General features: G+C 46.6%; 2 protein-coding genes and 16 non-coding genes across 20 annotated transcripts; 16 read left to right on the forward strand and 2 right to left on the reverse strand.

Moving 5' to 3' along the window:
• The first annotated feature begins 16,286 nt into the window (after positions 1-16,286).
• On the forward strand, positions 16,287-41,393 carry LOC129382452 (solute carrier family 22 member 7-like). Of its 3 annotated transcripts, XM_055066412.1 has the most exons (8): positions 16,287-17,081; positions 18,122-18,326; positions 20,121-20,332; positions 27,062-27,162; positions 28,491-28,645; positions 29,308-29,476; positions 30,783-30,930; positions 41,189-41,393. In XM_055066412.1, exons 1-8 carry the CDS (start codon positions 16,530-16,532, stop codon positions 41,315-41,317), a joined length of 1,671 nt encoding a protein of 556 aa, XP_054922387.1. In that variant the 5' UTR covers positions 16,287-16,529; the 3' UTR covers positions 41,318-41,393. The 3 variants fall into 3 exon arrangements, with proteins under 3 accessions (XP_054922387.1, XP_054922388.1, XP_054922389.1); XM_055066413.1 differs by lacking the exon at positions 30,783-30,930; XM_055066414.1 differs by lacking the exons at positions 29,308-29,476; positions 30,783-30,930.
• Positions 41,394-48,253: 6,860 nt separating this feature from the next.
• On the forward strand, positions 48,254-91,291 carry LOC129382524 (solute carrier family 22 member 2-like). The gene is made up of 4 exons (XM_055066642.1): positions 48,254-48,524; positions 85,128-85,309; positions 85,458-85,594; positions 90,890-91,291. Exons 1-4 carry the CDS (start codon positions 48,254-48,256, stop codon positions 90,945-90,947), a joined length of 648 nt encoding a protein of 215 aa, XP_054922617.1. The 3' UTR covers positions 90,948-91,291.
• TRNAL-CAG (transfer RNA leucine (anticodon CAG)) lies at positions 58,131-58,215 on the forward strand. The gene has a single exon. It is a non-coding gene; the product is annotated as a tRNA-Leu (tRNA).
• Positions 58,357-58,440, forward strand: TRNAL-CAG (transfer RNA leucine (anticodon CAG)). The gene has a single exon. It is a non-coding gene; the product is annotated as a tRNA-Leu (tRNA).
• On the forward strand, positions 72,528-72,611 carry TRNAL-CAG (transfer RNA leucine (anticodon CAG)). Its single transcript has one exon. It is a non-coding gene; the product is annotated as a tRNA-Leu (tRNA).
• On the forward strand, positions 72,754-72,837 carry TRNAL-CAG (transfer RNA leucine (anticodon CAG)). The gene has a single exon. It is a non-coding gene; the product is annotated as a tRNA-Leu (tRNA).
• On the forward strand, positions 73,960-74,043 carry TRNAL-CAG (transfer RNA leucine (anticodon CAG)). Its single transcript has one exon. It is a non-coding gene; the product is annotated as a tRNA-Leu (tRNA).
• TRNAL-CAG (transfer RNA leucine (anticodon CAG)) lies at positions 79,061-79,144 on the forward strand. Its single transcript has one exon. It is a non-coding gene; the product is annotated as a tRNA-Leu (tRNA).
• On the forward strand, positions 79,285-79,368 carry TRNAL-CAG (transfer RNA leucine (anticodon CAG)). The gene has a single exon. It is a non-coding gene; the product is annotated as a tRNA-Leu (tRNA).
• A 5,025-nt stretch (positions 91,292-96,316) lies between the features above and the next one.
• On the forward strand, positions 96,317-96,388 carry TRNAM-CAU (transfer RNA methionine (anticodon CAU)). Its single transcript has one exon. It is a non-coding gene; the product is annotated as a tRNA-Met (tRNA).
• A 3,171-nt stretch (positions 96,389-99,559) lies between these two features.
• On the forward strand, positions 99,560-99,631 carry TRNAM-CAU (transfer RNA methionine (anticodon CAU)). Its single transcript has one exon. It is a non-coding gene; the product is annotated as a tRNA-Met (tRNA).
• A 930-nt stretch (positions 99,632-100,561) lies between these two features.
• On the reverse strand, positions 100,562-100,643 carry TRNAS-AGA (transfer RNA serine (anticodon AGA)). Its single transcript has one exon. It is a non-coding gene; the product is annotated as a tRNA-Ser (tRNA).
• Positions 100,644-114,312: 13,669 nt separating this feature from the next.
• Positions 114,313-114,384, forward strand: TRNAM-CAU (transfer RNA methionine (anticodon CAU)). Its single transcript has one exon. It is a non-coding gene; the product is annotated as a tRNA-Met (tRNA).
• Positions 114,385-122,090: 7,706 nt separating this feature from the next.
• On the forward strand, positions 122,091-122,162 carry TRNAM-CAU (transfer RNA methionine (anticodon CAU)). Its single transcript has one exon. It is a non-coding gene; the product is annotated as a tRNA-Met (tRNA).
• A 951-nt stretch (positions 122,163-123,113) lies between these two features.
• TRNAS-AGA (transfer RNA serine (anticodon AGA)) lies at positions 123,114-123,195 on the reverse strand. Its single transcript has one exon. It is a non-coding gene; the product is annotated as a tRNA-Ser (tRNA).
• A 6,310-nt stretch (positions 123,196-129,505) lies between these two features.
• TRNAM-CAU (transfer RNA methionine (anticodon CAU)) lies at positions 129,506-129,577 on the forward strand. Its single transcript has one exon. It is a non-coding gene; the product is annotated as a tRNA-Met (tRNA).
• A 1,342-nt stretch (positions 129,578-130,919) lies between these two features.
• Positions 130,920-131,001, forward strand: TRNAS-AGA (transfer RNA serine (anticodon AGA)). Its single transcript has one exon. It is a non-coding gene; the product is annotated as a tRNA-Ser (tRNA).
• Positions 131,002-141,416: 10,415 nt separating this feature from the next.
• TRNAM-CAU (transfer RNA methionine (anticodon CAU)) lies at positions 141,417-141,488 on the forward strand. Its single transcript has one exon. It is a non-coding gene; the product is annotated as a tRNA-Met (tRNA).
• The last annotated feature ends 2,691 nt before the right edge of the window (positions 141,489-144,179 follow it).

The raw sequence follows: 144,179 nt of genomic DNA on the forward strand, positions 1-144,179 counted from the left end.
TTTACAAGAAGCTGAAAATTCCAGGCCTTCTAACATTGTTTTAAAAGCGCCGTCCTTCCTTCCACCACCGTCCACGGTAACCACACCGTAAGATGGGAAAGCGTGAGACCTTATCAAATGGCATTGGTATCACAGGAGTTGCGGAGCCAACAAGGCGGTCCTGCTACAGTACCTTAGAAGCAAGACTAAATCGGGCGTTATAATTCATCAGGAAACCCACGGACTAGCGAAGCAGCCGGAATATAAAGCTATCGGGCGCCCAAACGGGAAAAATAGAACATTAAGTACGTTAGTGAGGAAGGGGCTGGTGCTGATTCACCACGACACCCAAATCTCGGATATTAAGCACGTGCTTAAAGAGCTCCTCCCCAGGTGGAGGAAATTCTCAAGTATATTTATTCTAAACTTATGTACTAATCCAACCCTCAAAAGCTCACGCGTCATAACTCCTTGGAAAGGCTGTGGTGATGGCAGGTATTAGTCTTCTAATCATAGAGAAAGACTTCAGTGCCCCGCACGGTGCCTGGGGGTATGGTTATTCGAGAGTGAAGGGTAAAGTGCTATGGGCAAGACATTCAAGATACAGAGTTAACGCTCGTAAAGGAGCCCGAGTCCCCTACACCTATAGGGACCGGGCTCAACAGAGATACCGCACTTGATCTTACAATCGTAAACAAGGTCGCAAAGGTCAAATGGAGAAAGACCTTCGAACACCTTGACAGCGATCATAGAATTATAGACATAAATATCTAAGACGCCGCGGATACTGAAAATGATACATCCGTTAAATGGATCAAATAGGACAAGTTTTGCAAAATAAGAGACGATAAGAAGTGAGAGCCGATCGAAAACATAGAACAATGGGCTAGAGACCTCATCAAAGACGTCAGCGTAGCCACTCACGTTATCACGTCCGACCAGCCGGTAGAGAATATCGATAGTCGTCTCGCACATATGTGCGAGGCGAAACAATCATTAAAACATAGAATCATGGTGTCAGCAGTAGTATAATAGGAGTCAGCGTAAGCGAATAGCTGAGTTAAACAAAAGTATTGAAGAGCAGAGCAAGCAATTAGGCGAGCAACAATAGGATGAGCTTTGCAATGCTATGGATGGACAGATTTTTGATGACCAGGCGTGGTGTATACTCAAATGACTGCTAGATCCAGATAAACCCAGGATGGCTCAAAAACATATTTTGCAAAAGCTTCTGCACGGGCACAAAGGGAAAAAAGGTGAACTCATCGATGAGGCAAGCGCTGCATACGTTCCCCCCAACCCTATCGTCAAGCATGGGCGGTATGAGGGAAAGCCTAACGAGACCTTGGATGAGGACTTAACTACACAAGAGATTAAAGCAGTGCTGCAAAAACTCAATACGAAATCTGCCCCAGGGCCAGACGGGATTAATAAAAAGATGCTAAGAAACCTGGATGATCAGGCAATAGAGGATATCACGAAATACATAAACGGATGCTGCGCCGAGGGCTCTATACCACAACAGTGGAAAGAAGCCCAGGTTATACTTATTCCCAAACCTAGCAAACCAATTATTATATCAAATCTACAGCCCATATCTCTCACCCCCTGCGCAGGAAAGCTCCATATTTTGTTTGGTACTTGTGTATTCTTCATCAAAATAAACAAGTTCCTGGAAGAAAACGAAATATACTTAAATACTATGTTGGGCTTTCGGGCTGGACTCTCTACTCGGGGCGCTATGTTGCAAAATGAGCAGCAAGTACTAGACAGTAAAGTGAGGTCACCAGAGCTATATTACAGTTGGATCACAAGAAAGCATTTGACAAAGCAGCACATTCGGCCATATTCAGTCGAGTCAGAAACCTAATCCTAGGAGAAAGGGCGTACACTTACATCCGAGACTTCCTAACGAATACGAAGGCTACCTTCACCATGGGGAACTCAAGCCTTAGGTGAGGGATATGGGCAGTCTGGGTACGCCTCAGGGCTCCGGGACATCGCCTATGCTCTTTCACCTCATTATGATAGGATTGTCGGAAAAGCTCGAGGACATCGAAGGAATCAATGACTCCATATACGCGGTTGATGTCACCATATGGATCTCGCAAGGCAGTGATGGGTAGATAGAACAGAAATTACAGGAAGCGGTAGATAAAGCAGGGGAGCACCTTAAGGCACGGGGCTTGAATGTTTCCCAGAGAAATCAGAGCTTCTCCTTCACCAACCCACCCTCAAGGGCAGGCCGCCCATGGGATACATCAAGGAGAGAAAATGCGACGATACAGATTCGTACGAAAAATGGAAAGACCATCCCCATCGTTAAACAAATTAAGGTCCTGGTACTAAACATTGAGTCGCAGGTAACTAACGGCGAAACTCTTAGAAAGCTCGTCACGAAGGTCACTAACGACATTATGCTGATCAGGAGAATCACGAACAAGTATCAAGGAAGGAAGGAGCCTAGCATTGTTAGGCTCATTCACTCTTTTGCTATAAGCCACGGCATTTATGTAGCTGCGTACCTTAACTGGTACAAGGCAGAAAAGAGCAAAGTCAATACTCTCATAAGGAAAGCTTTTAAGCAGGCCGTCGGCTTGCTCGAAATCACCAGTCATGGGAGATTATTACAGCTGGGCACGCATAACACCTTAGAAGAATTGATTGAAGCTCAGCAGAAGGCTCATTTGGAAAAACTGGACAGCACCCGGACTGACAGGAGTATACTCAATAAATTACGAATAAATTACCATACCCAGCAATGACCCAAGGTTGCGTAGCTCAGAGAGTTCGCAAGCCAGATTTAAGTCTCAAATTTACCCAAAAATAAGCACCCGAAATTCAGGGCCATAGAACGAGCAGAGCTAAATCTCTGCTCAAATACTATGGCAATGGCGAGGAAACGCTATTCGTGGACGCCGCGGAATATTCAAATCCCCAAGTATTTACAGCAGTAGTAATTAATACAGAGCAAGAAAGCGCACACACGTGCTTAATCAAAACCTGGGTATCTGAGTTTGCGGAGGAGGTTGTCATCGCTCTGGCTATCGCTTCTCCCAAATGTAGATACATTATTAGCGACTCTCAGTCGGCTATGCGAAATTACGCCAGAGGACGGATATCAGTGGAAGCTGCAAGAATTCTAAACAGTAAAGCCAAACTCATATCATCTGAGGAATTTTACGACCAGGAAATCGTCTGGTTCCCAGCCCATACAGAGTGCGAATCCACCGCCACCCCAATCTTAACGAGTCTGCCCATCGTGTTGCACGAGAACTCATTAACCACGCCCGATTAGGGGGAACTCAGGCCGATGAGATGGAACGGAAGGATAGGGGTGTACTTTTCTTATTCAATGACATTACTCAATTCTATAGAAAGTCCAAGTGTATATATCCAGCTCCTAGCCCGAAATTGGGCAGGTCTCAGACAGTTGACTGGGGGCGCCTTCGAACCAGAACTTACTTGAACCCGGTACATCTTAACCGCATGTTTACGCAATTATACCCGGATGCCAAATGTAAATTATGTTATGATAGAGGAGCCACCCCAGAGCCTATACTTTGTATGGTGAAATACTTCAGATGAGAATTGCAGCCCCCCGAATGAACTAGGAGCGCGGTGGAGAGCCACACTGACCAGTTCAGATCCCTAGGATCTGCTTTGGGCCATCCAGCAAGCCTCGGAAGCTACCTCTCTGATGGCCCCGGCGCGGTCTAGACCCTGGTCTAGACCCGGGCTTGAGCCTGGCGACGTGAACAACATCGCTGGTGACGTTGGGAGGCACTGAAGGCTGACCGACTGGGGCGATCTCGTATGTCACGTCGGACAGTTGGCGTAAGACCTGGTATGGACCAGAATAACGCGAAAGTAGTTTTTCCGACAAGCCGATGCGACGTGAAGGCGTCCAGAGGAGGACAAAGGAACCAGGTGAAAAATGGTAGTCTCGGTGCCGAAGGTCGTAGCGTCGCTTTTGAGAAGCTTGTGAGACTGTGAGGCGATGACGGGCGACATCTCGGGCCTGGGCGACTAAGTCAATAGCATCGCGAGCGTAACCAGTGCTGGGTGATTGTACTGCGGAAGGTAGCAACGTGTCAAAGGGCAAGGTGGGGTCGCGGCCACACAAAAGGTAAAATTGTAAAAATCCGGCAGTGTCATGACGGGACGAGTTGTATGCGAAAGTGATGTATGGTAAAGCGACGTCCCAGTCACGGTGATCGTCGGAAACATACATAGCCAGCATTTCAGTTAGCGTGCGGTTGAGTCGCTCGGTGAGGCCGTTCGTTTGAGGGTGGTACGCGGTAGCAATCTGGTGCTCTGTCGAACAGGAGCGGAGCAGATCATCGACGACCTTCGATAGAAAGTAGCGGCCGCGATCCGTCAGTAAGTGGCGAGGGGTGCCGTAGTGCAGGGTGACGTCGTATAGTAAGAAGTCGGCGACATCTGTAGCGCAGCTGGTTGGTAGCGCTCGTGCGATGGCATATCTCGTGGCATCAATTTTCAGGGCATTCAATAAATTTGTTACACACACACACACACACACACACACACACACACACACACACACACACACACACACACACACACACACACACACGCACGCACGCACACACACACACACACACACACACACACACACACACACACACACACACACACACACACACACACACACACACACACACACACACACACACACACACACACACACACACACACACACACACACACACACACACGCACGCACGCACGCACGCACGCACGCACGCACGCACGCACGCACGCACAAGTTACGTGAGGCACCCTAGCCGCCCATATGGCATTGAAAAGAGGCAGGAGTGTTTTCAGTGTTTAAGGATGTGGGTAACTTAATGATTTCATACATGGTACAATCGCCACCTGGCGCCAAGTTGTTGCAGCAAGTGAGATAAATTTCAAATTCGGCTAAGCTAAATGAGCGATTGTAATCTTCATTTCGTGCGCATTTCCGATCAAGAGGCTGTCGCTCTGCACGTTCTTTGAACCTCAGGAATACTTGTGTGTAATGGGGTGCACTGGAGATACATTCAAAGTGGTTGGCCAGGCAATCTGCCCGATCTTCCAGGTTATCACCTGGAGTTGGAGGAGGAAAGAAAGAGAGAAGGCAGAGATGTTATCCAGAAACGCGTCTGGTTCGCTACCCTACCCTGAGGGAAGGGAAAGAGAGAAGGCTATCACTTTGAGTACTTGGTAAGGATAAGGGGTGTACCTCCCGTATGTTTAATTTATTTACCCTATTTCACTCTTTCTTCTCATTCATATAGGAATTTACACCGCAGGTGTACATCTCCCAACTCTCTCTTTCTCTCTTAGCACGTAGACATGTTCTTCTACCCTGTGGCGTTTTTCTTTTTGCATAAAGTTAATCAAGCTTTCGGAGTTCGGAGAGTCGCGAAGTCGTCCCCGAGCTTTGTTTTAATTTGTTCGTGCTTTCTGACATTTATCATTACACAGCAGGATCCGACATTTATTTGCCAGTCCGTTTGTTTTCTGGACGTCGTCTATATTAAAAGAAGCAATCTCATCCTGGCTTAAATATGTCACTTCTCGGAAACGTTCCCGGTTAGATGAGTCAACCTTCTATCGGGGAATGCGTGTGTGGTGGGGCGGGGGGCGGAGAGGGGCATTCTTCCTGTTTCTTTTTTTCACTCTAGACTATCACTATCGGGAAATAGTACATTCCGTAGGCTTCCTTAATGACTCCCCACTCTAGGTACGGCATGAGTGTACTCGACACTATGCTTAGGTCTAGAGAAGAGTATGTTTTGTTTGGAACGCTTTAGACTGATGCTCGCCTAAACCCTTTAGCATATCATAGCTATTTCCCTGAGATCTATCACAACATCACCTGCAAGGTATGTAGTTTAGAATCTGCTACACTAAAACACATGCGCCGGGAATGTGAAGCAAAGACTAAAGACATTAATCCCGATGTTCTCTCGGCGAGGTGTGCCGATGTCTTGCACAGATCCACGTTCGCTGACCAAATCTGGGCCGTCCAGCAGGCCCGCGAAGCGGCGACTAGGCAAGGCCTGGACGTCCCAACGTGGGAGACTTGAGCGCGGGTCATCAATCTGCAGGACACTCAATAAAATTTCGTAGGTATACTTCGTGGCGCAAAATACATTTCTTGAAAAGGGACAGAAGAAAGGAAGACAGTGAATGAGCAGCTTCTGTCCCTTTCCAAGAAATGTATTTTGCGCCACAAAGTATACCTAGGAAATCTAAGCACCAACTTGCCCAAGAAGAAGTCCTTTTCGAACTCAATAAAAATTTTTACCAATCAACCAATGCTATAGAATGTAGGCTCCCTCGTATTAAGCAGGCGGAATACAAGAGAAAATTTTCTGTTAGGGACTCCTCCTATCGCAGCGAGTCTCCTCACAGAGTGTTGTGCGCATTGGACCTTATATAGTTGTAGGAGTACACCTACGACTATATAAGGTTAAGGAAGTTAGTCTATAAAGTTATGAAATTCTGTTCAGGAATGCTGATAGCCAGGAGGGGTTATAAAAACTCATTTTAACTAGTTTATCAAACAGTACCGCTCTAAAAGCAACTGCCTCAGAGGTTGTTCTGAGTTGTAGCTGTTGTCAAGCAACACCTTTATCAACTGTTACAGTCACACCGCCCGACGAGGTGGTAGCATCGTCGCGGTCTTAGCGAAAAATGACACATTGCCTCAGAAAGTTTGTGTATGCTAATTTGAGACGCGTTTCCTGAAACCACAGCCCCCTCGGACTTTATTTACGAAGGAGCTCTTTGACGTCATCAAGGTTGTGTGGAGAGGACCCCTAACGTTCCCTTGCAATATTTGGGTGTCCATATTCAAAAGAAGTTTGTGTTGTGTGTTCAATTAATGCAACTCTGCTTACAGAGCCCTTGTCGGGCCCTGTGAAGCGGCACTTTTCTTTTTTTGGAACTATCGTGAGAATTTAGTTGCTTCTTAGGCGCTGGCGGAGCCGTTTGGCTGGTTTTAACGTCAGTTGCTTCTTGCGAGGCGCTGCACACGCGCTCTTGCTAGCACCGTATTTGACGTGAATGCCTCGTCTCGAGAGACAAGATCCTTGAAGCCACCACACCAGAGGTTGATGGCCCCTTCTTCTGAGACGGCGGAGCAGCGCTAGCTGTAGCCGCCGAGGAGACAGATGGCATCACCGCCGTTTCACTGTATGTGGGCCGGACAGTCACCGGGGGTCGTTGTAGTGCTGCCCCATGACGTGGGACCTCGGCAAAGCTGTGCTTTGGCAGGTATGATACGCGCCTGCGTGCCTCCTTGAATGATATTTTCTCTTTTACCTTCAGTGTTACGATTTCATTTTTTTAAATGATGGGCAGGACCGCGAGTAGGCGGCGAGCTCCTCATCACAGTTCACACAGTGGTTTCACATAATTCAGAGATGTTCGCTAGCAATGCATTTCGCACAAGTCGGAGGGCCTCACCAGTTCTGTGAACTGTAGACGACCAATCGCTGACACTTAAAACGTTGCAGGTTTCTGATATATGGTCTGACCGGGACCTTCACATACCCTGCTTCTATAGTGTCGGGCAGGTTGCTTGAGCCAAGTGTTAGTGTTAAGTGCTTGGTACTGATCTCTTCCTTCACGCCTCATTTCAATTCTTTTGGCACTTATCGCATTCAGATCATTACAACCCTCTAGAAATTCAGCTTCAAGTAATTCTATCAAATCATCATCCGAAATGAGACCTGGGATTGTGCTCTTTGTACGGTGTGGAGTAACTGTCACCGGCCCGTCACCGGAATGACACTAGCTTAGCCAAATTTTCGTGTTGCTTCTTATCACGGAGGTCCACATGTCCAAGAATTGTGAACATTCTCCTTCGGAACTTCATGAAAACGCGCAAGTGTAACTCGATGGGAAAATTTTTCAAAATATATTTCAGAATATTGGCCGAACATCAAAAATTTTCAACTGACTACAACGGGAGGGTAGTCCCTTCTGACAAAATATACATTTATGACACTTATAGTCGGAACATTGGTGGTGTGTTCGAGCAGTGTTTTGGTCAGAGATAGGCGGTGAAGTCACACGACAGGAGCAAATCGTCTTGCACCCTCCCGGCAGAGGGCACATAGACTTGAAGAAGGGCCAAATTTAAACCGTAACGCGATTTATTATAGCTGGCGTTGGAACAGCAATAATAGAAGGAGTGTTATGCAGTCTGCTTACACGCGCATTTTGCACGTGCCGAAGCTGTAGCGCTTAGCTTACCTCGTTGGAAGGCTGGCGACGACGCATCGGTGATATCGCACGGCGACGCGGTGATGTTGAATTACGGCTGCTGAAGTTCTGACAACCTGTCCTATAGTTCGGCGACGGATTCGAATCGGAATCCTGGTGGGCTGCAGGAACGTGTGGATGAACGACGACGTCCGGACTTGGCAGGCGGCGGCGGCGACAAAAGCGCGCCACATGTCCCGCGAGACTGCTGAAGAAGCATATCGGCCGATTGTCCCGCGTTCGCCAAGGATCTTGCGGCCGGAAGTACTGAGACGCGGTGGTGGCGTCGGGTAGGAAAGCGTCGTTGGTCTAGGACGCGACATGACTTCAGCGTAAGTCAGAGGTGCGGCAATCGGAGCTTGCTGGTGGGCTGGCTGAAAAGCCTCTGCAACCTACTTCCCTACTGCTGCACGGCCGAGGACAAAAGTTCGCCACGCTTCTGGGTGAGAGCTGGTGGGCCACCTCTTCACGAATGAAGAGTTTTATTTGAGGCAGCAGAGACCCGTCATCAGTCTGCCCGGGAGCAGTCACCAAACTGGAAAGGGAGGCCACGTGAGAAACAGTTTGACGGGCGAGCGCTCGTTGCCGGCGTAGTTCGTCGAAGCTTTGGCAGTAGGTGACTACGGCTGCAACGGTAGCAAGATTCTTAGCCAGGGGTATTTGAAGAGCATCGTCTTCAATGCCTTTGAGGATTCGTTTAATCTTCTCTTCCTCATTCATCGTTCGGCTCAGTCGATTGCAGAGATCGATGACGTCTTCACTATAACTAGTGAAATTCTCTCCCGGCTGGCTGTTGGTAAAGGCGTTGTTCGGCGCGAAGTTTTTGCACGGCTGGACGGCCAAATACCTCCACGAAAGAAGTCTTAAAGTCATTCCATCGGAATAGTGGCCTCATGGTCCGGAAGCAGACGTTGGCGACATGCACAAGATAGAAAATAACGTTGGTGAGCTTTGTCTGATCGTCCCATTTGTTGTGTTTGCTGATCCGTTCGTACCACAAAAACCAATCGTCGATGTCAGCATCAGCAGTGCCACTGAACACAGCTGGGTCTCGTTGAAAAACGGCACTGCAGGTGACTGGTCCAGTTGACGAAGTGGGTCGCTCACCGCCGTCGTCTGGCATGGTCATGGTGGCAGCGGTGGCCAGAGTACGGCTCTGGAGTTCCAGGGCGAGGCGTTAGGGTACCCTGCACCTCCACCAAATGCTGCGAGGTTTGTTGACGGTTAGCAGCAATCCCAGTCACGTCGGGTCCAGCGCAGAGAGCAGCCGAGCAGTTCCAGCCTAGCACCATGCAGCGCGAACAAAAGCAGCGACACCGACCCATTGATCTTTGTCTTCCTTACTTCAGGAACCATGCGGCCGCAGAAACGCTTGTGCTATCTTTGTCATTACAATAATAATAATAATAATAATAATAATAATAATAATAATAATAATAATAATAATAATAATAATAATAATAATAATAATAATAATAATAATAATCAAGACGCGTTGTTTCAAGTCGATGGGTATGCTTGAATTGTTTTTGAACAGCACATTGACTAACGAGCAGAAGGCATTTCCATGTATACAGAGGAGAAAATGTATGTACAACCACACACCCTTGACTCGCAAGAAGAGAGTGACAGCGACTGTGGGGATGTCTTTGCCTTACAAACAAAAGACGGAATTATAATATCCACTGTCTATGTACATCCAGGCACACCCAAGTCTGATATCGAGAAGTTCATGACCACGCACTTAGCATGGGTTAGCCGCGACGACACTATCCCTGTGATCACCATTGGAGCCGTCAATGTGGGCAACACCAGACAAGAAATGGTTCACTGAGTTTGTGCAAGAAAAATTTGGTTTGAAATGCCACACCAATCCAAGTCACTCAACTAAGCAACAACGGTCGTGTACAGATTCAACTTTGGCCAAGATTGTCTCTGAGGTTGTAATCGAACCAATCCGTACATATCAGAGTAATCACAAAGCTATCGTCACTACCATTTCCAAATAATGAAAATAAATCCATGTCCCCTTGTTATCCTGTGTGATATGTGCAACAGCACAGCTGTTCATTCATCTTCACCGAGTGATGGCTCCTAATTCTTTTTTTTTTTTTTTGCGTCAGTTTCGCTGTTAGAAAGCTAAATTCTATAAAGGCAATGTCATTCGTTCTTGTCTCTGTGGATATAAATATGAGTTCAAATAAACTCTATATCCGCGCCGTAGTTGCTTTGTGGTTATAATTTGGGCTGCGAAGCACATGGTCGTGGGATCCAATCCCGGCCACGGTGACCGCATTTCGATGGAGGCGTAGTGCAAAAACACCCGCGTACTTAGATTTAGGTGCATGTTAAAAGAAATTATTCCGGAGTCCCCCACTACGGGGTGCTTCATAATCAGATTGTGGTTTTGACACGTAAAATCTCCATAATTTTAAAGTCTATATCTCATTTGGCTCCGAGAGTAGGTTCAAGCAAGGAAATGCTCGCCCACTCACACACGCGTGTACACACAAACAGATATATACACCATTCTCTCTCTTTCTCCCACGCATACAGACGCACAGATAACACACACGTTCGCCCCCATACACATTTACGTGCGCCCACGCATGTACACACGCAGGAGAATGTACACACGCGCAAGCACGTAAATTCACGCACACACAAACGCGCGTATGTTCGCCGACGCATAAACGCGCTCGTGCGCATGCAGACACAAGCACACAGACACACACAAACTCGAGCACACACGCACGCACACTCAAGACGTGCACTCGCATATGCACTCCCTCTCCCTCCCTGAGTCAATCACATTCGTTTTGTAGTTACCGTTCAAACGCCGGCTATAATAAATCCCCCACGGTTTAAGTTTGGGGCTACTTGAAGTCAATAGGGCTATTGTTTTTAGCTAAGCTGGCTACACGAGTGTAGTTAGTGCAGGAAATCGCAATTTTTTTACTTGGTGTAGAAAAGCGTAGCTCCGCCAACAAATACGAAGCCATTTTTTACAGCTGTAGTGTAGAATAAAAACTACACTCTCTGCACTGCGGTTTCGATGAGTGTAATCAGTTGACGTCAAACAAGCAAGCTGCCGTTGCAAATGCGTGGCGCATTTTGCCTAATACTGTCGGCGCTGATACAGCGACGATAGTGAATATTCGCTTCAATGACGATAGCGAAGTGCTTGCATGAATACGTGCTGCAGGAGGAGATCTTCCAAGAAGGTAAAATTATCTTACCCACGGACCATGCAGACTGTTTCAGACTCCGCGCTGTCTCCGTGAACTTGCGCATTCACGATGTATTTAGCTGCACTTTGCCTACATTTGTGGATAAAAAGAAAATCGTACTCTGGCATTTAGTTTCAGGGTAGCGTGAGGTGGGTAGTGCTACGCTCGTCCGCGGCGTCGTCAGTCCGCAATACCCGCGTACGTGACGGAGATCACTTCTCCTGCAAGGGGTGAGGGCGAGCGGCTACGCGTAGGGCTCGATGTGAAGCTGCCTTGGGCGTTGTCGCCGCTAACACTGAAATACGCAGCCGATAAGTACGAAGCCAGGTTATTTTCGTCTGTTGACACAGAAGACGACGCGAAGTCTGCTGTGATTTGCTACAGGCCTGCGAGCCAAGTACAGCATACGACGTCATAGCCTGCACTACACTCGTCTACCCTAGTCTGCACGAAGTGAAGGTATAAAAAGAAGTGGCCCTAATTTTCCTTCTGCCGCGAAGGTGCACAACAATTTGCTCCTGAAGTGAAGTGTGACTTCGCCACCCATCCATGACCAAAACACTGCTTTAATGCACCTTCAATGTTCCGACTAAGAGCCATAAACGCATATGTTTTTAGAAGGGGCTACCGTCTCGGCGTAGTCAGTTGAAACTTGTTGGTCCTCGGTCAATAATTTGAAATATAACTTTTCTTTAATTTTTACCATTCAATTACGCTTGTGCATTGCTGCGAAGGACCATAGAATGTGTTCAGAATTCCTAGGTATGAGAAGCAGTGTACAAAACATGCGTTTTACCAGTTTTGTAGTACGTTTGCTCTGTGTGGAATCCGTTTTGTGGTGTGCATATTAATGCATTAGATAAATCCAACCTGTCACGGCAAGGTGTGTCCTTGGGAGATACGGCCGCTTTGTAAGTGTAGCAGCAATTAATAGATAACTTAGTGTTACCCCTTTGTTTGAATTACGAAGCAAGTTACTGTTGAAGCTGCGTTATTCAACCTTCCATAATCACACGGAAGTATGCTCATCAGAAGGCCCGCATTATGTTTACTCGCGTAAAGTCCATCCACTTCAAGTGAAACCCTACATTTCCAGGTCTGATCACTTTGAATGTTCTTTTTTCTGAGAATTATCGTTGCTTGGTATTCACTTCCAGCGGATGGGGTGTACCGCAAGAGTGTTGATGTTTCCCGCACGCAATAATGGCCTAATGGCGGTGTGGTTCATGTATGAATAAAGAACAAATTTCAAGAAATCCGTGACACGTGCATAATTTTACATTGGTTAGCGTTTATTTCCATGAGCCATCCGTTACACCGATTAGTTGCGGCGTCAAAGTCAGAGAGGACACTAACAATATATTGACCATTCTTTTATTTCTCTACAGACAACTGAATCGTCAGTGAACAGCTGAACGCTGAATAATTATTACCTAACCACACTGTGGCGTCGCGCTTACAAAATTCGAGCCTAATTTGCTTGAGTCACCGTCAAACAAATGAAAATATAAAAATTAGTAAGAATTCAGAAGACTTCAAAATTTAAACCTGTGGTTTGCACCTACCATATATTTCGCCTTTCCTGTTTTTATAGCCATGTTCCTTTGTATTTAAAGAAGTTGTTAACAGACACTTTAAATATTGATTAATTATATGTTTATCTCACGCACTGATTTGATAGTGGTACAATTGGCGGATGCTGATGACACCAGGATAGCGAAAGCAATTACCAGTTGCTTCACCGCAGCACCAACTGAGCATTCTATCACATAATTATGAACTCTGCAGATAATTAGTGAACACTGCTTTTTTCCCCATTTTGATACGTAATACGACAGCCATAGTAGGCATCCCCATTATCCTTAGTCAGCTGAGCTAGGCAGCTACTTCAATTTTTTTTTAAAAAATGGCGCAGGTTACGTCAGATGTGCGTGAAAAGTTAAATTCGTTTTGATTATTTATGGCTATACGTAAGCGTTGTACTCATATTTTAAGGCATCTTTGGAGAACGAGACGTGACACTGGCTTTCACTGTGGGGGAAATGGGGGCCAATCATGAATCACGTGGGCGCCAAGTTTTATGTTGTGTGTTAACATTGCAGGCAATAAAATTCCTACTGGAACTGTTCGACAGTCACATTCGCTCGAAATTTTGCTGGATTCTTAAGGTCGCACAAAGGCTGTGCGCTTTTGAGATCCTCGAGTTATATCTTAATAATATTTCAGCTTTATATCAAGTGTAATAAGAGAAAAACAGGATCTCTGTAAGAGACCTTGTAGCGTTGCGCTTTGAAAGTTTCCGGTGCACACGGCAGTGGCAGTTACTAAATTATTTAATCTAAAATTATTGTATTCCCGAAGCAAGCGTTTAGTGATTTTAAGCCAACCAGGCGCCTTTCCGATTAGCATCACCGCCTTCTCCCTTTCTTTGCTCTTCTTCCTTCCCAATCTGCTTTACAAACATACCCTACCAACAAATATACTGTTACACTGCTCTGCACAATGCTGAGGAAGATGAGCACGAGCTTTTGGCTGAAGAAGACGCTTTATGACTAGCCTGCTGTAGACTTGTCTTTGTCAATTACTGTAGGTTACTGTACATACTGTGGTCGTTGCATCGCACACCAGTTGACGCGTATTCAAAATACGGCTGCTACGTCGTCGTGCGAGGGCCTTCACTCTGGGCACCGGCCGTCAACGACCGAGAACCTCGTCCGTGCTGTTCGCCGGAAGATTGCAGCCGCGGCACCGGTTGGCTTTCATACATGTTCGAACGATTCTCGACCGACGATTTCCCTTGTGCAGTCTGTCGTGCGCGACGACTTGGCGAACCTTGGAATTCAGTCTGTCTATTCCGTCAACCGATCGGACACCTACATTTTCTTACGATACTTTCTTCGCGACGCCAGTACCCCCCTCGGCCTTTTCGAAACTTAGTGGAATGGTGAACATCTATCATCGGCTAATTTATTTTCAACTGCCGACGCGTTGGCCACATTTCCCGTCACTGCCGCGATACCTGGACGTCATCCCAATAACAGTCTGCGTTCCAACCTCACCGCCGCTCGCCAGGAACGCATCCACTACTGGAACATTCCAAAGAGCCATACAACCCTACCCAGGTGTCCTCATCTACACGGCAGAGTCGTTCACCCTCACCATGACGACCCCTAATAGTAGTAGTAGTGCAGTAGCGTAATAATAATAAACTACTACACTACTAATACCACATTAATATTACACTAACATAAGTAGTGTAGGAGCGCGCTAGTAGTGTACGGTTGTATAGTGCTAATATTGTAGTGTCCTCAGGCCCCGCAACGCTTCTCTTCCACCACACGGGCTTCGCAGTATGCGAGTTTTCGTAGTCAGTGTACCTCCAGATTAGGACGATGAATAAGTGTCACAACAATCCCAAGCCCAAGGCTGCGTTATCGTAATGACGTTTTGTAGCAGCGTTCTGCGGTGACGCCGAGTACGTGACTGAGAAGCTTGATAGGAAACTGCACCTAACACACCTATGGCCGCCGTTGAGCGACGTTGTCTACAATGGTGATTTCCATTGAGACCTGCGCCGATTTTCTTCGCACGTTCCAAGTTAAACCGATTAATAGATTTTCACGTCCCGTAACTACGAATACGCGATGAGACATCGTTCCGGACTCATTTTACAGCGACAACAGTTATAGGCTCACTCCCTTTGTCGTTTTGATTCCCTCTGGAATGTAGAATGCACAGGCATAATTTTATAAAGAAATGATTCGAACTCCTGAACGATAGATTGCGAGTCAAATATTCTACCCCTCAGCCACTCCGCCGATGCCGCAGCAAAGAATACTTCACCTGTGCAATACTGTGCCTGTCATCTTCACATAGAGAGAAATGCTTTATTGCGAGGAAGGTGGAGTGGTTGGCCTGACTGAAGTCCGCTACTCAACGCTGGAGAAGAGGTTTGGTGGAAAGACAAAGATGGGGCGTGAAGAGGAAGCGTGGTTGCACGTTAAACTGGACAATGAGAGCTGCACAGTATATTCTGTTTCTGGGCCACACACTGCACGTGCTTATTCATAAACCAGCGCCGAGTTGAAAGGATGCAAAAGATGCCAGTGGCAACAAGCGAAATGCTGGATAGGAAAGAGCAGGAAGAAATGGTCGTGCCTCTGCTTCTCTACCTCTTCCTTTTGAGTGCCAGCATTCCCGTTTGTCATAACGGAGTCGGTAACGTATGTTTACACTGCCAAGAAGGCGTCCTTGGCTTATCTTCGTCGAGTGCATGCACTGTCCACTGCGATCACGCGCTCCAGCGAACCCTGATTATTTGTTTTCTCCTGCTAATTAAAGTGCCCATTGCCAAGCACGAACTACTTGTTAAGAAGAATTGCAGCGCAGTGACAAAAAAAGAAGAACGTGCGAAATGACACTTATTCGCGCCCATCTTACACGTCTCACACACATCTTACATGTCGGAGCTCTTCTTTCTTTCTTTCTTTCTTTCTTTCTTTCTATCTAAATTGAGTAGCTAATCTTTATTAACCCCAATTCTTTCAGGAAATTTTACCATTTATTTATGTTGCCGATAGCTTTTCATCACAAATTGCACCAGCTAATAAGCTCCGCCCACAAAACACGAGAACTCACGTTTCTACTTGTTGGCGTTGCAGGGTGCGCGGCAGCTATGTTAGGGGCCACGTGAGAGGAAAGCTGACTCTTCCCTCTCACGTGACCCCTCACATCACTACTCTACTCCTCCCCCGTCGGGAACCCATCTCCTCACGCCGCTTCTCAGAACGCGGAACCTTGAATTTTGAAGGCAGAGAGGGATTGAACAAATTCTAATAATGGACTAAAAGAATAGATGCGGTTAACTTCACCAGTAGCTGGGCAACAACAATTAATTGTAATAATATAACAGAATGAAAATAAAAGAGGAAGATACCGTATCATGAGTTGGATAGTCTAAACAATTTTGCCGGTGGCAGTCACTGGAAATTACAGAACGTGGAGGAGTATACGGCTGTTGTCCCAAAGTTCTCCCAAATGAGGAAGATGATGTACCTTAGGCTCACGCGCAGGGCCGCCTTTATCGGCGAAGAAGAAGCGAAAGAAGAAGCTCTCAAAATGTCTCTCGGACACGAAGACGACCTCTCGCAACAACCTGAAGCCCAGAACCCGGCGCAGGAACAACCGATAGATTACAATGCAACTCAGCAACAACCGGCGACAGCTCCCGTCACCGACACCGTCGACGTTCTGGTACCGGCTCCAACCAACAGGCACAGGAAACGGATCAAGTCGATTTCCAAGAATCCGCCTCCACAGATGGACGCGACGCGACAAGAAGGCGGGGCAGTGTCTCCGAATCGCGCTCGACGTCACAGGAAAAAGAAACATCGCCAACCAGGCGAGACGCCGTCGCCTCCGCAGTCGGGAGGAGAAAACGTGGGCCAGGCGGCGCGAGAGCTGCGACGATCCAGCGAGAAGGTAGCGACGCCAGGGGACCACGATGATGCACCGGTGGAAACCGGCGCTACGGTTTCCGTCGCCGGATTCGAGTCGGACGCCAAATCAATGGCGCAGAACCAAGTAAAGGTGAGTGCTGCACCGGGTTCTTTCACATTTCGTCCTTAAACGTCAGATATTTAGAAGAAGAACGGCTTGTCCAGCTGGTCGCGTCCGCCTTCGGGCGTGTTTCAATACTTGCCGCGGTCGACTGAAATTTATCAAGTTTAATAAAATTCTTAAATGTAGCCTGTTGCAGATAACGTAGTTGTAGTCCTTGAGTTGGATTATTCGGAGTGGCAGACATTGCTTGCGCGATAAATCGAAAGACGTTCACTGAATTAACGAAAACTCACTAATTATCTTCTGAAATAATTACTTTCCAACAAACATTGCAATTTACGAATTGTAGCAGGTGAGTTTGAAAGGCTTATCCACTTGGAATGAATTTCCAGAATAGCGCCAGTATAGAGAAATGCGCCATCAAACTCGCCGTAAAACGCACTTTGCTCGGCTTACTTTATTAACAAAACGCTATTTTACCCATTGAAGCACAAAACTAACCGGAACGCACATGTATTCCATCCCACGTTTCGGGAAATATGTAGAAACCGGTTTCATGTTGGAAATTCATTTCAAATGAATGTTTTGCAATCTCACCAACTACAATTCGTAAATTGCAATATATGCCGTAATGTAATTAATTAACTTGTGATTTTTGTCAATTAATTAAATATGTATTTTGATTTCTCTTGCTAGTAAGATCCGCCTCTTCGAATAATCAAGCTCAACGACGAGAATTGTGCCATCTGCCACAGTGGATTTTTTTTTTTTTATCCATAAAACTTAAAAACGATCATGCACGCCGTATATATTTGTGGTTATTTTGGCGTCGTGCTCTCTGTTTTCCTTCGGATTTAGCCTTCTTCCTTCCTTTCTTTTTTTGCTTAATTCTTACGTAACGCTTGAAATCCCACTATTTCAGAACATTCAGAAATCCCGCTGCAGAGCATTCGAATGCTGCCTCCACGTTATCGAGCGTTTCCTTCTGTATTCGTCTCTAGGCTGTAAAACCACGCGTCATAACCAGAAGGCATTTCGAACTCACTACAACTTTCACTGCGGAGCAGGAAGGCGAAGTGCGCCGCTCGCTGTCCGCGCAAGGTGGCGACCAGCAGGAGAAGGAGGCTGCCGCTGAAAACCAGGCCGCGCCTGGCGAGGACAGCATAGTCGCTATCTTCGGCGGCAACGGCGCCTACCAGCGGTTGTCGCTGGGGTTCGCCATTATGGCCTACTTCGCCGTGGCCGTCCACATCTTCCTCGACACCGTCATCGGTGAGTGCCACTCGCGCCAATGCGTTGGATCAGCTGCCCGTCGGAAGGGCATTCTGGGCTAACCCAGGGATAAGTGCTCAGCATGGAGCGAGCCGCTTTGGTTGTCTTCAGGAGCCGTGGCAATGGTGCGTTTACAGGACGGGGTCGGACTCTTGGACTATAGTTGCTCCTACATAACAACTGGTACAGCGAGAGACACGCAGGCGTTGACGAGCAACTTCGCCTGTTGCACGTTAAGTAACCTCAGTTATTCAAAATTAATCCAGAGCCCTGTAAGCAATGTGCTGTCCCTTATAATCCATTGTGCAGTCTCGGGACGTTACGCCCGTGTGCAGAAAGGCTCCTTTACTCGAAGTCCCTGTTTATACTCGATCTCAGTAGTTCCTTGCAGTGCTGTGGAAGCTACGCGAGCTCTTAGCCAATGGGAAAGCCGAATGCCCCTCGATATGCGCTCATCCGCGTGGCGAGGTCTGCTCCGTGCCTGCTTGCCATCCTGTTGGCACATGCTCGATGGTTAGTGAATTGACGCAAAAAAAAAAAGTTTTGACGACGTAACTGTAAGCTGCGTTGGCATGCATGCGACGTCGGGGTTTCGCTTCACATGTACGCTTTCCCTTCAGTTACCTTACATTCTCCGTACCAAGTTGTGAGAGTACAACTTATAACTTTATAAAGTTATAAAGTACATAGTGAACCTTATAAATGTTCACCTGCGCCACTGCGTTTGCTCGGCGTCTACTTGGTGTTTGCTCGCTACACTCACCACGTACCGTGCTAGAGCGGGGTAGTAAATGATGCAGTGAACAATTAGGTCTTTATAGCGTTCCACGTCGTCAACGCATCACCAGTGCTAATGCTGTGGCGCCATCTTCTAGCTAGAAATCAAACAATTTTTGTGGCTTGTCGCCCTGTCTATAGTCCTAGTAGTGTGAAAACAAACACTCGATTTGAATGATTACGATAGAACATACCTAACTCTTTGTGCTCAACTTGAGGTGAGACTAATACCGTTGTCACACGCGGCACTTTTGATCGCGGTCAAGCCCGATCCGGATCGAAATACTCTGCTGCGATTGGCTCCCTCACGCAGCTTGCGCAACGGAGCCACTCACGACCGAGATATTCGATCCGGATCGGGCTTGATCGCAATCAGAATGGCCCCGTGTGACACCTGCGTTAGTGATGACGGATTTCGCAGCTTGTTTCTTGCTGACAGAGCGCAGCGCCAGTAACAAGCGCGAATTTGGATCGAAGCGGGTGGTGGGCACTGCATGCGTACTGCCATGGTGCTATAGGTGACCACGGTTAGGGTTACTATTACGGTTACCGTCGGTAACTGCCACAGTAATTCAAGGTATAGGACCCGCATGGGCAAAAGTCCTAACACGCCACGTATCGCTGTACCATACCATGTAGCTAGCAAAAATAGCTATCCAGTGCTCCAAATAATCAGCCAGTTACGGCGGCAACTATATACCACTTCGCAAGGACATTGCCTGTGTGTGCCTCGTACATTCGGCAGTGCTGGAAGTTACTTGTCAGATGGAGATAACGATGACGGATGATGGAGGTGAGGATGAGATTGAGAGTGAGATGACGCTTGGCGTGAACGCGTCGAAGGAAACGCAATGAGCGTCTCGGGGCCATTCACGCCAGGCGTCTTCTAGGTCAAGCATGGGCTTCAAGTTCGCGCGTTTCTGCATACAGTGGTAGACCCCGTATTTTGTTTGCGCGGGTTACGACTGTCGCTCGTAGTGCTGCAAGTATCTGACCGATTGCTTTCGGCACTTGCAGTGCACGACGTGCGCTTCGCGTGCAGACCGCCAAGCTGGGCGAATGAATCGCTTCCTCCGGAAGACAGCTGGACCACCACGCAGGGCTGGACGAAGCACGACAACGGCAGCGCCTGTCGTCAGCAGCGACAGCCGGAAAGTGGTGACGTCACTGCTCCCTGCACTGCGTGGCTCTACGCGAACTCCGGCCACCACAACAACATTGTGCAAGAGGTACAACGGGATAAGAGAGGCGGTGGTACTGAGCTATGGAGTAAGGAAAAAGGATATCAGCGTTTATCTAGTGCGAAATGCGCGTGAAATGCGTTAGCATTACGTCGCACCTCTTCGAGGACTATGGATCCATGCTTTAATCTGCGTTGACCACATCGCAAAGTGTTATCGAGGAGCTCGCTGGACACGCGTCCTGCCTTTTCCAGGAGTTAAGTGCAGCCGACGGTGATCCGAAGCAGACCACCGTCTGTATAACATTGGAACATTCACTTACGAGCTAAATTAACAAGCATGGTGTCAGCATGTACAGGCCATATCGGACACCTACATCACACTCGATGACAGCAGACACTCGCTGTCAAAATTCTGGCGTGAGGAAGAGCGGCAGCAGCCGTGAGAGGAAATGGCCTTTGTGCTGTGTATCGCTTCAACGCAAACTGACCGGCGAGAACACACCACGCACACAGGCACGGCCGCTCGATTGTGCTTTTGGATCGAGTGGCCGTGACACAGTTATGAGGAGTCTGCAAACCGCTTTCAAAGTATGACGCGCGCGACCGCGCGCGGCAGCGCAAATACTCAGTTTCTGCAGGAGTAGTAGAAAGCCGTCCCGCCTCCTTCCCGCGCTGCCTCCCCGATTTCCTCCCTAGCGCGCGCGAGATTGAGCCAGTCATCGGTGCCCCTTGCGCGCGGTCGCGAAATGCGTAGTTGCTATACTTTAGTAACTATCAGAGAGCAACGCCGCCACCTCTGCCTCCCTCCCGTCCCCCCCGGCCTTTCACGCGACAGAAGACGACGCGTTTCGTCTGAGCTTTCCTCCCTTGCGCGCGCCAGACTAAGCCGCGATCGTCAGCTCCCCTCGCGCACTTTCCCTCGCACATACAGCATACCGCGCGCGACGACGGTGTTGTCGCCCTTGGACTTTCTATACGGAACATCACGGCGACGGCGATGCCTACGGCATAAATGCACATGGAGTGTAGATATATTTGCTATCACAATAAAAAATTCACCGACTATTACGATACTCCCCAATCGGAAATATGGGCGCAGCTCTATACGTGTTTTCATTTCGCGGTATATTGACTGGTGCGGTACGTTACAAATGAAGCAAAGTGTGGCACGACTGCCTCGCTAACCGGATGATTGAGAGAGACAGCGCGTGGGTGACGCGTGGGCGTGATTCACAACAGCTGCCGCAGACAGACCTCCGCTCATACAGCACTTTGTTTTGATATATATGGTATCGGTGGCGTCATCGATGAATAGACGATGTGCGCTACTCTGGCGCCGTCTCGTAGCCATCGTCACCGCAAAACAAGTTTTACGCAGCACTACGCTTTTCTTCTCACGCTTTCGCCACACCCTCTTCCTCCGGTTTTCCCCTCGTGGTTCCGCTGCACCCTCCTCCTCCACTTTCCTCCTCGCGTTCTCTTCGCTATTGCCATTTTTCATCCCCCGCTGCGCTCTAAAAACTTGGTTCAAAATTATTGTTACGCGACATAAAATGTTCAATCGTCCGACCTGTGACGAACCACCGTAGGGCTTATAACTATCTTGCACCGGTGTTTGTTTCTTCACTTTTTCATTTAAGTAAACTTGGCTAAACGTTATCTGGGACACACGGTATACATCATCATCAGCCTATTTTATGTCCACTGGAGGACAAAGGCCTCTCCATGCAATCAACGATTGCCCCTGTCCTGCGCTAACTTATCGCAGCTAGCGCCAGCAAATTTCCGAATTTCACCACCCCACCTAGTTTTCTGCCGTCCTCCACTGCGCTTTCGTTCTCTCAACACCCATTCTGTAACTTTAATGGTCCACCGATTATCTATCCTACGCATAACATGGCCAGCCTAGCTCCATTTTTTTCTCTTAACATCAATTAGAATATAGACTATTCCCGTTTGCTATCTGATGTCTCTTAACGTTACGCCTAACATTCTTCGTTCCATCGCTTCTTGCACGGTGTTTAACTTGTTCTCGAGCTTCTTCGTCAACCTCCAAGTTTCATGTATACCATGTATACCGTGTATACAATGTATACACGGTATACATATTTTACTCCAAAGTATGCATCACGTCCGGCAGGGGCAAGTGCAAATCGGCAGGTACGACGACAAGAAGTAGCATTTCAACAACTAGGTTTATTAACTTGGCATTTACCTTAAGTTTAACCTGTACAAAATATCTACAAAGAAAACGATGTCATACCCATCGTCGACGGCCTGCCTGACCGGCCTGGTCTCCCGCGGTGAAGTTGCGCCGTTTGCTGCTGTTCCCTTTGCTCTCGGAAAACTACTCAAACTATTCCTTAGATAAGTTTCTGCAGAATTCAAGGGACCCGCGGACCGGCGGGAGGCGCAGGCTTCTCCACCGGTGGGTTATTTCGTTACTACGACCAATCAGGCAGGCCGACAGCATCCAATAAGCGCCATAGTTTAAGGGGACAAAAATGGTCGCGTAAGCACTCTGCATACAAAAGCACTTCGCCCATAACTAATCAACTTTTGACGCCCGAGACAGCCGAGCGTGGGAAGAGGGCGCGACACGTGCATCTAGTGACGTCAGGTGCGGCGGCGGCGTCGCCCGGGCGGCAGCACATGCCCGCGGCGCCATAGCTGTTATTTCTGTACAAAGGCTTCCCCCGCATCGAACACTCGCGGAAAGAAAGCAAACAGGCCCGCGGTACACTCTTTTCGCGACAATACAAAAAAAAAAAACATGTCGAAGTGTAGATGCAAAGACTAAGCAGTCATAGAGACAGCAAATTATATTTATTTATTTATTTATTTATTTATTTATTTATTTATTTATTTATTTATTTATTTACATTCAATTACCCTCAAGGCTCCAAGGTATTAGAGAGGGAAATGGGTTACAATGTTGATAACTACAATACAATAGCAACGATACAATACAATTGACAACCATTACAGGAATGACGCAAAATTTATGTAGGTTTTGACAAACCAGGTTTGTAGCAGCACTTCTAAAGGCATTGTTATCCCCACTGGCGACAACACTTTGCGCATTTTCCATACAAGCATGTGCTGGGAATAAATAAGTCATGACAACTTTCGGCGTTTCAAAATAAAATACCTACTTTATGATGGTGATCAATGTGCGTGGAAGTGTAACACCAAGTTACGTTCGTAAATTTATCGGCCGTATAAGCTGCAGTTAAGATTCGCTTGCTAATTTAATTGCCGAGTGCAGTGTCGCGCACTAACCAGCAAACATTATCATATCTCACTCGATGACCACGAGCACTCGCTGTCACAACGCTAGTGCAATGAATAGCGGCGGCTGCTGGTCGCGAAATCGCGCTGCCACTCGTGTCACAGCACCTCCTAAAATTACATTAAACTCCTACACTATAGGCGCGTGGGAAGGCAGCGCGCATAAAGCCTTCAACAATCTCAGCTCGCCCTTATAGGCTTTGCATCCGCTGCAGGCTGCCTCCATGATAAGGTACACGGCACGCCTATGTGCTCAGCCTCGCGGACAGCCATGCGCAGTCGCGGCCGGGCTAGAAGAGAAGACGCGTGCTCTTCTCTCCTAGCGCGCGCTTTATCACGCAACCCTCAACACTGCAGTGTGGGCGTGCCGGAAGACGGCGCACACAAGCCGCCATCCTTCTCGGCTCACCCTGTCACGTTTTCCCTCGCACTCGAAGCATACTGCGCGCGGGGCGCTATCTTATCGCACTTGGACTTTACGGGTAACATCTCGGCGACGGCGAAAACTCTCCTGGAGTGTCCATGTAATAATTGCTGTCGCACTAAAATAAAATACGTCTATAAGAAAGCAAAGCGGCACATACTTAAGGGCATCCAGCATGTACCGTTATGAGAAAACGACAGCTTATACAGACAGGGAGAACGCCGAAGACACCATAATATAATTCAGCATCGCTCACTTACCATTGCCTACGGTGCTGTATTGACGCCAGCTGCAACCTTTCTATAGGCTGCTGACCATCCGCCAGCATTTGACGCGACTGGTTCCTTCCGCGTTCACCCAGCTGCTCTCGCACATCTACCGCACCTGTGGCGTAGTTGTCCCGGACTGCACTCATCAGCAAAGCGCCACTACCTGTCAAAAGTAGGGCTGCACCTAAGCTGCCCACATGACAACTATCTGTGGATCTATGGTCCCTGCTAAAGGGGCCCTGACCAGGCCACATAATTTGTGGTTATACGATGGAGGCTGCTACGTGGCCTCTAAGGAGCATTCTACCGCAAGAATTTTTTCACATTGGCTCGATAATAGTCGAGATAGAAATATTTCAGTGCCACGAAGCCGTGATTTCAGGAGGCGAGCGTCACCTCCAGCATAGGCACTTGGCCCCCGTCTAGTGCGCAAGCGAAACTCCTTCCCTGCGTTCTTCCATACCGGAGCTAGAGGATCGCGTGACGTACACGTCACGGGCCCCGCCTTCTGTTCTGTTTTCTCGCTTTCTTGCTGCACGGCGCACTTTCGCTGGCGGTCTCGGAGGCCAGCTGTTGCACACGCCGCACGATTTTGCGTGCTGTGCACGACAGCACCTGACTAGCGGTATAAGTCAGTGCTACACGAACCCCGATGCAGACGCAAGCGGATCACAGAGCATGATCTCGCGCTAGAACACGGAAGAAAATGACATAGTTTCGCTCTCTGCGCGCGCGACTGCACGACAAGGGAACACGTATAGACGAAACGCAAGTACATCTCTCTTGCTGCGGTATGAAGTCAAGCAAAGACGTGCGGATATTCAGTTTGTAGGTATTAATATTTCTTTAAAATTCAATTCGTCTATTAAAGCAACAGATCAAACAAATAACTGATGTTGCCTTGAATATTTCTCAAAGATGCGTGCCACTGTAAATGACATCGCAGCAAGGTGATCTACACAGGCGCCGTTGCGTGACATCAAGTTCAAGTTCAAGTTCATTTATTTACCACATACATGGAGTTTCACATAGGTGGTTGGAACGAGGGAAAAAAAGCTCCGGCTCTCCGGCTGTGAGCGCGGCACCCGCAAGGGGAACGGCAAACGGCGTTTGGTTTGAGATTTAAACACTTTTTGCGGCACGTAGGGAGTTAATAGAGAGTTTTAGAATAGGGGCCCCAAACGTTTTGGGGCCCCAAAGAAATAGCGTCGAAGCCACTGCGCATGCGCGAGACGCAAACTGCGTTTGGGTTTTGCGTTGGGAACGCTATTTCACCGATTTAGCGGGAGCTCAAATAGCGTTCCCAAAAGCTTTGCGTCAACAAGCATGGCGGCACCCATGGAAGCGACGGCTCTAACCTAGCACCAAACCGGGTTCGATGCGCGGTAACGCGTGAAGTTCGCAAGCTAGGAGAAGTGACTGCAGGTATCGCTTTCTCTCAAGTAACGCGTGTTATGAAGATTGATTCATTAGACGCCGCTGATTCCGAATTCGAGTGTGGATTTTATGGCTCGTAGGCCTAACACGGCTAAGCTTGGCTGGTGAAGGCACGTAAAGTTGGTTTTGTTGCTCAAAACTAAGCACAACTAATTGTTTGCTGCTTGAAGAATAGCCTCTAAATTGTAATTAAACGCGAATACACGCAAGTCAAATTTACTATTCATATCATAAAATGGTATATTTTATTTAATTATTTCTAATAGCTTTTCTTTGACGCCGTAGTGGCGCTGTCAGCGCAAGACGCTATCCGCAAACGTAAAACCCTATTCTAAAACTCTTCACTCCTGCGTGCCCCAACGCTAACACCCGCAAAGCTCTTTGGGGCCCCAAAATATTGGGGCCCCTATTCTAAAACTCTCTAATACTTAGCAGACACAGCCGCTAACGAGCACTGTATGCACTGCGCTTGTCAGCTCCAAATGGCCAGGCCTAGTGAGGGTCCCTTTAAGATATCGATGGTGTTTTGGATTTGCCTTTCATTTGGTCCTTTCCGCTACAGAAAGTTTGTTATATGTATTTTTATAATCTCCTTGATTTAATTTCCGGTAAGCTTCAGGGACAAGAGATTTCAGGGACTGCCAGCCTTTCACAGACAATTGAAAATGGTCTTTCAATTGCAACTTGCTGTTAAGTCAACGTCACAGCCTTAGCGCATTGCATGATGTGATGTAGTTTTTACAGTGGCGGCTCGATTAGCCCCCATCAAAATGCAGCAACAGCCAGGAATAGAACCTACGACCTCTTCAGCATCGATATGTCATAACCCTTAGGATGTCTAAGAGAAAGCAGCGACGGCTATCGAGTGCTTGCTCTGGCTTGTAGTTAGAAAAGTATGTCCATGTATGTGACGTTTCGGTATAGAACGGCTCAGACCCATGATCACTACATGACCGAGGGTCTAGACGAAGCAATGGCTGCGGCTTCGGCGTTTGTTTTCTACTCAGGGTATAATAAGTACTTTTTTTATTTTTTTATTTCCTTTCGTATGCATAGTAGCCTTATTTACTTTGAATGTTGTCGTTTCCTTGAATATTACAGTCATAACTTCACGAGTTCATGATCCTCGCTTATCGTATCGTGTGATGCCTTATTGATTTGCTATTGCAGCTCTTGTTTACGCACATTGATTGTCCTGCTTAGAAGGTCTCGATATAGTCCTTAGATTATGATACTTATACTTCCACGTCTATATATGCTACACTCTTGCGACTACATTGAACAGTAATAAAAATTGTGAATGAAATGGAATTTAGTGGAACTAAAAGTGCACTCAACTCTTGTTCGGTCGCAGTGGGACCTGGTGTGTTCGCGGCAGTGGCTGCGGCCTTTCACGCGATTCGGCTTCATCGCCGGCGGCCTGATAGCCTGGGTGCTGCCTTTCCTGATCGACAGGTAGGCGAACAGGCGAAGGCGCGCTTCGTGGCACTACCCAGCGCTCCAGCGCTCTCCGCAGACACTTGCCGTCTCCTTAGCCTACGAGCCCTATACGATAGAACGTAACCGTAATGTTCAGAGCCATCTTCCACCCCACCAGTGGGAGTAACTGGTCAGGAAAATAATCTCAAGATTCCGCAACCTACCTGGTAATGAATGTACTGTCGGCGTCGTCTTGCGTTGTCTTTATTAATACGTGCCAATGTTCGTACCAACGCGAAATGGTGGTGGAGTATTGCGACGTGTACAGTGCAGCTTCCGGACATTCGAGAAGCTTGGGACGTTGCGAATTCAATATAATTTCTTACACTGCAGAAAAAAAAAAAAAAATGGGGCGATAGCCTATAGGTTAGTGAACTGTTCAAAAGTAACAGTTTAGCAAATTATTATACAGCTGTACGAAGTAAGGATAGTAGTTTTATCGGCCGTATAAACTTTTCAAGATTTGCTTACTAACTAAATTAACAAGCATGGAGGCAAACGTAAACACATCTCACTCGATAAGCGTGGAAGCTCGCTGCCAAAACGCTGGCGGGAGGAAGAGCGGCAGCAGCAGCGAGTGAATTGCCGATCGCGTTCTTTGACTTCAACGTGAACTAAGTGACGAGAACACAACGCACAGGAAGCTGTCAGCCCTCGGCGCGCCTTGACTCTGTACCCACCGCAGATCGCTTTCAATATTGGGCCCGCGCAGCCGCGCTCAGCCGAGCCATACCCAGCCACCGCCAACGTAGAACGCCCCCCCCCCTCCCCCCCCACACCAGCCACCACCACCACCGCCACACCCGTTGCGTTGCGCGCAATGGAAGACGGCGGGCTACCTCCCCACCTTCTTTCCTTACGCGCGCGAGATCCTCGGCTCACCCTCGCACGCTTTCACTCGTACCCACAGCATAGGACGCTTGAGTGCGATTTTATCGCACTTGGATTTGGCAAAAACATCACGTCGCCGCCGATGACAGCGGAAATTAGCCTCGAGTGTTCATATCATTGCTATCGCAATAATATAAACACGTCTTTCTTTTTGTTAAAGGCATTCAGTAAAGATATACGCAAAAAAGAAAAAAAAAACTTTGAAAGTCAGTGAAACATGGACCAGTTGACTCCCTATAACCGATAATTAATTTCTCACTATGGTATCGGCCCTACTTGAATTTAAGCACATCAGCGGTCTATAAACGACGCAGAAGCATGCGTACATTTGCGCAAGCGACGGGGCGCGAAGTGTATACAGTCAGTGCGTCGGAGCGCCCGCTGAAAGCTGCCATCTCTTCTCCCTCTCGCAGGGCCGGCCGGCGTCCGATTATTCTTCTGGGAATGGTGATGGCTTCGGCGAGCTCGCTGGCCATCTACTTCGTTAAGTCGGTGCAGCTGTTCATGCTATTGCGCTGTGTCCTGGGGATGTGCCTGGTCATCCTCTACATCACCAGCTTCGTTCTCAGTGAGCGAGCGAACTCTTTCTTCAATTGCCGGGATGCACGAGACTAAACGGCTTAAGACTTTGCCCTCTGAAAAGGGGGCGTCTAAATGCACGTCCCTGCGACGGCTTCCTCTGAGTAGCAGAAACACATCTCGAAGGCCGTGATTTCGCTGACTACGTGCGTCGGAAGTGATTGCGAAGCCGGAAACGCGTTATGGTCCCCACGTTCTAGACATCACCTGTACATTACTGCCATGTTCATGTAAACAGGGATGGTGCGCAAGAGCAAGCGCATCGCCTTGAGAGGATGCATCACCTCGTAGCCAGATCCGACTGTCCGCTCAAAGTACAGTTAAAGGGAAAACATCAGCGCATAGCGCTGATGTATGTCAGCTTGCAAGTTACTCCAGCTTCTTCGCAGTTTTCGAACTTCGACAACTTCGCGAGCGAACGTTGTCTCCGAAAAGCCGGCAAGTTAACTGCTCAAATGCCGGCAATATATTGGCACCGCTACGCTAGCTATATAGCACAGCACCGCTAAGTGGTCGAAACACTGCAGTTTCACGGTCACCTGTTGCCCATCCTGCCTACTTAGCGTCCTTCGCGCCGTCATATTTAGCACTGCCAATACTTTCGCAGGCCTATGCCATTACTGTACACACGGCTTCCGTGCGCAATCGCAGTGTTCGAGATCGTGTCGAGCGAGTACGTGGCGCTGTTCGCCCTGATCTCACAGCTTGGATTTTCCTGCGGGCAGCTGTTCGTGGGCATGCTTGACAAGCCCCAGCTCACGTGGCGCTCCGTGCAGCTGAGCTGCTGCCTGCCCGTCTGCGCATGCGTAATCGCCATCCTGTGAGTCGGTCACTCTGCATAGCCGAGACACCTATAGAGTGGTGCACGCTTAATCTGTGCGCCTGTAAGGAACAGCTCTTCTTTTTTTTTTCTCGGAAAGATTTTCTATAAGGATCTCCTGTGACGGTTATGTGTCTTCTTCAGTTGTCTGGCGGATTTCTGAAAGAGGCATTACCTGCATGATAAATTGCAGTGCCCAGGAAGCTAAATAAAAAAGTTCACTGGTTAACTTGATACAAACTGATATTACCTGCATGAGAAGTTGTAAGCCCAAGAACCTAATTTATAATGTTCAATAATTAATTTATTTAGTTGTTCACATTGGGGCACATGTTGCAAATTTCAAGGTTGAAATCAAGTAATAGTGAATTTTATTTCTACCTAGCCGAAATACTAAGATGAGCATTACCGTCTCGAGATAACTGTTCTTAAATTATGCCACAGAATGCATTGGCGTTTCAGTTAAGCATCCCAAAACGTCCTCCTAGCAGTTGGGAACGATCTTAACTGGAACGGCAATGTAGTCCGTGGCACATTTCAGAGCGTTGTTGCATTTAAAATCATTTGAACGCTCAAGGTAGATTTCTAAAATTTGTGCATCATTTATTGTGCCATTTCCTATACGATAATCGTCGCCAATCGCGCGTGCATATTCTTTCGTTAACATTATGCGCCCGCTGCTTTCCTGTCAGCAAGGATGAAGACATAGGATGCCGAGAGATGCATGGCATTCTCGACAGTAAATTGTTGAGTGCGAAGTGTTAACGAAGGAAAACGCGCACAAGATTGATGACGATCATCGCTGTGCGGCAAAATTACGCGCTAAGCAGTGTGTGGTTTAATATTGCAAATATAGAATTTAAAACAACATGGCAATAATGAGAGGACATTTCTGTTCTCGCTAATCAAGTTCAGACAATAAAACATGGTTAATTACCACAAAATGGAAATAAAAAGGGCTAGGAGAGTGCTAATTAGCGACACAGGCAAAAAACTCATCGTACATCAGAAATTAGTACTCACCTTGTCCCCTACCTTTCTTTTATTTCCATTTTGCGCCAAGTGGCCACGAGTTTTATGATCTGAAAGTGTTCAGCATCAATCGGCTGGCCCAGCGACACGTAGTATACTGTTCTTCCTTAATATTTCTTCGCGTGCTATTACCCCTTGTAAGCGTGAACCAACTCGCTCACCAACAAAATTTATTAGTGTATGGTTCCTATAAGAGAATCAAATATCGCAGGATCAACGATATTTGGAATATCCATCGAGACACCCTCTTAATTTTGACATGCACCTAATGCAGCGCCGTGAGCGAATCTCCGCGGTGGCTGGTGGCACGTGGCAACTTGGACCAAGCCGAGGCGGTTATGATGCACGCCGCGCGGCTGAACGGCGTCCGCAAGCGGAAGGCCCAGTTCCTCTGGCGGAAGGCGTTCAACGAACTCGAGAAGGCAGGTGGCGCCATGGGTACAGTCGCGGCGCCAACTTTGGCCATGCAGCGACGACGGAGGATATGTTATACCAAGGAGCTTCATACAATAATTACTAGAGGGAACTCTGGTGCTAGTGCCTATACAGGAGTTATACGGGAGCTGCAATGGGAGCGATTGAGACACCGTGATAATTATGACGAGACGTTCATTTGAGGGATCGCCAGGAGGTTTCTTAGCGCGTGTTGTAGGCTTTTGTCCCTAGGCGTGGCGTCATTGCCGAGTGGGATCGAGTTTGTTTACGCTCGGACGCTGGCTGCCTGCGCGGTAAAGTAGGTGAAGCAGCGGACTAAGTAAGTCGTGGCAGATCATAGCTTTCTCGCGCCTTACGGCGATGTACCTCGTAAATAACATCACAGACGTTTCTGTGGGAGCAGTAGGGATTGCAGTAGAGCCTGGGCCGCATATATTGAAAATCTAGAAGGCAGAGCAGAGCGCCTTAGCAACCGCAGTTGAACGCAAGTGGCTGAAAGGCCGCCGGTGACGATGACTGACCCAGCAGCAGCGCCGCAGGCGCGAGGAAGTCTGTCCGACGTATTTTCAGAGGCAAAGTTCTGACTTGTGTTGCAGAATTCGCGGGGCGCGGTGGTGCTGAACTTAGTGTCACAAGTTGGCGGCTGGACGTACTTATATTTATTCAATCGTGTTTTTTTTTTACTAATTGTAACAACGTGACATTATTTCGCATTATTGGCGGCGCCTCCGGTACACCAAACGACGCCGCCGACGCCTTCGCGTGCCAGGGGTGTGTATCCGCGATAGCGTACAGCAAAATTTTTTATGCGGACACCTCCTGGCACGCTTCGGCCTCCGCGGCCCCAACCCATGGGCCGCCCTGCTTCCAGCTTTGATCCCCCCGATACCCCTTGGGTGCCCTGGAGATCCTGCGCCGCCTACTTTATTATAACCTCAGGGGCTCAGTGTGCCCTCCTGGAGCAGTCCTTGTAAAAAGAGCCAAGCTATCGTCGCGACGAAAAAAGAAACCCGCGATTTATACAACACCAGTTAGAACATTTCCCCTTCAGACACAGCGATCACTAAATGGGGCGTCCGTGCCCTGCCTCACCGCGCGGGCAGCGTGTGGTGGCGCGTAAACTCGACCGCACTCCACAATGCCGGCATGTCTAGAGGACAAACGCATACAACACGCGCTAAGAAACCTCCTCCTTAAGTGCCTAGGCAGCGTCATATGTTCGAGGAGCAAAAGCCCCCAGATTTTCTTTCTCGCGCCCACTCTTACTCGCGCCTGCGCACAAATGACTGGCGATCCCTCAAATGAATGTCTAGTGGAATTATGAGAAGTACGTGGATTTGCCTAAACTTCGTCCTCCTGGCTTGAAACGGCTTTGTGACTTTGTAAACTCGTAATAAGTAATTAAATGACCATTATTAAAATTGTCCAACGGCAGGATTCGAGCACAGGACGTCTAGCACAGACGCCCGATACTGAAACCGTTAAGCCACGCGCATAGGCGATGGGAAACTCCCTTGTGAATTTATCGCGGGCATGACAGTGCCTTTAGACGCTTGGCGCGTTTCGATTCGGCCACCTCGACAAGCTCGATCGTTGCACTTAGTAGCGATTGCGCGTATTCGCAGCGTCTTCTGCACCTCGAAGGGTACAGATCTCTCTGAAAGCATATAAAGCGTAATATGCACAGACACAAGAACATCTGAATCCACAAGCAAAAAGATCAGACAAATCTATGTACTTCCCATCATTCCCATGGCGGGTCAACGACTTCCCTCTAGTATATTGTAGGAGACTCTATGTGATATACAACAGGGGACGCATGGCACGGTTGCGAGCTGGATGCGACGTACGACAAGCTGCCTTATGTCTTGAACCTCATCCAACAAGATTGCAACAGGCCCCAGCAGTATATATACTGTAGCATATATTAACGGCCGTATTGCCAACGCGCTCGCCGGCCGGTCGCCGCGTTGGACGCCTCGTCATGGGTCTCCTGCTTGCCTTGCATGCAAGGTTACTTCTTTCTTTCTTTCTTTCTTTCTTTCTTTCTTTCTTTCTTTCTTTCTTTCTTTCTTTCTTTTCTTTCTTTCTTTCTTCCTTTCTTTCTTTCGTTCTTTTCTTTCTTTCTTTCTTTCTTTCTTTCTTTCTTTCGTTCTTTTCTTTCTTTTCTTGCTTTCTTTCTTTCCTTCTTTCTTTCTTCCTTTCTTTCTTTTCTTTCTTTCTTTCTTTCTTTCTCACAGTCACACCAATCGATAGCTGTTACGGAATGTTACAGCCGTCGTCGGCGTCTGTCACAACATGATCCACAAAGTTTTTATTTGACTGTGAAGCTTTTTTTCCCTGAGGAACCCGCATGGGCTTCCTTTGTAACTTAGTGCTATATACTTTGGGATGGATGACAATTTATCCCCTTCAGACTTTCTTAAGGCAGAGCTCCAGCACCATCATTCTCGCAAGGCAGTCGCAATGCCGTGCTGTCGTTAGGTTTGTACCGGTACCGTATGTGGTTGCTATTGGAGAGCCCCCACTGTGCGCGAAAGTGTACTTTTACTTGCGCCATACGCGCCGCTATTTCATGTCGAAGCTCTCTGAAGCGCAAGATAAGGGAAAGCGCCTGTCCTGTTTAGTTGCGCTTTAAAGAGCTTCAACACGAACATCCACTAACTGACCCGAATCACCATCTTGCCTGCGCGCTATACATCCGCATTCTCCTGCGAGTGCGGCGTCATCCCAGGCAGGCATGTCGCAGCTTCAATGCTAACTGATTTAACTAACTTAGAGGACGCACTATTTCGCCTAGCCTTGACAGATCTGATTTAACCTCCCTAATGAACACAAGAGTATGATACACGCGTTTCTGGAGGCCTCCGAGGTCATTTGACTACATACCTGCTGTTCCACATGTACCCAAACTCTGCACACGTACGTTTTCAGCATTCTGGCCGCTTTGAAATGCGGCCACCGTGGCCTGGAATTGAACTTGTGACCTACGTGCTAAGCAGCACGGCTCCATAGCCACTGACCCACTGTGCAGATATTGGGTCAAGTTTTACGACAACGCGATTGGCGTATACGTGCTCTTGCCCGTAGCCAATCAAACAAACGGTGCTCAAGCGCGAATGTTTTTTCGAAGTGTTCATTGCGGGCCAGTTCTCTCGAAAACTGCTTGTAACTACGTGGTCTGCTCACTGGCCTCTTCAATAATTCAGTAGTCTTGTCACTTTTATAAGAAGCCTGCTAAAATCGGTTTGTGCGGTATCACTAGTGATGATGGCAATAATTTATTTGAGTACTTCCGTATTCAAATTCCTGAACATCTCTTCTTTTTTTGAAAGAAGTGTGGTATTTAGTCCCCTCGACCAAAAGCTTCTGCACAGCTTATGCCCATGCATGCGTCGTCTGCAGTAGCAAAACGGCACCTAAATTCCCATTGGTTGCGACGCCAAGTCACGAGTGCGCCTCGACGGAGAAGAGCTGGCGAATCGAAAAGCCTGCTGCGTGAATAGCGCGTCACGTGTTGCGTGAGGGGCGAGGGCATCGCCGCAACGCCACGTCACCAGCGCGCCTCGATGGAGGAGGTAGGGCGACGCGACGCAGAACGTCTTCGATATGCAGTGAAGTGTGGCTCAGAACGCGAGCGTCTATTGGCTCTAAAACGCGAAGCGATGCAGCGTCAAGTAGCGGCGATGAGCCACGATAAACGTAGTGAATATTTAGCACAGAAACGCGAAGAGCGGATGCGTCAATCCAATGCAGTGACACGGCAGGCGATCTGCAAAACTCGAGAACATATCCCGCAGCAAAACTCGAAGGACCGCTCAGCGTCGTTCAATTCGACATTAATGTTTTCGCATTCACGACTTAGGTGCTTAGGTGCCCTCGGATTATTTTGTTTTGTTATTTTGTCTGACTGCATTTGTAATCAGGTTGTCAATTTGCACTTCTGCTTTTCTAATGGTTTCATATCTGGTACGATGTGCCCTTAACTGCTGGACTCTGCCCTTCAATCCTTTGTTTGGCTTTGGCAGGCCTGTAATATGTAAACTACTTGGTGTAACGACAAAATTTCATTATTATTATTAATATTTATGAATTTGAATTCTGACTAGTAGTAGTGGTGGTATATTTATAATCACAATCATCAATGCAACCACCATGAGCGTGTTCATGACAGCATGACACGTAATTCAATATATTTCTGGAGCTACGTGCGCCCTTTCACTCTTCTCAAAAGAGTACCGAAGATGTATATCTTGTTGATCAAAATGCCAATGTTCTCTCGAACACTGCTGATGCCTTTGCAGAACACTTCTGTACTTTGTGTAAAGGATGCTTCTACCTAAAGTAAGCTTCCTTCTAAGCTTGGCATGATGCGCACGATATCAATAAATGAAGACCTTGTTTTGAAGTGTATATGAAGTGCCTCCAACCTCCCCTTTCTTGTGGCGCTGATCGTATCCCTCCCGCACTGATTAGCACGTATGGAAAGATACTTGTCGCTGTTCTCACATGTATCTTCAACAGTTACCTAAAGTGTTATACGTTTCCTAGTTCTTGGAAGGTAGCACGGGTAGTGCCCGTACACAAATAGGGTGCTAGACGTGCATTTACTAATTAGTGGCTTGAATCTATCCTTTGCGTTGCGTCAAAGGCGTCAGAATCTGTATTGTGCGTTCGCTGCTTCCTGTTAGGGCTAAGGGCATTTTAATAGATGAATAGCATGACTTTATACCAGGACGCTCTACAACAACGATCTTGATCACGTTTACGACCCGTGATTCCAATGTGGCACACTGTAGGGGCCAATTGGGCGCTCTTTGACCTAAGTAAAGCATTTGATGTAGTTTGCCATAAGCTCATCATTACAAAGCTCAGGCAAATGAACAAACCTTCTTCCATCACTGCTCTGGTATCAAATTACCTAAGCGATAAGATTGTGCTTCATTGGCATTAATGGACAGAGTTCTATTAGCTATGAGGTCACTAGCGGAGTTCCTTAAGGACCTGTTCTTGGCTCTCTTCTCTTTCTATTGTTCATAAATTGCATTTTGTCAGCAATTCAACACTCTTAATTTCTTCGATATGCTGACAACATCAAAAGTGTTCACGACTGCATTGATCTTCAAAAAGATATTTTTTCGCTCTCAACCCGGCGCAGAAACAATAAGTTACCCTTAAATGCTTCCAAAACTATGATATAAGGTTATACACGGAAAACACAACGTGTGCAATTTTGATATACCCTTCGCGTTACTCCCTTGCCCACTGTCGATGAAATGAAAGATATTGGTGTTTACTTCGAAAAAACGCTAAGTTTCTCTTCGCAAGCTAAATATGCAAAACCGTGTGTCCTTCGCGCTCTTGGAATTGTTTGTCGTATATGGTATGACTTCCACTCCCCTTCCTCTCTGAAATTGTATTCTACTGTGCACCTTCCACTACTAGTGTATGCCTCTGTGCTTTGGAGCAAAACGTGCAAATCTGATTCTGACTTCACTGAACGCGTACAGAATAAAATGATTTAGGTTCCCCTTTTGGCATTCTGGTGAACATTATCCAGCCCTCTCAAATATACCTCAACTCGCACCTCTAAAATGAAAAAAAGTGTGAAGCCATACCTTTTGTTCTTGATTTTGGGAAGTTACCGCAAGCAAAACACGAAACCTGAAGGAAGGGACAAGATGAAGCGGTTCCGACAACTGATGATTTAATGAAACGAACGCCAAGCTTTTATACATTAAAGCAACTTAAAAACCAATAAAAAGAACAAAGCAGGGTTAAAATACGTGCGGTACAAATACTAAGAAAACACTGACAGACTACTGAGGCATCGAACACGCGTGTATTATATAGAAAGAAACAAAGGTTCTTTCTGGGAAAGCGCAACTGACGGCAAGCTAACCCAATCACCATCCTTAAAGCGTAGCATGGCCACTGCCTCTACAATCTCTCTTTGCAAATGGCCATATTTTTCTGCCCATAATCTGTCTTTGAAAACAAAGGTGAGCAGCCCAAGCAGCAATGACAATGAATAGCCAAGTTCGACCCTCCAGCAGACCCCAGGGAACGTTCACGCTCACGCAAGTGAATGTTAATGCACTATACCGGTTTGTCCAATCTGCCGCACTTTAGTGGAATCTTAAATATGACACGTGTCGTGCAAGGCGCATGCGAATTTGTATGCTTCGTTTACAGGAGGCCGAACCGGTAGTTCCCCTTGCCACAATTCTGCACAACTTCAAAAGCTTACAAGGTGCTGAAAAGACAACATCAACCCCATATTTATTTACCAGAAATCTTTCTGAGATTATGGGAAAACATGAATGTAGGGAACAGGCACGTACCCAAGTGGGGCCCGGGGGGGCGACGAAATTAAGCGGCATAATCCCCCCTCCTATCCGCCCGCGCCACCACTCCTCACACACATTCCTAAAGCGCCGACAAATCAATCTACTCGGCGGTCAACATTTTGCTGCCTTTTACAGCGAAAGCAGTGTATGACTACCTTCCGTAGTTTCTTTCGGCGTCCGTTAACAGGAAAATCATCATGTGGGCCGATCCTGGTGGTAGCGCAAATGGGTCCAAGATCAATGGCACATACCCCTCGGGAACCTATAACGCGCCCTTCGGAATCTTCGGGATGGGCCCACGTATGGGCAGCTTTTAACGCCTGCTTCACTTCCACCGCAGGTCAGACCGGCATTAAACTACCTTCGGGGTGGACCCACGTATGAGGAGTGCTTAACGCCTGATTCACCTCCGCCGCGGGTTGGCCCGGTATTGCAATATCTTCGGGATCGGCCTACGTTTGGAGAGTTCTTAATGCCTGTTCACCTCCACCGCGGGTCGGCCCGGCATTGAGCTACCTTCGGGATGGACCCGCGTACGGGGAGCGCTTAACGCCTGCTTCACCTCCGCCGCGGTTGGGCCCGGTATTGCACTATCTTCGGGATCGGCCCACGTATGGGGAGTGCTTAACGCCTGCTTCACCTTTGCCGCGGGTCGGCCCGGCGTTGCACAACTTTCGGGATTGGACTACGTATGCGGGGTGCTTACCGCCTGCTTCACCTCCGCCGAGGGTCAGCCCGGTGTTGCACTATGTTCGGGAGCGGCCCACGTATGGGGAGGGCATAACGCCTGCTTCACGTTTGCAGCGGGTCAGCCCGGCGTTGCACTACTTTCGGGGTTGGCCCACGTATGCGGGGTGCTTACCGCCTGCTTCACCTCCGCCGAGGGAGGGCCCGGTGTTGTACTTTCTTCGAAATTGGCCCACGTATGCGGGGTGCTTACCACCTGCTTCACCTCCGCCGAGGGTCGGCCCAGTGTTGCACTTTCTTCGGAATTGGCCCACGTATGGGGAGTACATCACGCCTGCTTCACCTTTGCCGCGAGTCGGCCCGGTGATGCACTTTCTTCGGAATTGGCCCACGTATGCAGGGTGCTTACCGCCTGCTTCACCTCCGCCGAGGGTCGGCCCGGTGTTGCACTTTCTTCGGAATTGGCCCACGTATGCGGGGTGCTTACCGCCTGCTTCACCTCCGCCGAGGGTCGGCCCGGTGTTGCACTTTCTTCGGAATTGGCCCACGTATGCGGGGTGCTTACCGCCTGCTTCACCTCCGCCGAGGGTCGGCCCGGTGTTGCACTTTCTTCGGAATTGGCCCACGTATGGGGAGTGCATAACGCCTGCTTCACCTTTGCCGCGGGTCGGCCCGGCGTTTCACTACTTTCGGGACTGGCCCACGTATGCGGGGTGCTTACCGCCTGCTTCACCTCCGCCGAGGGTCGGCCCGGTGTTGCACTTTCTTCGGAATTGGCCCACGTTGGGGAGTGCATAACGCCTGCTTCAGCTTTGCCGCGGGTCGGCCCGGGTTGCACTTTCTTCTGAATTGGCCCACGTATGGGGGGTGGTTACCGCCTGCTTCACCTCCGCCGAGGGGCGGCCCGGTGTGGCACTAACTTCGGGAGCGGCCCACGTATGGGGAGTTCATAACGCCTGCTTCACCTTTGCCGCGGGTCGGCCTGGCGTTGCACTACTTTCGGGATTGGCTCACGCATGCGGGGTGCTTACCACCTGCTTCACCTCCGCCGCGGGGTGGTCCGATATTCCACTACCTTCAGATCGACCCGCAGCGGAGGTTAAACACAGCTTTTCGTTTGAGAGCTTTGACTGTCGTCAGCTTTCGCTTCTATTCCATCTTCGCAGAGTGGAATGGTTGTCAAGTTTTTCACTCCTTTTGGATGGCGGTAGTTATCGGCATCTCCTGGAGTGTGGAGGCCAGTTTTTTCATCTATTCTCGGTCCGCGATTAGCTCAAGATGAATTCAGTTGTCACCGTCTATTGCAGCAGGCAGGGCGTAGTTTATTGTTTTAATTATAATATTTTATATTATTTATAATGCCTAATACAATTTTTAAGTCACCATCTATTCAAAGATCATGCGCATCGCTGTTGCTTCGTTATTTCTATACCTTCTTTGTTTAGACTGATGCAGGGGCCAGGAAAGGGACTTCGTTCATAGTCAGCTGGTCTGTATGCTCGTGGAAAGAGTTGTGGCCGGAGAAAATGCCATTTGCGTTTAACTTTTCCTTTTGCTTCATTATTTCTTCGAGTGACGGCTCGCCGCGACGCTGGCAGATCCTCGGAACCATATATCCGCGATACGGATTAGATAAGGTGGAAAATAGAATATTGCGAAAAAGCGTCCATCATCAGACCCTGCAATAACCGTTCAACCCATACGCCCTTTCCCAGGCGAGGTAAGGTCACTCCTTACCGCGTCTGGTTTTTTCCTTAATTGTACAGCACATTTCGTGCAAAATTAGCAGCTGGAAACAAGTGTCGCAAGGTGATGACAAATTAAGCGATCTACTAAGGGAGAAAGCCAAGGCAACAGCCAAAGAGGTAGGGAAGGCGAAAATTGTTTGTGAAAATATTGATGGATCAACATCTTTTTACTTAAAAGTAGAGAAAACGCCGCTGGAAGCGGAAGTGGAGCCGCCTGACGTAGCCACTTCTCTGCTGTTCTAATGGGGGTGTTTTCCTAACCTTCCGCGGTGGGCACAGTACGTCTAGAACCGCAGCGTCCTGCGTTCTACGCGGTTGTACGGGACTGGTGACCACGCATCGTTACGCATCTTCCCAAATAGCAACACAAGTCGGTTTTGGCACTTGGTAGAGCAGTAAAGGAGGGATCCAAAAGAACTTTGATTGTTCCGCAAATATACATTTCTCTGTAATTCTTCCAAAGCCAATTCAAAAAACGCTACTAGATCGGCGTTCGTTTCATTAAATCATCAGTTGTTAGTACCGCTTCGTATTGTCCCCTCCTTCAAGTCTCGTGTTTTGCTTGCGGTAACTTCTCAAAAGCATGAATCGTCAACTGGCCTACACCCACGCTCTGCTAGGTTACGTTTCTTTCCTCCTTACGGTGGTCCATGGCATTACAGATTGTCCAAAGCTTCATAATCATGTGCAATTTCCCGCGCCGCAAAATTATGCCAAGCAGCATTCCACATTTTCTGCCCGTTCTTGCTGCATTAAAGACTCGTATGGCTTGCCTCCAAAGAACAGGCAATAAATATTCTTCCTGTTTTGATATATTTCAGAGTTCATTTCCTGTGTTTCTTTATAAATGTAGATAATTATGTTGCGTGATTAACTCCCTTTTACGCCTGCCTCGTCGTTTTCGGTTTCCCTATTTGTTTCTTCGTCTCGCATTGTTTTGTCTACCACATAAGTCTTCTTTTACACTTTGTCTTGCGTATTACTACTAACGTGCACCAGTACGAAGGCTCCGTAGGTGTTCCTGGGCGCTATAATAAACATTTTATCGATTTATTATTATTATTATTATTATTATTATTATTATTATTGTCGTTGTCGTCGTCGTCGTCGTCGTCGTCGTCGTTGTTGTTGTTGTCGTCGTCGTCGTCGTCGTCGTCGTCGTTGTTGTTGTTGTTGTTGTTGTTGTTGTTGTTGTTGTTGTTGTTGTTGTTGTTGTTGTTGTTGTTGTTGTTTTTGTTGTTGAGAAAGAGAGACATACAGGAGCTCATTATTGTTCTGTGCTTTATCGCTTGCACGGACAGTGATTTCTGGAACAAAGTATGCTCGCCTTCATACTCGAAAGAACATTCGAAAGAATGGCCAAAAGCTGTTTGAGGGGACGGCAATGTGCTGGTCTCACGAGTGGTTTACACCCCTTTAAATTTCTTACAGCTGTTTTTTTACTTGTCATGTCTTTGCAGTCGCAAGAGCGCTGGTCCATGGTCCTTCGCACGCCTTTTCGCGGCTTGCTGATGTCCTCGACGAACTTGCGCTTTGTCGTGGTCATGCTCGTCACCAGGTGCGCCACCATGAACGTGTCCCACCATTGAGTTCCTGTGGCATGCAGGACACAATTTGAGGAAAAGGATGTCTTTGTCCCCAATGAAGATTTTTGTTCTTGCTTTATACGTTAACTTTTACATAATTTTTGAAAATAGCTTCTTGCAGATAAGATAATGCTATTCCTTGAGCTAGATTATTGAGAGAGCCATCTGCCTCTCTGACGCAGAGTGCATTACTTACACAAGAACTCTAAACACATATTCAACCTATTAACAAGAAATCATTAATGTACCTTCTTAATACTTACTTTAAACTCCCTATTGCGATTAACGAATTGTAGCCGGTGAGTTTGAAAGGCGTATGTACTTGGAGTGAATTTCCAGAATGACGCCAGTTTGGAGATATGCACCATCAAACTCGAGGGGAAAACGCACTGTTGTTCCACTTACTTTCTTTAACACAACGATTTTTTATGCATTGAAGCACAAAAGTAACTGGTACGCCATGTATTTTGTCCCACACTTTGAGAAATAATGCCTCTAAACTGGCGTCACCCTCGAAATTGATTTCAAGTGGACACGTCTCGCGAGCTCACTGGCTACAATACGTCAATTGCAACGTGTGCCGTAACGTAATTGATCAAGAAGATAATTAGTGGACTTTTGTTAATTAATAACATGCGTTTCGATTTCTCGTGCTAGTAAGGTCCGCTTCTTCGGATAATACAACACAAGGACAATAATTATGCTATCTGCCACAGGCGATTTCAAGAAATATCCCACAAAATTTAGAAGTGATCACCCCGTACACGCGCTCGTCACCTTCGTGAGCGCACTGCGAGTTACGTGAGAGAAGAAGTATACAACAAAACGGAACGCCCTATGAAGCCTGGATGGGGTCAATTGGCAATTTAATCCCTGTGCCCGGCATATCGCAAGTTTCTCAAAACAAGTCCAACGGAAACGCTTGATTCGCGTGCAGACCGTTTCAGTGGAGACGTTCATTCTTAAAGCGGTACGTTAGAGATAGCAAGGTTTGTCTTTGTTTTCTTTTTTTCTCATCGCATTCTCAAGGAAGCGCGCAGCTATCCCATAAGCTCTCGTGATGTGACGTCACTCGACAGATATACGGATACACGATGAAATGCGCCTGCGTTCGGCTCAAATTTCCTGGTACACGTTGGTTACGCGCTATAGGGGAAGAAAATGAAGCAGTTGACGTTGACGATAAAGCGTTGACTACAGAAACGAGATTTTCAACCAGCGGCGAAAAGCGATAACGATGCGCGATAAGCTTGCCGTTGCGGCGCCTGATATGTCACCGTCGCTTATTGATGACCACCCAGAATGTTCGCTTGTCGTCCGGAAAACCGTCGCGCCATTGCCTGGGGCCACTTGAGGTCGCAACAGAAGTTACTCCCTGGGCGAAACGTTTAACTATAAAACAGGGTCGGAAATGTTGTTTGGAGTTCAGGTATTTTAACCTACGCTAACAATAAAGGACAGACATACTGCAGTTAATGCGGCATTAACGCGAGGGCGGTAAGGTCCCCGTGTCACAGAAAATCTGGCGTCGGCGTCGGACGTCGTTCCGGCAAAAAGATTTTCGTACCACCCATACCCAGGCCCTCCATTTGGCGAAAGGAAGTTACTGAACTAATTGAATTACTCAAGCTAAAATACGTAAAAAATAGCAAAGTACGACTTAAACACAACCTACAGACATGATAGCGTCGGATTGTAATTTGAATATACGAGAAAACATAATTCTGTTACGCGAAAACTCAAATCCATTCTACAGCGTTTCTACCATACATAGACCAGCCACGGCGTCCGCCATTTGCGCGCGCCGGTGCGCGAATATCTCGGAGTCCACAGAGCGGCGCGCCCGTTTCCTTTAAACACTTCCATATTGCGTTTGCCTCCGCCGCATCGCGGACCCCGCAAGAGGCCGCGTTTCAACCAGACAGCCTGCCTTCGTGTATAGTGTTCGCCGCGAGCGTTTCCCGGTAAACATCACGGTTACATACGCTGCAGTTCCCGGGAACTGTGAGAAGCAGTCGGGGATCTTTTAATGCTATTGTGTTCCACTCTTAAAGGCAAAGCTTACGCATGCTCCAATTTTTTTGTTTGAACTTTACCGTTTTTATCTGCGTACGATTGCGTTTATCGGTCTACAATAGAAGTTCGTCGCTATAGCTACTCCTTTTCACAATGTCGCGTACATGTGGTAGCCTCACCGCGACGCGACAGCGTTACAGAGTCGGCCAGTCGGGGGACCTGGATGTCGCGTCCATGCGGTCGACTATGGGCCCCAACTTGTGAGGAATCACGACACAACACGAAGGACGGCAACGCACAACACCAACTCTGTTCTTTATTTCGCGTCGCACTGTGAGCACAAGATGCATGCTATGTGAACTCACCCAACTTTCTGTTCCCCGTCTTAAGGTAGTGAGTGGAGCGATCTTCGCGGGAATCGAGGGACGCAGAAAAATAACGTTATTCGAAAAAATGCTATGCGATTCCGCTTTGTGTCTTCCCTTTTGCAAGCGTCACTGCGGCTGAATAGAAAGTCCGCGACGGGTTGTAAATCAGAAACGCTAAGTAAAATGATTTGCTTATGGGAATATCGTTAATGGTAATATCAAACTCAATAGACGATCGTGCAAAACGTGCAATCGCGCTTTTCGAAACGCCCCGTTTGACTTAACCAGCATGGCGGGCCTTTGGCAGGAATAGTGATTAAAGTGTAAACGTGCGAGCCGGTGACGTCATTCCTGCCGCCCTCCGTTCTCTGCACCGTCCGGGCTTTGAAAACGCGTGTCTCAGCTATGACAGTGCTACTAGCGGTAACGCGGCCATATTGGTTAGGGCAAGTTTGCTGTGTGGAAAAGGCCGCTTACTGCCAAACCTCGCGTGCGCACTGTAAACTGTTTGCGCTGAAGGCGTGCATTGTCACAAGCAGGAAATATGGCCTCGGACAAGCTATTCCGCTCAGTTATGCTACGGGGACATAACGCCACATAAAATAATGATGCGTGACATAGGAACAGCTTCATTCCCAGAAAAAAAAAGCCATATATATAAATTTTACGTATCCAGCCCGCATATCCTTTACGGCTTGTGTGAGTGACTCGGCAGTCAAGCAACAACAAAAAAAAAGTACTTAATAACTGTGAGGAGTAATTGCCACTAAAATAACGCACGCGTACCACAAACCCGAAAAAAAACTCAATCACCACGACGAGGATAAGGAAATACGAGGACCCTGTAGGGGTGAGTATGAGACCATATGCAAGGACTGTAAGACTTGCAGTGGTTCCATATATTGACAGAGTGACTAATGACCTGAAGAAGGTGGCAGGCAGGTATGGCGTACAACTCGCTTTTTGAGCCCCTGTTGAGCTGGCTCAGCTTTGCCCTTGTGCATCTGATGACGGAACAAGTCGGCAGGGCTGTGGGCGAAAGCACGCCAAGACATATGCCAAATATGATACGCTAGTTGGGTATGAGAACCCCCTGCGTGCGGCAAGTCGTATACGTTAGGCATACGGGCTGCTGCCTGAATGAACCAAACAAGTGGTTCCTTGATTGAAATAATTTAATCACCCACCGGGGTTGCTGAGTGGCTATGGTGTTGGGCTGCTGAGCACGAGGTCGCGGGATCGAAACCCGGCCACAGCGGCCGCATTTCGATGGGGGCGAAATGCGAAAACACCCGTGTACTTAGATTTGGGTGCACGTTAAAGAACCCCAGGTGGTCAAAATTCCCGGAGTCCTCCACTACGGCGTGCCTCATAATCAGGAAGTGGTTTTGACACGTAAAGCCCCATAATTTTTTTAAATAATTTAATCAAACCAAATAATGGAAGCATATTATATAAAAAAGTTAGAGGGCACTAGTGATACGTCAATAGAGCTGTATAACACGGAGGTTAGATTCTTTGAATACAGGTAAATGTAAATTGGTAGCGAAGCTTCCATAGAACCCCAAGTGTCTTTATATAGAGTGGTGGTGTGTTGCAACCGTCGCCATCTCTGTTCCCCCCCCCCATGGGGACAAATCCCGTCAATAAAAAAAAAACATTTTAGAAGTATGACGTCTCATCCGGAGGTGATGTCGAGATCTTATGGTGCTTGGAGCGAATGTTGGCATTTTTTTATCGTCCGGCATTTCGACCTGTATGCGAGCACTTTCTTTCCTTCTTTCTTGAGCTTGAAACTCTCCTTAGCTGACTCGCCAGCGTGTCAATAAACTATGCGAGTGGCCTATAGTTAAACACAATTAAGATCTTAATGACGGCAATCGCTTCTGCACGTTCCTTAAGAACGTCGGGGAATAGGATGGGAATGAATGACATTGCCAGAAAGTTTTGAGACGCTACTTCACTTTCATTCGCATGGAATTATGCACCCAGTAGGGTATACATGAACAACAAAAAATATGTTTTGATGGCCGACAAATGGTGCGGCCAACGCGCACTCACAATACAGCAATACATGCGAAACCTTCTCACAGAATCCGTGAACCACTCGCAGTTCCGTGCGACACCATACAGTCGTATCCAACAGCTATCAGACAAGATTGCGTTGACCCAAATTAATCCCTTAAAAAACATTCAAACACGCTTATTTTGCTGCACGTATATAGTGCACCTGTGTTACAGCGAGTGAACGAGCATATCGTGGCTTTTATTCGCGTAGCGCCACACATTTATCGTCACGGCGTGGCATAGCGCGTTGGACGCAGCAGCGTGAACATGCATGATAGCGAACAGTCTACACTGGCACCTTTTATTATAATTATTATTATTTTTCCAATAAACGCCGTGCGCTATCTCAGGCGAAACTTGAAGTGAAGCGCAAGCCACGTCTTGAACAAACGCGCGAATACATTTTAAAAAATTGGCAGTGGCTTAGCTCGGCTGTGCCAAGATATACGTAGTGAAAGCTAAGGCATAGCATGGTTAGCCTTGGTTAATCTTGATTGCAAGTCCAGGTCAGTCTGGTTGTCTAGCTACGTTGCGGCGTTTAGCCATTCGTTCGGCGCGCTGTTCGCCTGTTTCCTGGGCGATTTGTTTCCTCTTCATCTCGTTCCGATGTCGATTCCAGACCTCCCACCTGCTTATCAGAATTGTCGCCGTCCATACTGCCTCCTCAACTATGGTTGCGGCGCACGCGAGCTCTCCTTTTCAATCCCCCGACATGTTATCAGGCATGCGACGCAGCTGGCGAAGCGAGCGGAGGCGAGCGCAACGACGAGGAACGCCGTGTGACGTCATACCAAACGGCGGCCGCGGAAAGGCGCTGCGCTGCGCAGCGGCGGAACACCTGTGCCTCGGTGCTACTAGTGGGGCACGCGCAGTAGTGACTAGGGAGCGAGAGAGGGAGAAATATCTGCGGCGAGGCGCGCGTTGTGACGTCACGTGCCTCCTCGGAGCACAACCATGGCGAAATCGCAAGTTCGCGGCCATGGAGTAAATCTTTCGCTTAAGAAAAGAAAAAAAAAACGTACCGAACTACAGCGCTCAAGAGAGCAACGCCACTCCGCACGACATCACATAGCAGTACTGGGGCTTGCACAGGCCGGCTCGTGCCAGAAGCGCTGGCCGGTAGAGGTCACTAAAATTGACGAATACGTTGTCCGTATTAGGGGACATTGCACTAGCGCGTAGAAAAAGACACGGACAGGAACATGAAAGAAGACACACCGAACGCACACCGAAGATGTTGATCATGTAGCACGCGTATTTTTTCCACTAGCATTCGGCGTGTCTTTTTTCACGTCCCCGTCTGTCCCCTTTTCTGCACGCTAGTGCAGTGTACCCTTATACGAATAACCACCAGCTAGCCCAGCTTTGTGCCTAAATTAATACATTGTAAAATTTAAAATAAATGAACATCCGCTGCATTAGTACGCTAAAATTTTCTCAAACAGAATCGTTACTTTATTTGGCAGTATTCTGATTTGAATGTTTCTCAATTTTTTTTTCACATAGGTTTTCTTGTTTCAAATATGAATTGCCTACAATTAATTGTCACTCGACCGTTAACTTGTCTATATAATTTCGGTATTGTTGCCCAGTATTATATAGCCTGATTTTCTTAGCACGACAAGGTACTTGGTCCACATTATTTCAGCAAATTTTGTAGTTCTCGGTGCTCGTGAAAGGAGAAATCATTTCTGCGACATGTGCTTATGGTCCCGTGTTGTTTACATGGCGATGACAGTTGCGAGATCTTTATACGTGTTAAGCACTACGCTATAGATTCCACCCCCTGATTCACCTAAAAGCTCCGTTCTATATTGATTTGTCGTGCAGCATTACTTCACGCGGACCGGAACATATTTACTTATGCGGGTGTATCGGTAATATTATAAATCACCAATATACGATCACGCAAAACCTACAAGCGCGCTTATTCGCACGCCCCCTTTCACCCCGTTTGGTAAGAAGCGGTGCATTCAGATATCGCGAATGAGCCAAAGCGCTGTGGACCTACGTACGTCTTTTTCCAGTCAATCGCATAGCACGTATAATGTCCGAGATGGGCGCTCGGCTCCAGCCTTCGGCGAGTTATCCTTGAATCCACTTTCATTTGCTTACTATTTCCGCGTTTGAATTAACAATAAGTGGATTTTCGATATAATTTCATTGGCTTCATTATCGGTTGCCTTCGTTTGGTTGAAGCCAAGAAAAATTCGAACCCCTGGGGTTCCCTTTGCGAAGCTGCTTTTCGAAGAGTCGAGGCTCAGACGACACGAAAAGCAAGGACGTCAAGTTCGCGCTCCGTTCAGTGAGTCAAGCAAGTGGTGCCAAGAAAAATATTTGATCGTAGCTTGCAGAAAGGCAAAACGGTGAACTACCGCTATAGCGGAGGTACCGATATAGTGAAGACAATTATTGTTTCCGGTCCCCGACGATTTCGCTACAGCGAGGTTCCCCAGCGCAGCATTCTTCTCCCCCACTTTAAAACGGCATGCACGTTTGCTCACCGTGGCGGGTCCTGATTGCGCTGGTTGCCCCCCGTCGCAGGTTCTCGAGCACCCTGGTGTACCTGAGCGTGGTCACGCACTTCTGGCAGCGCGCCACACACGGAATGTTCAGGGCCAAGCATCTGGCCACCATGCGCATGGTTTCCGTGGTGACAAGCTACGTCCTCATGGAACGCTACGGGCGCCAGCGCACCTCGGCGGTCGGCCTCTTCATCGCGGGCGTCACCTGGACGCTCGCCGCATTCGTGCAGAACGGTAGGAAAAGCCGCACTGCTCTCTCCGCTAAGCACCAGCAGCTAAGAACGATTCGCTTTAAGATTGAGTATTCCACGCTTCGGGATGCTATATTTAACGTGCTGTATTAAAAAACTAGAGGTATAATAATAATAATAATAATAATAATAATAATAATAATAATAATAATAATAATAATAATAATAATAATAATAATAATAATAGTTGTTGTTGTTGTTGGTGTTGTTGTTGTTGATGATGATGATGATGATGATGATTCTTATTATTTCAAGCTTGGTAATTATGTGGTTTACACAAGGTGATTCAGCTAAATAGGTACAAGTAAGAAAAGAAATCAAACACGCGCGTTACGCGTGTCGAATTGGTGCAGTATTGTTCTGGGGCATATGGAGAACGACATATATATTTTGTTCAGTCCGCCATGCTGGGTAATTAACAAAGATTGCTTAATTAAGTTCTTAAATGTTAACTCTGGCGAAAAATCTTGAATGCAGAAGTCGTAGCGCTTGTTCAGAAACATCGAATTATTTCATCTATGCTAACTGGGCTGCTTAATTTTTTTTTCTAGCCTTTCTTTAAAGTGCTTTCTGGCCTTTCTTTAATTTTAAAAACCACCACGTGACTGCCGCCTAAGGCCCGCCCTTTTAGTGACCTCTAATGTAAGTTGAACGAATTAGCAAAATCTGCTATGGCCACAGAGATCGACTGAACAGGCTGTCGGTGACTGCGATATACGTTAAGTGACAAAAGGAGCCTACCGTTTTAAAAAAAAAGAATTCGTAGTTCCGCCCGAAAGGCGAAGCACCGATTGCGATAGTAAATTAGAATATAGCTGTACAAAGTAAAGATAGTAGTTTATCGGCCTTATAAACTTGTAAACGTGCGCTTAATAACAAAATTAACAATGATAGAGTATGTAAGCGTGACTCAACAAGGACGCAGAAAGAAACAAACGCAGAGAGAACAGCGCTGTCTTTGCGTGTCTGCTTCTTTCTACGTCCTTGTTCAGTCGGGCTTACCCATTCTATCATGGATTCAAACCAACTAGCCCGTCAACGTGTTTTAACTAAATTAACCAGCACGGTGTCACACGCGCACAGGTAAACACGAACACATCTTGCTCAACGACAGTGGAAACTGTCTGTGGAAACGCCGGAGTTAGAAATCGCGGCAGCAGGTGCGAGCCAAATGACCTCCGTGCATCTGTCGCTTCAACGCGAACGAAACGTCAAAAGCACAGCGCATACGAAGCTACCGGCACTACGCCCACTCTGCAATCATCGCACATCGCTTTGAAAATGAGGCTCACGCGGGTACGCCCTATTAAAACATAACTAAAACTGGCGCGCGACATTGCTCCACAGAGCTACCAACGCGTGGTAAAACAGGAAAGCGCCTATTTTCACGGCGCTGTGCTTCGTCACACATTGCCCCTCCCCCATCGCGCCGATCGCTGCGACTCAGCGACGACGCGACCAACTTGTTGGAATCTAGTCGCGGAGCGCCCACGACGGCCCGGCGGTCGCTGAGCGACGGAATTCGCTGTTTCGCTGACTGAAAATTGCGCCATGTGAAACAGTCTAAAGGCGTCTGCTACGACGCCCGCAATGCGCGTGGCCAACGCCGTAGGGAGACGTCGCGGTTATCTCCACTCTGTGGAGAACGGCAACCGAGGAAGACATTGAGACAACCTGGCAGCCGCCGGAGAAAGAACGCCCCTGCTTCCTCGCTTGACCACCCCTTGCCTCTCGCGCCACAGGAGATGGCATGCATCCGGGCTGCGTTCCTCGTTCGCGCACGCGAGATCGAACCGCGTTCGCCGGCTCACCCCTCACAAGCTTACACTCATACGGAACCTCACGCCAACGCCAACGCCAACGCCAACGCCGACGTCGACGGCAGAAATGCGCCTGGAGTGTCCATATAATTGCTACAGCAATAAAAGAAACGAGTAGGAATGCTTCATCACTTTTCCTTATTTGTGAATGCGCAGCGCTAAAGTACGGTTGACTCTGCTCCGCTTTCCGCTCTCGCCGTGTGCTGTAAAGGTGGCCGAACGGTCGAACGTGCTGCGTTCAGTTCGGGCTTACGGGCGTGGGTTCGAATCCCACTTCTGACGAAGGTTATTTTCTTCATTGTCCTCATATTTAAAATAGGTGCACGTTAAAGAACCCCAGGTAGTCGAAATTTCCGGAGCCCTCCACTACGGCGTGCCTCATAATCAGAAAGTGGTTTTGGCACGTAAAACCCCAAATTAAATTTTTTTTAAAGGAAAAAAGTAGGTAGCGATTCATCTCTTTTGTGAAAACGCAACGCTAAAGCACGGTTGACTCTGTTCTGCTTTCCGCTAGCGTCGTGTCCCGTAAGGATGGCCGAGCAGTCCAAGGCGCTGCGTTCAATAACGATGAGTATTGGCAAGATCAAACAAGAGTAACACAGATAAAAGCGAACAAGTGGAAAGGTGTACATCAGTCAATGTTTGGAATCTATTTCTTGTCGCAAAAATCTGGTATGTGATGCACGTATTGCATTGTTCAAGGGTAAATATACAGAAGTTGCACCGAACCTTCGCAGAAATTGTCTGGGCTTCGAATTTGGAACGATCCAGTCAACCGAATTTGTTCAGGTGAGTTAAAGATGGAGGTTTGGGAATGACACACCTTTTTATACGACAGGTCGTAAAGCGGTTTTTAGTTTTCCGCGACTTAAGCGATCCTTTCTTGCGCACGGTGTGCCAAGTGAGGCTAAGGAGCGCGTTACCTGGCTATGTAGTCTGTACAAAGAATATGAGTGGTCCTGTTTGTGGATTTCTTAAAGAAGTTATTTTACGTGTACGGTTCTTGTCCGTTAGATTTTCAAATGAGTAGCTTTTTTCAGTGAAACGTAAAACTTTGTACAAAGATGTATGCGATGTAGTTATCCCTGTGCCAATGTACAGGGCTATATACAGTGGAGGCCAGGGGCAAGACGTGCTTAAGCGGGTGAAAAGAATGCAAGTAACGCCAGGGACCAAGTCTCTCTTTTTTAACTTTCACACGGGTACGTTGAGTGTCAAAAGCTTTTAAAAGATCGTGGTTTTTTCTTACCATGGGGCTCGCATTGCTTGATCTGTAAGAAACCAGAAACTATAGATAATGTATTTCTAGGTTGTTGGGCGGGTGTCTTCTTTTGGGATGAACTTCAGAGGACTATCAAAAAAGACTTTCCTTTAGATCCACAGGGTATTAGATATTTATCTATAGAAAACGATGATGGACTAGTTGCCGTTTGACCTTATTAGGCTAGTTAGCCTTCACTGTCCATGGCGCGCCCGTATGGCGGGGTATCACTGTGATCTGGATTCTTGGCCTGCACGGATGCTTTTCCGAGAATGCATGTCGAGATTTGTGGAAACTCAGAAAATACGAGATTGTGTACCTGCGTGTCTGTCAAGGATGGAACCCTTGACCGCGCTCAAAGAGTTCTAAACTAGTCAGCCCTGTAAGCAGTGGCGTAGCAACAGGGGGGGCCGGGGGGCCGTGGGCCCCGGGTGCAAGGGGCCAGCGGGGGGGGGGGGGGTGTCATATACGTCTGAAGACACCCCTCTCTCCGCCGGCTACACCCGGGGGGGGGGGGGTGGCAGAAGACCTAAGGGCCCCGGGTGTCAGACGACCTAGCTACGCCACTGCCTGTAAGGCTTACACTTGGTGCTGGAAACTTGCGAATTTATCTTGTTGTCTCAAACATCATTTGTTTTATATAGAAGTACTAAACAGGCAATAAAAAGGAAAGGTCGCAGTCTGGTCTTCCGAGCGTGGGTTCGAATACCACTTCTGACAAAGCTTCCTTTTTTCTTCATTGTCGTCTGATGTAAAAAGAAAAGAGTAGGTAGCGCTTCATCTCTTTCCTGTTCTTCTTTTGGGAATACGCAACGCTAAAGTACGGTTGACTCGCTTCCGCTTTTCACTGTCGCCGTGACTCGTCAGGATGGCCGAGGATTCTACTTCCGGCTACCGTACGGTGCGGACGCAGAATGTCTTGCTCCTCAGGGGCGGTTTCAGCGGCCCAGCTGGGTCGCGACATCAGGTTGAACGATACGACATCGCAGGAATACCAGATCATTTTACCGCAGTTGCCTTCAGGTACGACCGTTACGACTACTGTTTTTTTGCACGCTGATGTAAAGACAAGGCCATGCCGTGTCGAACATTTCCGAGATGCTTTAGACCGTCTGCAGCTCATGCCGGAAGTTGTGGCCCTAGGGGCGTATCAAATGAATCACGTCTGGGCGATAACATTCAAAGAAGGAAAAGCCAAGCAGAAGATTTTGACAGCCCCAGCCTTCAGTGTTAAGGAGCAGCGGTGTGTTGTCATAGACCCCTGCAACCAAGACATCAGGATGAAGCTGTATTGGCTTCTGCACACCACACCGGACGAAGACGTGAGAACTTCCCTGGCGCCTTACGGCACTATTAGCGATATATCGAGGGAGAAGTGGCGTGTGGCAGGCTGTAATGACAAGGGTTTCCACACGCATCTAGTGTCCCTGCGCCTGAAGGCTGGCTACACTGTGGAAGACCTGCCACACCAGCTCCGCGTCGGCGAAGACCATGCACTAGTGCATGTACCAGGGAGACCGCCGCTCTGTCTCCGGTGCCACGGCATGGGTCACATACGGCGCGAGTGCCGAGTTCCACGCTGCGGGCTCTGCCGTCGCTATGGCCACGACGATACCCAGTTTGTGCGTAGCTACGCAAACGTAACAGGGTCCGGTAGAAATGACACCGTGAACGAACACCTCATGGACCAGGTCGATGCGGAGGAAAAAACCAGCGGAAGTGGGGTTGCATCAAGCTCTGGCGGCAAGCCATTAACGCAACCCTCCTTTGAAAACGCTGAAGGAAAGGACGACAGCCAGGACAGCAAAGCCAACGAGCTACAAGAAACAGCAGAAGATGATAAAGTCTCGGACAACACAAGCGTTCCTGCGACCGTCATGGAAACCCATGAGTTCGAACTTAACAAGGAAGACGCCGACAAAGACGGAGGCAAAAGTGGCACTTCAGCTGTCTGAAAGAGGCCACGTCAACGGAATGAAGACGTCGGCGAGCGAGGCGAAGACTGCACTGGTGAGCCACTCTTGAAGACACCAGTCACCAGAAGAAGTTCGCTTAAAGTAAAACCCAACGTGCCGCCAGACAAAGGGACCACACCGACAGTGACCCCGCGTTAGCGGGGTTGCTGACCGGAATAGCACTTGACGGTTGAACTGGGTTGGACGAGCAGCGCTGTGTGTCGGCAATGTGTGCCGCCAAGGAACACGCTTCGGCCTCGTTTCACACAGCGAGGCCACTTCTTACAGAGCGGCGTGAGACTGAGTCTGAGTCCCAGAATCATGAATCTATCGCACTGCAGTCGGCTTGACCCCTCACATTCAATGTCTTTTAAATTACCCTCAGCGCTTCGGATAGGTACTCTGAATGTAAGAGGGTTAACGGCAAGAAAGCGACAAGTACAGTTAAAGCGTCTGTTAATTGAAAATGATATCGACATCTTAGCGTTACAAGAATCAAAAATTGAGTGCGAGGAGCAGGCTGACCGCATGGTTGATAATTATAAAGCAAATTTTAATGTCTGTGTATGCCATGCCATTGGAAAGTCGGGAGGATGTGTCATCTTTTTAAAACGGTCTATTGGTATTATTGAAGAAAGTGTCACAACTTCTCAAGATGGCGGATTAGCACTTTGTGATTTTTTTTCATGAAAAAAAATGGCGAATTATTTGTGTATACTGTTACGTTTCGCCTACGACGCGCGGTATAGCCGGCGCGGATGCAACGGACGCCGGGGCTTCGTTCAAAGCGGCGGACATTTTGGCCCGTTCAGCGCCGCCGATACGCCTCCCCACCAAGCGCGTCCAGGCATGTTTCAGTGCTACGTGTCTTCAAGTGTGCGTGTGTGTGTGTGTGCATGTTCGTGCCCACGCTTGTCAAAGCGCGGCAGCCGGGGAGAGGAGCTCCCCAAGTGTGAAGCGAGGAGGTCTGACAGGCGCCGCCTCGGCGGATGCGTCACTACACTCGTCTCAACATGTCTCTCCGCCTGTCCGTGCCCAGTCACGTGCGCCTCTATCGAGGCGTTCCCTCTTGCCCTCGACTCCGAGACTATAAAAGCAGCTGCCCCCGGACGCCGAGGGAGGCTCCGATTTCTTCTGCTGAGTTACGTGCTCTCCCGTCTCTCCACTTCGGTCGACCTGACCGGCCGCTCTTTTGCGATGCTAGAATAAACAAGTTCTGTTACCAGTCTACTCATGCTTTGCCGGGACCTTCGGATGCTTCCAGTTGTGCCCCAGGCCGCCAGGCCAACGCTACCCTTGGGGCTTGCGACCCATTTGCAACATCGGGCGTCAGCACTGAGATTGCAACAACTCGTGCCAGCGGTGCGATTACAACAATACGCACCTAATACATGTTCTGACGGAAAATGTTTTTTTGATTACGTTGCTAATTTTTTAAAGTGTGACAGAATTGTCGCGTTACTTGGTGACTTCAGTTGCTTTTGCATGCCTGAAGACACGGTTAGTAATAATCCAGTTGGTGACAAAAGTGCGCTACAGCTTCGAGCTTTAACAGAGGACTGTGACCTTGTGGACGTTGGTGATGTTCTACGCGGAAATCATGCGCAGTTCACACACTTTCAGCTTCAAAGCCACGCAAGGTTAGATCACGTGTACATTTCGCAAAGTATCTTGGCTTTTTGTAGCAACTACATAGTGAAACACGTTAGGTTTAGTGACCATAGTCTTGTAATGTTCCAAGTAGGTAATAAAAGAAAAACAAGTGCGTTTAATTGGGACCTTTGGAAGTTAAATGAAAACCTTTTGAAAGACGAAGCGTTTGTTAAACTTGTGAGCCAAAAGTGCAAAGAAGCTCTCATTAATGATACCACAACTTTACCGTGGTTTTGGAGAATTTTAAAACCGAACTGAAAATGTGCGCAATTGAGAGGTCAAGCATCCTACGATATAAAGAAAAACAAAAAGAAAACGAGCTACAAGCCACACTGGACTATCTTTTAAATGCCGATAGCACGATGCCCGGATTTTTCAGAAAAAAAATCAAAGTGAAAAGACAGATGGAATCCATTGCTGAAGAAAGATATAAAGGCACCGTGGTAAGGGCACGTGCGGAACGGTTTTTGGTGGGAGAAACACCCACCAAACGCGCGTTAGCTGAAGAAAAGAGGTATGCTACCAAAAAGGAGATAAAAGAAATACGCTATTGTGGCACGGTTTCGCCAGACCAGAAGATTATCGAACTGGCTTTCCTTGAACGGTATCGGAGCTTGTTGGGCAGCGAAGCAGAATTGCAAGATCCTTTTGTAAAGATTTTCTGTCACTTATGCCGAAATTGGATGACGACGTTAAAATTGGTCTTGAAAGGCCAATAGCAATAGAAGAAATTCAGAAAGCGATTGATGACCTCAGTAACGGCAAGACACCTGGACCAGATGGCATCGGGACTGCCTTTTATAAGTTTTTCAAAACAGAAATTTCAGAAATGCTTCACCGTACCATAACGGAGGCATATGACGTCAAACAAATGCCCATGTCTTTTAGCAAAAGCCATATTATACTTATACCGAAAACTGAAGACCCTGAAAGATTGCAGTCGGTAGAAAATTATAGGCCAATAAGTCTAACAAATGTTGATTACAAAGTGTATATGAAGGTTATTGCAAAAAGACTTCAAACGGCAATTACCGATATTGTTGGTACACACCAAACATGTGGGATAAGAGGAAGAAGTATCTTTAGCAATATACATACGGCAAGAACAATTTTAGAGTGCTGTGATGCGTCATGTGGCCGTATAGCCATGATTCAGTTAGATTTGGAAAAAGCATTTGACAGGGTGTGTCATAACATACTTTTTGCATTGCTGGATTACGTAAATGTAAGAGCGGTAATAAGAGATGGTGTGAAAATGGCATACAATCATTGCCAGGCTAAAATAGTAATTAACAGGAAACTCAGCGAAGATATAGCCGTGCGTTCTAGTGTCCGTCAAGGATGTCCCGCATCAGCCTTGTTGTTTGCTATTTACTTAGAGCCCTTTTTTTAAGAGTGTTGAGCAATGAAAAAATAACGGGTTATCAGTTTTTATCGCATGAAATAAAAGTTTTGGCCTATGCAGACGACATCGCGATTTTTTGTGAAAATAAAGAGAGCATGCAAGAGGCAGTCAGTGACGCAAGAGCTTTCTGTAGACTCACTGGAAGTGTCATTAGTTGGAAAAAGTGTCTAGGGTTTTGGCATGGGGAGTGGGATTCTAGGCCAGAACAGCTTGAGGGGATTACCTTTACCACTTCTCCGTCCAGGTATCTTGGCGTACCTTTAGGATGTTATCAGGAAAATACCGAACAGTGGACTGATCAAGTGGAACACGTTAGGACACAGACAACAAATTGGGACGGATGCGACCTGTCGATATTTGCGCGCGCAATAGTTTGCAATGTGTTTCTCGTGACGAAAATTTATAATATGCTACAGGTGCTATGCATGTCGGGAACGTGTGTGCAAAAGATCCATACAATTTTTGCTATCTTTCTCTGGAGATCGACTTGGGAGAGGACGGGCAGAATAAATCTCTTTCATTCTGTCAAGAAAGGCGGGTTTGGCCTTTCGCACTTGTTCCTTAAGCAACTTGTTTCGCGATATTTTTTCTTGCGTGATCAAAGTGATGGCTTTCTACGTACGGTCATGCAAGTGCGCCTGCGTGATGCACTACCACAGTACATTGTATCCTCTTTTTGTGCACCGCATGTAGCGGCAAAAGGATTTTTGAAAGAAGTTGTTTATGCTGCTCGTTTTCTTGAAGTGCATTTTTCTAGGGATTATTTGTCATCGGTAGGCAAAAAACAATTGTATAAGGATTTAGTTTATGTGCTATGCCCTGTACCTTTATATCGTGCAAAGTATGCATTAGGACCCGAACGAGATGTACTGAAACGTGTTAAAAAAGTGCCTATTAGAGCATCAACTACGACATTTTTCTTCTTACTGCACAGTGGCTCGCTCCCTGTTAAACCATGGTTAAAAGAAAAAGTTATCTATCTGCCTTGGGGTGTAAATTATATTATATGTAACAAGCCAGAAACAACTGAACATATTTTCTTAGATTGCTCTGATTCAATTTTCTTGTGGGACGTCCTACAGAGGACGCTTAACAAGGATTTTCCGCTAACGCCATTCGGAATTCGGTTCTTGCCATTTGCGCAAACAGGGGACGTGCCATATGATATTATGATGTTGGTTACAATGCACAGTGTCTGGAAAACAAGAATGGATTTCAGACACGAGCATGTGGATCCCAAGCCAGCCAAGATATATTTCGCTGAAGATATTTCATATGTTAGAGATGTGTTAAAGGCTCTTAACGAGCCACCTGAATGGTTGCCCATAATCGAAAAGTTATTGGAGCTTAAACCTTACTAACCAAGCTACACGGGACGAGCTGAAAGTCCCGTTTTTAGTATGTATCGACGTGTGTGCAGTTATGTTGAATTCAGAGTTTCGAATTCTTGTGTGACGTATAATTGACGAAATCCGGAAATAAAGGGGGAAAATAAGTCAGGATGGCCGAGCGGTCCAAGGCGCTGCGTTCAGGTCGCAGTCCGGTCTTCCGGGCGTGGGTTCGAATCCCGCGTTCTGACAGAGGTTCTTTTTTTCTTCCTTGTCGTCTGATGTAAAAAGAAAAGAGTGGACAGCACTTCATTTCTTTCCTTTTTCTCTTTTGTGAATACGCAGCGCTAAAGTACGGTTGGCTCGCTTCCGCTTTCCGTTTTGTCGTGTCCCGTCAGGATGGCCGAGCGGTCCAAGGCGCTGCGTTCAGGTCGCAGTCCGGTCTTCCGGGCGTGGGTTCGAATCCCACTTCTGACACAGGTTCTTTTTTTCTTCATTGTCGTCTGATGTAAAAAGAAAAGAGTAGACAGCACTTCGTTTCTTTCCTTTTCCTCTATGTGAATACGCAGCGCTAAAGTACTGTTGACTCGCTTCCGCTTTCGTCGTGTCCCGTCAGGATGGCTGGAGTAGTTGACTTCCGGCCACCGTAGTGTACGGACGTGGCTGATATGAGCTCCGTCGGAGCGGATGTAGCGGCCCACCATAGCCGCGGTACCAGGAATGAAATGTCGCAGGATTATGCAATCATTTTGCCCCCACTGCCAACTGGGTACGTTGTTCAAAATACCGTTTTTCTACATGCTGATATGAAAGGTAGACCATATCGCGCGGAAGATTTTCGTGAGCCACTGTTTCAACGTGTTCCGCCCACCGAAGTTCTTGCGCTCGGCGCCTATCAAATGAATCATGTGTGGGCGGTTACCTGCAAGACTGCTGAAGGCGCAAAGAAGTTTTTGGCCGAACCGGAATTGACGGTGAAGGGTCGGAGATGTATCGTAATTGATCCAAGTCACCGCGGCGTCCGTCTGAAGCTTCACTGGCTGCTCTACCATGTACGCGAAGAAGACGTGCGAAACGCCCTGAACCCCTACGGAACCGTCTTGGAAATAGGACTGGATAAATGGCGCCTTGACGGCTACAGCCAACAGAACACCATGACACACACAGTTGTGGTGCGCCTGAAGGCGGACGTTACGTTGGATGATATACCACATCAGCTGCGCGTCGGAGGTGAGCTAGCCCTTGTCGTAGCGCCCGGAAGAGCGCCAAGGTGCTTGCGCTGCGAACAGATTGGCCACATAAGAAAGGACAGCCGCGTGCCGCGGTGCAACGTCTGCAAAGGCTTTGGACACGCCGTAGAAAACTGCTCGAGGACGTATGCGGCAGCTGCCATGGCCCAGGTGAGCACGGAGAAATCCGAGCTCACCATGGACGAAGCGGAAGCAGAAGAATGTCTGATTTCTGCAACAACATCAGGAGTACAAGGCACCAGCACCAAAGGAAGTAAGCAATCGGAAAATACTACCGCGGAAAATTTTACAGCCACTGTACAGGTAGAAATTGCAGCAGACGCAAAAGCCAAAATACAGGGCTCCGAATTCATCGAGGGTGGTGCCAACAACACAAGTGAAAATAAAGAGACAGCGGGAGTTCACCACAAGAGTGCCGAAGTGGACGCCATGGATTGCCGTGAAGCAGAAGACAGCAGTGCGCTGGGAAAGAGACCACGAGACGACGCCGGTGCAGAGATAAAGGACGCCAACAGCAGTGAACCGCCGACAAAAGCGTTCACCAGTCGCCGGCTGCGGCCCACCCCAAAGCCAAACGTTCCGGAGGGGGAGAAGAGGGCGGCTAAGCTGCCCACTTGACAACACGGCTAACGCACCGAGGGTGTACCCCAATATCGGGGCACAGACTGTTTGGTGAGCGCTGTTGTGCCATTACCACAAGCCCGGATTCCGAATCTGCAAGATGCAGAATTTATCCTGCGAGCGCCCTTTGGACAAACCCGGGGCTGCGCCGAAAGGCACAGCGCCCTAATTCTCCCTTGACAAGTCAAGATGCTGAGCCGTCAGGCAGTGGTGTCCTGCGGAGAAGCATCGACGGGCAACATGTTCAAACGTGTCGCCAAGTGCCAGACAGCCCGGCGCCGTACCTCCCCTTGCCTGGAGGTCACCGCGCCCGCCAACTTTGAACGGGGTGGCCAGCGCGGTCGCTGGTTGGACCTCTCGGACGACCGTCGAGTGCTCACTTTGTATTGGGACGTTTGAGTGACAATGGTTTCTGGGGGCTTATAAGCCGCGGCGCGCCGCCTGGAAAACCGGATCCGCCGACCCACCGGGAGCAGAGTGCCGCTCTCGACTGGAGTGAGATGTGTCACGCGTTTTCGCCGGACGTCGCCGTGCGGGAACAGTCGCGTTTGCTGTGAGCTCTCGGCCCCAGTGCCGATCCCTTCATGTCCTGTATAATGACCTGTATATAGTGTATAAAGTCCCTTTTGTTATTCTCACCGACGCCTGACTCGGAGTCTTCGCTACCAACGCTCTGTCACGAAACGGGTGACGAGCGCTACGGGACCACCTCAAAGTCGTAATAGTGGTGGCACCGGTGCAAAGTCGTAACAGTGGTGGCAGCGGTGGGATTGACCGGCATCGGCTACCTCGGCGCGGTGAGTGCCTGAAGTTTACCTCAAACACCAGACTTTCTCTGACACAGGTTATAGTAGATCAGGGAAGGATTTGGTATTGCATTGTGTTAACCTTGTGTGTTTCAAGCCTAGTGAGAGTGTTTTGAAAACCAAGGGATGCTGAGGGGGTAAACAGGGCAGTGTGTGAAATACTTGCGGATGTCTTACTAGTAGCATTATAGTAGCGTACGGCAGGTATATTCAAAAAGGGTAAACAGCAGGAGGACAGTGTGAACGATGGAGAAGTACAAGGTCAAGGAACTTCTCCAAATTTGTGAGGAGTTGGGCATTGAGTTGGGCTCAACCAAAAGAAAGAATGCGATCCTTGAGGTCATGAGGACTGGGGACGTAACGGCTGAGGAAGCCGAAGAGGCCTGGGCGGATATCAATGAACGTCGGGAAAGGGAGGAAAGGAAAGAAAAGGAACGTCGGGAGTGGCAGGCAGAAAAGGAACGTCGCCAGGAGGAAAAGGAGGAAAAGAGAGAGAGGGAACGTCGCGAGCACGAGCTTAAAATGAAAGAGTTGGAGATCCGAAATAGCTCGCCGGCGCCTAGTCTCACTTCTAACGGTCCAAGAATACGCGATCAACGTCCACCCTTTGTGGTCGGAGAGGATATGGCCAAATACCTTGTGAAATTTGAGCACGTGTGCGAACGGAATAGCATTGAGCGATCCCTCTGGGCACAGAATCTGTTAGCCTTGCTTCCTGGGGAGGCATCAGACGTAATAACTTGCTTATCGAAAGAGGCGTTTGAGAGCTACAGTGATGTGAAGGAAGCGCTACTGCGGAAGTACAAATTGTCGCCCGAAGCTTTCCGGCAGAGGTTCCGGTATGCAAAAAAGGGCAAGGAGTCGAATGTTGACTTCGCGTTTCGTCTAAAAGCAGACCTTGTGGAATGGCTGAAGGGCGAAGAGGTTTACGACGACCGCGACAAAATCGTCGAATGCATCGCGTTGGAGCAGTTCTACCGTTGCATTGATGAGGATATCAGGCTCTGGCTGCAAGATAGGCTAAAGGAGGTTAAGCTAAACAAGGCAGCAGAGTTAGCGGAAGAGTATTACACCCGCCGCAGCTTGCTCAGCAAGGCAGTGCGCGTAGAAAAAGCAGATAGGAGAGATGAGTTTTCCGGGAAGCCCGACGAACGGAAGCAAATCACGCGTCGCGAGTTTCGGGAAGACGAGTCCCTTACCAAAGAAACTGTAAGGGAAGGACAGAATGCATCTCAGAATGATAGCGATGGTCCCACACAGCGAAACGATACGACGCGTTCTTTTGAAAAACGGAAACCGTTAACCTGCTACAATTGCAAAAAGCAAGGGCACATCGCTGCGAGCTGCCCGGAGAAAATTGCTTTTGCAGCAATACAGGAAACTCACAAAAACATACGACTATTGGAGCCCTATGTGCAGGAAATTAAGGTAAACGGCAAGAATTGCCGAGCACTTCGGGACTCTGCAGCAACTATGGACGTTGTCCACCCGTCTTTCGTCTCCTCGAGTGACTTTACGGGAGAGTGCGCTAGGATACGGCATGTGGCCGAGGAGGAGAGTGTCTGTTTACCGATCGCAACGGTTATCATTGAAGGAGAGTTTGGGAAACTTAACACAGAAGCCGCTGTGTCTGCCGCCCTCCCGGAGCACTTTCCCTACCTCTTCTCAAATAGCTCGGAGCAGCTGCTGAAGGATCAGGGCAAGTCATTCTTTGCCGACGTGGCGTACATGGCCCTCACGCGATCCAAAGCGCGCCCGCTGTCGAGGGAACTTGACTTTGCGTCGGTGAGCGAACAGCGGTGCGGCTCACGGACCGATCAAGGTAACTTAAGTGGCGAGCAGGCACGGGAGAGGCAGAGCTCGGAGGCTGGCCTGAGCGAGCGTGTCCTGGAAGTGAGTGGGAGTGACACGTGCAGTGCTAGCCGCGATATGGACGCGACGCCGCAGTTAGGCGACGCGGGCTCCACACTCGCTCCGGTTTCCTCCAGCCGGCAGGAGCTACCTGCAGTTGAAAGAGAAACTCGGATTCGCGAGCAACAGGAAGACTGTTCAATAGCCGATCTGAGGAAGAGCGTCAAACGGGGAGTGAAAAAAAAGAGGGTTTCATTTTGCAAGGAATCTGGCTTATTGTACCGCCGCTACGCGGATAAGCAGGGTCGCAAATATAAGCAGCTTCTGATTCCGCGAAAATATCACCGGGAAAAATGAATGACCTCACTTGCTTCCTCAGTAGTATGTTTTCGGTCCAAGTGATTTCCAGGGGACCATTCTATTTGTCATTATTACTGCTGATCATTAATTGTTCCTGATATTTTGGTGTGTTGTTCATTTGAAAAATGGTTGTTTGAGCCTTGTGTACTAGATCGTACACCTGCCTCTTGTTGCAGCGGGAGCAAAAAGGGGGATAGCAATTCAGTTAGGTTGATTTGGATTATGGCCTTGTCTGGTGCTTGACGGGGGACAGAGGGCACTTGTTCGTGTTGGGTGTTGCCTTTTGCCGGTCGGTTTTGCAAGCTGCAGAACGACCAACCGGGACCAGTGGCGAGAAGCAAGGGCTTAGGAACGACCCGAGCGGAGCTGGTCGAGGTGCCTTGGCGACAACGCGGTGAGCAGAGCTCCTGTCCTGGCGAGTTGAACCTGGGCACGTGAAGTTACCTGGCGTCCCGACAATGGACGTGAACTTGGACGAGCCTGACGAACGTGCGCGCCTGGCATCCGAGCCACGTGGAGGCAGCTCGTCTTCCCGGCGCCTTATCTGAGGGCGGGGATGCTGTTGTGCTATTACCACAAGCCCGGATTCCGAATCTGCAAGATGCAGAATTTATCCTGCGAGCGCCCTTTGGACAAACCCGGGGCTGCGCCGAAAGGCACAGCGCCCTAATTCTCCCTTGACAAGTCAAGATGCTGAGCTGTCAGGCAGTGGTGTCCTGCGGAGAAGCATCGGCGGGCAACATGTTCAAACGTGTCGCCAAGTGCCAGACAGCCCGGCGCCGTACCTCCCCTTGCCTGGAGGTCACCGCGCCCGCCAACTTTGAACGGGGTGACCAGCGCGGTCGCTGGTTGGACCTCTCGGACGACCGTCGAGTGCTCACTTTGTATTGGGCCGTTTGAGTGACAATGGTTTCTGGGGGCTTATAAGCCGCGGCGCGCCGCCTGGAAAACCGGATCCGCCGACCCACCGGGAGCAGAGTGCCGCTCTCGACTGGAGTGAGATGTGTCACGCGTTTTCGCCGGACGTCGCCGTGCGGGAACAGTCGCGTTTGCTGTGAGCTCTCAGCCCCAGTGCCGATCTCTTCATGTCCTGTATAATGACCTGTATATAGTGTATAAAGTCCCTTTTGTTATTCTCACCGACGCCTGACTCGGAGTCTTCGCTACCAACGCTCTGTCACGAAACGGGTGACGAGCGCTACGGGACCACCTCAAAGCCTCAATAGTGGTGGCACCGGTGCAAAGTCGTAACAGCGCATCCTTTTTAAAGATAAAGATGGCTGTTAGACTTGAGAGAGCAGTTCGTTTCGCCACTCTAAATGTGCGCGGGCTTTCGACTGGAAGGCGCCAATACCAATTAAGCAGGCTATTTGCGGAACATGATTTAGACGTGGTCGCCGTGCAAGAAACAAAAGTACACAGGGAGGACGAAACTGATCGAATGGTTGCGCCTTTCAACACAACGTATAATGTCTGTGTGTCACATGCCGATGGCTTATCGGGAGGGTGTGCAATTTTTATAAAAAGATCGATGGGCGCAGTTGAGACAAGTATAAGAAACAGTGAGAGCGGACGCTTCGTGGTTTGTGATTTTTCGTTAATGAATTTTGAATGGCGCGTGATTTGCTTGTACGCCCCAAATCGTGGCAACGAAAGAAAAGCATTCTTTGAAGAGATTGGTGGTTTCCTTGACTGTAGTAGATATGTGATATTAATTGGTGACTTCAACTGTGTGTGCGCGATTGAGGACCGCTCCAAACGTGTAAATTTGCGCGATCAAAGCGCACTGTTTTTGACGGAATTGATTGCAGAGAATGGACTAGAAGATGTGGCCCTCTGCATGTCTAATGGCGGGGTTGAGTTCACGCATTTTCAAGGCCAAAGTCACGCACGTTTGGATAGAGCCTACATCCCACTTGACCTTGTGATGTGTTGTGACGAATACGTTGTTATACCAGTGTCTTTTAGCGACCACTGTTTGGTAAAATTCACGCTTGGGACAAAGGAAAAAATGCCTAAGTTCAACTGGCACCTCTGGAAATTAAATAATAGCATCATGAAAGATAAAATTTTTTCTAGAAAAATAAATGAAGCGTTAACGATGCTCTATGAAGTTGGAAAAGACGACTGGGAAACGAGGTGGGAAGTTTTTAAACAAGATGTTAAATTGAGTGCTATAGAACGTACGACTATCCTTAATTTTGAGAAGAAACAAGACGAGAAGAAATTGCAGTCGCAACTGCAAGCACTATTAAAGGAAGAGAGTGTGAAACCGGGCTCTTTCACTGAAGAAATCAAAAATACCAAAAACAAGGTGGAACTTTTAGATAAAGAAAAGTACAGAGGTGCTATTATTAGGTCAAGAACAGAAAAGCTTTGGATGGGCGAAACACCGACAAAGCGGGCACTAAGGGATGAAAAGCAATATGCACAAAGAAAGGAAGTTAAGGAAATAATGTACAATGGCAGACTGACGAAAGAAAAAAGTCAGATAATGAACGCGTTTCTTGAACACTACCGCGATTTGCTTGGAAAACGTATTCCGATGGCGAATGGATTAAGTGAAGATGTTCTTTCTTTAGTGCCCAAGTTTGACGACGAAACTAAAAAAAGTTTGGAGGCCCCCATCAGTATACAGGAGATTAAAAAAGCTATAGATGACTTAAGCACTGGAAAGACACCTGGCCCAGATGGAATCGGAGCAGAATTCTATAAAATGTTTAAAGAAGAGATTGCCAGCGCGCTGTTCCAAGTTATCGAATAGGGGTATAAAAAGAAGAAGCTACCACGGTCTTTCACTGAAGCGCACACTATTTTAATCCCCAAATCGAACGATGACATCAAACTTCAGTCTGTGACGTCATATCGCCCCATTAGCCTCTTGAATACAGATTACAAAATTTTCATGAAGGTGTTGGCCAAAAGAATGCAGAATGTCATTCAAAACATTGTAGGACCGCACCAGACATGTGGCATAAGAGGTCGTAGCATTACGACAAATATACACGTAGTAAGAAGCGTCTTAGAGATTTGCGATGACTTTGGAGACCGAATAGCAATGATGCAGTTAGATTTACAAAAAGCTTTTGACCGTGTCTCCCATGAAGTGTTGTTCAACGTGTTAGAATATGTGCAAGTTGGAACCGTGTTTATCGATGGATTAAAGATGGCGTACTCGCAGTGTGTAACACGCCTGGTAGTTAATAGGACGCTGAGTGAAGAAATTGACATACTCAGTTCCATCAGACAAGGATGCCCGGCCTCAGCCTTACTTTCTGCCATATACCTAGAACCCTTTTGCTTATCAATTATCCAAAATTCAAACGTGCACGGATTTAGATTACAGAGTACTGAAGTAAAGATTCTTGCATATGCTGACGATGTGGCCGTACTCTGTCAAGATAGGCAGAGTATATGTGAAGTTGTTCATACAGCCAAACAATTTTGTTCCATGACAGGTAGCATGATTAACTGGGATAAAACAACTGCGTTTTAGTATGGTAATTGGGATATGAAGCCTGATGTATACGTAAATGTCAGATGCGAAACCCGCCCACTGAAGTACCTAGGGGTGCCACTCGAGGTTTATCGTGACAACAACGAGTACTGGAAGGTCGAAGCAGAAGCAATCAGGCAAAAAACAAACGCCTGGGGTGGGCGGGAGCTCTCTATTTTTGCACGGGCGTATGTATGCAACCTGTTTTTAATAGCCAAAATATGGTATGTGTTCCAAGTCCTTTGTATGTCGCGGGTGAATGTGCAGAAATTTCACAGGATTTTCGCCGTGTTTCTGTGGAGATCGACCTGGGAACGAACAAGTCGCTCAAATTTATTCTTACCGGTCCGAAACGGTGGATTGGGTTTGTGTCATTTATTTATTAGGCAAGTTGTGTCTCGTTTTATTTTTCTCCGCGACCAAAGAAATGGCTTTTTACAAACTGTGATAAAATTAAGGCTGTGTTCACACGTTCCAGAATTTGTTGTGTCATCGAATGACAATATGTACCATTATGTGACTGGATCCTTGCGTGAAGTAGTGCATTCTTTTCAATTTCTGAAAGTGCGCTTTTCGCTAGAGTATTTGTCCTCTGTAAAACGGAAAACACTTTACAAACACCTTGTCGACTGTTTGTTGCCAACACCGCGGTACAGAACTTTATTCAATGTCGGACCCGGACAGGACGTGCTAAGAAGGGTTAAAAAGATGAGCGTAAAACCGGGAACAAAAACTTTCTTCTTTAAACTTCATTCTGGGACGCTCCCAGTAAAGCAATGGTTAGCTGATAAGGGACTCTACGTTCCATGGACGACAAACTGCCTACTTTGTAAGACGCCCGAAACGGTAGAACACGTTTTTCTTTACTGCTGGGACGCCGTTTTCCATTGGGACATTCTGCAGCGCACATTGAAAAAGGACCTACCCATCACGAGTTATGGCATTCGTTTTCTGAGTGTGGACAATGAAGACGGCGTCCCGTACGACATGTTCATGCTGATAGCACTTCACAGCATCTGGCAGACTAGAATGGTGGTCCGCAATGCCGACCTTCACGCACGTCCTGTCAGGGAAAATTTCATGTAAACATGGATTATATACGCGAACTGTATAAAGCGCAACCAGAGCCTCCTGACTGGCTACCTCTCTTCGACAAATTGTGTAACTTGAAGAAATTTTAATGTGAACACACCGGATCAAGACTTGGTCCAAATGTTTCCTTTTAGCATTCATGTTTGTCTGTTTCCACAACCTGTAAAAGAAAACAGGCAATGAAGAAAAAAAAAACAGTCAGGATGGCCGAGCGATTCTGCTTCCGGCAGCTGAGCTGATCGGATCGTTGAATCATGGCCTCAAGCGGGGCGGCGACAGCGGTCACTTTGGGCCGCGGAAACAGGTTCAGCAACGACGATGAAAGGGACTACCAGTTTATTTTGCCCCAACTGCCAAAAGGACGAATTGTTCTCAACACCGTCTTTTTACACGGTGATGTAAGAGCGAGGCCGTACAAGGTCGAGGATTTTCGGGATGCGCTTACGCCCACAAGCCTGCTGCCGGAAGTTGTGTGCCTCGGGGCCTACCAGGTCAATCACGTCTGGGCCGTGACCCTCAGTGACGCAGCTGCAACAAAACGCCTGCTGGCCCTGAAAGAGCTTCAGGTGAAAGGGCGTCGATGTGTCATCGTCGACCCGCAGGACCAGCAGGTGAAACTCCGGCTTCACTGGCTGCTGTACGGCGTTTCCGACGAGGACGTCCGGGCGGCATTCACAACCTTCGGCAAGGTAGAAGAGGTGAGCAGGGAGCGTTGGCGCGTCCAAGGCATGGGAGACAAAACCTCGACCACCCGGACCGTGCTACTGAAGCTGAGAAGCGGCATTAAAGTGGAAGACCTGCCTCACCAGGTCCGCGTCGGCGGAGAGCTGGCATTGGTGGTCGTACCTGGGCGGCCCATGCAGTGCCTGCGCTGCCAAGGGACAGGACACGTACGCCGTGATTGCAAAGTCCCCCGCTGTTCGAGATGCAGACGGTTCGGCCACGTCGACGCTGACTGCGTTAAATCTTACGCGGCCGTGACAGGACCAGCAGCGAGTGATGTTGCTGCAGAGCACGTCATGGACGCAGTCGAGACAGAAGAAGCTGCTAAGGGAGCCGGTGTGCAAGTGCCTTCATTGACGACAAATGCCACGACGGTACCGGAGGTCGCTCAAGCCAAGGTAGTCGAGGGTGCTGAGCAGGTGACTGGGCCTGCACGTGTCGAGAGGGACGAAGACCCTGTGAAGGCAGGTGCTAATGAAGGCGAACGCGAGGAGAATGAGTCAGCGATGCAACAGGGCGAGGATGCAAACGACGGGGACCGGGCGGCTAGTCTCGGTGCCACCTCCAAGCGCCCCCGTGACGAGGGCGGAGACAAGGACAGCGCGGCATCCAGCACAAGTGACGGGCCACCAGCGAAGACGCCTCTTGGGAGGCGGTCGGTCTTCAAGCCGAAGCCAAATGTTCCGCCCGAGAGAAAGCCTGGTGACAAAGCACAGCAAAAGAATAACGCCGGGAAGACGGGTGGTCCCGGAGGCGGCTAGCCGAGGGCTGGTCGTGAAAGGTAAGCACCATGCTCCGGGTCTATCTCATACTTTAGTTCATAATGGCTCCTAATCCGTCGCTCACTATTGCCACACTAAACGTGAGAGGGTTGGCGGCCAAGCGTAGGCAAAGCCAAGTCCTACGGTTGGCCGCTGACCAAGACCTAGACGTTCTAGCTGTCCAGGAGACAAAGGTTGACGGAGAGGAGGAGACCGGGAGCATGGTGCGGCGTTTCATGACTAGATATTATGCGGTCGTGAGCCATGCGGTAGGGACGTCCGCCGGTTGTGTCCTGTTTGTTAAGAAGTTGCCTGGCCTTGTTGTTAAAAATGTATTTTCATGTCAAACCGGAAGGATAGTTTTTTGTGATTTTGTTTTTCGTGAATTGGAATTCAGAGTCATGTGCATATATGCACCGAATGCTGTGGAAGAACGCGCTTCATTTTTTGCGAACCTTTTTCAGTATATTAGCAATGATAAGTGCATGGTTTTGTTGGGGGATTTCAATTGTGTTTTGAGGGCTCGGGATAGAGTCAATAATGCTGGTATTCGCGATAAAAGCAGTAGTGTGTTGACTAAGCTAATTAATGATAATGAACTGGACGATGTCTGTGAGTGCCTGGAGGGGGAGCGGGAAGTCATGTACACACGATTCCAAGGTAGTAGTCATGCGCGGTTAGACCGCATATATGTATCGCAAGACATAATTCCAAAGTGCCATAGTTATTCGGTGGCACCAGTATCGTTTTCAGATCACTGCATTGTGAAATGTCATATAGGCACGGAGAGGAAGAAACAAGATTTTAATTGGGAACTATGGAAAATGAATGCCTTACTACTAAAAGACGAGCCATTTGTAGAGGCAGTACGCGAGGCCGTCAGGAAAGTAAGTGAAGAAAACAGTGAAACAATAGCAGAGAAATGGGAATACTTCAAACAAAACGTAAAAATGAAAGCTTTAGAAAGATCGAGCTGCTTACGATTTGAGAAGGAAATGAAAGAAAGGGGCTTACGAAAGACACTTAAGCAGCTGATAGCACTGGAGTGCGAAGAGCCTGGGACGTATAAGCAAGATGTAGGAGCCATTAAAGAAAAAATCGAGCAGCTTGACAAGGAACGGTATCAAGGTGCGATTGTGCGAGCAAGAGCAAATGCATTAGTAGCTGGAGAGACGCCCACTAAACGGGCGCTGGGACTCGAAAAAGCGCAAGCTCGACGGAATCATGTCGACAGAATTTTATGGAACGGCACAGTTGCCGACGATAGTAAGAGCATAGGCCGAGCGTTTCTAGAGTATTATCAGTCACTCTTTGCGTTTCAAGAAGTGAATATAGACGAGTTCAGAAGGGCCTTTCTATCTCGGATGCCGCGAGTGAGTGACGATACAAAACAACGATTGGAATGGAAAATAACAGAACGTGAAGTTGAAAAAGCGATTGATGATTTGAACCAAGGCAAATCACCTGGACCGGACGGTCTGGGCACGTGTTTATATAAAGCTTTTAAGAAAGAACTGTCACCGTTACTAACAGAGCTGTTTAATGATGCGTATGATAACAAAACTTTGCCGCCTTCTTTTGGAAAAGCTCATACCATACTCATCCCTAAGAGTGACCAAGTGGAGAAACTTAGGCTAGTAACATCTTACAGGCCAATATCTTTAACCAATGTTGATTATAAGGTTTTTATGAAGGTTTTGGCTGCCAGACTTCAATGCGTCATAAATGACATAGTGGCAGATCACCAAACGTGTGGTATCAAAGGAAGGTCCATTTTTTCGAATATTCACACGATGCGGTGCGTGCTGGAGTGCTGTGACGCCACCTCGGGTGGAGTCGCGGTGCTCCAGCTGGACCTCGAGAAAGCGTTTGATTGTGTCTCTCATGATATTTTGTTTGCCATTTTGGATTACGTTAATGTTGGTTCCATCATCACTGAGGGAGTGGCGTTGGCGTACCAGAACTGCACAACACGCTTAATTGTGAATAAATCATTGGGGGCCCCCATTAACGTCATGCGTTCTGTGCGTCAGGGCTGCCCTCTCAGTCCTCTTTTGTTTGACATTTACATAGAAACTATGTGTTTGGCAATAACTGAGAATGAGCAAATACGCGGGTATAGCTTGGCAGCCACACAAATCAAGCTCTTGGCATATGCAGATGACATCGCGGTGTGTTGTACAAGCAAAGAAAGTGTGACGGAAACAATAAGGGTAGTGAAAAATTTTTGTGATGTGACGGGCAGTAGAGTGAACTGGGGGAAGTCCCTCGGTTTGTGGCACGGAGAGTGGTCTTCGGCCCCGGACCATTTTGCAAATGTGAGCTGGATAAAAACCCCGACCAAGTACTTAGGTGTCCCCATGGGCAGTTACAAAAATAGCGACGAATACTGGACGAACCAAGCAAAAGAAACAAGAGAAAAAGCAGACAGGTGGAAAGGCATCAACCTGTCGATTTTCGCAAAATCAACTGTGTGTAACATGTTTTTTATTACGGAGTTGTGGTACGTCATGCAAACGTTGTACTGTTCAAGGGTAAACGTGCAAAGGTTGCACAGAGTGTTCGCGGTTTTTATCTGGGGCTCTACCTGGGAAAGGAGTAGCCGAACCAATCTGTTCCGGCACGTGAAGAAAGGGGGGCTGGGCTTGGCGCATCTTTTTGTACGCCAGCTTGTGAACAGGTTTTTGTTTTTTCGGGATGTGCGTGATCCGTTTCTGCGCACTGTATGCCAACTCAGGTTGAGAGGTGCTTTGCCGGCACTTATTGTTAGTACAGATAGTATGCCCGGAACGCTTCGTGGCTATCTGAAAGAAGTTGCAGATAGTGTGCGCTTTCTTTCTGTGCGTTTTTCTTTTGAGTATTTATGTAACGTTAAAAGGAAAACATTGTATAAAGATATTTGCGATATTGTATTTCCAGTGCCATTGTACAGAGCGCTATACAGTGGAAGATCAGGACTGGATGTCCTTAAGCGAGTGAAAAATATGGAGGTGCCTACTGGGGTAAAGACATTCTTTTTTAAATTACACACAGGAACACTCTCAGTGAAGACATTCATGGAAGAACGTGGCTTTCTTGTACCCTGGGGCTCGCACTGCTTGATTTGCAAGCAACCAGAAACAATAGACCATGTCTTTTTGCATTGCTGGGCCGGGGTGTTCTTCTGGGATGTCCTACAAAGAACAATGAAGAAGGAGTTACCGTTAAATCCGCATGGCATCAGGTACTTAGCGGTAACGAATGACGACGGGGTTCCCTTCGACCTAATAATGCTCAAGGGCCTTCATAGTTTATGGCGTGCAAGGATGTCTGGGTACTACTGCGACCCGGACGCTAGGCCTGCGCGTACGTATTTCCGCGAAAGCATGTCTCGTTTCATTGAAATAAAGAAAATACAAGAATGTGTACCCGAATGGCTGTCGAGGATGGAACCTCTGACAGCACTGAAAGAATTTTAATTAGACAACGCCAGTCCTTATAGGACTGATGGCATGTATGTTCTTTCAAAATATTTTGTATTTGTTAATTGTGCATTGTAATTTTGTTCTGTATTATGTGCTCTGTACAATGTCGAAGACCGGCAATAAATAATAAAAAAAAAAAAGTCAGGATGGCCGAGCGGTCTAAGGCGCTGCGTTCAGGTCGCAGTCCGGTCTTCCGGGCGTGGGTTCGAATCCCACTTCTGACACAAGTTTTTTTTTTCTTCATTGTCGTCTGATGTCAAAAGAAAAGAGTAGACAGCACTTCATTTCTTTCCTTTTCCTCTGTTGTAAATACGCAGCGCTAAAGTACGGTCGACTCGCTTCCGCTTTCCGTTTCCGTCGTGTCCCGTCAGGATGGCCGTGCGGTCCAAGGCGTTGCGTTCAGGTCGCAGTCCGGTCTTCCGGGCGTGGGTTCGAATCCCACTTCTGACATAGGTTCTTTTTTTTCTTCATTGTCGTCTGATGTAAAAAGAAAAGAGTAGACAGCACTTCATACCTAGTCTCATAACTGAGACTAGGTACGGCTCTTCCTGTATTCATTATATCTAGTTGTGTAGTCAACAATGGCCCTATGAGCGAATTTCTGAAAGAAGTGATATGGGCATTTCGGTTTCTGAAGGTACGCTTCTCAATGGAATACCTCAGTCAAGTTCCTAAAAAAACGTCTGTATAAAGATTTAATTGATGTAGTACTGCCAGTACCGCTGTACAGATCGATGTTCAGTTTAGGTACTGAAAGAAATATGCTGAAAAGGGTAAAAGGTATGCCTGTCAGGTCATCGGCAAAGTCTTTCTTTTTTCAACTACATTCCAATACACAACCAGTAAAACCGTGGCTTCAGGAAAGAGGTATTTTTATTCCCTGGTCTCTAGACTGTTTACTATGCCATGAGCAAGAAACAATTGAACACATATTCATAGACTGCTGGGACGCCTTGTTTCACTGGGATGTCCTGCAGCGAACTATAGAGAAAGACTTGCCGATAACACCCTATGACATCCGTTTTCTCCCAACGGGAAACGAAGGAGGAGTGCCTTACGACATGTTTATGTTATTAGGGTTGCACAACCTGTGGCGCACGCGCATGGCCGTTAAACATGCGGATGTACATGCTCAAAGTACTCGTGAATATGTTATTGAAAGTGTCTGTTACATAAAAGAAGCCTACGATGCTCAAAATGAAAAACCAGAATGGATTAGATTATTGAACGAGCTTGCTAAACTTGGGCGTTTTTAAAGCCCCGTGCACACCAAAGACTCGTGGCACTTTTACCATTTGTAAAGTGTGTATATTTTGTATGTACCATGAAAACGGTAATAAAGAAAAAAAAAAGATGACCGAGCGTTCCCAGGCGCTGCGTTCAGGTCGCAGTCCGGTCTTCCCAGCGTGGGTTCGAATCCCACTTCTGACAAAGTTCTTTTTTGCTTCATTGTCGTCTGATGTAAAAAGAAAAGGGTAGGCAGAACTTCATTTCTTTCCTTTTCCTCTTTTGTGAATACGCAGCGCGAAAGTACTGTTGACTCGCTTCCGCTTTCCGTTCTCGTCGTGTCCCGTCAGGATGGCCGAGCGGTCCAAGGCGCTGCGTTCAGGTCGCAGTCCGGTCTTCCGGGCGTGGGTTCGAATCCCACTTCTGTCAAAGGTTCCTTTTTGATTCATTGTCGTCTGATGTAGAAAGAAAAGAGTAGACAGCATTTCAATTTCTTTCCTTTTCATCTGTTGTGAATACGCAGCGCTAAAGTACTGTTGACTCGCTTCCACTTTCCGTTTTCGTCGCGTCCCGTGAGGATGGCCGGATTCTACTTCCGGCCACCGAGCGTGACGGACGGCGAATCATGAGCTCCAGCGTAGCTGCGATTGCGGCCTTCGGCGGCCGCGGAAACATGCCTGAAGAAGTTCAAGATAGCGAGTATCAGATTATTTTGCCAACTTTGCCCACCGGACGTGTTGTTTTGAACACGTTTTTTTTGCGCGGTTTCCCACGAGTGCGACCGTTTAGAGTCGAAGATTTCCAAGACGCGCTGACCAAGGCCGGTACGCTCCCTGACGTGGTGGCTTTGGGGGCGTACCAAATCAACACCGTCTGGGCGGTGACTTTAGGCAGCACGGAAGCAACGAAGCGGCTTCTCGCCTTCAAGGAGCTGAACGTCAAGGGGCGGCGGTGCCTTGTTGCCTTGTCCTGGGCCCAGAGGGCCAACAGGTGAAGCTTAGACTCCACTGGATGCTTCATGGCGTGGCCAACGACGACATTCGAATGGCGCTTGCGGCGTTTGGGAAGGTCACTGAAGTGACCCGTGAGCGCTGGCGTGTTCAAGGCGTCCACGAAAAGGGTTCAACCACGAGAACCGTGCTCCTAAAGATGAAGCCTGGTATGAAGATCGAGGACCTGCCGCATCAGATAAGAGTTGCAGGAGAGCTGGCCCTCGTAGTCGTGCCTGGACGGCCGATGCAGTGCTTGCGCTGCCGCGGCACGGGCCACGTGCGCCGAGAATGCAAGATACCAAGGTGTTCGAAATGTAGACGTTTCGGCCACGGTGAGGAGGAGTGCGTACGGACGTACGCAGTTGCTACAGGAACTGCGTCGGCGGTAGATTAGGCGGACCACATCCTGGACGTCGACGAAGCGGAAGCAGCTGCAAAAGGAGCCGGGGAATGCGAGAAGCCTGCAGTGACTGCAAAGTCTTCGGTGACTGAGGAAGAAGGAAAAGAAACGATAACCAAAGAAAGCAAAGAAACGGCAACGATACGCTGTGAAGGAAAAGAAGACGGGAGGGCGACTGGTGCCGAGGGAGCACCAGAGCTGGACGTGTCTGAACCAGGGAACAGCCAGGAGCCCCTCGACAAGAGCGGCGGCCGAGCGTTGAGTGTCACCGGCACAGCGAAACGCACGCACACCGAACGCGGCAACGAAAAGGACCAGGCGGCGGCCGCTAGCAGCGAGGAGCCACCGACGAAAACGACACAAGGGAGACGACCACTCTTCAAAACAAAGCCAAATGTAAGCTCGGAAACGAGAGTCGCCGAAAAGCAGGCCTTGCAGCTAGGCCTACCTGGCCAAACAGGTGACCCCGGCACCAACAAAAGCGTCTAGCGACGTGCTGGACGCGAAAGGTAAGCACCATGCTCTCGGCCTCTTATCACCGCAGCAAAATGGCTTTCGTACTCACGCTTAAAGTTGCCAGTCTAAATGTACGAGGCTTAGCCACAAAGAAAAAGCAGAGTCATGTGCTGCGCCTTCTAACTGACCAAGATATCGGTATGCTTGCTCTACAAGAAACAAAGGTCGAAGGGGAAGAAGAGACTGAGAGCATGGTGCAGCGTTTCACGCCTAGGTTTTACGCCGTTGTCAATCACGCAGTTGGTACTTCTGCCGGGTGTGTCATGTTTGTCAAAAAACTGCCTGGTCTAGTTATTCAGTCGCATGTTTCACTTCCTTCAGGACGAGGAGTTGTCTGTGATTTCGTTTTTTGTGCTATTGAATGGCGCGCTGTCTGTATATATGCACCCACCGCAGTTGGCGAGAGGACTGTCTTTTTTTAATTTATTAAGCAACACCTGAACACGGAAAGGCAGCTCATTCTGTGTGGTGACTTCAATTGTGTTCTGAGCGCCGATGACAAAACTAGTGCGCGTACTTTCAGGGATAGTAGTACTGCCGTTCTTATTCGATTAATTGATGAATTTGCTTTAGAGGACGTGGGAGAATGCCCGGTGAGCAGGTGTCCAGTTAAGTACACTCATTTCCAAGGTACCAGCCCCGCCCGACTCGACAGGATTTACGTGTCTGCATGTTTGGTCCCAAAGTGTCATGGCTATGACGTAGTGCCCGCGCCCTTCTTGGATCACTGCTTGGTTCAATGTTTCATTGGTGCAAAAAAGCGAAGCAGCTGTTTTCAGTGGGATCTTTGGAAGTTAAACAACAAACTGCTCAATGATAAAGAATTAGCTAAGGGAGCGGAGGAAGAAATTAGTAAAGTCACTGGAGGGGGAATACATGAATTGGGCCAGGAATGGGAACTGTGTAAGCAGCAGATCAAAATAAAAGGAATTGAAAGGGCGAGCTGCATACGGTACCAAGAAAAACTAAATGAAACGCAGTTAAAGTCTATGCTAGAAAAATTATTAGCTCTGGAGTGCAAGGCACCGGGATTATATATGGACGACGTTAGGAAAATAAAACAAAAACTAGAAATTAATGAAGAACGCTATCGTGGAGCGCTTGTGCGCGCGAGAGCTGAACATCTAGCCGTGGCGGAGACGCCCACAAAACGGGCGCTAGGGATGGAAAAAGTGCATGCAAGAAGGAACCATGTCACTGAGGTACAATGGGCGGGTCGCACAGCAACAGATAATAGAGAAATCGGACAAGCTTTCTTTGAGTATTACCAGTCATTATTCGATTTGCGTTATGCCGAACTGGACCGGTTTAAGGAATCGTATCTGCGGGCGATACCACGGCTAGACGAGGAACGAAAAGCAAGACTGGAAACGGCCATTAGCGAGCAATAAGTAGAGCGTGCAATAGTTAATTTAAACCCTGGTAAATCGCCTGGGCCTGATGGCTTGAGTGCAGCGTTCTACAAAACTATCAAGCAACAACTAGCTTCATTGCTGACTATGGTATGCAATGAGGCATATGAAATAAATGTTTTACCTGTGTCGTTTGGAACGTCACATACTGTACTTATTCCGAAAACCGACAAAGCAGATAAACTTAAGCAGGTATCGTCATACAGACCTATCGCTTTGACAAATGTAGACTACAAAATCTACATGAAGGTTCTTGCCAGCAGATTACAGAGTGTTATAGGCGAAATAGTTGGCCCTCATCAAACGTGGGGGATCAAAGGCCGTTCCATCGTTTACAACATTCACAAGGTGAGGTGTGTACTTGAATGCTGTGACGCCACATATGCACGTGTCATACTACTACAATTAGAATTGGAAAAGGTCTTTGATTGTGTGACACATTGTATTTTGTTTTGCATCCTGGACTACATCAATATAGGTTCGGTTATCCGGTAGGGAGTGAGCTTGGCGTACCGTAACTGCACTACGAGGCTACTTGTTAATAAGTTGCTGGGGGCTCCCATAAACGTACGACGTTCGGTGCGCCAAGGTTGCCCCCTCAGCCCTCTGTTGTTTGATATATATATTGAAGCACTTTGTCTGAACATAATACAAAGCAATGAAATTCATGGATTTAGACTACAAGCAACCGAAGTGAAATTGCTTGCGTATGCAGACGATGTTGCAGTTCTTTGCAGGGACAAGGAAAGTGTTAGTAAAACAGTTGAAAGAGTGCAGTGCTTCAGTGAGGTAATCGGAAGTCGGGTGAATTGGGATAAGTGCCTGGGATTTCGGCACGTAGAATGGCCTTCAACCGCAGACACTTTGCCAACGTGGCTTGGGTGACAACGCCTCCGAAGTACTTGGGGGTGCCGCTGCAATTTTATAGAGACTGATCCGTACTGGCGAGCGCAGCTGCAAGAGACGCGAGAAAAAGCGGACAGATGGACAAGCGCTCATCTATCTGTCTTCGCAAGAGCTACGGCGTGCAATCTTTTTTTTTATTAGTAAGTTGTGGTATGCAATGCAAGTGCTACATTGCTCCCCAGTAAACGTGCAAAAGCTGCACTGCGTATTTGCTGTCTTTGTTTGGGAGTCCACATGGCAGAGGTGCAGCCGCACGAACTTGTTTCGGCAGGGGAAGGCCGGCGGTTTAGGACTGGGACATTTGTTTGTGCGACAGATTGTAAACAGGTTTTTGTTTTTCCGTGATGTTAGAGACCCATTCCTGCGCACCGTGTGTCAACAAAGACTCGGGGAAGTTTTGCCTGAGCATGTTGTTACAACGCAATGTATTTCAAGAAGTGTTTGTGGTTTCTTTGGAGAAATTGTTCAAAGTGTCAAATTTCTAAGCGTACGTTTTTCGATGCAGTATTTGAGTAGCGTTAAAAGGAAAATATTGTACAGGGATGTTTGTGACGCGCTGTTTCCAGTGCCCTTGTACAGGACCATACACTCTGGAGGCCCAGGTGGCAATGTTTTAAAGAGAGTTAAAAAAAATGCAGGTGTCGCCGGGAGCCAAATCTTTCTTTTTCAAGTTACACTCTGGAACTTTAACTGTTAAGTCCTTTCTCGAGAAAAGGGGTTTATTTCTACCGTGGGGTTCCCACTGCCTTATATGCAAGCAGCTTGATACAATAGACCACGTTTTTCTTCATTGCTGGCAAGGCGTATTTTTCTGGGACGTGCTCCAAAGAACCATTAAAAAAGAATTACCGCTAGACTCTCACGGGATCAGGTACCTGCCAATCGATAATCAGGATGGCGTCCCTTTTGACCAGATCAAGCTGATGGGCCTCCACAGTATATGGCGCTCCCGAATGGCTGGCTATTTTTGTGATCCGGACGCGCGACCAATACGCATGTATTTTCGCGAAGGCGTACACAGATTCCTGGAGACCTTGAAAGCGCAAACATATGTTCCTGAGTGGCTGTCAAGGCTGGAGCCTTTGATAGAGCTCATGGAATTTTAAAGATAACTCCCGGCCTCAGTGGCAGTTAGGCCACTTGTGCCTTCTGGCGCACTATATATTTTGTTTACTTTTGTCGTATACTGTGGCGAAGACTGGCAATAAATAAAAATAAAAGTCAGGATGGCCGAGTGGCCCAAGGCGCTGCGTTCAGGTCGCAGTCCGGCCTTCCGGGCATGGGTTCGAAGCCCACTTCTGACAAAGGTTCTTTTTTATTCATTGTCGTCTGATGTAAAAAAGAAGAGTAGACAGCACTTCATTTCTTTCCTTTTACTCTTTTGTGAATACGCAGCGCTAAAGTACTGTTGACTCGCTTCCGCTTTCCGTTTTCGTCGTGGCCCGTCAGGATGGCCGAGCGGTCCAAGGCGCTGCGTTCAGGTCGCAGTCCGGTCTTCCGGGCGTGGGTTCGAATCCCACTTCTGACAAAGGGTCTTTTTTTTTTCTTCATTGTCGTCTGATGTAAAAAGAAAAGAGTAGACAGCACTTCATTTCTTTCCTTTTCCTCTTTTGTGAATACGCAGCGCTAAAATACGGTTGACTCGCTTCCGCTTTCCACTCTCGTCGTGTCCCTTCAGGATGGCCGAGCGGATTCTACTTCTGGCTACCATTCCGTACGGACGTCGAATGTCGCGCTCACTAGGGGTAGTGTTTGCGGCTATGCCGAGCCGCGGAAACAGGATGCCTGCGTCCGTTGAACAGGATTACCATGTTTTGCCGCCACTGCCTACAGGTGCGTGTGTTCTAAACACAGTTGTTCTTCACGGCGACGTGAAAGCGAGACCACTCAGTGTCGAAGATTTTCACGACACGCTGGCTCATCTTGAATTGCTCCCTGAGGTGGTCGCCTTGGTGGCGTTCGAGATTGGTGAGGTGACAAAGAAGATGCTGAAGTATACGGAAATTCAAATCAAGGAACGACGTTGTTTGCTTGTGTATCCACATAACCGGGATGTCCGGATTAAACTTCACTGGTTGCTGCACAATGTGCACGACGAAGACGTACACACGGCGTTTGCTCCGTACGAGAACGTCTCCGACGTCCAGAAAGAACAATTGCGAGTACCAGGCATCACGGAAACGGGGTCGTCTATGCGTACGGTGTCCCTCAAGCGGAAGCCTGGCATGACAGTTGATGATCGACGACATCAGCTGCGAGTAGCAGGCATAATGGCGCTACTGGTCGTGCCAGGTCCTGCTCCACTGTGTCTTCGGTGCAACCTTACGGGGCACATCAGGCGAAAGTCAGTGTCACCACGAAGAAAGTCAGTGCGTTCGCACGTATGCTAACGTGGCGGGGCCACCGAGAAGTGAGGAAGTCAACGAGCACCTCATGGATGAAGTCGACGCAGAGGAAATTGCCTGTGCGTCGGGATCGTCACTGTCGCCACTTTCGAAGAAAGACCCAGTGGCAACGACTGCGAAACGAGATGTAAAGCAGGCTGCGAGTGAAGGCATATCGGCATCTGACGAGCCTACATCTGCCAAGGACGCCGAAACAAGTAATGACGCAAGTACAAGCAAGAAACCAAGCAAGAAACAAGTGAGGACGATTCAAACGTAATGGACACTACGGAAACCAGCAAAGCAGCGGCAGCGGCCAAAAGAACGCACGAAGAAAGTGCCAGCGAAGAGCAGAAGGCGAGCACTCAAAGTGCGAACGAACCACCTGTGAAGACAGCAACTGGCCGGAGGCCAATATTTAGACCAACGCGAACCATACCACCGGACAGAAGGGCGGCGGCGACACAGCGGACTTAACAGGTCGTACGTTCGCGTGTTTTTGGCCGTTTCGGTGGGGGGGGGGGGGGGGGTCGGGAAGGGGGTGTGTGCAAAATGCTGCTACTTCTGAGCTGCCGATGGAAGGCCAGTCAACAGTCCAGGCTGAACGCAGACTCGCCATGTTAATGTGAGTGATCCTCCGTAACCGAAAGAAGAAGACAAAGGCAAAGAAGAAGCAGCACCAGCTTAATCTCCTGTTCATCGAAAATAATCTGGACATTATTGCTGTACAAGAGACAAAGATTGAAACTGAGGAAGGGACCGAACGCCTAGTCCAAACGTTCATGTCTAGATATTATGTGTGCGTTTCTAATGCTGTTGGTAGAGCAGGGGGCTGTGTGCTCTTTCTTCGCAATAATATTGTTATAAATGTTGAAAATGCACTGAGTGATGATACCGGGCGTATTATAATGTGCGATCTTATGTTTTGCAATCTGAAGTTCCGCGTTATCTGTGTTTACGCACCAAATAGAACAGCCGAGTGCAGGGCGTTTTTTGAAAGCGTGGAATGTCACTTGAAATGTGAGAGAACCATGGTCATGATGGGAGACTTCAACTGTGTCTTCAAAGTGGAAGACAGGGCCCGTAATCTGTCTGGTCTCAAAGGCAGTGCGCTTCTCTTGGCAGCACTCGTTGAAGAACATAATTTAGAGGATATAGGCGACGTTTTAGCCAATAATGATACACCTCGGTTCACTCATTTTCAAGGGGACAGCTACGCCAGACTGGATCGTGTCTATGTTTCTGGGGAAGCGTTGTCATTGTGCAGTGATTATGAAGTCAAACATGTTTATTTTAGCGACCACAGTTTGGTCCGTTTTTCGCTTGGTCCAAAGAAACCATCAAGTTTCAACTGGGGTCTTTGGAAATTCAATGAAAAATTGCTGTAGGACGAGATATTTATTTCAAAAATTCAAGATAGCATTCAAGAGCTGTTATCGGGTGATCACAGTGACTGCACGGAAAGGTGGGAGTGTTTTAAGCAAGAAACAAATAGCCATAGAAAGGTCCAGCGTTTTACACCACCAAGAAAAAAGAAAAGAAATAGAATTACAAAGTGAGCTCAACTTTTATTTAAGCATGGAAAGCATCCGACCTGGATGTTTCGCTAAAGAAATAGAGCGAACGAAAGCACAGTTGGAACTTGTCGATACGGAAAAATATCGGGGCGCAATTATTCGCGCACGCGCAGAACATCTATGGTGCGGAGAACAACCTACAAAGCGCTCGTTTTCGGATGAAAAAAGTTATGCCACACGAGAAAAGATAAGTGCGATAACATACCGAGATGAAATAGTACGTGATAAGAAAACCATCCAACGTGCCTTTGTAGAATATTACAGCGAACTTTTAGGACATAAAACGCAACGCGAACAGGAGTTCGAAAATGAATTCTTACACCTTTTGCCAAGTCTAGATGATGAACTGCGAAATAGATTAGAAATGCCAATAAGCATCAAGGAAATAGAGCAGGCTATAGATGACCTGAGCCCTGGCAAAACGCCAGGACCTGATGGACTGAGTGGATCATTCTATAAAGCTTTCAAAACTGATATAGATGCAGCTCTTTATTACGTTATCACAGAAGCCTATGAAAATCTGGTACTGCCACCGTCGTTTCGCGAGAGTCATATTGTCCCGATACCCAAAACTACCGATTCCTCACACTCCTATCCGTGCGAGCCTACCGTCCAATCAGCTTAACAAATTCAGACTATAAGATATACACTAAAGTTTTGGGCAGAAGGCTACACAGTATAATAACACGATTGATAGGGCCACATCAAACATGCGGCATTAAGGGGAGGTCAATAACTACAAAGATACACGTAGCAAGAACAGTACTTGAGCATTGTGACGACTTTTCTGGCAGGGTGGCCATGTTACAATTGGACCTAGAAAAACCGTTCCATAGAGTGACACACACAATTCGTTTCAATATTTTGGAGCACGTGAATGTGGGAACAATCTTAACAGAAGGGATCAGAATGTGCTATGCAGACGTTTCTACAAAAGTCATCGTTAATAGAACACTAATTTCCAGCATTGCAGACAGGTCTTCCGTGAGACAGCGATGTGGTTTAACGTCTATACTCTTTGCCCTATCTCGAGCCATTCTGTCTAAAGATAATAAAAGAGAGCCAAGTCGGGGGTTTTATGGTGGGTTACAGTGAAGTAAAATTGCTAGCACACGCGGATGACGTCGCTGTCTTTTGTGTCGACAAGCAAAGTTTAAGCAATGCTGTTAATGATGTGTCAAAGTATTGTAAAATGACAGGGAGCGTAATTAATTGGGGCACGTCGATTAGGCTATGGAATGGACAATGGGAGGACACACCTCCACTTTTTGCAAAAGTGCAAAAGACGAATGTGCCCACCAAGTACCTTGGGGTACCTCTACAACATCACCAGGACACTAAAGATTATGGGCAAGGAAAGGTCGAAGAAATTAAGGTGAAAACGGCAAAGCTGGGTGGGAGAGACCTATCAATTTTCAAACGAGCAACAGTGTGTAATATGTCCTTAGTGGCCAAAATTTTGTATTTGTTACAAGCATTGGGCGCATCAAGAGCGAGCATACAAAGAATACACCGACAGTTTGCCATCTTCATTTGGGGTGTTCCAGTCGCACTAATTTGTTCAGGACAGTGCAAAGTGGGGGCCTAGGGTTTGTTAATCTCTTTTTAAGACAAGTCGTTTCCAGATTTTTGTTTCTACGTGATCAGAAAGATACATTTTTGTGCACTGTCCTTCAAAGCGGTGTAGGCTATTTGAAGGTCACTGCTTGGTGGTTCCTGTTTGATAGGGTTTCTTGGAGGTGATCGAGTCTATCTATGTAGTCTTGGTTTTCAACGCAAATGCGACGTAGTCGTGTGGCTTGGCCTTTAAAGATGCCTTGTTTGCCATTTCCGGGATGGTGGCTCGTATATTCTAGCTACTGTTGTTTGTCCAAAGGTTTTCTATACAGCGCTGTCTTTAGCGCCGCATTGTTAATGAATATTGTTGTGTCCAGAAAATGTATGCGCTCAGTTGAGGATTCTGATGTGAATTTCATTGTTGGATGAAAATAGTTTAGAAATGCTGCATATTTATCTAGACTGTGTTCACCATGTCCCCATATTATGAATATGTCGTCTATGTATCGTAGGTATGTGTGGGGCTTGTCAGTGCAGCGCGATAGGAAATCTGTTTCTAGAATCGCCATATTGGTGCAAAAGGTGTAGCTATGCTTGTACCATGTATCTGTAAGTAGTAACCCTCCTATGCTTCTCAAGTCACTCTTTCAACTCATGTATTTTTTTTTTCGTTTGTGTTACTCGCGCACTGACCGCCTGACCGGCTCTTCTAATGCCACGAAAACATTCCGCCAACGACACCCCTGAATGCTCCCTAACCTCTCGCTTCCCCAACGCCCTCCCATGCCGCCTTTTTTTTCTTGTTCTTTCTCCTTCTTTTCCTATTGGTGTACCCCGTTTTCTTTTTCCTTTTCTTTCTTTTCTTTTCTCCTCGCCTTCCCACTCTCCCGCTCTTGTCCCCCGTCGTCTTGGGAACGAAGCTCACAGACGTCAGGCGACAGCGCTCATTACCTCTGAAGTCTCTACCTTTTAACCAACCGCCACCAACAACACCCGTACGTGACGTCACTGCACTAACCCTTTGACACTAACATGCTGAGGATGACGAGGCCGTCTTTGACGAAGATAGGTACTCCTATCGAAACGTTGGCCAGCTTTTCTGAGGCACCTGATCCCTGTTTACAAACTTTATACTACAGTGTGCTATTCCATCTGTCAGCCCCTTCCTTGATTTTGGACTTGGACCGTAGAGGTATACAGCTTCGCTGTAATACTCTCGTGTACTTCGATTTAGGCGTCCGTCAAAGAACTTCAGGGGGCTAAATTAAGCCGTAGTCCGCCACTACGGCGCGCCTTATATAATCAGATTGCTAACTTGATACGTACAGTCCTATACTTCAATTAGAGTAACTATGCTGCCACGATGAGAGGTGCCGTGTGAGGCAGTGACAATGCTAACCTTCTCGGAAGTTATGAACAATGGCGCGCAACAACGCCTGAAGTAAACACGTCTCACTGTGTGTCCTGTGCACTTCGCAGACAAAGAGCAGTGGTGCATGCAAGGTAACATTTAACATCAAATCATCCCTCTCGTTATTGGACTAAACGCCGAAAAAATTAAACATTAGTAAACAGCATAGAAAGCTTCAATTAAGTATATTCTCATGGTGCGTAGGACGCGCACAATGTTTCCTTTCATTCTCTTTTTTTTCCTCGTGCCCCTTTTGCAACAGCCCAATGTGGAGTCATAAGAACTATAGCAACGATAAGAATGCCAAATATTGAGCATCTGCTTGAGTGGATAGCCTGAAGCTCGTTTAACTGTGCAGAGGAAGACCTTGAGTACACGGTCCTGGTTGTTCTCGGTTTGTTTGCGCAAGCCATAGGGCACTCCGTGCTGTCCGTGATGAACGTGGAGCTGTTTCCGCAGCTCGTGCTAACATTCGCCTACTGCTGGGGCGAGGCATCCAACGTGCTCGGCGCGCTCAGTTCACCATACATCATGTTGCTGGTGAGTATAGGCTTTTGGCGGGGTTATCCCACCTGGCACATGTAATTGCTGAAATGTCCTCCGGTGGTATACTACTACTGCGCGTCACGTGGACGAGCCTCATTTCGTCATCCCGTTGACTGTCCCGCGTGATTCGCCGTCGTTGCAGGGTGGCGACGACGGGTCGTTCGTGCCGCTCGTGCTGTTCGCTGTGCTGACGCTGCTCAGCAGTGGCCTGGTGCTCACCGTGCCCGAGACGAGACGGCGGACCGCTTACGCGCGCGCCTATGCCACGACGCTATTCGAGTACGCACGCAACGAGACGTTTCCATATGACAAGATGCAACGCTCGTCCGCATTTTACTTGCTGATTCACAGGACCGCATGTGTTAACGCACACACACGTACGCTAAAAAAAAAAAAAAACGCGCCGTTGTAGACACCATCACGTCACCGCAGATGTCACGCCACGCACACACACAGACATACCGACGATTAACACATCACCTAATGCGAATTTTGAGCGCAGCTGTTTAGGGTTTTTGAATTCGCGATACATTGTGGCAAGTAATTTGGTCCTGAACGACAGCGTCCCCTCGGCGGCGGTGCTGAGCCTCTGCAGCAGACGAGAGCACTTGCACCGGTTGCATCGCTCATTGTTCAGGAAGAACTGGCTTTGCCTTATTATTTATATTGTCACGTGGTAGTGACAGTGAATAACGACACGGTGTCGAAACTGTGAGTTACAAATTTAACTCTGCATTGGGCGAACTTGTGCCCAGCAAAACAAGTAATTCACTCAAGCACAACGATAGCAGCGAGCAGAGTAGGCGATCGTCGAAAATCTGATCTGTGGGTCAAGCGCGTCGGCTTTTATAGACCGTTTTTTCGTAGGCGCCGCCATATTGGGAATGCAGTGGCGCCGCCTATGAGCAGCGCCATACTGGCTTGGGTGAAAGCGGTGTTTTGCATGGCAGGTATACACTCCGCGGTAGGTTCTGGCGTTTGTTTTCGCGGTCGTGTGGTCTGTTTAGTATGACGTGCGTCTTCTACGTGGTAAACGGTTCTGTGAGACGTGCTGGAGTGGTTTAAGGTGTCATGGCCGGAATTTCTGCTGGCGTTGAGGTGGACGGAACACCCAGCGTGATGTGTGCGCGCATATTCGAGTCTACAATCAGCCTCCGAGATCAATTGTGTATATCTGAATGTTCCAATCACTAATGTGACCTTATTGCAGTACTATCCTCTGTTTCTAAGCTGCCGTTTAGGAGCCATGAAACATACGCGACGATCCTAACACCGTGAGCGTGGGTACCGTTCTGCTACGATAGGAGCGGGGATGTTATACTTTGACAAGCGTTCAAACTGTTCGCTGCAGGTTACATTGCGTGACTACTCGGTTCGATGGATAAAGTTTCCGCCCCTGAATAAAATAGTTTTGGCAAGTAATAGCAACATACCTTACAGTCTGAATTACGCTTGTCCAGCAAAGGGACTGTTTACGAACTGCGCGAGCGTCCTAAGTAGTGGCATAGTGCTGGATTACATATATCTTTGTTCTATATACCGCATGGTCCAAGCATACGGCATCAGCGATTATATATTTATAAACGTTGTGCGGCGTGACTGTGCGAGGCCCTATTGCGGCGTTAGCCCGTTTTCTCTTGCTTTTTCGAGAAAGAGGATGATAACCGAATTTTTTTTTTTCGGTTGTGTTCGTTCCGTTCTCTACAATGCATTCACACGTATTACGGAAATTTTGTCCTCAAAAATAGGCATCGCATTCCTTTTATGCGATCTCTCATATATTATGGCTGTATGCAGGCCAAAAAGGCAATGCCGAAGCGCACAGCTTACATATTTACCGTGCTGGTTCACCAACCGCAGTGATCGCTGTGTTGAGCAGCGCCATCGGCCTCATGCAGGAAGGCTAGCGTAGACATATGGTAATTTGAAGCCTACTAGACTTGAAATTCGCGAGAACGATGCCGGTGCATTACAAATATTTGATAGCGCCTGCCGCTCAGATGTTTCGTGGTTGCCTTAGGTTGGCCGTGCACGAGCATGCGCTCTTGTGCTTTATGTTTTACTCCCTACGCCAAGCGATCAGATATTGAGCAGATTTACCATTTCATGCTGTTAATACAGAGATACCGGTTTTCTGTGTTGAATTAAACCGATATAAGCAAAATAGTTCACAACACATACACACACCGCGACTGATAATGTGCGTACACCGCGGCTGATAAAACGCGTCACATTTTGCGCCCCCAAGAGATATTTCCCCCTACTGTAGTTACCGATGCACCGAAAGGCTTCCCTGACGACCTTATATGAACGGATGTGGCGTAAATTTCACAAAGTACCATCTAAAACATCTCGAAATCGTTCCGCAGCATGCGACAGCAATACTTTCAAGCAACGCCGCGCCGGATCGCCCAAGCGAGAGAGGAGGAAAGGCTCTCCGCGCGCCCTATCCTCCTCGCCCGATGAAACGGTCTATATGTGCCTCGGCGGAGGTTCCAGTGTAATCACTCCTGCACGCGTGGTCTCCAGAAAGTACTACGAAATTCGCCAGAGCCCTAGGCTAGCGCTCTGGCATAACGCAGCACCAACATTCGAGCAGTTTGGCACTCTTATTCTCTTAGCCCTGACTGGGAAACAGGAGCCACAATCCAAACGTTTATAGAGCCCTACATGGTTTTGAGAATGCTTTCTAATCACTATGTTAAGTACTAATTACTCGACGGAGTGTCGTCATCGTGTTGTCGTTGTGTCGTCGTTTCCATCATTGTCGACGTCGCGCTGTGGTCATCATACCACAGTCTTCATGATGGCTGCCATCGTGTTGTCGTTAACTAATCTTTCTTTAAGTGTTCTGTCTTTTAACATATCGCGTTTTAACAAAGCGCGGCGATCGCACTAAACCTCCCCGTTTCCGTGATCATAACCTCAGTTCGCGGTAACAAAGTTCATGCGATCATTGGCCCGCCAGAGTGTCAAGTAACAGGATAATGGCATCAGCGTGCAGTTAAAGCGTGAGTGAAGGATTGTAAAAAAGGGGCAAACAAGGTGATGCAATCTGATGTTACACCGATGCGTAGCTGTTAGGGAAGTCAACCGATATGTACAGTCGCGATCAATTTGAAGGGGATCGCGCGAGCATCGACTGGCGGGCCGTCCAAGCAGCATAGCGGCCTATTTCGCAACTGCGAAGATAAAAACTGCGTTGCCTTCTTCCCCTATTATGCTCTTCCAGGCTGCAGCCATCCCCCCCAAGACCAACTCGCCACATTTTTGTGTTTGTTTTCCTTTCATGGCAATGATCTGTGTACGTCACTTCCTCATGCATATCTTGGCTAACAATGACGCCTGTGTGCAAAAGCTCATAATGCAATCGAAATGAATTCGCAGGTTATGCCGTGAACGGTGACGGGAGTGACAGCTTTTCAGGGAACGCCAAAAGAGAGAGAGGGGAGCTATCTGATGTTTCCCTCTCGACCGACGGTGATGACGTAACGTGGCGCTGCTCCTAGTTTTGGCCGCCGCTCGAGTGATCACCTTCAAATTGATCGCGACTGTACTAGAAACCGCCGCACGATGTCTGCGCGCAGCTGTTAGATAGAGGCATAATTAAAAAAAAAATTTCGAGTGCACATATGGAAGCTTTCGCCGGTCCTTCGCAGCTCTAATGAAAAGTCATAACTTGATTGTTTGTTTGTTTTTTGACTAAATGTCTGATCACATTCCTGTGAGAAGCTGATAGATTTCTTTTTTCTTCGTTTCTGCTTGCATCTCTTCGACGCTGCACAAAAGACTAACTTTTAGTAGGCTTAGCATTACTGACTAGCACGCTCATTTATGAAAAGGTGTCGCGCTTGCAGACTGAATCGATATGGGAGTGCTATCGTCGAACTTGTCGTGGCCAGTTGGCGTTGAATAACTAATTTTCTAAACATAACGAGAAACGAGCGTAATCCTTCGAATTACATCTCGTTCGCACATTAGCAAGGCCTACCTACTCGTATAGAGCGCTCAGTGAAGCCATCGCTGTGCAGCCTGTGGCGGCATGTGTTCCTGCCCTGTGGAGCCATGGCCACAGCTGGCGCATCTTCGTTTTGGTAACTCTGCTTTAATATGATGCAGCGCGGCATCCCAACAGCGGCATCCACGTTTACAGCAATTGATCTTGGCATTAAAATAGAATGGCGTGAATAACAGAGCAGATCGCAGTCAATATACAACCTCTGGTAGCACCTTGCGAGTGGCATCTTAATCGAGTACGAAGAGGGGCAGTTTACCTCTTTCATGAATGTTAACTTTACTTTTAATCAAACCTGCCTGCTCGAAATATGACGGCAGTATTATCTCCGAGAATGAGAGTTAAGTGCAGTGCACATGCGTTGCTAACAAACACGCACTGGCTGAACGCACAATTAATCCTGTCTTATAAAGGTGTCACACTCGCAGACTTAATGTGAACACATTGGGAGCGCTATTGCTTAACTTTCCATGGCCCGTTCGAGTTGAATTCAACTGTCGCAGCTTTGCCCAGATGTGAAACAAAACGCTGTAGAAATGCTTCTGATCAGGCAAGTATACGACACTCGATTGGTTTGCTCTCTTACCCTGACCGTGGCGTATTCATCTGCAGCTCGTAGCGGAGTGCCCATAGCGTTTTTCAGCGACAATATCGTTAAGTTGCCATCAAGGACTCGCGTGCGACAACGCAGTATCAGAAAAATGCGTTGTCTTCCATGTTTTCATAATGAACTAGAAGTCTGTGTGAGATTGAGTATTGCTCAGACGAAGGTGTCACACGAACGTGGACACTTGATCAACAGTGTGCGACTGAGGGAAGCTTCAGCCTGGAGACATGGCTGCGAAACGGGGCTTGCCTTCGTTTTAACAATAGATACTTGACTATCGGAGTGTGTGCAGCTTCCTCTGTGTATCCAAGGGTAGAAAGCCCTCACCTCTTTCGCACTCGTCTAGGCTCCTTTTCACTGGTGCAGAAGAAGCTATGTAATCTGCTTAAGACACCAGGGCAGCTCAAGCAATGTAATGTCACCCTGTGGCCATCGAAACAAAACTGTCTCCAAATGTTGTCGAGTAATCAGTCAATCAGTCAAATCAATTTGATTTACCGCTGTGCATCCTAATTGGTAATCTTGAGCTAAAAAGTAGATAAATAACTTGACGCGTCGCAAACGCCTTACGGGGCAAAAGAAAACATCGTACGCAATGCAGTTGCAACAACACAGATAACAATAACCGAAACCAAATTAACGCTGTAATCGCTGAAAATGTGATGGCAGATGAAAAAAAGGTTAAGATAGTTTAGCATAACTGAATGAGATAGTTTAGCACAATATTGCTTAGGAAACAGTTGTTGCCCTGGCAAAGACATGCACTCTAGTCGGCACGGCTCCAGCCTTGTAGCTTCCCTTCTTTTGCCTACTGCTGACCAATTTGAAGTCTTAATTGCTATCCATGCGGGGCACCTTGTCGCAGCCCAGTACGGCTTCTAACGTTTCTTTCGTCGTTGCCTCTGTAGTGCTTCGTGCAGTAACGTCAGGAAGTGCTCGCTTCTCTTTGCAGTGCTCCAGTAGCATCTCGCATAAACAACGTGAGCAACGTGGGAGACGATGGTCCCTGACTGGCCCCCGTCCCGGCTTGCATCGGACGTCGTTCAATTCGTTCGGTCTCAGGGACCACGCCTAAACACCCGCCGCGCGGTTTCGTGCTTGTAGCTTTTTCTGCGGACGCCGCAGATTTGAAGATGCTCCATCCGCAGCTTTTCCGATAAACTTATACTACAGCAATCAATTCGATTTGTTATCTCATTTATTTATTTTACTTACTGGCAAGGCCCGAAGGCGTTACAGAAAGAAGTGGGGCAAAAAAAGAAAAACAAAATGCAGTTAGAATATTAACAAAGGACATTCTATACAGTGGTCATAAAGTTGTTTGTCTCGGTGATGAGTGCGACAGATGTGGAAAGGCTATTCCAGTCCAAGCTCGTCCTGTAAGAAAGAAGGAGTCGTTGTAAAGGCCTGTACACCCATTGGCTCCCAAACATTCAGAGTGTCGCCAGTGCGGGACTAAATATGAATTGTAGGAGCAAGAAGTGTTTCTTTTAAAAAGGTCACTTTGTGACAAAGCGCCGTTCGGGCCGTTTCGCCGTATGGTGTTGAAAACGTACGTTTCGGTACAGTGCGCACGACAGTTGCCAGTTAGCACAAAATTTCTGAAGCATACACCAACTTCAGGTATACCATAAACTGTTTTTATATGTCTTCAATATTTAAATAAATCTAGTTTATTTGAAAACGGAGTGAACTAGCTGTGAAGACGAACATTTCATTCGGCGTTCCATGTGCAAACTATGAATATAAATAGGTACCACCTCACCCAGCTTTCAGTTCTTCTGTCCCAGATTCTTACATGCAGAGTAAAAGAACTTCCGGATGCGGGTTCAGCAATAAAGTCTCTGTTTAAATACATGTCAAACGCAGAAATGCTCTCATTAGGCTAGCGCTGGACCGATTTGAAGTTGCATAGGTTCCGATTTGAATTTCAATAGGTTCCATTCTGGCAACTTCAGGAAACAGAATTTTGATTTGTGACTAAGTTTCAAAAACAAAATGAGAGCACTCTTGGGAAAAAATTTTATACGACACATATTCCGCATATCCAGCAATATCGTGGGATCATATAAAAATACAAACAGGTTGTGTGTTTGAACAGGGCATTTTTGCTAGGTATATAGTTAAAGCTTATTAGGCAAGCAGGGCATACTTTGCTGCGAATAACCAGGTTTCAAAAAAAAATTTAATTCCTTAATGTATTATTAGAACCTTGCGAGCACCCGTCCTGGTTGCTCAGTGGCTATGGTGTTAGGTTGCTGAGCACGAGGTCGCGGGATCGAATCCCGACAACGGCGGCCGCATTTCGATGGAGGCAGAATGCGAAAACACCCGTGTTTTTAGGTTTAGGTGCACTTTACTGAACTCCAGATGGTCAAAATTTCCGGAGTCCTCCATTACAGCGTGCCTCATAATCAGAAAGTGGTTTCTGGCACGTAAAACCGCAGAATTTCATTTTTAGAACCTTACGGGCAGGTCTTTTTTTCTTGTGTGTGTGTGTGTGTGTGTGTGTGTGTGTGTGTGTGTGTGTGTGTGTGTGTGTGTGTGCGTGTGCGTGTGCGTGCGCGCGCGCGCGCGCGCTGGGCCGTAATCACATAGGTGGCTATCTAGGTGATATATCTAAGTGATTCTGGCTGGGCGCGCTGAAAAGGCTGTTATAGCAGATAGAAACGCCTCGTCAAGAAATGCGCGAAAATGAAAATGAACGCTGCGGCCAATCGCGGAAGATACTGATACAGCACATCTTGCTTGGCCAACATCTGCCCTGGACCTGCCATCTTCAAACTTCTTCACGTACTTCGTCGCGGGGTGTTTCCGTCTAACGTAATACTGACGCTGCCTTTTCTGCACCGCCAGTGCGCTCGGTTGCCTGGATTGAGCAGAGAAATTCGGTGATGAATATCTCCAAGTGCCATTCTCGAAATCTAAAAAAAAAATGACAATACATTAAAATGTAACTGCTTCCACATTTTTCATATATACAACTGCCCCCAAGGTTCTAATAAAAAAAGTATGGACAGCTGGGCAAGTTGGCACGATTGCATTTTGAACTGTGCAGCTGAAGACGGAACAGGCATAAAAAATTTGACGCGGACAAGTGCCAATTCACAATTGAACTTATTGAAAGGAAACACAAAATATATATGCTGGTAGCCCATCCTACATATCACACGGTATGCAGCCCGATTTGCGGCTAAAATAATGAGATACGCCGATGACTAGTTGGCTTTTCTTGAAAAGGACAGTTGTAATAGTAAAGTGATGAATGTGCTAAAAATCTTTCGAGAACAAGGTCCATTACTCACTATCGGAGTAGAAATGACCAAAGACAACCAACTGCAGTTCTTAGACTTAAGATTGCATTTCGGGAACGAGCAGGTATGTTGACTTCGTCATCCAAGAACGAAGAAACCTTTGCTGAGTTATCGCTCCAACCATTCAAAAGTTAGAATGGCGTAGCCTCGTTGACAATGCGAGCAGCTGTATTCAAGTGTTGTATGCACAGCACCCAGAGCTGTTTTCAAGTCTAGGGCGCAAGGCTCGAAGGCGCAGGTTACCTCGAACACATAATCAAAATAACATGCCACAGATTAATCTCGGTGGTTGAGACTCATGGCACAACGAATAAGTACCGACGCAAGTTCCAGAGGACTAACTTATGTACACAAACTCTCCTATGGATTGAAGATCGTAGGCAGCTGGTATTGGGTAAGATCTGTTTTTTTTTCAGCTCCGGATACGCTTTCGAAGATTTGCACTTCGGCGAAAAGCGAAAGAGATGGGTATGACGAAATCATGAGTAGAAAAGCGCAGTACCGTGCAAAACAGGTTTTGCAGTGGCTATGGCTACGAGATCGCGCTAGAGCAGCGCGCGTCGTCTGTTCCGATACCATAATAAGAAAGCGCTGCATGAGCGGAAGTCTGTCTGCGGCGGCTGCTGTTAATCGCGCCCACGCGTCACCCACGCGCTGCGTCTCGCAATCTTCCGATTAACTAAACGATTAGCGAAGCAATCGCGCCACACTCCGCTCCGTTTGCAATGTGCAGCGCGAGACCCATTGTCCGCGCCAGCCTCTATATCGTGAAATTAAAACAAGCATGCAGCTGCGCTCAAATTTCACATTAGGGATCGAGTATCGTAATCGTCGGTGGATTCTTTTTTTCGTTGTTTTTAAGCGATTGTATGTAGGAAGGGCTACCGGCATATATATGTATTTTGTGTTTCAATTATTCGCGTTGCGAGCCAACAACTCTTATAGCTATGCAGTAAAACTCTATAACACAATTCTGCAAAATGCACCTAATAGCACATCTAAAGCGAACGAAATTGGTGTATTACACACCACTCTGAAATATGCCATTAATTTGTGAGTAAGATTTTCGCAAAACACTCCTAAGCATTGTAACAAATTCAAGTTATAAACTCGCATATAAAATGTGTGCTTTAGATTCTCTGACAGACGCAGTTTACAGAAGCGTACTATCCGTTTTCAGGATGTATATTGAAACTAATCGACCTCTAACAATCAACAACGCTTGTGTCTAGGAGAAATAAATAATTCGCGAATTACATCTACCTGCTATAACGTAATTGGCAACATGGATTTCTTTGCATGAATTTAATGTACCTTTCTGCTTTTATTGCTCAGACATCCGTAGCTTGCATTGTATTGGTTTAACATCTACAAATCGCTTATATAGAATGTTACCTTTCGCGCTGTTTCTTATGCGTCTTCGTCAAGTCCTAACACAAATTAGAAAATCTGTAGCCATTTGATATTCGGAGAGTCTTAACACTTTAGCACCTCGACATCAATGGTGTTGAAATGAAGTGAATGTGAATATCAGGCAACATCACACATATCTACGTGCATTGCACGAAGCTCGTTTATAGATATCATGTTGTTACGACGTCGGACCCTCTTACCTTGCGTTTGCCGTTCGACGTTATACGATGTGCATGGCTGGCGACCGATGATAACCGAGGGATGGCTGTCATTAAAGCCCCTCCATCCACGCTTGAGTGGTGGGGTTTTAACTGTCATAGGCATCAAAAGACCAGGTGGCCGGGCAGAGGCTAGATTCAGCTTTTGCGGAAACTTAACAATTATTTCATGTGTTGAGTGAAGGAAGAATGCGATAAAAGAAACTGCACATGGCGGTGCCTCTTGTATAGCATCGGCGTGCCTAAAATGTCCCTAGTCCCTTAGGCGGCGAATTCATTGTCCTCCTCAGGGCGGACGCCCTCTGTATTTCTTTAAAAAGGCGTCTCTCTGGTAAGCGAGGAGGTCTCCTATAGTCTTGAGAGCACAGATCCATTCCTTCGGATGATTTGATAGACAACTCAAAGGTGCGGCACTTGACTTCAGCGGGCACAACTTCACGCCACTGCACTGCGCTTAACTTAAACTGGTTATCCCCTTGCCGATGAAAGGAAGTATTGAAACACTATAGAAACCCCCCAGCAGAGGTGCGGTATTTGACGTCAGCGGGCACCACGTCACACCCAAACGCACAAGAAACGACGCACGCACCAAACTGGATTCTGCTGGTGTGCCGAGCCGCCCATAACCATTTGCACTAAACTGGCGGCAATTCCACCCTGAAATTTCCCACACTGTGCACGCCATGACGTCGTGGATTTTGACGCGTCTGCTGACTCAATACCGTATAGCGAAATTCGACACGTTTTCCTGCACGCGAAACGCCTCTGATAAAAGAAGTGACAAAAGAAATCCGCGATGTCACACTGAACTGGCGGTGTTGTGATGGATGGATGGATGGATGAAAAACTTTATTAGTGTTGTGATGACGGCACGAAATCCAACACAGGAAAGTTTCGCCTGCTTTTTCTTTGTTAATGACAAATCCTTTTCAGCCTAGTAAACGCAAGAAAGGTAGCAGTAGTATTCTTTGTAACCCACCCCTTATGTAATACCCCGAAGAGGGGTCTTTAAGGAAATAAAGTGAAAGTGAAAGTGTAAGCAGTGGGTTACATGAAACGTCTTGTGCGTGCAGCAGTAGGTTGTACGGCCACTAGGGTACAGAAATGACGTAAGGGAATATACAAGTGACATTTATTCAATCATTTCAAAGCTTGCATGTCAACTTAAGATACAGCTAGTAAGGTTCTACGACCTCCCCCCCCCCGCCGCCCTGAGTGAGCTGAAGGGCGTCTCACACGAAAATAAGTATACTGTAAATAATAATTTAGCGGTATAACTCAATTAGCGTTTCTTAGAACCTCTTTAAAAATTAGTTTAGCCGTATTTGTAAATTACGCGTCTAAAGCACCAAACAAGCCCCTGACATTTTGTATGGAGACGCCCCTATGTGATCGGTGATCAAATAGCTACTAGAACTCGCATTTACTCGTTTCAGCAGAGTGGCGCAGTGGAAGCGTGCTGGGCCCATAACCCAGAGGTCCGTGGATCGAAACCACGCTCTGCTACATTTTTTTTTCATTATTGTATTTATTTAATTCTTCATGTTGTTAATCCTGTGCCGTGGTTATTACAGGAGTGGGGCTTTGTATTTAGCATACACATAAAAGCAGTAACTCAGGCAGGTAAGATAACAGTTGGCTAAAATTCAAACAAAAAAGAACCAAGAGATGACATGCATAATCCGTAGTACTAGTGTTAGCGTAGTAGTTCGCATAATACAGGCGTAAACAACCTTATAAGTTGGAAAACAAATACAACAGTAAACGCAAATATAATGGTTAGAGGTACGTCACTAGGAAAAAATTCGTATACAAGGATAGGAAATACATAAATACGATACGCTTACAAGCTCATCAGTATATGTAAACTAAACTCTTCTTTGTACTAGTTCTAGAAAGTCATCTATTATATGCTGTTTTACTATAACACAGTCGATACCATTCCATTCTCGCATGGATCTAGGGCAGAAAAAAATAATAATAAAATGTGTTTTGTTGCACGAATATTCTTGAAGTGGTGAGATCGTGCGCCTGACGTCTACGTTTGTCTTGTTTAGTTTAAATGTATCATGTGTGGTCTATCTCAAAGCAGTTGTGCAGTATCAAATATGAAAAGTATAGGCGATGAAGTTTGGCACGACTTTGGAGTGTGGGTAATCCTGCACGACATAACAATTCTGTCGGCTTATCCGTGCGATGATAACAGTTATAGATAAATCTAACCGCTTTCCGCTACACGTTTCCGAGCGTGTTGATACCACTACTTGTGAATTGGAACCAGGTTATGTATTAGCATAGGCCTCGGGCAACCCTGGACAACCTTGCGCAATTTCTCAGCATTTTGTCACGTTAGTGATCCTGTATACCTGCATTCTTCCTCTGTAAGTACGCATACTTTGCCGTGACGTCATGAATTACGATGGTGTCTCCTAGGACCTAACTTATTGTTTATCAATAAAGAAAGACTGCGTCGTATTCTAAACGAGTGATAGACTGAAATTAGTGAATTCGAATAAGCTTTACTGCGCCACAAAGACCCAAATGCGGGGAAATAGTTTGAAATTCACGACGTCGCCCCGATGTACCGGTACTGTATCGCGTCGCGAAATTTTAAAAAATGCCAGCTTAACCTTTCTTTTCTATCCTAGTATAATCAATCATTTGCTGTGAAATTAAATGAAATAATGTTTTGATAACATATAGCCATAAAATGGTTTAATATTTGTCTTTCGTTTCCCTTTAAACAAGGTTTATATTTACGAGTAAGTATGAAAACAGCTCTCAAATTTGCAGACACACGTGAACAAAATATGCGAATGCATATAATCTGCATCCAAGAGAAGCTCGATGTGACGATGATTCTGCTGTAGAAAATATTTCCGCGCATGGATCCTGCAAATAGCTGCAGCACGCAGCTAGTCTGTTCGCTCCCTTTTCAAGCATTCAAACTGTTACGACAGCTTGGAAAATGGCTGTTTCACACAACGTGACATTAATTCACGCATTCTTCGAAAACAGTATGATAGATCAGTTTAAGTGGCAATTCATAACGACGATCACAGTAAGAAACGCAACCCAATGTGTTACCTGGTGTCACTGTTAGCTGGATCTGAGTGACACTTTTCTGTCCATCTAAAGCATGCGACCCGAACACAATCCCAAGGCATTTAAATGGGTTCGCAACTTCACTACCATTATAACGAAGTTGTAGTGCACCCGACGTGTTGCCGTCGTGGCTATGGCGTTGCGCTGGTATAAGTCCGAGGTCGTGGGTTCGAATGCCGGTGGCCGCATTTCTATGGGGTTGAAACGCAAAAGCGCGCGTGCCCCGTGCGTATATATATATATATATATATATATATATACACGCTAAAGAACTCCACGGGTGGTCGATCTCGAGTCCCTCACTATACGAGGTGCCTCACAATCAAATGGTGGTTTACGCACGTAGAACCCTAGAATCTAATTTCTTCTGTTAGGTGGTAGCGCTTGAGTGACCGTAATAATTTAAAAGAGCAATCGACAATGCTGCTGTTTGCGTCCGACCAATCACGAAGTGTGCAGAGAGCATCACCGAGCCTCTTTCTGAACAGCTCACCTGCTGTGAAACTGTGTAGGAAACGAGATCTTTAGTTACACAGAACGTCATTGCCCTACACAAGTCGAGCGAGTCGGGGCAAGCACCCAAACCTCGTGACGTCCTGCTCCCAAATGACCACCTTCTGCATGACGACATGGTTACATACACTTCCTGTGAAACGAAACCAAAACTGCTTTGTAGAAAGTGTCTGAGAGCAAATTATTTAGGCTGGCTGTCAGTTTGCCAGTACTTCTTTACAGCTTCGAGCCCCAGGAATTCATTTATCGCAAATAAAAAGGGAAAAAAATTATGGATATCAAAGTAATCACGCATCAGATCTCTGTGGACGTAAATAAATAAGGAATGCATTTCACGGCCGACATACAGATCAATAGAAAATATGATAAAGGTGACGTCGAGCACGAAGTATGCTTTGCATTGAAATGAGTCAGCACATCATGATTTACTGAATCAAACGCCTTTATTATATGTTCAACTAGCACGGGAAAAGCTTTAGTTATTTTATCAAATATTCTTTTATTTTAAATACAGATTCTCTTTGTAATAGTAAACTTGATTCTGTGAATTAGTAGATTGACCCTTCGGGAAGTCTGACACCTCGACATTGTTATGTTATGCTAGCGAAAAAAATAATAAGGAACCCCCTTCGAATCCTACTAACAATACTTTCTTCAAGTGGATTGCAGAATTATGTAGGCAGGAATTAAGCGACAGTTATTTATTAACAGACACATCCTCTATTCCTACGGGAAATCTGCAAGTTGAAGGCAACAGTTAGAGAAAAATGAAAACGTGCTAAATTTTACTGGATAGATGCCAAGGTCACAGTCGTAAACCCCCTCCCCCCCCCCCCCCCCCATGGGCAGGAAGCTTTATTACAAGAACAGCTGTCACAGGTTGCTCGCCGAGGCTGGCAATATGCTTCCGCAACCTTTTTGTTTTTCTTTTTTTCTTCTTCTTCTAATGACGCAGCCGCATGCGAACGCCATTAGCGACCGGTTCACGTCGTCCTGGCGTGAGCATGTGCGATCTGCATGAACGACAAATTGCTGCTACATATTAAACGAGCCGTACTCAGCAGAGTGGCGCAGTGGAAGCGTGCTGGGCCCATAACCCAGAGGTCCGTGGATCGAAACCACGCTCTGCTAAATTTTTTATATACATAGTTTGTTTGCTTTCTTTTTACACTTTCTCCACATTTTCCCACTGCAGTGCGCTCCTGCATTGTTCGTTATAATTTTGTACCGCGTAATAGTAGAATAAAGTACTCTGTTTGTGCCTGAATATCCAATGCAGTCGCTCGTAACTTCTTCAGAATTAAATTACACTGAGTGGCGTTGCGCGCTTGCCGGACCAGTTCTGGGAAACTTTCTTATCCCGTGTACAGGGTGATACTACAGCATTGAAACGCAGAACGTGTCAGTGTCAACAAAATTGGAGAACTAAATATTCACTGACAAAAAAAGGGCGAAAAAAGAAAAATAAGGCACGCTTAAAGCGAGGTATTACCCACTGAAGAAAAAAATTTTGGTTCGAAATAAGATGCGAAATAAGCACACCGTGTTTGTGGACGTTAAAAACTACGTCTTATCTGATTTATATAGTTCATTACGTAAATCCTACCGCGTCAACTACTATGTTACGTTACTATGTGGTCCATAACGATCGGCCAAGGATTCGGGCGGATTTAAGAAGTGTGTTAAACGTACGTATCAATTGTCTTTTGTCACATTCGCGCGCTACTTACTTTTATTATTTAAATCGCGAAAACCACTGTCCTCGGAATGCATTCTGTGTCTCTGCAATGATATTTCTGGTCCCAAGGTGCAAAGGCTTTCCCTGGTTACGGCTATTCTCGTTAATTTCGTGGAAAAAAGGAAAAGAAAATAGGGCTTGTTATTATAGTGCACATGAAAGTAACACGCCGCACCAGACTTCTTACGGCTAGGTATGCTCATGCTAACTGATGTGCTAGCTGCAACAGCGCTACGGCATTATCGTGTTTCTTTAAACCGCCATTTTCCCCATCCCTGCGAAAAGCGGCTGTATATAATTAAAGGTTTAACAAACAAAAAATGCGCAGTCGACAGGATTCGAACCTGTGCGGGGAGACCCCAATGGATTTCTAGTCCATCGCCTTAACCACTCGGCCACGACTGCACTGCAAAGCGTCGTCATCTATTTTTAAACGCCTCGTCGCCTCCGGGAAGGAGGCGCACACATGGCTACAGTGCTCTAGAATATTGGGTAGTGGGTTCAGGAGCCGGCGGGCTACACGCAGTTCGCGAGGCGGCGAATGTCGACAGGTCCCGGATGTATGCGGCGGCGCTGTTGTAGCGTGGGCTGTACGGCTTGGCTGGCGCGCCCTTTTCGGCTGCTTCTTTCCTCGCTTTGCTCGGCTGCTGCGTCGCCGTGCTTTGCTGTGCTCCCTGACCTGACTTTCCGTGGAAGCACCTGACGTTTTTTTTTTTTCGGAGGCCTGTCGGCGTCAACGCGTCTTGACGCGTCAGCATCAAGAGGCAATGTCGGGTCGTCGGCGTCAACGTCATTGCTTCGCTCCCGGGTGTAAAACAGGATACCAGTGGACAAAAGGCGAGCAGCCGTCACTTTTCGCAGTGCCAAAGGATGAAAGCCGACGGAAGCAATGGGAACGGAACCTGCATCGAAAGGACAAGGTTTTAGACGAAACCTGCTCCGTCTGTGAGTTACATTTCGAGCCAGCATGCATTCTGAGGGACTATATTCATATCATTGATGGCAAAGAAGTCCGCATCCCACGAGGAAAGCCGGAATTGTTACCGAATGCGGTGCCAACTTTGCTTCCAAACGCGCCCAGCTACCTTTCGAAGAAAGCGCCGCTACAGAGGCCCCCGAGGAAGCGGAAAAGCACAAGTGCCTGCCCCGATGAAGCGAAAAAGCGATCAGGTTGTCATTCCGTAGATGACGAGGAAGCGAGGTGTACGGACGTTCGCACTGCGTGCAGCGTGTTAACAAACGACCCAGACACTTGTGAAAACGGCGAGACGTCTTTACCGGACGATTTTACGAGGCTGGATGTGCCTTCAGAATACTGGAGCTGCAATCGCATACCTGATTACAGTGGGACTGTGTACTGCAAGCTACGAATGAAAGAAAATCAAACCGTGGAGTCGGAGAGGGTTGTGGTGCTTTCAAGAGACGATGGGCCCGGCGTCGCGTACAGCGCGCATCTCTGCGGCCACTTGATAGAAACGGGACGCATCGCCAGCTGTGAGGAGGGAAATCAACTACTTCGAAAAGTAGATTCATATCGCCTGTGCAGAGGAGCACTGTCAACTAGCAGCGTGCCAAAAAGCAGCCTGACGAAAGGACTCGAAGCGCAGTCGACTGTGCACGAGGGCACATACTTTAGCAAACGGTGTGCTGGAAAGGAGCCATCAGAAGGTATGTAGTTTTCTTGCACGTATGTTGTTATTGTGCCAATTTTATTCAAACTTATGCGCGCACTATACGATTGGCTAACGACACCGACACTGTGGCAATTTATTTTTGCTTTGTGTTGCTCTTCTTTGCAGGACAAGCATGCGTGTCCTGCCGCTACCTCAGGAAGGCCCTGCTGACTCGATGCGCAAGGGTAAAGCGGTCAGTTGAAAAGAATCTGCTCAGTACAGCACAGAAACTGCGTTCAGCACGGCAAAAGAACCGAAGGCTGTCATCACGACTGAGTAACCTGAAGGATGAGCTTTGCAAGATGCAAGAAAAAAATGCTTCTAAGCCTATGGAAGTACTTGAGGCAGAGATCTCGGCACTCAATCCAAAACAACAATGTGTCCGGCAATGTTTCTTGGCAGCGAAAAACAAAAGCAGCAAGGGAAACGTGTATACAAAGGCTTGGATTCTGGAGTGCATCTTAATGAAAATGAGGGGTGCAAAATTATATGAACACCTCCGAAAGCACAACATTATTTGCCTACCAAGCAAGAGTACGCTCAAGCGCTATTTGCGGGCATATAAAACCTCATTTGGGTTCAGCCACAAAGTACTGTGTGAACTGAAGAAAAAGACGCGACACATCAGTAGCTTCAAACTGCGCGGCGGCCTTCTGGTTGACGAGATTAAATTGTCCGAGCACCTGAATGTGACATCTTCAGGCCGTATTGAGGGCTTCGTTGACCTGGGCCCTTTTACAGCTGAAGGGCAGAATGTTCCCTGTGACCATGGGATGGTGGTAATGTTTGTCCCGTTTGCTGCCAAGTGGACGCAGGTTATTGGCACCTTTGCTACAAGTGGCAATGCCAAGGCTGAAGTGCTTGCGAAAATACTTATAGAAGCCACAATTCTCGCCGAAGCTAGTGGACTTCTCGTCGATTTCATCACTTGCGACGGTGCATCATGGAATCGACGTATGTGGAACATCTTAGGAATTGGCGTCAAGAATGGGAAGATAACGTGCAGCCGAGAACACCCTGTGGACCCTTCTAGACGGCTGTTTTTCTTGTCGGATTTTCCGCATTTATTGAAATGCCTGAGGAACTCGCTTCTGAAAGGTCCTCTGAACACCCCAGATGGCATGGTAAGTGCTCAGCGGTCATGAAATGCACCTGTGGCAGCAAACCTCATGAAAGCGGTGTTCTAGCTGTAGCATCTTTCTCAACCTATATACTTCGCATTGTTAACTGTTCCAGGTTTCCATCCAGCCTGTAAGGCAGGCCTTCAAGCTCGACTCGAGCCAGCTCACCCTGAAAGCAATGCCTGGCTTGACATCGGCGCACCTTCAGCCAAATGGGTTTGAAAAAATGAGGGTGACATTTGCTTTCCAACTTTTTGGGAATCGTGTGATCAACGGTCTTCACTTCTACAAGGAGAAGTTGGAATCATCCTGGGGCAACATTGACGCTACTATATCATTCTTCAGGTAGGGCAAACATCATTTAGAAGCAACTACTTCTCGATAATTAGCTTGACGGGCACTAAGAAATAGCACCGATAGGAGTAGCCTTTGTTTAGAGCTGCGTGACATATTGAATTGCTCTGTTCACTTCTTACTTTTCACACCCTTGCTCCTTTGATGCTGCATTGCAACAGCAACATAATTTGGTCGTTGTGCATTTGTGTGCTAAAGTTTATTTATTTTTTTTTTCAGAACTGTCAACTGCCTCATCAGGACCATGACATCCCGTTTCACTGCACAAGCACTGCGTCGAGGCTCTAACAGTGCACAGATAATTAAGGACTTCCTTCAGCTCCTATCACGCTGGGAAGCGCATGCAAATGGAGCAGGATTCCTGAGTCTGTCAACGGCAGTTGGCCTTAAGGTCACACTTTCTGGCACCCTCGCACTGTTAGAATACCTAAGCACACAAGGCTTTAGGCATTTGATGACGTCTCGCTTAAGCCAAGATCCACTGGAGAACTTCTTTGGCATCGTAAGGCAGTCCTGTGGATCTAATGATCACCCGACACCCACCCAGTTTCTGATAGTTGTAAATTGCCTCTCGTTTTATAATCTGGCAAACACAGTGAGCTCAGGCAATGCCGACAGTAACGATCCAGTCAGTTCCTTGCTGGATGCATGCGATGCTCACACTGCAGAGGCTGACCTTGACAAATTCATTGAGTCTGGAAACCTGTCATTGGCAGAAGCCAAACTAAGTCGCATTTCTGCCGAGCACAGCGGTTATGTGATTGAAAAGAGTGATGACCGTCTGATTCATTACATGGCAGGCTATGTTGCGCGCAAATTTATTGCGCGTAGTGACTGCATAGAGTGCAAAAACTTGCTTTTGCAGGCACCAAACGAGAGAAGCGAAGATAGTGAGTTCACTGGCATTTGCGACAAAGGAGGGTTGCTCTACCCGTCCCGTGTGCTTTTTTTGACAGTAAGGAAGCTGGAGGACTTATTTACTACTTTCTTCAGCCAGGAAAAGCTGTGCAGTAATAGCATAGTTGATGTTATGCTGTTGAGCAAATCTCAGCTTTTATGTGGTGTAGGGTGCAGCCAGCACTCTGATGTGCTTACAGCCAGCATCGTGAAGTTTTATGTGCTGACAAGGCTGCACTTTTATGTAAGGGGTATGAATGAGTCGCGAGAAGCAAGCAGAAAGAAGAAGCTTCATGCCAAGATTGGCCGCTGCGCGTAGTGTCAAGTTGTATCTACAAAAAAAGCATGACAGAACTGTCAAACATTCGAGGATGAGCTGAACAGCATGCAGCGTTCGAATAAAGAACTGGTTTGTTTTTGAGAAACTCTTTTGTTTTGTATTCAGTCGTGTTAATAGATCGGCGGCAAAAGACTGCTCGTTTTGATAAAAATGCATGCCTGAGAGCACTAAAAAAGAGCAGTCGTTTACATAAGTTGCCAATCTTACAATAGTCACGCTTGCTTTCAGTTTACGATAAACAGTTTCCGCAGAACGATTTCCAAGGGGAACGTTTATAGAAACGTCTCTTCATTGCGATTTCTTGTTGGCCCGCAACTGTAATAAATGCGGCTGACATTTGCTCTCCCGCTGCTTGAGGTTTGCCGTAAGAGTCTCGTGATCGATGGCACTTTTGTGCCTGTCCCTCTACCTATAGCCTTTCATTAGTGTGACGATAATTATTTCGCGTACACGTGTTAAAACACGGAGTGGTAGCGCCAATAGAGCACAGTCTGCCGTGCGAAGCATTTGAAGTGCACTCTGTCGTGCCCGCGCATTCGTACCATCGCGCTATTGCATGCTATTTGCTAGGCGATTCCACCGGCCGCGATCACATTTACGCCTCCTAAGTTGCCCGGCTATCCCTCTGTACAGCAGTAACTAACTTTAGGACATGTATTAACGTACAGAGCCTTGTTTATTCGTCGATGGCTCAGACGATTCCACGCCGAGTACACACAGCGCATCGCGTTTCATACAGCCCGTGCTCTGGTGGCGCCACCTCTCGTCATCGACATGAGACGCTTCACCCGCAGCCGCTCCCTGACCCCACTACCCAATATTCTAGAGCACTGTACACATGGCCTTCCTCGGCGTAAAGCCCCTCCATCCACGTGTATGAAGGGGCTTTACCTCGGCGAACCACCAAGGTCGATCCAAATAGGTCGCGAAGCTTCGGGCGAAAAGCGCTTCAGTACAAATTGTTACCGACATCAGCAAGGATGATTATGGGAGCAGGGATTGAAGCGCGACTATGTTTGGAGGCAACAGGCATTGGGAAAGAAAAAAACGTGTTTTTTTTTTAATTCAAGCGAGACACAGTTAGATTCATTCAACGAAAATAAAATTCCTGGTGTACGTTATATCTTCGTGAAAAGTTATAAAAATACAAGTTTTTTTTAAATTTTATTATTATTAATAAATACATTTCTTTTCAGTGCCCATCGTTACAGGGGGCGTTGGCGCAGTTGTCACTTGTAGTGCAATGCAGCTCTTGGTTGAAGTGTGCAGAAAGGCACGCTCGTAAAGTTCACCTGTTAAAATGCGCCCCCCTCACACTTTGTGCTTTTTTGCTTGTCGGCGTTTGTCTGAATTTGGCGATGCGAGTAGCTTCATTGCTTCTTAACCTGTTCAGTGAAAAGTAGTGAGATACGGCAACCAGATAATCATATAGTTGTTTCGTGCGACTGCGCTGGCCGAAGTGCTTGGCATCCGACGATAGGACCAGCACTCTACACCTAAAGCTTTCGTCGACCTTCAAAGAAAGTATGTTCTGTGCAGGGGTGTGTTTTCGACAACCGTACGGCTGGACTTTTCCTACATCGCTTTCCGCACTGGAAGTTTGAAACGCCCATCAAGTGGAATGGCGGGGCATTTGAATATATACCTCTAAAGGCAGGCCAACAAAACAAATTTCGCGCCTTCGAAAATAAAATGACGTCACTTCTGTTTTTAACGGATATCGCGTCACATTATTTTTTCTTCCGCCTGAAGTGTTCCCTCCACATACAGATGGCGCTAAGCTCTATGAACCGTGCGCAGAGATTGAGGAGCAATTAAATAGCGAACAAATGCGGTTACAGAAACGCACCTTAGAGACTCAGAAGAGCCGCCAGTTATTGAGAATTATGTTTGGGAAGGGTGCAACAGAACTAAGTCGGAAAGAAAGGGAGGGGAAGTCGGAATGCTCATCTATCAGGCAGCCAAATGGATAAGAGTAAATTCACAATGTCAAGAGCATCTTTGGTTATCAGGTACAATGAGCGGGAAAAAAAAAACTTGGCTGGGCGTTGCGCATTTGTGGACCGGAAATAATTGCACAGAGAAGAATAAAGAGTTAGTGGAATGCACAAGCGCTGATGTTATGGGTTTCGGGAATGGTGCTGAAATTGTCCTATTAGGTGACATGAATGCCCACATACAGGATTTAGATGGCTATACCGACAATAACGGGAAGTCAATGCTAAACCTTTGTGAGCAACATAACCTCGTTATCGTGAATACAGGGACTAAGTGTGAAGGGCAGATCACATGGTAAGTGGGAAACCGGCAATCGACCATTGATTACTGTCTGATGACAGAAGGAATTCATGATAAGTCGAGAGAAATGGTCATCGATGAGGAAGGGTTTAGCAGCATCCGGAGTGACCATAAACGCATCATTCTGGAAATGGGATATGTAGTTGGGAAAGAGAGCAAGGAGTGCAAAATAGCCAGTCCAAATTTGAACGCTGAACAAATAACAAATATAGTCACTAGAGTCGAGGGAGAACTTGGCAAATGGCCAAGTAAAGAGTGGGAATATGGTGCGCTTCTAAGTGTAGTAACGACAGAAAGGCGGAAAGAGAAACAACATGTTCGGTGGAAAGGAAAAAAGAAACAGAAAAGCTGGTGGAGCAGGGAAATACGAGAAGCGATCGCCGAACTACAGAAAGCATCTCGACAGCACAGGCAGGCAAAGAAGGCGCAGTTGCCGCCGGATGAACTAACCAGTAAATGGTAAATATACCGGGAGAAAAAGTCTATGGTTCAAATACTAGTGCAAGCAAAATTTAAAGGTGAAAGTGAACGTTGGTTGTCAGAAATACGTGAGAAAAAGAAGGCCGCACCTAGAATATTTCGGAACCACATATTAGGCAGCAAGTCAACAACGATACAACAACATATCCTAGACGAAGATGAAAACAGACTGGAAGGAGAAGCGGCAATAAATTACATCCGAAAAGTAACAGCCGTATCTTTCCAAGGCAATCACGAGGTTGTATTTGAAGAAAAGAAGAGAATGAAGGAGACCCAAGTAGAAAAGGAGCTTATGCTGACAAATTTCAACTGGAAGAAAGCGGAAGAGAAAATTCCTAAGCGCACAGCCACAGGGCTAGACAAGGTTCCCGTTAGGCTGATTAATGAACTAGGACCAAAAAGTAAGGAAGCTCTGGTGAAAGCAGTGGAAAAAATTTTAAAAGATAGACAAATACCAGACAGTTGGCGACAAAGTAGAATGAATTTAATTTATAAAGGTAAGGGCGATAAACATAGAATTCACTCGTATAGCGTTGATCATTACATCGGTAATATACAGGCTAGCAATGCAGGCAATCAAATTAAAGCTTCAAGCATGGGCAGAGAATAATGGCATTTTGGAGAGCTTCAGAATGGCTTCACAATAGGTAGGCATTTGGATGATAACTTGTTTGTTCTTACTCAGTGTATTGAAATATCAAAAGTAGAAAACAGACCGTTGTATGTGGCCTTTTTAACATTACAGGAGCCTATGACAACGTAGACCACAACATTTTATGGGATATTCTGGAAGGGGAAGGCTTAGGTTCTCATAATCTCAAGATATTCTCAACATAATATCAAGACATTTTTATGTTTTTGCAATTTCAGTACAATTTTTACGAATCATTACGATGCGGTAGAGCTCGAGTTACTACTGCAACAATTTAAGAGACCGAAATAATGTTGCTATCTACTTCAGACCAATCACGAAGCGTGCTAATCGCATCGTCATCCTACGAGTTCATATGGTGTGATCATCGATAAAGAGACTTTAGCTGTCATCAGAACGTCATTGGCCTACATACATCAAGCGAGCAGAGGCAAAAGTCCAAATCTCGCGATGTTCCTGCTCCCACGTGACCACATTCTGTATTATGACGTCAGGACGCATATACCGCTCCCCGGAAACGATACCGAAACTGGTTTGTAGAGAATTCATTGCAGCTAATTATTTAGGACGCCCTCAGGTTTGCCAGTGTTCCTTTAGGGTTTCAAGGTCCAGCAATATCATTGTAAGAAAAAAAAACAAGAAGTCTAAAATGTCATTTGCGCATTACTTTAATTGGCTGCCCTGAAGCCTGTCAGAGTAATCCCCTATCAGATCTGCAGTCATCAACAAATACGGAATGCATTTGATGGCTGAATTGCAGACAAATAAAAAAAAATCACAGTGACACAGACATTGCTCACACCGCATGCTTTACTTGAGGTCAGTGTTTCTACACGAATGAATCACAGTATAATGATCCCCTAAATCAAACGCCTTTATTAAATGTACAAATAACGCGAAAAAATGAATTCATGCAGTGATTCAATATCTTTTTCAAATACTTTTTTCCCGAAATGTTATTTGTTTTGAGGATTACATCTTTTTTTCAGGAAGTCTGACATCTTGACATCGCATAGTCGGTTTCCAGCAGAACGTACTGACACGAACAGAAAAGGGGCAACGACACACACTGCGTGTGTCATCGTCTCTTTGTGTTCGTGTCAATACCTTCTGCTGGAAATCAATTGTGCAATGTGCAACCAACTTGCTCAGGGAAAGACTATGTTGAATCTTGGCATTGTTATGTTGTTCTAGGGGGGGAAACGACCTCTTGGTATCCTCCTAATAATATTTTCTTGAAGCGAATTACAGAATATGTGGACAGATATTAGGTGATAGTTCCTGAATACCAAGCATATCCTTTATTACTACGGGACGTGAGCGGCATTGAGGTGACAGTTTAAAAGAAAGTATGGAAGAAACGCGACGAATTTAACAGCATTGATGCCGAGCTCAGCGTCGTAAAACATGGCCGTTTAGCTATATTATAGATAGAAGGCTTTCTAGTGGCGGGACCGAAGCGCGCTCCCCTTCTTGCCCCTGTCCCCGCTTGTGGCGAACGTAGTGGCGGCGCTGTCATCGCCCACTCTTCCCATTTAGTTTACTCTGCGGCATGGCCGGCGTGACCTTTTCCGTGTCGTGTGCTTGTTTATCCTCGTGAAACGGACAAAAAAGCAGCGCTTAAACCATTGTTACACACCAGGTTGCACAACCGGATATGCACGTGTGTAACAAAGTTGTAAGTTATCTCTTTTTTAAAGCCCCGAAAGACGAAGAACGACGACTTCTTTGGGAACGGAACCTCCATCGGCTTGACAAGCCGCTTAGCGCCAATTGCGCTGTGCGCGAGTTGCACCTTGAACCGCATTGCGGAAGACTACGTGCATACCACTAATGGTGTTGAAGTTCGAATGCCAAGGGGGACGCAACGCACGCGCCTGATGCAGTTCCGACGATTTCGCCCAACCTGCATGCATATTTGACACGAAGAACTGCGGCTCCGCACAGCGGCGTTTATTGCCATTAATTGCCATAGCTATTACAATATTGTCAAGAGCGTCATTGCATCAAATGTTCAAGAGTAATTTGTAAGCTAGCTTTTGAGAGTTGAAGACCAGACTGCTAGTTCGTACAAGCAGCAATTGAATTGTTGCTTGATGAGGGAGATCTTGAAGGTGCCGAAAGTTCGCTTTACAGCAGCTCTCTGGCTCTATTGGACCACCCATACATTATTCACTGTAGTAACTCAAGACTTACTTACTATGTGGCAGGCTTTGTCCCAAGTAAGTGTGAATTGAAAACAAAGTGTAGTGCGTGCATGAACCAGCTTTTGCTGCGTGCTTAAGATGCAAAGTGCTTAAATGCTGCCGTTTTCACGAAATCTTCCGACTTCGCTGATCTTCTCTGCCCTTCACTGAAGCTTTCCACGTTTATCAGTGAACTTGAAGACATTTTCACTGGCTGCTTTAGCAAGAGTTAGCTATGTCGAGACAGTATTATGGATCGCTTGGCAGTCATCAACAGGAGCAGCATTGGTGGTGTTGGTTGTGGTGAAAATTGCAAGGTATTAACCGCGAAGTTGATCGGCTTTTTACGTCGTCACACGAATGCATTTCCACATCAAGGATCTGAATAAGTCTCATGATGAGAAACGAAGTGCACGGCAGCAGCTGAAGTTAAGCCGATTATAAATGGCTGCAGTGCCATAATTGTATGCTGCCATTCTTGTAGCTAACTAACGCACTGTGTTAGGTTTTTGAATTGATGTGCCAATAAGATACTCTTTTTGAACAATGTAAACTAATAACATGTGCTTTTGTTCCACGTCTGATGACCGCAAGCTGGGAGATATGGGAAACAAGATGTGTACAGTAAAGTGTTGTATTTCTTCAATGCCACCCGTAAAACCAACGTAGAGTGAGCTCCCAAAACATTCGCGTAGTGTAGTGGCAAAGTAATTATGTATTCGAAACTAGTCTATCTTGTTGCGTCTGCGACAAGTTGTCATGTCTGGGCAGCGGTGACAGCAACGTAGCAGAGTGTAAAAGCTGGCAGAGAAAGAGTGATCATGTAATCGCTGCCTGCTCAGTTTACATGGAAGTGAGCTGAAGTTTCTAACATGTGTACATGTAAATTTAAAGCAATACAAAGATTTTTTTGATCGAAAAGTGTTTTACACGCCAGCACGGCCAGTTGCGTGCACGGAATTGCTGATATAAACGGTTGGTACAATGTGCACGTATTCAGTCATTTTGCACAGAGAACATAAAACGTGAGAAAAAAAATGGGTGTAAGGAAATATGGTAGAATGTCTTATAGGTGCACCCATTCGTGCGTGACACGCCTCCGAGCGTGCTCGGAAGCAGATAGCGGTGCCGGTTACAGTAACAGCTCCATTTGCGTATAGCACTAAAGTAATAAGCAAAGCTATTTTCAATATACTTCAGGCACATCCCATTAACGAGGGCATCCGTACGGGTGGGCTTTCCTTGCAAACTGTTGAACACATATATAGCTGACGTACAGGTAAATCGCTAAACCAACGCGCCCGCTTTTTGTTCCTAGCTCCGCACAGATGCACGGGACACGCCAACATTTCTTCGTTCTGTGCGCGTATATGGACATCTCTTCTTTTTTTTTTTTTTTGCCTTCCGAAGTACCTGCTAGCGAGTTTCTCGTACGAAACCCTGTTCAGTACAATGCTGCGCCGTTGCAGGCTGCAGTGCGATCGGCGGCATTTGTCAAGAGTGGTCGACGCCAGCGCCGCCGCATCATTCCACGCTGAAAGGCCCGCTCCCAGGAAGCCGCTCGCGCCACTAGAAAGCCTTCTATAATAGCTCACTGTAGCTATCTCACAAAAACAGCTGTCACAGGTTGCTCGACAAGGCTGCGAACATGCTTTCGCAGCTTTTTCTTCTCTGTTTATTTATTTGTTTATTTTTCCTCCTAATTTAGCAGCGGCAGGCGAACGCCATTAGCGACCGGTTCACGCCATCCTGGCGTCAACATGAGCGATCTGCACGAGCGACACCAATATCTGTTCCACAATCAAAATGCTGCTATATATTGCACGCCCCGCACTCAGAAGAAACCTTAGAACGACCATTAACAGAACATGAAGTGATGAAAGCCATCGAAGACCTGAATCCTGGGAAGTCGCCAGGTCCAGACGGTCTTTGTGCCGCTTGGTACAAATCGTTCAAAAGCCACCTAGCTCCTATCTTAACAGCAGTTTTCAATGAAGCATATGAACTGAAAATACTTCCACCATCCTTTGGCCAGTCCCATACAGTACTAATACCGAAAACAGAAGAGACCGAAAAGCTCAAGCAACTTTCCTCCTACAGACCCATAGCGCTTACTAACTGCGACTACAAAATATTGATGAAGGTGTTGGCACGACGGGTCCAGTCAGTTATTCAGGAAGTAGTCGGCCCACACCAGACGTGTGGTATTCGTGGAAGAACCATTTTCACTAACATCCATAAAATGAAGTGTGTGCTGGAGTGTTGTGACGCCATGTGCGATGCAGTAGCCATCCTCCAGCTAGACTTGGAGAAGGCGTTTGATTGTGTTTCTCACGACATATTGCTTACCATCCTTGAACACGTTAATTTTGGCCGCATAATCGCTGAAGGGGTGACCATGGCGTACCGGAGCTGCTATACCAGACTTATAATTAATCAGATGTTGGGGGCCCCCATTAACGTGAAGCGCTCCGTTCGCCAGGGTTGTCCACTCAGTCCACTCCTGTTTTGTGTCTACATAGAAACGCTATGTCTGGCCATCATCGAAAATGAATGTATTAAGGGGTTTAGTCTTCAATCAGCAGAAGTGAAGCTACTGGCATACGCTGACGATGTGGCTGTGTGCTGTAAAGACAAACAAAGTGTATTGAATACTGTTAATATCGTCAAAAAGTTTGGTAACGTCACTAACAGCTACGTTAACTGGCAGAAATGTTTGGGGTTTTGGCATGGAAGATGGGCGTCTACACCAAACCACTTTTCGAACGTAAACTGGGTCACGACGCCAGTTAAGTACCTTGGAGCACCCCTTGATGCCTACAAGGACAGTAGCGAGTACTGGAAGGAGCGGACAAAAGAACTAAAAGAAAAAGCCGACCGATGGAACGCCTGTCACTTGTCAATGTTCGCGAGAGCTACAGCGTGCAACATGTTTCTCGTGTCAAAGATCTGGTACGTAATGCAGGTCCTACAGTGCTCTCGTATTAATGTGCAGAAACTGCACCGCGTGTTCGCTGTATTCGTGTGGGCATCGAGCTGGGAGCGATGCAGCCGAGATAATCTCTTCCGACGTGTGAAGGATGGTGGTCTGGGGTTGGCGCACCTTTTCTTGCGTCAACTGGTGAATAGATTCTCCTTCTTTCGAGATACAAATGACCCATTTCTGCGCACGGTGATCCAAATGAGGCTGTCCAGATCACTTCCCGAATTCGTTGTAGGTACGGAAATAATGCCAGGACCAGTCCGTGGTTTCTTTCGGGAAATAGTTCAGAGTGTTTCTTTTTTGCGTGTTCGTTTTTCAAGTGCATATTCGTGGAGTGTAAAACGGAAAAAGTTATATCGTGATTTATGTGACAGTGTTTTGCTGGTACCTATGTACAGAGCCCCGTACAGTGGAGGCCCAGGCCTAGATGTATTGAAAAGGGTGAAGAAGATGCCAATTCAACCAGCCACTAAATCTTTCTTTTTTAAATTACACACCGGTACTCTACCTGTTAAAATCTTCCTTGAACAACGTGGGTTCTACATGCCATGGGGAACCCACTGCCTTATATGTAAAAAAACAGAAAGCATAGATCACGTCTTCATCCACTGTTGGGAAGGGGTCTTTTTCTGGGACGTGTTACAAAGGACTCTAAAAAAGGAGCTACCTATAGATCCTCACGGAATCAGGTTTCTGCCAGCATATGACGACGAAGGTTTCCCGTACGACCTGATCATGCTTACGGGCCTCCACTGTTTATGGCGCGCAAGAATGGCGGGTTACCATTGTGACCCGGATGCCCGACCGGCGCGTCTGTACTTTTGTGAATCCATGCAACGGTATGTGGAAGTGATCAAGTTGCAACAGCCTGTTCCTGAGTGGCTGTCGAGGGTTGAACCCCTTACAGCACTAAAGGAATTTTAATCCGACAACGTCGTGCCACAGTAGCGGACGGCAGCGAGTGTAAATATTACTGTTCTTTGTTCCGTTTGTGTATTCATCCCTTTTTGCTTCTTTGGTCTTTGTTTATATCATTTAGGAATTTGTGTTGTGATATGTCGAGGACTGGCAATAAAGAAAAAAAAAAAAAAGCAGAGTGGCGCAGTGGAAGCGTGCTGGGCCCATAACCCAGAGGTCCGTGGATCGAAACCACGCTCTGCTACGTTTTTTTTTTTTCATTATTTTATTTAATTAATTCTTCATACGGTAATCCTTTGGCGTGGTTATTACAAAAGTGGGGCTTTCGAATAGCGTACACATAAACGCAATAATCATGGCAAGTAAGAAAAGAGTTGGCTAAAATGCAAACAGAAAAGAAGGAAGAGAAGGCATGCATAATCCGTAGTACTAGTGTTAGCGTAGAAGTTCGCATAAGTACTGACGTAAACAACTTTATAAGTTGTAGAATAAATACAACAGTAAGCGCAAATATAATAATTAGAGGTACGTCATTAGGAAAAATTCATAAACAAGGATAGGAAAGACATAAATACGATACGCTTACAAGCTCATCAGTACATGTAAACTAAACTGTTCTTGTACTAGTTCTAGAGACTCGTCTATTGTATGCTGTTTTACTATAAGGTGGTCGATACCATTCAATTCACGTATGGATCTAAAAAAGAATAATAATAAAATGTGTTGTTTTTGCACGAATATTCTTGTAGTGTGAGGTCGTGCTCCTGACGTCAACGTTTGTATTGTTTTCTTAGATTAAACATATCCTGTGTGTGTATCTCAAAGCCCTTGTGCAGTATCGAATATGAAAAGTTTAGGTGATGAACTTTAGCAAGACTTTAGAGTGTAAGTAATGCTGCACGACAAGGCAGCCCTTCAAAGTCTGCAGTCAGCCTTACGACGCAAGACCCATGACAGACTGGTGTTTGAGACCAGAAAGGTTCGCCATCAAGCCCTCATAAACGGACATGACATCACCTTCCAATGGCTTCCGGGGCACTGTGGCATTGTTAGAAATGACCCTGCTCACGATGCCGCCCGGTCAGCTCATAAAGAAACCCTGACACTTCCTATACCTTTATTAAGTGCAGATGCTGCGGGAGGCTTTGTTTACTTGCTCAAACCAAGATTGAAGCTTTGTGGAACCCCCGATTTTCTGCAACTGCCGTCTTCACCGGTTGGATTCTACATTGAAGCTGCAGGTTTCATCGAACTTCTCCCGCCGTGATGCATATTTACTGTGCCACCTCTGGTTAGGGGTGGCTTTTACGAAAGCCTATACTCATTCCTTATTGGAATGTCCGACACTCCGATCTTTGACTCGTGCAACAGTAAAGACACGATTGAGCACGTGTTCTGTTTTTGTGGTCTCTATGACAACGAACTCGACGTTCTTCAGAAGGTGTTAAACCGATTAGATAACAGACCATTTTCAGAAACTAAGATTCTCGGACCATGGTCTCGTGCATCGCAGGCTTACGAAGCCACGCGGGCAGTGTTACATTTCATGAAAGCGACTGGCCTCCGAGACTGATTATAGGCGTGAATCTATGTACATCCGCATGTACTCGCACCGATAGTTCCTTCTTCCTTTCCTCTCCTTCCTTTCTTCCTTTAAACCGCAAATCACATGACCTACTGTGTAGGGTAGCAAACCGGACGTGCGTCCGGTTGGCCTCCCTACGTTTCCTTTTTTATCCTCCTGCATGACATAACAATTCCCTCAGGTTATCCGAGCGATGATAACAATTAAAAATAAATCTAACTGCTTTCCGCTACACGTTTCCGAGCGCGCTGATACCACTACCTGTGTATGGGAACCAGGTTATATATTAGCATAGGCCTCGGGCAACCCGGGATGACCTTGCACACTTTCTCAGCATTTTGTCGCCTTACTGATCCTGTATACCTGCATTCTTCCTCTGCAAGTGGGCATACTTTGCCGTGACGTCATGTCTCCTAGGACCTAACTTAGTTTTTATCAGTAAAGAATGGCTGTACTGTATTCTAAACGAGTAATAGACTGAAATTAGCGAATCACAGTAAGCTTTACTGAACCACAAAGACCCAAATGCGAGGAAATAGTTTGAAATTCACGACGTAACAGCGATGTACAGGTGCTGTATCGCGTCGCGAAAGTAAAAAAAAATGCAAGCTTAATCTTTCTTTTGCCTCCTGCTATAATCAATCCTTTGCCACAAAATTAAATGAAATAAACGTTTTGACAACATATAAGGATAAAATGTTGTGCCTCTTTGAACAAGGTTTATATTTACGAGTAAATATGGCAAAAGCTCTGAAATTTGCAGACACACGTGAGCAAAATATTTGAATGCTTATAATCTGCATTCAAAGCGAAGCTCGACGTGACGATAATTCCGCTGTTTAAAGGATTTCCACATATTGATCCTACAGATAGCTGCAGCAGGCAGCCAATCTGTTTGCTCTCTCTTGAATCATTGAAAGTGTTAGGACAGCTTCGAAAATGGTGGTCCACACAGCATGAAATTAAATCATGCAAGCTTCGAAAACGGTTTGATAAATCAATTTAGGTGGCAATTCATAACAACGATCACAGGAAGAAACTCAGCCCAATACGTTAGCACGTCCGCATCTAAGCGACACTTTTCTATCCATCTAAAGCGTGCATTACAACATAATCTCAAGATATTTACATGTTTTTCCAATTTCAGTACCATTATTGCCAATCATTACGATGCGGAAGAGCTCGAGTTACAACTGCAACAATTGAAGAGACAGAAACAATGTTGCTATTTACTTCAGACAAATCACAAAGCGTGTTAACAGCATCGTCGACCTACGAAGTCTCCTGCTGCGATATCACCGACAAAGAGTCTGTATCTTTAGCTGTCATCAGAACGCCATTGGCTTACAAACATCGCGCGAGCCGAGGCGAAAGTCCAAATTCGCGATAGTGCTGATTCCACGTGACCACATCCTGAATTATGACGTCACGACACATACACCCCTCCCGCGAAACGAAACCAAAACTGGTTTATAGAGGATTCATTGTAGTAAAGTATTTAGGATGCTCTCAGGTTTGCCGGTATTTTTTAAAGGTTTTATGGTACAGTAATAATATTTTACGAAAAAAGAAGAGATGTCTAAAATGTCATTTGCGCATTACTTTAATAGGCTGCCCTGAAGCCTATCAGAGTAAACCTCTCGAATCTGCAGTCATCAACAAATACGGAACGAATTTGATGGCCGAATTGCATACAAATAAAAAAAATCATAAAGTGACACAGACATTGCTCACACCCCATGCTTTACTGGGGGTCAGTGTTTCTACACAAATGAATCACAGTATAATGATTCACTAAGTCAAACGCATTCAGTAAATGTACAAATATCACGACAAAAATGAATTTATACAGTGATTCAACATTCTTTTTCAAACACTTCTTTCTCGATATGTTATTTGTTTTGAGGATTATATCTTTTTTTCAGGAAGTCTGACATCTTGACATTGCACAATTAGTTTCCAGCAGAAGGTATTGACACGAAAGGAAATGGGCAACGACACACACTTCGTGGGTCGTCGTCCCTTTGTGTTCGTGTCAATACGTTCAGCTGGAAACCAATTGTGCAATGTGCAACCAACGAGCTCAGGGCAAACACTTTTCTGAATCTTGGCATATTTATGTTGTGCTAGGGGCGAAAACGACCTCTTCAAATCCTCCTATAAATATTTTCTTTAAGTGGATTACAGAATAAGTGGACAGATATTAGGTGACAGTTTGTGAATACCAAGCATATCCTTTATCTCTACGGGACATGAGCAGGACAGAGGTGACAGTTTTAAAGAAAGAATGGAAGAAACTCAACGAATTTAACTGTAGTCCATGATAAATCAATCAATCAATCAATATTATTTCCCTTGGTATAGGAGGAGTACGGGACTAAAAGCTTGAGCAGCTAGACGAGGTCCTGACCCCTTTACAGTTGGCAAACAGCAGGATGACGGTCAGTCATGCACAAAAGAGTTCAAATAAATCAACGAATATTACATAACATCGAGCAACAACAAAAAAATTAACAAAGTGCAAGAACAATACAACCCAATTGCATAGGCTTGAAATGGCATGAACATGAAAAACAGCGATCGACAAGTAGAGGGAAAAAAATTCCAAAGGATGTACTATTCCTGAAAATAAATAGACTGGGCAAAACGTTTAACGAGAGACTTTTGATTACACGAAGGATCGAAATATCCATGGTTTTTTAATAGGTTCAGAAAGCAAGGTAGCTTGTAGGACAAAGATTGTTCATCATAAGAAGTTCTAGGTGTGGGTACAGTCCACATTTCTTTGTGCCTGGTTGAACGAACACTTGTGTTTGCTTTTAACTTAGCAAGATTAATTATGCTATTGGTACCATACTTAACAAAAGCTTTATAACACAACATCAGCCTATAATTACGTAAACAGAACACTGCAAGAATTTCGTAATTTGTAAAAAGAAGTTTTGTAGAAGAAGCATAATGCACAGCAGCAATATGTCGTATGGCTCTTTGCTGCAGCAAATACAGCTTGCGCAAATTTGCTACGCCAGTAGTACACCACACTTTGCTGCAGTACTGCAACATAGAGGACACTAATGCATTGTAGATCATAATCTTCGCCTTTGTAGGAAGAATACATCGCTTACGTGCAAGGACACCAACGGCAGACGACTTCTTTTAATGGAGGTTTTCAACGTGTAGTACATTCCATGCAAGGTGCTTCGAAAAATGTATTCCAGGGGTTTTAACAGAATCCACCAACTCTAACTGCTGAGAGCCCAAAAATAAATTCAACTTCTTTGTCAGCGTTTTTCCTTTAGGCGTGTACAATATAACGTGTTTTTGTAGGGTTTATTTTTAAAGAATTCACTGTGGCCCAGGCATCTAGGTGAAACAGCGTGTTGTTAGCCATCGCTTCTATCTCTGTTTCCAAGTTCCCTGTAATAAAAACTGTCGTGTCATCAGCATACAAGACGAATGTTGCGTTGTCTGTGCAGTGTACAATATCATTTGTGTAAATCAAAAATAAGAGTGGCCCTAGAATGCTTCCCTGTGGCACACCAACAACGACCGGCTTCCTTGCAGATGTTTCATCGCTTGTGTCTACGAATTGTGTCCTGTTTGAAAGATAGGATTCTAAAAGCTCATGCACTCTTCCAGGCACACCATAGTTTTCTAATTTGCTAAGAAGGATGGTATTATCAATTAAGTCAAATGCCTTGGAAAAATCGACGTATGTGCCTAATGCCATTTGATTACGACTGAATGCACCTATACTTATTTCTTTTTGAGCCAAGAGGGCTGTTTCGGTAGAGCGATGCTTCCTAAACCCATGTTGAAAGTCTTGAAACAAATTGTAGTGATTAAAAAATTATACCACTCTGATATGCATTTATTTCTCAATACCTTTTGAAAACACTGAAATTATCGTAATAGGCCGATAGTTGTTTAGTGCCCCCTTATCACCATCCTTGAAGACTGGAACAACGCGTGAAATCTGCAGTTATTTAGGAAATATGCCTGTAGTTAATATTAAGTTATACATATGGGTAAGAAGAGGGCATATAATATCAAGCACATACTTTATGGGGCGAATCTGGATGCCATCGGCGTCCAGGGACCGGCTGTTACCTAGATCGCTAAAGCAAGAAAAGACTTCTAAGGGGCTAGTTGGGACAAGAAATAGAGTGTTACTAAACACGTTTACAGGCAAGAACTGTGTATAGCTGTTGAGGCCAACAACGTCATTTAACAGTGGTTTTAATGTGACGATTTCATTAAACGCGTTTGGTATAGCATTTCCGGAAAGTTTCTGCCCGTTATGACACAAAACACTTGGAATAGCTAAAATTGAATTGGGCTTTAGCAAAGCATTCAATTTGCGCCAGAGAACATCACTTTTTTGATTGGCTGGGTCACTAAAAATTCAACACGTAATAAGCATCCTTAGCAGCCCTAAGCTGATTTGTGAGATTATTTCTATATTTCTTAAACTCCCTGAACAGGGCAGGATCTCCAGACTTCACAAATCGAGAACATGGCATGCTTGTGTTTAACCATACCAAGAAGCTCAGATGTTAGCCAAAGTTTTCGTACTTTGGATGGCCATGTCATTTTTTTCATGGGGAAGTGTTCATGGTAAACAGTTTTGAAAGTGCTCATTAAAACAGTATACGCCTTGTCACTATCTTCTGCTCGATAAATGCTGTTCAAAGCTACATGAGTAATAGCTTGGCGAAATGCTTCAAGATTTGATGAAGTATTGGACTGAATAAAAACTGTTTTTTTTAGTTTTACTAGCAATGCAGTGAATTCTATTTACTAGTAATATAATACCCAGATGATCACTGATATCTGTGTACACAACTTCGACCTCTAATGAATCGATATTAATTTTTGAAATGAATACATCTAATAGGGATTCGCCTTCGATCAATATCGATGCGCGTTGCAATAGATATTGTGTTTGAAAAACCATAGGTTGTGATAAAATATTGAAAATCCTTTTGTAGCGGGGAAGACGAAAGCTTGTTTATATTGACATCACCGCCTAAGATTAGATTGATCTTCTCTTCTAATGTATAACTGAAAAGTTTTTCAAGAAACACAAGAAATTCGGTTGCGTCTTCTCGATGGTGGTCTGTACACAACGGAAAACATATTGCTATGACTCTGCATTGTTAACACCTCATAGTCGGAAGTTATATGAGTGAATTCATCTACGGGATTAGCCCCAATATCGTCCCTGAGAAAAAGCGCAACACCGCGCCCGCGCTTAACCTGAAGATTTCGGAAAAACGATTGATAGCCAGGAGGCTGAAACATGTGCTAGGTCGGCGTCAACCAAGTTTCAGTTAACATTATTACTGTAAACGGTACTCCGAAGTACACACACCCGACTAACTTCCGTTTCCCTCGCCTTGATGCGGCAACCATCGGTCCAAAGAAACTTCAGTTTTTTTTTTTCTTTCTTCAGAGCCAATGCCTGGGCAAAAAGACGCTTATTGTCGGCCGTCAAGCATTCATTGATAAAGACTGGAGTGGCTGGGGTCTGAGAGAGATCAATGTCTGTCGTAGTTAATCTAGCCTTTCTAGCTTTGCCGCTAAAATCAGCCTTCTTAGTTCTCGGGCAAAATTGGGCTATTATTGTTTTGTCTTTCTTGGGGGGTACCCGGTGAGTGACGCCAATATCTGCAGAAGTCACTGGACACCCAATCTTGTCTCCGATTTTTTTGCAAAATGGCATTGCAGTCCTCCCCTTGCGTGCACGGTGTACCCTTCATCTCGACGTTGTTGATTCGAGAGTACGGCTCCGAGATCGCAGTCGTAAAACATGGCCGTTTAGATATATCACAAGAACAGCTGTCACAGGTTGCTCGATGTGGCTGCGAATCTGCTTTCGTAGCTTTTTTTTTTTCTTTGTTTCTGTCTTTATTTATTTTCTCCTCCTAATGGAGCAGCGGCAGGCGAACGCCATTAGCGACCGGTTCACGTCGTCCCGGCGTGAAGATGAGCGATCTGCATGAGCGACACCTGTATAAGCTCAACGATGAAAATGCTTTTACATATTGCGGGAAATGTGCAAGTTGAAGGCAACAGTTAGAGAACAAAGAAAACATGGCAACTTTTACTGGATAGATGCCAAGGTCACAGACGTAAACATGGGTACGAAGCTTTATTGCAAGAATAGCTGTCACAGGTTGCTCGCCGAGGCTGGTAATATGCTTCCGCAACCTTTATTTTTCTTTTTTTTCTTCTTCTTCTAATGGAGCAGCGGCAGGCGAACGCCATTAGCGACCGGTTCACGTCGTCCTGGCGTGAACATGAGCGACCCCAATATCTGTTCCACGATCAAAATGCTGCTATATATTACACGAACCGTACTCAGCAGAGTGGCGCAGTGGAAGCGTGCTGGGCCCATAACCCAGAGGTCCGTGGATCGAAACCACGCTCTGCTAAATTTTTTCTGATATACATACTTTTCTTTTTTATACTTCCTCCAGGTTTTCGCACTGCAGTACTCTCCTGCATTGTTCGTTGGAGTTCTCTACCCGCCTAATAATACAATAAAGCATCATTCAATTTGTGCCTGAATATCAAATGCAGTCACTCGTAATTTCTTCAGAGGGAAATTACACCTGTGCCGTTGAGAATTTCCTGGACCGGTTTTCGAAAGCTTTGTTATTCCGTGTACAGGGTGATATTACAGCATTGAAGCGCAGAACCTCCTGATACGCAGCACGTTTCAGCATCAACAAAGTTAGTGAACTAAATATTCACTGCCAAAAAGAAAAACACGAAAAGAAAATGGTACGCTTGGCGCGAGAAATAACTCACAGACATAAAAGCTAATTTTAGTTGGAAATTAAATGCGAAATAAGTACACCCTGTTTTGTGGGCGTCAATAACTACATATTACCTGACTATATAGTTAATTACGTAAATCCTACCGCTGCAACTACTACGCTATATACAATGCAGTTCATAACAATCCACCAAGGAATCGGGCGTATTTAAGAAGTGTGTTAAATGTGCGCATCAATTGTCTTTTGTCACATTCGCGCGCTACTGACTTTCATTATTTAACTCGCGAAAACCACTGTCCTCGAAATGTATTCTGCGTCTCTGCAATACTTCTGGCCCCAAACTGGAAGGCCTTTCCATGTCTACGGCTATTCTGGCTAATTCTGTAAAGAAAAAAGAAAAAGGGTTGGTCATAATAGCGCGGACGAAAATAACACTGCACACTACACCCTCAATACCTAATTATACTTATGCGAACTGAAATGCAGCCTGCAGCAATACTAACGGATTTTCATTTTTCTGTAATCCGCTACTTTCCGGATCACTCCCACAACCGACTTCATATAATTTATCAAAGAACTACCAAAAAGAAAGAACGACCACAGCGCAGTCGACAGGATTCGAACCTGTGCGGGGAGACCCCAATGGATTTCTAGTCCATCGCCTTAACCACTCGGCCACGACTGCACGGCTGAGCATAATGCGCTATTTTTAAACGGCCCGCGTCTTCGAGGAACGAGGCGCACACGTGGCCTTGAACGGCGACCCCGTTTCTTCGCAACGAAGTCGGCGATACTATGGCGGCTTCCGTGGCAATAACAACGCTGGAAAATGTTTAGCAGTGAAGCGGCACCATTTTGCAGGTGTGGATGCAGATTCTTTTACATAATCCGTGCGCCTTCTGCCTAAGTTCTCGGGAAGCTTTCGTAAAGCATCACCGACAATCGCGGAATGAGAAACTCACGCCAAAGTTTTCAATTTGCGGGACCTAAGCAATTTCAACTCAATCTCTCTAAAAGTTATTTATTTCCGTATCATTTGCACAACTTCTGCTTTACCCTGCCTAACTTTCTCCGAAGTTCTCTCTGCCTTTTTACCTTTTAACCGCCGGCTTCTTGGCCAATGCCCCGTAGTGGATAAGCGCCGTGGAATGAGGTGCAAACAACACTTGAACACGTAAATTGCTGTTTGGACTTGAAAAAGATAAATTGACAGTCATCTCATTGAATTGCCGTTATCTTTAAAGTACCATAGCTCGAATTGACGTTTACATTGCGATAGAAATATGATGCGTTTCATGCAAACAGTGGCGTCATGGAGGTTAATTTCAGCGCAGCGATGCTTACTCTGGACATCGGCGAATCCCGCCATATTGTTTTCAGGAGAGTGTTTAGTGGATCTAAAAAGTCTTTTCTTCCTGTTAGAAAGCGCGTCATACGATCACGGTTACACCATGATGGAGGGGAGGGGGGGGAGGGCGGGGGGGCTCGGATTACAATTAAAGGTCAACTGCGGCGTTTATTCTTTTGCCATATTACCATATTGTCATTGTCAAATGGCCTTGACAGTTCTGTCATCGGTAGGGTAGTTGAATTGACTTAGAAATTCATCAATAAATTTAAATAATCAATAAAGAGATGCCGAAACGGGTAGCTGCTTCGTGTGACGTCATGGTGAGTCGATGACGTCAGATCCTACACTACCATAATGTGAACACGCAGTACACGTGGCGCCAACACCAAAGAAGCGAAGCTGATGCCTGCTGACGATACAGGGAGCCTTTTCAGATATTCCGAACTATATTAGGATACAACTTAAAGAAACAGCAGTTGGCAACCGTGTCACACGGACCGCGCGGGGTTGTGCTGCTCCGCTAGCCAATCACAGAAGCAAACGAAGTTTTCGTCATTGGACGTTTTCATAATGGCGTTGTATCTGATACCTCCGGAGCGTTTGCTGTTTTTCAAGAATCTTTTCGTCAGTGGAAGCGATGAGGTGTTTAACAGACAGGAACAAAGTGTATGGAGCCTGAGCATTTCACTCTCCAAAAGTCCACGGTACAATTAATTTCACTGCTAAGTTCATTTTACTCATGAAACTTCAACGCCAACTGAAGTGAAGCTTCACAGTTAATAGTTCCAGCGAAGAGAGCGTTTTATTTCAGTTCAATAAAGAATTAGGCTTTCAGCGTTTCACTATTGGCGGCGAGGAGTTACGGAGTCGCCATCTATCGGAAGCGCCTCGCTGGCGTAGTATGAGGGATCACGCGGCGCGCTCCTCATATTTTTTGCTGTCAACGCTGACTGAAAACACCATGCACAATCTCTCCCGGACATTTCTGTAAGTACTTTCGGAACGAGAGAAGTTTTTTTTACTGTCTAAACAATAATCTTGGGCAAACTGAAAGCACAGAATCGTTTACAGACGCTATCTCCTTACCGAATACGTACAGTGAACGCCACTGCGCGCGGTCGCCGCGATGGAGTCTCCCCAACCGGCTTCTTTCGTGAAAGGTAGGAAAACGCTGAGAGCAAACTATGTGAAATATGTTCTTATAGTGTTTGTATATCTAAATGGAGCGTAATAGAATGAAGCCTCAATGCAGCGATCGCACAGATTCGCAGCGACCGACTGCGCGTCTGCATGCTTGTCCGCGCACTGTTTCGCTTTCGCCGCGTGCGCGTTTTCGCACCGTGCCATGAGCTTTAGGCCGCATAATATGAGCATTTGACAGTATACAAGCAACCATTGTTGCGTGGGCGCTATCAAAGCTGTTCAAAAATAATTTCATTGTAGAGACTTCGATGCCTACGGGGACTGTGATGTGCCGTCGCGACGATTCAGTCTTTTTTTTTTTTTTTTGCTGAATTCTTGGACGTTTCAATATTATTTCTCGAGTTGCGTCGCACTGTATGTTTATCGGTGTTCTCAGCGTGCGATTCCCGCTGCTTCTTTTTTGTAATCCAGTGCATTAATTCATGACACAAACATGACCATATGCCATGCTTTCTTTAAATGTGCTTCTTAACGCTGCCTTTCCAGTCCAATAAACTTCCCAGTATCTATTGCATTGACAAATTCATAGACCAAACCGTCATGACATTAGTCGGGCAGCGGACTCTGGCGAGCGTCTCAGTGCGCGTTTTCCGAACATCGCAGACCCGGCGCCGTAGCAGAAATCTTCCTCGCGTCTGTGCTTGCTGCATACCCGAGTTGTAGCCGACGACTGTTTGTCGGTTTTATGTTTCGCGAGCCAAGCTTCACGCAGCTTCTTGTCCTGCGGCTACGTGTGAATAACGCTGACACCGGGCTCCGTTGCGTACGTCCGGCACTGCGGCACCGAGCAGAGGTCTACCATGTTGCGCGCCTTCAAAGGCAGCCACTACCTATTGTAGTGCTTTCAAGCGTTGTAAAGGAGACACTCGAAGCGGGAAAATTTCGCCACTAAGTGAGGACCGCAGCGTACGAGGGAATTTAAACTCTCGTTTTCAGCTCGCTTCGGAGCTCCCGAAGCAGCCGACGCCGCCGCTATGTCCACGTGATCCCTAATAGGACGTCACGCCGATGGTGGCGCCAGCTTTTCCAGTGGTGGAGCTCGAGGCCAATAACAGACGAGTGAAAACGTATAAAATTACGAGCTTATAATTTTATTTTTGTGGTTGCCGCCTTATTTAGGTAACAGGGAAAGTTTGAAGTACGAACTATTTGCAGCCTCGCGGAGCAACAGTACATGGCTTACGATTAAGAAGGCGTGGGCGGGGCTTCACTGCAGATTTCAGCACCGATTTAGCGACAGTGGCGGTGTAGTCTCTGACGTCACAAGCACAGGGCGGCGAGTAAAAAGGTCATGAGTCGGGAACGCAGCCAATCTTTACAGTTAATTTTCAGGAAAACTAAATGACTTGCAGCCATATTGTTTAGCACAGATAAACAGGGTCCGAGAGAGAACGTATATTCGAAATTTCATTAAGATCGGTTGACATCGAAAAATCGCCGGAGTTGCCCTTTAATGGTAAGCACAGTAAGATATTTCACGTGAGGTTCGTTTACTTTGCTGATAAACGTTTCGGATACTAAACTCACCTAGAATAATGTCAATAAAAGCGCTTAGTTAATAGTCGATATAATTGAAGTCGGTTTTGTTACAATTTCTTTTTGTCATCGTTTTTTTTTTTCTTTAGTGGGTTGAGTACATGTGAAGTCAACGTGAAATGTAGTAGTCGTTGTTGTTATTGCCGTTGCACTGAAATCTAGCGGCCATCTTCGTCGGCCGCTTTTCATATCTGGCTCACTTCGGCGTGAGCTCCTCGTGCGGCGAGGCCGGAGGTATAAAAATGGCTTCCATCTGGGTGAAACAGAGAACGGGGTTCTGGGGACAAAACGCTGGCAGGTGAGCCTGCAATGTGGCGAGACTCTGTATCTGGTCGTCGATGCCTAGTTCGTGGTCCTGACACGGGTCGTGCTTCGTAATATCACGCCCGGGTCACCGCGTTATATAAGGTAATGGCTAGGTCTGCTATAACTCGTGGACTGGCGAGCAAAAGACCGAGAACAGAGCAAGCCGAAGGCTTACTCTGTTCTCGGTCTTTTACGTCTAATAACGTCTTCTTTCAATTCTCCGGAGTAAATAAGCAATAAATTATCGCTTAAAGCGGGTAAATATGTTATTTCCGAAAATGTGTCAGGATGAATTGTCAAGGAAACAGAGTGCGTCATTCTACAGTTGTCTTCTTCGTAAGCTGTGTCAGCGGAACGAAGAGCAAACACGTACGAGAAATTGGTAGCAAGTGAGGATTCAGAATGAATAGAAGGTCGCTCTTCATTGCATGTCATCCCAGGGGAATTAAAGTCCCTAAGCAAGTAGATAGGTAAAAAAGTGTAACGTGACTCAGCAACGCCAAGATCATCGCACAGATCATTTGCAAAAACTGAGTGAAGAACTTGTGGGCTGTAGGAAACGCCCAACACACACACACACACACACACACACACACACACACACACACACACACACACACACACACACACACACACACACACACACGCGCGCGCACACACACAGGCACACACACACAGACACACACACAGACACACACGCACACACACACACACATACACACACACACACACACACACACACATATATATATATATATATATATATATATATATATATATGTATATATATATATATATATATGATCGATTCGGACATTGATCGACACATTTCTGTTGCTTCTGTTAACATAAATGCGCTGCGGCGTCAGATCTTTACGTAAGGCTAGCGCATTACACCCCATCCCTGTCGCGATACGCCATGCAAAGCGACGAGTAGCGAAACACGAACTGTGTGGCGGCTGAAAGATCTCCTGATCGTGTATTTCGGGGCGCAGCCATGTTTCAGTTAGTACAATGGTATGCTCGTATGCATATTATGCATTGTGCATACCATGCCAAGCAGTGTAGGGTGAGCCTACCATTGCAAGTTAACGAAACGACCATGAGAGCACCAAGATGTAGGCGGCTGTTTCATGACCTACATGGTACGCATATCATGACATTCATGTCATTACCTGTCATTTATGTTCGTCATTCACTCTTTTCATACTATGCCAACTTAGGTACATACCAATTTAACGAAACGACCCTTAGAGCGCGAAGAAGTAGGGGGCTAGATAGGTACTGTGAAATCGGCATATATTCGCAAAGAAATGCGTCGCATTTAAAGCTCCCGCTACAGCTTTCTGTTGCTCAATACGCGTTACATATAAGTGTTTTCCCGAGCGTGCAACAAGTCCGCAAATACATGCAACATTGCCGCGCAACTGGCCACTCGAGGCACATTGCGTGTATGATCGGGCTTCTATCACCCTCGCAATAACACTGTTATGTGCACGTATTGACCAACAGAAAGATGATTCGGGACTTTTTCGTGTTGCTCTACAATTTTCTCATGGACACTTCTAATCTATTTATTATATTTGAGAAGATGATTAATTTATTAAGACTAATTATATAATTATACTGAATGCAAAATAAAATATTCTAGATATCTACAATCGACGGCAACAACATTACCGTGTTTCGCTCTGGCTACCAGGTGTTTACATATATTTAAATCTTGGTGTATGATACTTAGGGCACCCTGTACAGATTTGGTAACTTTTTACGGATCTCTCGGGTGGCTGTGAGACACCATTTGTGAGATTAATATTTTAGTCTTTCACTTTGCCTCTCACAGACACAACATCACCTTAAACTACGTGCTAGAAGATTGAACGATTATTCGGCTATTGGGCCGCATCTGTAAGGTGAAAAGGAACGCAGGCGATGGGTGCGTTCAATCGATAAGTTAGGCAGTGGTCATTGCGCGTCGTTCAAAAAGCGTCTAATCTGCCTCTCACGCTCTTCCCAGGATTCACGGCAATCGGGAATACCGCGGAAGATTAAATTTTTGTTACGCCTGGACTGACCTTCAACTTCATTAAACCCGGGTGCCGACACCCTTCGCAGAAGTCTTTGCGGTTATCGTGGCTTGCTCTAATGGGTCGATCGAGTTACTTATGTTTTTCTTCCAGCTCATCCACTGCACTCTTTTCTAGATTGTATCCGTACCAAAGACTACGTAAACTTACACGTATGGATCCTGCAAATAGATGCAGCATGCGGTCAATCTGTTCGCTCTCTTTTGAAGAGTTGAAAGTGTTAGGACAGCTTCAAAAAAGGCAGTTTCTTAACAGTTTTTGTGATATATATATATATATATCACAAGAACTGTCGCAGGTTGCTCGACGAGAGTAAGAATCTGCTTTCGTAGTAACCTTCTTTTCTCTCTCTCTCTCCTTTCTGATGGAGCAGCGGCAGGCGAAAGTCATTAGCGACCGGTTCACGTTGCCCTTGCCTGAGGGACTCTGGTCGACTCTGATCAATCTGCATCAGCGACACCCATATGTGCTCCATGGTCAAATAACTACTACATATTACACGAAGCGTACTCAGCAGAGTGGCGCAGTGGAAGCGTGCTGGGCCCATAACCCAGAGGTCCGTGGATCGAAACCACGCTCTGCTAGTTCTTATTTTCTTTTTTGTATGCTATGTTTAAGTTTTCCCATGGACTGCAGTGAATATGCCCTTCTATACCTGTAGATTTTTGTTAGTTTTTTTACATTTAAAGCCGGATAAACCAAACCAAACACCCGAAGTTTACTGACCAACACTCGCGTAATATGACTTGCTTGTAAAGAAGTGGTAATATATCACACACACCCAAACCGCGGCGTCCCCCACGGCCGGCAGCCATAAAACCGCAGGTAATTCGCCGAGTTACGGGTTTTAAGGCCAATAGCTTTGGCTCTACCCGTCGCGGGAGCCGAGTAGCTATGGCTTACCGCTGCAGAGCTCGAGGTCGTGGGTTCGATTGCGGCCACGATGGCCGAATGCCGGGTGCAGAAATGCAGAAACACCCGTGTACCGCGCACTGGACGTGCCTCAAAGAACACCAGGTGCTCAAAATTAATCCGAAGCCCCGCCACTACGGCGTGCCTCGATCATAATCGGATTGTGGTTTCGCCACGCGAAACCCCAGAATTCAATTTAATTTTTTTCGCTCTTCCACACGTTCTCGTGTTGGGTAATGTAGTGATAGTTGAACACTGGTTCGGGACTTTCCCTGACGGTAAAGAAAGGCGCCGATGAGTATTCTTTCTTTGTTACTCATGCGGCTGCTAAAGGGGGCTATGTAGTGAAACGTCGTGAAACGCACTATATTTCTATCACAATCACTACCGTATGTTAAAGACAACGACAATTCAATTAGTGTATTGCAGAGTTATCTTGAAGCCCAATAACTTATATACGCTTCATACATCGTTTCATTGTCGCTTGCTCCTCAATATTTTGTGGCGTTTACCACTACATAACGGGCGATGAACCAAGAAGCCGGCGGTTAAACAGAGGAGGGGAGAAAAAGAAACTTTGGAGAAATTGTAAGGTAAGGCAAGGTGGGAATTGTGAAATAAAGTGGAAATAGGCTAATTCCAGAGAGGCCCCGTGCGTGGGTTGCAGTCGCTTCGTTCACACAGATTGAAAACTTCTGCGCGAGTTACTTTTTTAATGCAGTTGTCAGTTATACTTTCTGTGTCATAAATGTAGCGCAAATGAAAGCCAATTGTTCCAGACAGCTTGTTCAATGAGGTCAAGGCTTTTACACCCTTTAGCTATCGTTGCGCGCAAAATGCATTCGCAGCTGCCAAATGGCACCATTTCGCTGCTACAAAAATTGCCGGCGTTCTTCTTTTTTCGCATATATGATGACTTCGTCGCAAAGCAGGTCGCCGTGCGAGGCTACCCGTCTAGTCCCCGTATAATTCTGCGCACGAGGCGTTTAAAAATGCCTGGTGCCTTGTTGTCCCGCAGTCGTGGCCGAGTGGTTAAGGCGATGGACTAGAAATCCATTGGGGTCTCCCCGCACAGGTTCGAATCCTGTCGACTGCGCACCGTTCTTTTAATTTCTTATTAACGTCTTAAATCTTCAATTATGCTGCCGCTTCTGTGAATGATTTGGAAAGCAGCGCATTCCTTTTGAAGAAAACGTAATAATAATAATCTCGCAGCATTGTTGCAGGCTGTATTTCAGTTAACATAGAAATACCTAGCTTATGGCGAGTCTGTTATCCCGTGTTACTTTCGCCAGTGCTCGTATGACATCTTTTAAAATTTTATTATTATTCGTTTATAGCTGTAGAGAGGCAAATGGTGTCGTATATTGGGACCAAGAAATACTATTGGCGACGCGAAATACATTACAAACACCGTGTTTCTCATGATTTAAGTAAAGAAATAAATGAGTTTGGTATGCCAGTGAATTTTGACAAAATACATGTCGGAGGAGAAACTGAGGATAATTATGGGCAGAATAGTAGCCATACTTGCAACGGTAGTAATATTTATGTAATGAATATCATAAAACAGTAGTAAGGTATGGCTTTTAGTTTCCCATAATTCGGCCTACCTATTTTTTTTTTTATTTCCCCCCGGAAGTTATTTTTCTGTTCCGGTGAATATATTTTTCCAGATGGAACATTCACCGACTTTCTTCAGGGCGTAATTTTTGGCGTCGAGCTGGCCCGGGCTTCCTTTCTTTCTTTCTTATTTTTTTCGCTCAGTACCTAGTTCACTAATTTTGTTCACGCTAAAACGTGCTCCGTGTCTGCATATCCTGCTGTTCAACACGGTAGTTGAATACACTGAGTTACAGAATTTACGAGAACTGGCCTAGCAAAAGGACAACACCACACGGTGTTTTCACTGTGAGGAGATTAAACGAACGTGCGAGTGACATCATTTGATACTCAACCAAACAGGATAATACTTTATTTGTAATATTACGGGGCTACAGAGCTATAACGAACAATACAAATTGATATTATTCTCCCCTTTACCCCGCTTTTTATTTTAGTCGCATTGGCAAGGAAAACTGACGCACGCAAGTAAAGATCGTTTCACATAGTGCGAATATTACTGCATTTTCGCACTTTCGAATTCGCTGTTGCGACAAATGGGCCGTCGGACCCTTCGTGCGTGCGATTTTTCGATGTTCGGAGGACTGAACTCCTGCGCGAAAACGCACATGCGGCAAGGACGGGGAACCAATCGCAACGTGGACCGTGTAAACGCGTCACTGTGGCCTTTCTACTTCATTTTTGTTTTGTTAAGGTTCATCCGCAGTTATTTGACTAACAGAACTCAAGTTGTAAATTTCGGAGGTTCACTTTCACGTACTAAACCAGTCACTAAGGGTGTCCCACAAGGCTCACTTCTAGGCCCTTTACTTTTCCTAGTGTACATTAATGATCTTCATCACTGTTTAACCAGTACTTCATCTATTCTATATGCTGACGACACGACTATATTTACTAATAGCAAATGCATAAATACTGTAATAAAACGACCAAATTCTGACCTAAGCAACCTATCTGCGTGGTGCACAAGTAACAAACTTCAGATCAACCCTTCGAAAACTCAGTTTATGCTTTTTCATACACATAAACGCGTCATCGCTCCCGCGCCACCGCTCGTCTTACAAACTCATGTTCTCTCACCTGCACATGAAGTTGTCTTCCTTGGCGTCAAACTTGACCCCCAACTTAAATTTAACCTGCATGCTGACATGGTTTCAAAAAAAAATTTCCTTTGGAATAAGAGTACTAATCCTAACGCGCTCGTATTTTCCACAAAACGTCAGAACTTCACTTTATCACGCATTCATTCACTGTCACTTACAATACGGCATCTCAGTTTGGGGAAACACATATTGCTCGCACATAATACATCTACAACATTTACAAAATCAAGCCTTGAGGATCATTAATTTCTCTAGTTACATGTCACATGCTGTACCAATTTTCAGTTCCTTAAAAATACTACCATTACGTTACATGCTCCAGCTCAAATTGGTTTTACTAATATACCGCACACTAAATCATGAAATAATTTTAGATGCATTTAATAACTCTGCTCTCACCAACACTAACAATACGAGATTTTCCTCTAACAACAATTTTTTACTTCCTCGAATAAACACTAATTATGGAATGTTTACTTCCCTTTTTACGGCCATTAAATACTGGAACAATCTACCACCCCGTATTAAAGCCTGCCGCACAACATTAACATTCAGGAGAGAGACGAAGAAATATTTACTAACGACACTACTGGCTACTGATTCATTACTATAAGTATATATTGTGTACAAATCTATTTCCCAGTTTTCAATGGTTCTGTACTTACCTATTGTATCGACAGCCTTTATTTATTGGTAATTCTATATCTTCCTTTGTCTTCTTTTTTCTCCTTTCTTAGGCATTTCAAATTTTTTGTCGCATAGTCTATATAACATTTGTACTTTGCGTATTGTAAGCATATATTTATTTCTAATTATCTGTTACATTAACCCCGTGTTCTTTGACATGTGTCATTCCTATGTTCCATAACGTGTCAAATACTACATATTTATTTATTCATACGCTGTATCGTTTTCATTTGCTTGTTTTGAACTTCAATTATTGTAAGCAACCTTTTGTATTTGTTTATTTTTTCTTTAACTTCGCGTTTTCTGATGTCTGTTGCTGCTATGTTGCCAAAATGTATTAATTCATGCAATGTTAAATTACTAATAGGAGGTCCCCCTGACAGTTCTTGTAACTCCGGGACCTCCTTCTGTACTAATGATGAATGACGAAATAAATAAAAAATAAATAAACGCACTCAGGCGCAAACAACTTTCACGAAAACAGTTTCTAAGTTTACTTATTAAGACTTTATTAGTCTTTATTATTCTAATTTATTAAGACTAACTATGTAATTAGGCTGAATGCAAAAAAAATCTATATTCTATCTACAATCGACGGCAACAACATTACTTTGTTTCTGTCCAGCTACGTGGTGGTTGCATATATTTAAATCTTGGTGCATGACAGTTGGGTCACCCTGTACAGTTTGTTAGCTTTTTACGGACCCCTTATGGAGGACGACGAAGTGCCTTCTTCTTAGAACGCTTCTATCTGTGTTCTCTGTTTTCCGACGAATTCTTCGGAATTTCCTGGTGCCTTGGCTCCCGGTTTTGTGGCCATGGACGCGGAGCCTTCCAGAGGCCCTCCTGGCCAGAGGTCATCAAGGCCGTCCCTCACGAGGAAGAGAGGAAGCGTGCTCAGTGACACCGAGGACACTGAGCTATACTCAATGTCGGATGAAGACTCATCGGATGATAGCTTCATCACTGTCCGCAGAAAGAGGGCCAAAAGGAGGACTGTCAACGCGAACCCATCAACGCAAGCGAGCACGGCGACTCTGAAGTCAAGGCCTGAACGCTGGCCTCACGCCATCGTGTTCGTACCCGAAGAGCCCTCAAACAACCTCCGACTGCTAAACAGGCAAGAACTATCTGTTTTCTTGGAAGGGGTCGTGCCGAATGAAATTAAGGACATTCGTATAAATGCACGCAAAAATGTCGGTGCTAGGGCGCATCAAAGTGCGTTCATATATCCCGATGGATGACGCATCCACAGCAGGTGTCATTTATGACATCGATGTAGCCATTCCCAACGCGGACTTGCCTATCCTCGTCAAACCAGCAAGTGAGGGTGTTGTCATCACGCGTGTGAGCCGCCTTGGAACATCGCGCTGCGTCAAACTGATCTTCAAAGGACATTGCTTACCAACACACGTCAAAGTCGGTCACTTCCGACACCCTGTTCGGCCCTTCGTACAAAAGCCTCTTCAATGCCATCAGTGCTTTAGGCTGGGACATGTCAAGGGTGTCTGCCCAAACTCGATACTGTGTCCCCGTTGTGCTGAACCTCACGCGGAGGAGACGTGCCGGGCTACTGTCCTAAAGTGCGGCAACTGCAACGGTTCCCATGCTGCCTCGTCTAGGGACTGCCCTCGCATCAAGAAAGAGGTCGCTGTTCTCAAGCAAATGGTTCGGGACAATTCGACACACAGGGAGGCTGCTGCAACGATCCGTCGTCGGCGTCGGCGTCACCGAACCTCCTCAAAAAAGGCAGAACCGCGAAAGGAGGGGGCCGCTTCCATTGTAGCACCCACGTCCTCCAATCAGGCCAAAAAGGGGCTGAACAGCACAAGGGAGTCGCCTGAAAGGAATTTGTCTCAAGAAGAATGGCCTGCGCTTCCGAGCCAGCAATCTCCCACAAAACTACAGATTGTCAAGCCCGCTCGGGAGCCTACTCCTGCCGCTGATGCCACGCCGAAAGCAGATCGTCAAGTCCTTTCAATGCTGCGTCCCCTCATAGATGCCATTCGAGCGATTCTGTCGAACCTTGGAACTACGTCTGCTCAAAATGCACTAAAGGTACTGGACGCCTTAAGCCCAGTGCTTGAGTCCCTCGAATAGAGACATGGCCAGCCATCCCCCATCGTTTCGAGAGGAAGTCAAGGCAGCGTCAATCATACAGTGGAACGCAAGAGGACTAAAATCACGCCTTTCGGACTTTCGTCAGTATATATACACTAATTTGTTCCCAGTCATTGTCATATGTGAGCCTAATGTATCAAAACCAGTCAGATTATCGGGATACGAAGCTGTTATATCCGCAACAACTAATGCATGCAGCAAAGTCATCGTTTTTATTCGTCGAGAACTGACCTATGTTCGCCAGCCGATTCCGCCTCATGATAAAAATCAATACGTTTGCCTAACAATTAAAAAGGGCAAACTCATGTTTACACTTGTAGGCGTTTATATATCGCATTCAAGTATTTTTGATCCCAAACGATTAACGAACATCTTGTCTGTGTGCCCTGCCCCATATGTTATCATCGGAGATTTTAATGCGCACCATATAGCATGGGGAAGCGCAAGAACAAATGCAAGAGGGCAAAGACTTGTAAACTTCGCCTGTAACCACGGCCTTTCACTCCTGAATGACGGCAGCCCAACGTTTATACGAGGCGTGAATTATGGCAGCTGTCTTGACCTAGCTTTCGTCTCCAGCACTTTCACAAGATATGTTAAATGGTTTTCGGATATCGAGACACACGGGAGTGATCATATTCCCACATACCTTGTCATCAAAGGAATGTCCAGTCCCACCCCACGGAACACCATTCGATTAATTGATTGGACCACTTTTACTTCCACCATGGAGGATGCTTGTCGAGAGGGCTTGTCCTCTGGATTAGAGGAAGCAATCAAGTCTGCAATGCTACACGCCGCGCGCACGGTCACGGTTTCGTCGAAGCGCACGGAATTGGATATAGAGTTGGAGCGACTTCGTGCACTCCGTCGTCGTGCGGAGCGGCGTTACCGGCGTACAAAATCCATCGAAGACCTTAGGACAGCCAGACGACTACAAAAGAAAATTCAACGTCGCATGGATAGATTGGCATCTCGACGTTGGACAAGATTTTGCCAGTCACTAGACCCCCGAAAGCCACTTTCCCACATCTGGAGAACCATACGTGGTCTACGTTCCGTCCCTGAACAACGCTTCCCATTCAAAGCGCTGGCGCTCTTCCAGGGGCGGCTAGAGGCTGATGTTACAGAGGACTTTTGTGCAAGGATCGCTGGCCAAGCAACCGGTCCAGGCTTTCCAGCCCCCAGTCGCTTCCCTGTTTCACGTGACGGCCGCATGGATCTTCCTTTCATAATGGAGGAACTAGAAGCGGCTCTTGCTCTATGCAGGCGTTCTTCATCCGCGGGACCGGATGGAATATCCTACCGCGCCTTGAACAACCTGAGTGATAGCGCACGGAGAGAACTGTTACATCTCTACAACTTATTTTGGCAGGATGGCATGGTTCCCGAAGAATGGAAGATAAGCCGCTTGGTCCCTCTCCTGAAGCAAGGCAAGTCCCCACTTGAACCCACCTCATACCGCCCAATAGCGCTGGCCAGCTGTGTGGGAAAGATAATCGAAAAGATGATCCTTGCCCGCTTGGAATGGTACCTGGAGCACTACAACATGTTACCGAATTGCATGGCTGGTTTTCGACGAGATCGCTTTTCAGTAGACAGTGTTGTTGATCTCGCTACGTACGTCCAGCTTCAAAAGTCACGCAAAAGACTATCTGCAGCTTTGTTCTTGGATGTCAAGGGGGCATACGATAACGTATCTCACGAGGCTATCCTCGATGCTCTTGAGATGGTTGGCCTAGGTGGTCGAGTTTTCCAATGGATCTCTCATTACCTTTTTATGAGATCGTTCTTTGCCTGTACCGCTGATGGCAAAACGGCACTACACTACACGTACCGAGGTGTTCCTCAAGGCGGTGTACTAAGCCCTACCCTATTCAACCTCACACTCATTGGTCTCGTTGATCATCTGCCAGCAGCGATCAAGGTATCAATGTACGCCGACGACATATGTATATGGACCTCAGGTGTGACACGTCCTCAGATACGTGCAAGACTTCAAAAAGCTGCTACTCTAACAGCTATATACCTCCGCAACCAAGGTCTTGAAATCTCGTCAGACAAATGTGCACTGCTGGCGTTCACTCGCAAACCAATGACACCCTACGCCATATCAATAAATGGCCAGATAATTTCTTATGAGAAGACTCACAAATTTCTTGGCATAATCATTGATAGAGATCTGTCATGGAGCCCGCACGTGACCTACTTGAAAAAGCGTCTGACAGCAATCTCCCAAGTTTTCAAGTTTCTGGGAGGAAAGACTTGGGGAATGTCAGTGTATGCAATGTTGGAATTGTACAGGGCTCTTTTTCTGGGCTTCTTGAGATACAGTTTGCCCTTACTGACCAACACCTGCCAGACAAATCTTCGTGCTCTACAGGCTATTCAAGCTCGGGCTCTCAGGGTTTGTCTTGGTTTGCCAAAATGCACATCGACAGCAGCGACTATTACGATTGCTCGGGACCAACCTATACAAACACACATTGCGGTAGAGGTGTTGAGAGTGCACATTAGGCACGTTGCCCGTGCCTGTTCCCACCATCTGGCAACACTACCGTCAGAAAGGCCGCAGGCAGCATTTTGTACTACGATTTCGAAGTATTATACCTGCCTCCCATCAGGCTTCACCCCCGCAACTAAGCCATCGATTCCTCCATGGTGTTTGGCTCGACCCGCAGTACACCTCACCGTACCAGGAATCAGGAAAAAATCTGAGCTGTCATCACCTGCTCTCAAACAACTAACTCTGCTCCTTTTGCACGAGAGGTACGCCGAACACGTACATATTTATACTGATGGATCGGCAACTCTCCAGTGTTCCTCTGGAGCCGTGGTCTTCCCAGCGAAAGCCACCACCATCAGTTTCAAGACATGTCACCCAACGACACCGATGGCCGCGGAACTTGCAGCCCTTCGCGCTGCACTTCGTCTGTTCAGCCAAGAACAACCTCGAAGATGGTCAATATTCAGTGACTCGAAGGCTGCACTGCAATCTCTGCTATCGGCCCTGCGGCGCGGTCCACACGAACAACTGGTATTTGAGATTAGAGAACTCATTCATACCTTAACTGATAAAGGACACCACGTGACATTTCAGTGGCTTCCAAGTCACTGCGGAGTCATAGGGAACGAACACGCTGATAACGCTGCTCGGTCGGCTCTTCAAGGGGACGAGGAGGAGCCGATACCGTTATCAAGGACAGATGCCGCTCGAAAACTTCGATTGATCAGCCGTGACATCACGTTCTCCTTGTGGAACGCTGGAAGTTTTCACGACTACCGACTCCACAATCTTGACTCCTCTCTACGCCTTTGTATTCCACCTGGACTCTGCCGTCGCGAAGCTACCCTGCTTTGTCGACTATGGCTAGGGGTGGCTTTCACCAAGTCTTTCGCTTACCGAATTGGATGGGCCGACGACGCCTCGTGTGAGGACTGTGGTGACAAGGAGACTTTTCAACACCTTCTTTGTGACTGTCCTCGATATAATTTACAGAGACAATCGCTCGCAACCGCGATAGCGCGCTTTGACCAAAGACCTCTCACAGAGGAACTTATTTTAAAATGCCGCCATCATAAGCCTTCGCAGCAGAGGGCGACGAGTGCACTGTTGCGGTTCTTGAGGGCGACAGAATTGGACAGGCGGCTGTAGCCTGAACAGGTGTTGACAGTGCTTCAAGTGTCACTGTGCTGTGCGATGACAGTATTCAGTGACAGTGACCGACTGTGATTGTGTGTCTATTCTCCTTCCTTTCCTTATCTCTACTTTTTCACCACTTTACCTCCCCCTCCCCTCTCTCCCCAGCGTAGGGTAGCCAACCGGATCTTTTTCTCTGGTTAACCTCCCTGCCTTTCCCCTTTCCTCTCTCTCTCTCTCTCTCTTACGGACCCCTCGGGTGGCTGTGAGACATCTTTACTGAGATTAATATTTTTGTCTTTCAATTTGCTTCTTACAGACAGTACATCATCTTTAAAGTACGAGCTAAAAAATTGAACGATTATTCGGCGCCGCATCTATGTGGTGAAACGGAACGCAAGCGACGGGTGCGTTCAATCACTCACTTAAGCAGTGGGTTATGCGCGTCCTTTAAACAACGTATAATCTGCCTCTCGGACTCTTCCCAGGGATCACGACACTCGGGAATACTGCGGAAGATTATATTTATATTACGCCTAGACTGATCTTCAACTTCATTAAAGCCGAGTGCCGACACCCTCCACAGAAGCCTTTGCGGTTGTCATGGCACACTCTAATGGGTCGATCGAGTTACTTTTTACTTTCTTCCAGTTGATCCACTGCAGTCTCTTCTATAGATTGTATCCATACCAAAGACTACGTAAACTCGCGCGTATGGATACTGCAAATAGATGCAGCATGCAGCCAATCTGTTTCCTCTCTTTTGAAGAGATGAAAGTGTTAGGACAGCTTCGAAAATGGCAGTCGACTCAACGTGACATTAATTCATGCATGCTTCGAAAACAGCGTGATCAATCAATTTAAGTGGCAAGGCGTAACGATGATCACAGGAAGAAACGCAGCGCAATACGTTAGCTTTTCCGGATCTGAGTGACACTTTTCTATCCATATAAAGCGCGCATTACAACATAATCCCAAGATATTTACATTTCTTTCTGAGCGCAAAGACTCGGCGCATAGCCAAATTTGACAACTTGACCTGTGCGCTAAAACGCCCCAAATAAAAAGAAGTGACACAAAAATCCGCGATATGCCAGAAAGAAGTGGCGATGCTGTGGTGACACGCGAAATTCAAAATAAGAAAGTGTTGCCTTCATTTATTTTTATTAACTACAAATTGTTTGCAAGTAAACGAAAGAAAGGAGTGTATGTGAATAATAACTTAACGGCCAAACTTATTTAGCCTTTCTCTTTAGCTTCTCTCTATAAGGACACTAAAGAGAAAAATAACATTTAGCTGCATTAGCAAATTACCCGTCCACAATATACCTAAGAAATTTGCATAAGCGACAGCGGTATGTGCGGTAAATTGGCTTGTAGAGAATTCATTGCAGTAAATTATTCAAGACGCTCTAAGGTTTGCCGGCATTCTTTTAGGGTTTCAAGGTCCAGTAATATCATCTTACGCAAAAAAAAATGATGTCCAAAATGTCATCTGCGCATTCCTTGAATAGGCTGCCCCGAAGCCTTTTAGAGTAATCCCCTATCGAATCAGTAGTCATAAACAAATACGGAATGCATTTGACGGCCGAATTGAAAAAAAATAAAATAAAATATAATCGCAAAGTGACACGGACATTGCTCACACGGTATGCTTTAGTGCAGGTTCGTGTTTCTACACGAATGAATTACCGTATAATGAATGATTTACTAAATCAAATGCCTTTACTAAATGTACAACTATCACGAAAAAAAAAATGAATTTATATGATCCAATATTTCGTAAAATACGTTTTTCTCGAGATAGTACGGTTGGCTTTGCGGATTAGAAGATCTTTTCAAGAAGTCTGACATTTTGACATTATTATGTTACATTTAGGGCGGGGGGACCTCTTCAAATCCTTCTAATAATATTTTATTCAAGTGGATTACAGAAGAAGTGGACAGAAATTAGGTGATAGTTCCTGAGTACAAAACATATCCTTTATTCATATGGAAAAAAGGAAAATGGAGGTGACAGCTGAAAAAAAAATGGAAAAGACGCGGCGAATTTAACTGCATAGATGCCGAGGCTACAGTCGCATAACCATGGCCCTGTAGCTATATTACAAGAACTGTCACAGGTTCCTCGACAAGACTACGAATCTGCTTTCGTAGTAACCTTCTTTTCTCTCGCTCTCTCCTCTCTGATGGAGCAGCGGCAAGCTGACGCCATTAGCGACCGGTTCGCGTTGTCCTTGCCTGAAGGACTCTGCTCGACCCTGATCAATCTGCATGAGCGACACAGATGTGGGCTCCACGGTCAAATGGCAACTACATACTACGCGAAACGTAATCAGCAGAGTGGCGCAGTGGAAGCGTGCTGGGCCCATAACCCAGAGGTCCGTGGATCGAAACCACGCTCTGCTAAATTATTTTCTTTTTTTGTATCCTACTTTTAAGTTTTCCCGTGGACTGAAGTGCATATGCTTTTCAATAGCTGTCGTTTGCTTTATTTTTTTACAATCAAACCATCATAAACCAAACCAAACACGCGAAATTTACTAACACTCGAGTAAAATGACTTGCTTCTAAAGGAGTGGTAATATATCACACACACCGAAATCGGGCGTCCACGACCGGCAGCCATAAAGCCACTGGTAAGTCGCTGAGTTACTGGTTTTAAGACCAATAGCTTTGTTTGGCTCTACCCGTCGCGGAATCCGAGTAGCTATGGCTTACCGCTGCAGAGCTCGAGGTCACGGGTTCTCATGCTCGACGAGATGGGCCTCAACCCTGTCGACTAGTGCCCCGACACCGTGGGTATTCCCAGCGAGATCAGGTCTCAACTGCACATCGCACCCATTCCACGCAATATGCACCCCGCGAACAACGTCGGCAGATTTCGGGCCAGCGGTACAGCTTTATATACTCGAGCATGTCCGCAACAACTCCATTGAGGCAAGCTTCGTGGATGCCGCGGCATATGTCCAACAAGAGGCATTCGCCGTCTACATCGTCGACTCCACTTCCAGGCTCACTTGATGCGCTACGGCACACACTTCGAGGCCCGTGGTAGCCGCGCTGGCTGTGCTTGATGGTCGCAGAGAGGCAATATATAGCGATTCCAAGGCAGCCATTAAGGCCTACCAAACCAGGATGGTCTGCCGTCAGGCCCTCCGCATTCTCCAAAGCGCCAAAAATATCTCTTCGCATTCTCTCGCTTGGCTTCCCGCTCACTTGGGGTCAACTGAGGGATCTCCCTCTAACCCTAACGAGGGCGTGCACGAAACCGCGCGAGGCTGTCCCGATGGCCAGCGGGGAACCCTTGCTCACCTTCAATGAGGTTACCACACACTACTGTGTCAAAACGGGTATTCCCCCTCCCGCACTCCGCCATATGCAGGGCGCAGGCGGTGACCCTTCGAATTTTACAAGCCCCTGCGTATCCTAACCTTGGGGTTCTTCAGGCAATATACCCTGAAAGGTATCCAAGTGCGAACTGCCCTGCTTGTAGACTAAGGGCAACATTGGATCATGTGTTGTGGGATTGTGAAGCTATCGGCTCCTTCTTCAGCGAGGATAGGTGGGCTGCGCTCTTGGGCAGCCCCGAACTCAACGACCAAACCCTGGGCGTCCAAAGTGCCCGTGATCGGGCCGTCAAGCTCGGCTTGGCGGCCCCTATATATACGTGGGACTAGCTGGGTGGCGCGGCATCTCCCCTGCGTCTTCTCTATACCTAATAAAGTTATGTCACTCACTCACTCACTCACTCACTCACTCACTCACTCACTCACTCACTCACTCACTCACTCACTCACTCACTCACTCACTCACTCACTCACTCACTCACTCACTCACTCACTCACTCACTCACTCATTCACTCACGCGCTGCCTCTCGCAATCTCTCGATTAGCTAAACGATTAGCGAAGCACTCGCTTGATCCGTTTGCAAGGTGCCGCACGAGACCGATTGTCCGTGCCACCCAATATATCGTGAAATGAAAACAGGTATGCAGCTGCGCTCAAATTTCACATTAGGGAGTATCACAATCATCGGTGGATTTGTTTCGTTCTTTTATTTACACGATTGACTATGTGATATATGAAGGAGGAGCTACCGGCGTATATATGTATTTTGTGTTTCATTTCAATTGATCAAATTGCGAGCCAACAACTCCATACCTATGAAATAAAACATGATACCCCAATTCTGTAAACTGCACCTAATAGCACATCTTTCGTGTATTATACACCACACTGAAATATGCCATTAATTTGTGAGTCAGACTTTTGCAGAACACTCGTAAGCATTGTAACAAATTCAAGTTGTAAACACATATAAAATATGTGCGCTTTAGATGCTCTGACCGACGCCGTTCACAGAAGCATAATATCTGTTTTTAGGATGTATAGTGAAACTAATCGACTTCTAACAATCAACAATGCTTGTGCCCAGGAGAAACAAACAATTTGCAAATTACGTCTACCTGCTATAACGTAATTCGCAACGTGGTTTTCTGTGTATGAACTTAATGTACCTTTCTGCTTTTATTGCTCAGACGTTCGTAGCTTGCATTTTATAGTTTAATATCTACGAAGCGCTTATATAGAATGTTACCTTTCACGCTGTTTCTTTTGTGTCTACTTCAAGCCCCACCACAAATTAGAAAAGCTGTAGCCATGCGGAAGGAAGACGAAGTGATTCCTTGACAGAACGCTTGTGCTTTTGTTTCCGCTTTTTCGCTTTGTTTCCCTGCATTTCTGGGAGCTGCCGCTCCCTCCTTGCGGCAATGGATGAAGAAATCTCCGAGGACTTTCCTGGTGTGCAGCCGTCAGGTCGGCTAGTGTCCAGGAAACGTGGAAGTGCGTCAAGCGATACAGACAGCGAGGCCACTGAGATATGTTCGGACAGCTACGACTCGTCGGACGATGACTTCCAGGTCGTGATGAGTAGATCAGCGAAAAGAAGACTACTGCAGGCATCTTCGTCGCCAAGTGCTTCTACCGTGAAGAGTGCACCGCTGCGCTGGCCGCACACTGTGCTCTTTATGCCCGTGGACCCGGCGACCAATTTGCGGCTCCTCAACAGGCAGGTCCTCTCTTCCTTACTCGATAGA

This window comes from Dermacentor andersoni, chromosome 6 (assembly GCF_023375885.2).
Source record: "Dermacentor andersoni chromosome 6, qqDerAnde1_hic_scaffold, whole genome shotgun sequence".
In the NCBI taxonomy this organism is placed as follows: domain Eukaryota; kingdom Metazoa; phylum Arthropoda; class Arachnida; order Ixodida; family Ixodidae; genus Dermacentor; species Dermacentor andersoni.

What these genes read in the sequence shown, in the direction of transcription:
- LOC129382452 (XM_055066412.1), top strand. Translation starts at nt 16,530, where the DNA reads ATGAGGAAGATGATGTACCTTAGGCTCACGCGCAGGGCCGCCTTTATC. An exon ending in TGGCGCAGAACCAAGTAAAG is followed by an intron (nt 17,082 to 18,121) that starts GTGAGTGCTGCA and finishes ACTGCGGAGCAG; the next exon opens with GAAGGCGAAGTGCGCCGCTC. An exon ending in GCATGCGTAATCGCCATCCT is followed by an intron (nt 29,477 to 30,782) that starts GTGAGTCGGTCA and finishes CACCTAATGCAG; the next exon opens with CGCCGTGAGCGAATCTCCGC.
- LOC129382524 (XM_055066642.1), top strand. Translation starts at nt 48,254, where the DNA reads ATGCACGTTTGCTCACCGTGGCGGGTCCTGATTGCGCTGGTTGCCCCC. An exon ending in CGCCGCATTCGTGCAGAACG is followed by an intron (nt 48,525 to 85,127) that starts GTAGGAAAAGCC and finishes TTAACTGTGCAG; the next exon opens with AGGAAGACCTTGAGTACACG. An exon ending in CACCATACATCATGTTGCTG is followed by an intron (nt 85,310 to 85,457) that starts GTGAGTATAGGC and finishes CCGTCGTTGCAG; the next exon opens with GGTGGCGACGACGGGTCGTT.